Raw genomic sequence first — 144,179 nt, forward strand, 5'->3', positions numbered from 1 at the left:
AAGTAGGTCCTCCTATTGGGTAGACCGTTCGCCGGGTAGAGAAAGGAGTAGAAGACGAGCTTCAAAAATTTTGTGAATAAGTCAAGGAATAACTGAGAGTCGAACAGAGTGCTAAATTTCAGGAAATGGACAAAAGAATTGCGGATATTGATTCGAAACAAAACGAGCTTAAGGTAGTATTTATTAAGGAAAAGTGAGGGATTTTAGAGCACTGAAGAAAAGTATGTGAGAGGTAATAGCTGAAGTAAATATCAATGTTGACGAAGACGGCACGAACTGCTTGGAAGGAGTAATTGCTCAGAGTACTGCTATTAAGGAAATGTAGGAGAAGGTAGAACTGTTAACATTGACCACACAAGAGCATCTGAATTTGCGATTTCGGAGACAATCAAAACCCTAGAACAACGCGAGGGGAGTAATGACAAAACCTTGCCTGCTACAATAGGAGAGACGGAAGAGGTCAAGGAGTTACAGAATTTTAAGGTAGGACAGTTGAAGTCAATAAGCAGCCCCAAGACTAGGCGCATGAGTTAGATAATCGACTGTGGCGCGTCGAACAGGCATTCAGTAATAGGCCAGGCGATGGTTGGAATGAATGCCGAACCGCGAAAAGGGGCGCATGTGCGAAGAAAGGGAAAACACGAGTGATTCCGATAGGGGCGCGGAAGATTGTAAGCGTCGCCCGTGTAGAAATAGAGTTGAACAAAACCACGAACGAAGGGCACAGAAAGAAATGCGGGGTTTCGATTACAATCATTTCTTGTCTGTGCGGAAATTTGAGGTATTCAAAATGCATCCAACGAGACACATCCACAGGTCGTGGGCCGAACAATTCTGTTATGCGTTTCCTTCCACTTGGTCGGATGGCTACAAAACTGAATTCATGTGTGGATACTTATAGGGAGAACCTGCTCTAAGAATGCGCGCCGTTGCGGGGGAATGCGCAACGTGTCGCGAGTTCTGGCAACAATTTCTGTCAACATATTGGTCGGAGGCAGCCCAGGATAGGGTTAAGCATTCGATAATCATGATGCCAAATTATACACAGTCCAACTTGTGGACCTTACTTTTAAGTGAGTACTAATTCAGTGCAGGGCACTGACCTGCAAAACTACACAGCCATGTGGATGGCTTAAGTAGGAAAGTCAGAATATGTTTCGCAATCGGCAGGGAAGAGGAATATTAAATGCACATGAGGCTAACATGCAGTGACAGTCCTGGAAAAAAGATCCTAAATTCGGGGTGCTTGATGGAATACTATAAAAGAGCACATATCGTTATACCTGAAGTCTATGGGGGAAAATGTTAAAAGAGTGTCATGATAGTCCATTGGCAGGACACAGTGGCAAAAGAGGAACTAAACTCTGAATGGTACAAATCTATTGGTGGCCAAACTGGAAAGCTGAAGCTTATGGTTACATTTCATATTGTGATGCATGCAGTAAGCAGAATGATGTGATCAAAACCAAAGCATTTCTGCAAAAACTCCGAGAAACAAGCACAAGAAGGTAGTATTTATTAAGGAAAAGTGAGGGATTTTAGAGCACCGAAGAAAAGTATGCGAGAGGTAATAGCTGAGGTAAATATCAATGTTGACGAAGACGGCACGAACTGCTTGGAAGGAGTAATTGCTCAGAGTACTGCTATTAAGGAAATGTAGGAGAAGGTAGAACTGTTAACATTGACCACACAAGATCATTTGAATTTGCGATTTCGGACACAATCACTACCCTAGAACAACGCGAGGGGAGTAATGACAAAACCTTGCCTGCTACAAAAGGAGAGATATTGTAGGTCCACTGCCAAAAACAAAAGATGGAAATCATTATATCTTGAACATTCTGGATCATTTCTCAAGAAACATAATAATGATACTAATCCTAGAGTGTTGAGATTATGGTGAAAGTGTTACTTAATGAGTGTATTTTGAAATATGGCCCTCCTACTTCTATAATTAGTGACCAAGGTTCCAATTTTACTTCTAACTAACTACAGAAAATGTGCAGGTTATTGAATGCTGACGAGTTAAGGACTATGCCAGCTCATCCAGAGTGGAATGGCCAGGTGGAAAGAGTTCATCAAACGCTCATCAGAATGATAAATCACTATTTCGACAGTAAGCACGATTCGTTGGACACCCACAAACCATACATACTCAGAGCTTACAACATGAAGGCCCATACCAGCGGGGAACTCAGAGCATAGAGAATTGTCTATGGTAGGCGAATGACCTCACTGCTTTCCTTCAGAACATTAGCAAGAGACAGTAGCATGAACATATCTTCTGCTGGTCACTAAACTTCCCTGACATGAACATTACTGAGCATATCTGGGACGCCTTGCAATGTGCTGTTCAGAAGAGATCTCCACTCCCTCTTACTCTTACGGATTTGTGGACAGCCCTGCAGGATTCATGGTATCAGTTCCATCCAGCACTAGATGAGACACTAGTCGAGTCCATACCACATCATGTTGCGGCACTTCTGCGTGCTTACGGTGGCCCTACACGATATTAGGCAGGTGTACCAGTTTCTTTGGCTCTTCAGTGTACATTGAAATCCTCACAAACAATAATTTGCTTCCCTCTGTCTGACAGATAGCACAACAAAGAATCCAGTTTTTAAAAAATAGCTGAATATTACCCATTGGGGACCTACAGCTACAATTATAAATCCACTGTTATTAAGTTTAAGCTCACACACACATGCTTCTATATGTTGCTCTACACATCTTTCTTTTTAGCTTCAAAACTTTTCACACTATGATAAATTTTAAAAAAGTATGACAACTCCTCCTCTCTCCATTGTGTCTCTACTGACATATGCTGCAATCTTACATCTACCTACATATGTCTTTTCTATATCTATGGCAATATGTTAGTCAGACGACATAGTACATCTATTCCACCCCAGTTTTTAATTCTTCTAAACAGACAAGAAGATCATCTACTTTGGTTTTTAATCCTCTGACATTCTGATGCACTGTACTCCGATGAGTTTCAGTGCCCCCACCTTAAAATTTTTGCAGTCCACCAGCCAATTACCCTTCCTTTCCTAATGAGATGCAGGGAATTCCACGTGACGTCCCACATACCAGTAGTATCAGCACGAACCTGACAAAGTAACTCCCCGAAGCAGCTGATCAAACTCTATATTGACCCTCTTGATGGAGCTGTTCACTTGGGTCGTTGCAGATGCTATTTTTACCAGGTCACACTCAATATTGTAGCCCTGATCCATATCAATAATGTTTTCTTCTCCATGCACAATCACAATGCGATCCTGCTTTGTAAAACTCTTGCACAATGATCCTATGTCCTCTATCCCTAGGTTAACATATGCACTGAGCTTGAAAAACTTGTGACCTAGTACCTGTCACCTAATTTTTCCTGCAAGATCTGTACCACACCTCTTCCATGGCTACTCCCTAATAATAGAACTTTCCTCCTACTGCCTACTTTTTTGAAACAGCTGGTTTCCTGGTGAAACTCTGTTGAGTGTTAACTACACTTACATCTACCTGAGCCTCTTGCTTAGTTAACTGAGGTATCAAGGCAAATCTATCGTTTGTGCCAATTATAAAACTGTCAGATACTGTTCTCTTTCTGTGGCCCCTGTACCTTGCTGCCACTTTCCACTTGTCTTCACCCTTCTCCACCCTTAACCTCATCCGTTCCTCCCTAGCACTATCGAGTTCAGCCTTAAGGATTCTCATCTGCCCTTCCTGTTCTGCTATTTTTCTACCCCTTGAACACACTCTGCAGTACCATGGAAGAGACTCATTTGCTTCCCCAATTCCCATGCCCCTACATTCCCCCCAGTGTAACCATCTGTCACAACAGCTGCATAGAACCCCAGAACTAACTTTCCTACTGCAGCTCAAATATTTGTTGCTCATGGTTATTTACAATATTTTTGAAAAGATATCTAGAAAATAACAAATATATTCTATTAACTACAAATCACAAGAGTCACTAAAGTTGTGTTGAACTCTAATATAAGTACATACTATTAATACAGTAACGCAATGCACTTAAAATAACGTTAAAATTCGAACTTGTATACCTGAAAAATTAAGCCCTCACTTCAAATTAAGTTTCAAGGTAAATTTTCAAAAAAAAAGAGAAAGCCTTTTATAAAATTAGGAGAATAAGTATTCATCATTTAAAGTATCAGAATTTCATTTTTATTTGATTAACATAAGGTAAAAATTTGATTAACATGAGGTTCACTCTAGGTTAGCAGCGGAAAACTTTTCTTATATTGTAGTAATATGAGCCCTAATGCTGGTGTCATGAGGTGTAGCAGCCTTGTTCCTAGTAGGACTGATTACTTTTGTTTCAGGTCAAGCTGTCTTTAATAATAAGTTAGAATTGAACACTAGAATTTATCCTAATATCCAGATGAACAGTGCTGGAATGTACAGTAGTATTTCAGCATTTGTCTGGTGTGGAATGTTATGAAAACAATTTTTTATTGCATTCACTAGAACAACTGTTAATGACTCGTCAAACTTGTTTAAATAAACAAAGATAAGCCATGCAACTTAATTACTGAAGGAATATAATACAGTACATGTATGTATAATTAAAATACTTTACCTTAGTATTACTTGTGGATATGTTTTTCAGCAGGTTATGAAATTTAAAGTATAAACTCTTGTTATAATGAAGATGTGGATCTAACCAAATATAATTGAACAGTATGACACCAGCTGCCTTTGTCACAGCTCTTCATTGACCTTCCTAGGAACCTAAGTGATATGGAGATGAACTACTTGTCATGTTCCCAGTTATTGTATATAGGTTTAACCTCTTGTGTCTCTAATTCATGAAGTTTTCCTTTTGCACTATTATAGGTGCCCGCATTCATGAATACTGTATTCGCACATTCCCTTTGCTGTTGTTAGCAGCAAAATGTAAGCCACTATATTTTACACAAACGTCACTTGTGTAGGCTTCTCGGTTGATACTTTGAATTTTTTCAATGAATCAGTTAATGAAAAGTGCAGCTCTTAGAACTTTAGTCGTGTCTGGTGATCAGATTCTAAATACTCGGAATTATTATGTACCGTAAATACTACATAATTATATTTGCTATCCTTGAGTGACCTCTTTTCATTCGATGGCTCACTGAGCTGATCTTGCTGCTGTCGTTTAAAATTGTGCTCATAATCGAAAGTGTTGTGACCAGTTTCTTATCTACCTGCAAAAATCTCTTGTGGCTTTTCACACAACACAGTATCTCTGTTTCTGTGGATGAACATCTGAAACATGCTTCAACAAATTTTTTATTTATTTGTACCCATTCCCGCATTGTCAGCATTCAAACTGAAAAGACGTATTCATGTTGATAACATAACGGAACGCAACGAGGAAATGCAACTGGCACAGTTTTCTCTATTTGCTACAAGCATGGGCAATTGTAAATGCATCAAGGCTAAAACTTTGAACCACTGCAATATCTTATCCGTAGAGCGTATAGCGATAGCCATAGCAGGCACGTTTGCCGTCGTTTCGTCCACTGTAGCAGTGTGGTTCTCACCGCTAGCGCTCAGCATGGAGCTGCAGAGCGTCGCCTGTCGCTAGCGTCAAGAAACTTGTCAAGGACATCCGTTATGTACCAATTTTCCTGTGCCTATTAATAAAGTTTATCATTGTTGGTTCTTCAATCCTGTTATTGTATTTAGACTTTTTGCATTAGGGATGGTATCTGATAATTTCACTTTCTTTTCACTTTCTTTTTCTGGTCCTTTTAACGTGCAAGAATTCTAAAGAAATCTGGGACAAATTACGCGCCCGATTTGAACGTAGCAGTACTCAGCGCTTGAATATGTTGATTGAAACATTTTTCCTTGTTAAACGTGATGAAACGGAAGATATTAGTGCACATGTGGTCAAACTGCAAAAGTTATTTGTGGACCTGAACGATGAATTAGCGAAACATGAAGAAAATACGGTATCTGAAAGAATCTTAAATGGTCGAATGTTGTCTACACTGGGAAAAGACTACGACAATTTTAAGGATCTCTGGGATACGATACCGACAGAAAAGCAAAGCTTGAATTTATTGATTGAAAAACTCTGTACTATTGAACTGCGTGAACAAGACATTAATGGAAGTGCAGCTTTTGTCGTTTCTAAAACAAGAAAATGGCAAACAAGTAATCAGCAAGTAAAGATGACGAAGTCACAATTAAAACAGAAGTTTCCGTGTAATAGATGCAAACAATTAGGTCACTGGGCAGCAGAGTGTCCACAGAACATTCGTGACAGCATGAAAAGAAAAGAGAAGAAGCGAGAAAGTGAACACGCTGCATTTACTTCATATGCTATGGGTGTGTGTACCAGTAATCACATGACCCAAATAAATGGTATTGCGACAGTGGCGCTACAAATCATATCACTCCCAACAAACAGTATTTTGTTTCGTATAGTGAATTTGATGATCCTCAAGTAATTTCATTGGGAAAACAAGATGTCAAAATGTGTGCGTACGGTCGAGGAACAGTTTACATCCAAATTCGACGAAACAATAAATGGTACAGTGCTAGAATGGACAATGTTTTGTACATCCCTGATGCAAGTGCTAATCCGTTCTCTGTGAGAGCCATTGCCTGCAGAGGCTACAGTACTAATTTTAGTTATAATAATGTCTGTGTTCGAAAACAAGTCAGTGGCAATATTGTTGTAACAGGTTATGTGAAAAATGGACTTTATGTGTTGAACATGCGTGTTGTTAGAAATGCAAAAATGTATCATATGAGCTTGATGACTTCATCCGAAACATTGCAAGTGTACCATGAAAGGTTTGGTCATCAAAATAAACAACATGTGAAGAATATTTTAAAAGGAATGAACATTAATGTGGAAGATGCCAAGAGTGAATTTTGTGACAGCTGTGCGGTTGGAAAGATGCATAGGCTGCCATTCAAAACACGAACAATACGCGCTACCAGTACTAGTTAATTAATCCATGCGGATGTCAATGGACCAATGAGCACGAAATCTTTTGGAGGCAATCATTATTATGTATGTTTCAAAGACGATTTTAGTAAATTTCGTCGAATTTTCTTTTTAAGACACAAAAGTGAAGTGTGTACTGTGCTTAAGCAGTTTTTGAATGAAGCACGAACTAATGGACATGTTGCCAAACAATTTAGATGTGATGGTGGCAAAGAATTTAACAATAAGAATGTCAGTGAACTGCTTGCAGACAGGGGAATAGAGCTACCGTGAAGCAATTGGTTGTCTCATGTACCTTTCAACAGTAACTCGTCCAGACATCACTTTTGCAGTCAATAAAGCTGCTCGAGCTATGGAGAATCCAACCACTGAAGACTGGAATAGAGTAAAGCGCATTTTGCCGTATTTGAAAGGGACCTTAAATTTTGGAGTTGTATATAATAAAAAAGAAGAGTTAAAGATTTACGCTGATGCAGATTTCGCAGGTGATAACCGCAGAAGGCGCTCAACAACTGGAATTCTTGCGAAATACTCAGGTGGTGCAGTGTCATGGACAAGTCAGCTGCAGAAAGTAGTGGCCACATCCACAACCGAGGCGGAAATAATTGCAGCTAGTGAAGGAGCGAAAGAATTAGTTAGGTTACGTCGTCCGCTATCAGAATTAGTGGAAATGTCGGGGCAGCCTCCAGTTCGTTACACTGACAATGCTAGTTCATTGAAGTTAGCAAAAAATCCAGAATATCATCGACGTTCTAAACATATAGAGGTCCGACATTTCTATGTTCGTGAAAGATATCTGAACGGTGAGATTTTCTTGGAACACATTGATGGACACAACCAGTTGGCAGATATTTTGACGAAAACCCTTGAACGAGTTCTATTTAATTTTCTATGTTCAGAAATTGGCATGCAGGAGACAGAGCAATACTTCCATGATTTTTTTCTTTTGGAGGAAGTGTTAAAGGAAAAGAAAAAATTCCTTGACGTCTATATTTACGTGCTGCTCCATGACTCTGCTGTCAATATCTTTATTCTTGGCTTGTGTCTAACTTCTGTGTTTTTTTTCTTTCAGTAAATGTTTTTTTTTCGTATCCAGGGTGTAATTACAAAGCTATAAAAATGTTTTCTTGCCTTTAAATAATATTTTTCATCAGGAGCATCAAATTCACTATACGAAACAAAATACTGTTTGTTGGGAGTGATATGATTTGTAGCGCCACTGTCGCAATACCATTTATTTGGGTCACTGTGATTACTGGTACACACACTCATAGCGTATGAAGTAAATGCAGCGTGTTCACTTTCTCGCTTCTTCTCTTTTCTTTTATTGCTGTCACGAGTGTTCTGTGGACACTCTGCTGCCAGTGACCTAATTGTTTGCATCTATTACACGGAAACTTCTGTTTTAATTGTGACTTCGTCATCTTTACTTGCTGATTACTTGTTTGCCGTTTTCTTGTTTTAGAAACGACAAAAGCTGCACTTCCATTAATGTCTTGTTCACGCAGTTCAGTAGTACAGAGTTTTTCAATCAATAAATTCAAGCTTTGCTTTTCTGTCGGTATTGTATCCCAGAGATCCTTAAAATTGTCGTAGTCTTTTCCCAGTGTAGACAAAATTCGACCATTTAAGATTCTTTTAGATAGCGTATTTTCTTCATGTTTCGCTAATTCATCGTTCAGGTCCACAAATAACTCTTGCAGTTTGACCACATGTGCACTAATATCTTCCATTTCATGACGTTTAACAAGGAAAAATGTTTCAATCAACATATTCAAGTGCTGAGTACTGCTACGTTCAAATCGGGCGCGTAATTTGTCCCAGATTTCTTTAGCATTCTTGCACGTTAAGACGAGTTCTGCAACAGGTTTACTTAGTGCACTTGCTATAAGACTAGCTGCCTTTGCGTCGTCCTTGTGCCATTCCACATACGCTTCTTTTTGTGCACTAGTCGGCAACTCTACACGTTCACGTGTACCGTTAATAATATCTTCTAGTCCATATGAACGCAGCACCATGGAAATATGCCATTTCCGTTTGGCCCCGGTCGTCAGGTCCTTCAAGCTTATCAATGCTGACCTTATAATCACCGCTAGCAGTCATGTTTCTTTACAGACATAGGCTCATTTCAAATATTGTTTTAATTAAACTATGTTGTTTGCCTTTACACGTGTACTGGGCCCATAACCTGATGAAAAATATTATTTTAATGGCAAGAAAACATTTTATTAGTTTTGTAATTACACCCTGGATACAAAAAAAAAAAAACACATTTACTGAAAGAAAAACACAGAAGTTACATAAAAGCCAAGAATAAAGGTATTGACAGCAGAGTCATGGAGCATCACATAAATATAGACGTCAAGGATTTTTTTCTTTTCTTTTAACAAAGGACATCCGTTATGTACCGATTTTCCTGTGCCTATTAATAAAGTTTATCATTGTTGTTTCTTCAATTCTGATATTGTATTTAGACTTTTTGCATTAGGGATGTTATCTGATAATTTCACTTTCTTTTTTTGGTCCTGAGCTATGAAATATGGTATTGTATGGGTTCTGTCTAGTATGTACATACCACCATTCAAAGGTTACAACGCCTTCCATTCCGGTCCGTTCCGTTGACGTCCAGTGTGAATCGACCTTTATTGGTTCCAGTCTCGATAGGTTACAGAATGGTGTGTAAAATATATGTCAGTAAAGAAAGACTTTGACTTTGAGTTGCATGTTGATGGGGGGAGTTTTTGTTTGAATTGCGAATTTTGAAATTCGGCATGACATCTGGAAGGGAAATATTGACAATACAGTTAGGTCATTATGCGAACTTTGTGGGTAGTCATTGGTGGAATATACAGGTACTTTCTATCAAATGAAAGAAAGAGCAATGTTTTATAAACTGGGATGCTGATCATAGGTGATCAATATTTGTTTTGGAAGACATTATAATCTGAGTGCAGTACGCCATCAGTCGAGACCGTCGGGATATGTAGTTAGCATACAATACTTGGGTTATGACATGCGTTTCTTCGTAATTTCAAAAACTCTTAAATAATAAAAGATATTGCAACAGAACATATTAAAATTATTATGTCCTGGTCCCAACGAATGTCATGAAAATTCCAACCATATGACCATAAGCGTTGATATCTTCAAAAGTAAAACGGGAAGTTGTGGTTTTACTAAACGACTGATGCACACATAGATTGTTGTTGTTGTTGTTGTTGTTGTTGTTGTTGTTGTTGTTGTCGTCTTCAGTCCAGAGACTGGTTTGATGCAGCTCTCCATGCTACAACTATGCTGTGCAACCTGCTTCATCTCCCAGTACCTACTGCAACCTACAAACTTCTGAATCCGTTTAGTGTATTCATCTCTTGGTCTCCCTCTACGATTTTTACCCTCCATACTGCCCTCCAAACTTATTTCTATGCCCATAAGGCAGACTGAATTATTCACTTTTCCTCCACTCGTTTAGGAGGAGTTAGCCCTATTACTTTTCCTCACCCACTCCAATTATAAATGTTCCCTGCATACCCCATGGATTTTGATGTTATTGTCTATGTATGGTAGCACTAGCTCTTTAGAGAAATTTCTAACGGTAGGTTGCAAATAAGGAGAGAGTCATGTTAATATGGATAAGTTGATAGCCAAGTGCTTAACTCAGGTGCACTTACTGCCACATTATTGCTGTTGCTTCAGAGTTAGCATAGTTGGGAACAACTATCTTATTCGCACATTTATGTGAAAGATTTTTAAAGAAATGGGCGTTAATGGAACCACTTATATTTCAGTAAGACGAAGATGGTGTTTCAATATTTCTCGCTACATATTTTAAATATCTGCCCCAGTTTATTTTTTCATAATGCCTGAGCTGCAAAACATTGTTTCATTGAGAACACAGCCTACAATTACTGTCTTTTGTTAGATTAATTTACAGAGAAAGTGATATAGGCTTAAGATGTCAAAAATATAGGCCTAGTCATGGTGGAACACAATGACTAAAAGTATCCTATTGTGTTCTGTGACTCCCAAACCCCCCAGTTATGTGGATTACCAAATTCTCTTTCTGAAATTAAGATGTAATGACATCCCACAGAAATTTACTGACATAAAAGTTTAAATTGACATACAGCACTACAGGAAAATAACTTAAACTTATGAAATCTCACTAGGTGTTGTTCTGAGCCATTCCTCTGTAAAAATCACACAGCCAAGCTTCCGATTATTTAAAAAGATTCTTCACAAATAATGTTTTCAAATGTCATAAATATATTTACCAAGGAACCAAATACAGCCATGTACCAAAACACAATCAGACGACATTCACATTCACTTAGACCTGCTTTATTGTAAACAGTTCACAAAAAATATATATCTGTGCAATTTAAAATTAGAAAAAGTAGCCTGTCGAACAACGGAAAGTCCAGGATGGAGTGATAAGTGAGTTGGGGTAGCAGTCATTAAAACAAAATTGCCATCACCAACTTTCTCCTCTGAAGGTAAAAATATTGTACTGTCACCAGTCTACAAAGGGAGAAATGATGTAACGAAATAAGAGTAGCAGTATCTTGTACAGAAAAATTTAAGTGTTAATTTCTCCCATGCGGTCTTAGATAGTGGAATGGTAGAGAAACAGTCTGAAAGTAGTTAGAAGACCACTCTGCTGGGCACTTAATTGTGAATTGCAGAGTAGATGTAGAAACTGTGAAAAATTCCTTTGTGGTTCAGCTGGATACCAAGCAAAGCTTGTGTCAATACATATAAAATAGCCAAAAAGCTTAGTTTTATGTGTTTTGCACTAAAAAGTGTTGAATTTAAGATGTGGGTTCTAGTTTATTCATATAATTTCTCTCCCAGTTGTTTTACGCTAGTATTGTCTGAGGCAATAGAGCTAAATTAAATGAAGTTTTTAACCAGCAAAAACAAGCAATAAGACTATTCTGTAAAGCTGGTAACCACCAGTAACAACACTATTCTGTAAAGTTGGTAACCACAAATATTGCAGGGGCCATTTGAAATATGTTGGAATTCTTACACTCACTTCTCATTCCTATATTACTTTATGGTATTCTTGGTCATAATAAAAATACATTTTTGATTTATCCATTGGTTACACGACTGGTGAAAATAATTATTGCATAGATTATGCTGCTTTGTTGTAGGCTGCTGATTCTGGTGCAAAATATGTCAAGAAGTTCCCATAAAACATAAATTTTTTTAAAAAATTGGGAATCCCCACAAATTAAATAAAATTTTAATATTTTGTCTAATAAGCACCCTTACAAATTATTTAGATTCAAGCACTGCAGATCCTTGGTAGTTGCTTGACAAGCAGCTATGTTTGCTGTAATCAAGCCTTAATTATGACTGTTGTTCCATGATAAATATACTAGTTCTATAGATATTGAGATTGCACTATATTCCAAGGAAAATTACTTCATGATTGACATTTCAGCGAGTCGAGCAGTACCTGCCAGCTGGCATCCAATCGTAGTACTTTCTTGAGTGACACATGTTCACTGTGTAGGTATGTGCAGAACCTTTTGAAGCATGGTTGGGGTCGACAGAAGCGTCCGATCCCATGCGTCAGCTTTGACCTGTGATGTAAGGGTGTTGTCGTGTGTGACGTCATGGCGGCGCGGAGTTTGGTTTGTAAGTGTGGCGTGTGTGTAGATGTCATCATGTTGTGGTTTGTAGTGCTCTCTGGTGGTATGTTCAGGGTTTTCGTTTGTGTGGTGTAATGGGCTCAGTTTGCTTTTGCTCATTATCAAGAATTGTTAGTGTGTCGGCTGTGTTTGTAGTGGAATTCGTTTCAGTGAGTTAACGATTTTGTGTGAATGTTAATTTAGTGTTGTTCGCTGTACGTTGTGTGGTAATTTTAGTAAAATTAATCGGTTGTTGTTTCGTTCAGGAATGGATATGATGGATAAAATTAACACTGCGCAGGTCAAAGGAAATGTTCGATCCCAGTGTGTGGCTGTGTATGTTGGTATTGGTATCGGGAGATGTTTTTGAGCTATATAGGCCAAGGGAAGTGTTTGATCCTAATTTATGGGATCGGAAGCTGCTGTTGAGCTATATAGGTCAAGGGAAGTGTCCGATTCCAGATGATATTGTGTTTAGTGGTATTTGTGGAGTTTTGTGATGTCGGTTTTTTTCGTCGTTTTGTATGGGGGTGGGTGTCTAAATTTGTTTATATTTAGTTTGCCCCCACCCAAAAACACCCCATTTCCCGCGCTTGTCCCGTTAGTGTCATTAGGCTTTTTTGGAAAGTGTGTGTGTGTGTGTTTTTCGATGTATTTTCGTCCTCATAATGTGTACGTAACGACTTTATATGTGCCATATTGGAATCGTGGTTTATAGTCGTTTCCGCCATATTTGTGACGTCATGGGTCAAAGCAGACGGGCGGGATCGTACGCTTCCGTATTTCCCATGGTTGGCTACACCCTTTAAACATTTCCCTCCCACCCCTTCAACCTGCCAGTCATAAAGTATAAAAAATGGAGCACGGTGAAACTGATGAAACAGTTGCAGTTTTTCAAAGTAGCAGCTTTCTTTCTAATTTTGCTGTCTTAAACGTGACCTGAGTAAGCACTTGCAGCAGATCAGAATAGTAAATTTTAATTTATCTGGCAAGCTGTCATTGTTTGATAGCTAGTGAGAATTATGTATCAGAGTGTTTTCTGTGGAATGGAGAATATGCTGTCAGGGTTCCCTCAAGATTTAATCATTGGCCAGTTATTCTATCACTGTATATCTGTTTCACATTTGTAACCACCACTTGTATGTTGATGATATTTGGTTGTTTCTAAGTGCCAGCTCTAAGAATATTGTTACCTTTTACAGTAGCAAGATTAACCCAAAACTTTGGCCTCAAACTGGGCCATAAGAAGTCACATGTGTATGTATGTACATATATATGTATTTTTTTTGCTGTCCTCAGGATGAACATCTAAATTAGGTTGCAAACTGCTGATTGCAACACCATGGATGAAATATCTGTCTTTCCTGTAATGTGAGTTCCATACTTAGAAAAATATTTATATCTGAAATAAAAGATAAAAACTAGTCCAGAATCGCCACCATTTTGATGAAGTACAATGCAGCACAAATAGGGAAAATTTCAGGTGACTCGAGCTAGCTTTGAATGTGTGTGTACAATATGTTTGCCTTCTTATGCTCAGTTACAACTGGGTAAGCAACACAGTTCTCATAAATTCTGCGTTGAGAGTTTCACTGGACTCCCTAGCACTTTCCATTCCATAACTGCAGCACAAGATCTGTTTTGTCTATTGTCTTATAACTACCAATGCATAACTCTAAATCCTTCTCTTAGTTGCACATATACAGAGCTAATTGGTACCGAGCGAGGTGGCGCAGTGGTTAGCACACTGGACTCGCATTCGGGAGGACGACGGTTCAATCCCGCGTCCGGCCATCCTGATTTAGGTTTTCCGTGATTTCCCTAAATCGCTCCAGGCAAATGCCGGTATGGTCCCTTTGAAAGGGCACGGCCGACTTCCTTCCCCGTCCTTCCTTAATCCGATGAGACCGATGACCTCGCTGTCTGGTCTCCTTCCCTAAACAAGCCAAGCCAAGCCAAGCTAATTGGTGGATGCAAATTAAAGCCACCTGACAGTTGAGCTCGTGGTGCATCAAACAACAGGCAGAATATTTAACTTTTAACTTTATAAACAGTTTGTTGTCGTTCACATTTCTCTTGTTGTTTTGTTGAAAGATTTCTTTTAAACCAATTAACTAATTAAGTTCCTTATAATGTCTTATACACAATAACATCCCTCATCTTGAAATTTTCAAGACCAGCCAAACTTGCATTTATACGCATCATATTACCTACAGTTATCCATCCATTACCATGGCCAACAGCACCTGTGTGAGCAATACTAAAAGAAAGCTTCCACCGTACAAAAACGTAAGGACCAGAAAGGAAAATGGTTTGGATAGTGCCTTTAACAGCTTTACTATTGATCCTCTTTGAGCCTGATGTCGAATCGATGCTATTGATAAGCTTGTATACAGTAGCCCAATGACTTGCACATCGATGTCGCCTGTAACACGACGTGACTAAGTAGCTCAGTTCAATGCAGTTGCCTGTGCAGCAGCCTTGAGTATGCGAAATCACTGCCCATCATTTGACACATTCCGCATCCTTGTGGCTAACTCATTGCCTGAATCTACAGAATGCAAGATAAATAAATAAATCAGCGGTATTTGGTGTCTCGTACCATAAGTAGTGCAAGAAACAAGGTAATGCTAAAGTGCTGGCACACTTGGATTTGTTTCCTTTATTTTGGAAGTGTTTTCCATGAACCAAAGTAATATTTTGTAGACACTGCAAACAGAATAAAATGGTGTGCCAAACAAAAGTTCAAACTGTTGCTGTTGGCGTACTGTGCTATACATCCAGTCTGTCCTATCACATGTTACAGATTGAGAGAAAGCTTCAGTCTGCAAGTGCTCTCACTTTTCCAAGTCCCAAAAAAGGCTTTCATATTTCATTTGAGAAAATATTTGGAAGAGAACAGCTTTCTGATGGACTAAAGGAACTTTCAATTTGATTCGAAACGTGATCTGTAGCAAGTTTCATTTTGTCCAACACTACTACTACTACTACTACTACTACTACTACTACTACTACTACGTGATCAGGCCCAGTGGACTGCATGCATCTACAAGTTTCCTCCTCCACTGTATTCTGTCCATTGCTGCTATCCACCATCCGTTCACATCTATTGACACTTGGTTTAAATCTTCATGGAGTCCATCCTTCCAATGCTTCTTTGGTCTCCCTGGCGGTCTCTTTCCTGAAGGTGTGAAATCCAGGAGCTTCCTAGGCCATCTGTGATCCTCCATCCGGGCCACATGGCCAGCACACTGCTTTTTTTTGGCTTTGACAGTTCCTGCTGTGTTGGGCTGCTGGTATAGTTCCTCAAGCTCTTGGTTGTATCTGATCGTCCATTCCCCTATATCTGCATCCAGAACCGGACCGAAGATCTTCTGAAGCACTTTTCTCTCAAAAACAAGGAGCTTATGGAAGTCCTGTTTCCGGATACTACATGTCTCACAGCCATATAGAACAACAGGCTGGATCAGGGTTTTGTACAGTCAAATCTTGAACTGTCTGGAGAGAGATCTGGACCGAAGCAGTTGTGCTAGGCTGTGGTAAGATCGGTTTCCTGCTTGTATTCTGGCATTGATCTCTGCTTCACATGACGAGTTCTCAGTGAAAAGTGCCCCTAGGTATTTGAATTCATGCACTCTCTTGTAAGACTGGTCGCCAACCTGCAAAAGGATATACTATATTGATTTTTTTAGATTCATGGAAATGGCAGCAATCACATAACAACCAGTGCAGTTCCTCACCTAATTTTCTTTCATTATTTATATTTTAATACAAGTTTTCTGCTCTTTTGTGGCCTAATATTTTTACATCACTGTGATGTCCTCTGACATTTCTTTTATCATTATCATATGTATTTATATTGATTTTAACATGAATTATTTATAACAAGGCATTTCTTTACAAATTTAGCCTCTAATTTTTTAAAGGAAACTGTAAGTGATTTTCTGGAGTGCAGTCATGTTGTTTTCTATTACAGGAAATGGGTTTTGACTACACTGGTGCATCAGTATCAGACATAAACCATGATGTCCTTTATAGAGAAGGTAAAACAGACAAGGTAAAAATATAGTTATTGCTATATTATAATTGGTGCAAAATTAGAAATATTAGTTTAAAAAACATTTCTATGAATGCTGAAGCTATATATCTCTTTGGATTAATCCACTTTTATAATTGAAATCAAACAAATTTAGGAATTTTGTCCTAAATTTTTTTCTGGTCATACATAGACAGTATCCTTTTCTTTCTTTTGTAATCTTTTCATTATGCTTATATGACTGGCACTGCAGAAGCTTCCCGTAATAAAAAGTAGGGTACAATAGCGCATTATTTCAGAAAGTCATGAGAGATTTGTGAGGGTAAAGAAACAATGTTCCTGTTAGTTGGACTTATTGTCATAGAGTGATGATAAGGAAATGAAGAGAGGCTTGGACAAAATTTCTACTTGGTTAATGACTGGCAGCTCTCTGTAACAAAAGAAAGAACTGAATAATATTTGATTACAAGATTACTGATGAACATTTCACATCACTTACATACTTAAGGGTAATGCTAAGGAGTGATGTGAAGTGGAATGATGAAGCAAAATCAATACTACAGATGGAGAGTGGAAGACTTACATTTGTTGGAAGGATCCAAGAAAAGTGAAGTGCACCTGTAAAGGAAATCACATACAAGACAGTAGCATGACCAATTCCAGATAATTTTTTTGCACCATTTGGAGTCCTTATCAAGTAGGCATGACAGTAGACATTGAACAAAATCAGATATGTTCTGCTAATACCGTAAAAGATCAGTACAGCCCATATGAAAATGTAAAAGAAATGCTAGGAGAATTTAAATGCAAATCCTTGGAAGAAAGACAACATAATTCTTGCGAAACCTGGTTGAGTAAATTTAGAGACCTTGTATCTCCAAAAAGGCTGTGCTATCGTCATGCTGTTACCATTGTGTTATCTGTAGTAGGGATAGTGAGAGTAAGAGAAGAGGGCATGTACGGAGTCATATAAACAGATGTTTGTCTCTCACTCAGTATGTGACTGGAATAAGACAGAAAATGACTGACTTTTGTATGAAATACCCTATGTCAGGCGCCATACAGTTGCTTTTGGAGTATATATGTAGATGAAGATCAAGCGCACTTGTTGTAATCCTCACATTAGGGCCAAGAAATGTGTATTGAACACAAAATTAGCATCTATAACATTCACCCATTAGCTCACAAAACCAAACAATAATTGTTCCTGGAATTCTAAACACTACTTTGCTGTGCATGGATATTGCAATTATAATGTGAAGCACAGATTCAAATAAGTCTAAGAGTGGTGGAAATCACACCCTCATCAAATAGAAGCACATCACGAAAATGTTATATCAGCTCACGGAGTGCAGATAGCAGACCTGTCATTATAGTCACACAGTAAGTTGGAACACAGCTATCAGTATCCAAACACAAGTCCAATCCAGTCTAGTTACACAACAGCGGCAGTTGAAGTTCACTTCATAGAGGCAGATTTGGATGATAGCAGCTACTGATGGAAGAACTGAGAGTGAACCAGCCACTGGGCGGCACTTTATTGGCTCACTATGGAATGCCGTCCCTGCATTATCATAGGCTTTGCCACTATAGATACCTAATAAGGATCCTATATTGATGAGCAGTACTCAAGAATTGGTTGAACAAGTGCCTCATAAGCCACTTCCTTCATGGATGAGTTACATTTCCTTAAGATTCTTTGTATGAATCTCAATTTGGTATCTGCTTTTCCTACTGTTTGTGTCATGTGTACATTCCACTTAAGGTCATTTTGGATAGTTACTTCTAGATATTTTATGATAAACACTGTTTGTAGCAGTTTCTCATCAGTAGTGTAGTTGTACAGCAATTGCTTTCTTTTCCTATGTATGCACAATATGTTTAATTTGTTTATGTTGAGGGTCAACTGCCAGAGCCTGCACCATTCATCAGTCCTCTGTAGGTCATTCTGCAAATTGTTTCTGTATTCTGGCATTTTATGTTGTTGTGGACAAACACATCATCTGTGAATGGTCTTAAAGAGCATCCAGTTGCTTCCTACTATATGCCTGTTTACTGGTTAGTGCTTCTTGTGTTTGCTGAAGTGCAGTCTGTAGTCATACCACTGTTCACCTTTCCTCAAGCTTTCTCACCTCAAATTAAAATGTTTATGCATTGTAATTAAGTTTACCATCTTGTATTCTCAACAATAAAAAAATCAAGAGTTTTCTGTTGTGATGTTACTATGAAATTTTAACAGTTTATGCAACATTGTCTGATAATTATATCTTGCGAAACATTGCTATTGCTTTCGTATTTTCAAAATTTTGTTCTTAATATCTGGGAAAAATAGTTAATCTTCTAGATTCATGTTAAAGTAATTTTTAATTGTACATTTGCAGGAAGTAGAACAAACAGAGATGACAATTTTCCAAATATTAATAGAAAATAAATGTACTTTTGTAATTTAAAAACAAAGGATTTTAATATAAATGTTCAAAATTACTATTTTTAGTTTTACTATTCTTAGCTAATATATGAAGCTACATGCTTGTAAAAGGTCTTATGAACAACCTTTGTTTTGTTTGTTTAAGGGGTATGTGACATTTACACCAAGGCTCCTGTTAGTTGACTTGAAAGGCAGCCTACGCCATCTTCCTGAGCAGGGAGATTTATATGAAGAGGTTCCTGACTCCAGTAATGTAAATGTATTATGGCCTAAAGAGAAAGTCGATGTTATACAAGCTCCAAAGCCAGAAAAAAATGAATTTTTAGAAGATTTGTCTAAAGAGCAAATGGAACCAGAAGAAATTCGTAAGTGTATACTGATTTAACAGTACTTACATAAAAATGGCAGAAGAGGCATGTCCTCATTGAAGAAACACTCCCACATAACTGACTTTGCCAATTTTTCTGATTTTGATCTGTTGGCGTTACTTGGTTTTGCACATCTACTGTTACTCCGGGAGTGATGAATTTTCAGTTCTTTACAATGAAAATTTAGCTGAAATATGACTGCATAAGTCAGTAAAAAAGTTGTATATTTTACAGAACTGTGAGAGAAGGAAATACAAGGTGTACCTAAAGTTTGGGAAAACTTTCAATTATTTATTGCACAAGAACCAAACATTGTACAGATATCATACATATGTCATTTTGAAGAGAAAACCTGAATGTTTTTTCCATGTATACCGCCACAGCGTAGTTTGGCAATTTGCCGCTAGTCAGCACTAGTCGCAAACATGGCGAGTTCAGGTGCAGAGTTAGCTTCCTATGTGTTGGAGTTCAAAATGACGTTCCCGATCACCAGATTTCATTCCGTGTGACTTTTTTCTGTGGGGACATATTAAAGATGTACCGCCTCTACCATGTGATGTAGCAGAGCTCCGGTAGAGAATACGGGAAGCGACTGCCACAGTTGACGATGCCATGCTGGGATGGGTATACAAGAATTTGATTACCGTATTGACGTCTGCAGGTTCACTCATGGTTTGCATATCGAATGTCTGTAAAAAAACGTTCAGAGTTTCTCTTCAAAATGCAATATGTATGACGTCTGTACAATGTTTAGTTTTTGTGCAATAAATAATTGAAAGTGTTCCCAGACTTTATGTACACCCTGTATTGCATAAGTTGAATGTTGCAGGCTGTTTACAGACGGTGTTGTAGTCTGTTGAGTGCTTAAAATGCCAGGACACTGTAATGAAATGTAGGAAGACATATAGTGGAATGACAGGTGCTGCAATGGCTGGCAACTGTCAGCCACTCTTAAAAACACAAATCTCCACTCCTGTATGCTGCTTAGAAGTGAACATTGATTTCTTTCTTGGTAAGAAGATTGTCTTTTGAAATGCTGTCCATTTCCATCAACTGAAGCCTTGACTATATAATTGCTTTTCAGCATGGAGAGATACATAATGAGTAACAACAATGTGCTGTTGCTAGTTTGGTACTATGTATTCAATTATGATATGTTTATGAAGGAATTTTTGGAAATTTGTGGTAAGGTCTTATGGGACCAAGCTGCTGAGGTCATCGGTCCCTAAGCTTACTCACTACTTAATCTAACTTAAACTAACTTATGCTAAGAACAACACACACACACGTGCGCGCGCCCAAGGGAGGACTTGAACCTCTGGTGGGGGGAGCCACGCGGACCGTGGCAAGGTGCCTTGGACCGTGCAGCTACTCCGTGTGACGATGAAGGAATAACTTCCGTTTCCAAAGATGAATGTGTTAGTATCAGTAACAACATACAGTGATTTTATTTTTGTAGTATGAATAATTATTTCAGTTGAGTTCTTTTAATGTGTCGTGGTTAGAGAAGTGATTGCTACACTGGAAAATATAGATATGGTTCACAGTTTGCTAAGTGTTTTTAATCTACTGCAAAATATTTCACCCTTGACAATACTAAAGCACCCTATTGGCAGCTGCTGCATTATGCACCATTTTCCTCTTCTGGATTTGCATGGTAACTCATTAGATGTGCATGGCTCTACTTATTATCTTTGCTATCTTGAAAGTAGCGTTTGTAGGTATAGTTATTTCATATATGTTTTTTATAAAAGTTTGTGATTGCTATCAAGAGTAACTAGTAGCTCTTACAATTAGTCATTTGTGCATTACTATTTTTCCAGTGTCTGTGGTGAAGAAAGATGGCATCCAAATGTAACATGTACAATATAATTAATTTTTTGATGTGTGCTAGAAGCTGTACACTACCTGATCAATAGTATCTAGACTCAGCTATATCATATGGGATTGACCACTAGATGTGATGAGATGCAGAGAATGGATCGAACAGGAGAGCTCACTGACTTTGAATGTGGCCTAGTCATTGGATGTCATCTGAGTAACCTATCTAAAGAAACCCCAGTTGACTGATGGTGATGTGATTGTGAAGTGGAAACACAAAGGAACGACTAGCACAATGACTGTATGTAGGCAGTTAAAAAGAAAAAGAGTACAGTGGTTGAGCAGCTACTCATAAGCCATACATTTCTGTACTCAGTGCTAAGTGATGCTTGAGGCAGTGTAAAGAGTGACACCATTTTGTAGTGAATGGCTTGAAAATGATTCACTCTGTACCCTGTGGCAATCCAAAGGAAGGATCATGTTTGATGAATGCCTGGAGAATGTTACTTGCCATCATGTGTAGTGTCAACAGTGAAATTCCGAGGTGGTGGTGTTATTTATGGGAATGTTTCTTATAGTTAGGGGATGGTTCCCATATTGCACTTAAGAAAATGCTAAATGCAAAAGGAAATAAATACGTTTTACAGCATTGTGTACTGTGTGGGGTAGTGGAACAGTTCAGAGATGATGATCGATTATATAAGGATGACACTGCAGACTGTCATAAAGCAGTATCTGCAAAGTAATCATTTGTGGGCAATAACATTCCTAGAATGGACTGGCCTGTCCAGAGTTCTGTCCTGAACCCACTGGAACACCTTTAGGATGAATTAGAGCATTGACTTCGCTCCAGACTTTAGTGCCCAACATCACTACCTTCTCTGGTTTCAGCTCTTGAGGGAGAACAGACTTCTAAGGTCTTTCCCTCTCCTTCCCTCTTTCCTGATGAGGCAACAGTTTGTTGCGAAAGCTTGAATTTCATGTGTATGTTTGTGTTTGTTTGTGTGTCTATCGACCTGCCAGCACTTTCGTTCGGTAAGTCACATCATCTGTGTTTTTAGATATATTTTTCCCATGTGGAATGTTTCCTTCTATTATATTCATATCATTAATTTGAACCCAACAATTACGTTTGTTATTGTCACTGTTTCATTTCGTAATCTTTCCTGTCATCTTATTTTCTCTTTCTGTTTTTGCAAGTAGTTTCACTTTTTATTCACCTTCTCCTCTTCACCGAATCTACCATACAATTTTATCCCGCCTATATATACTCAATAATACGTAACCCACTTCCAAACCATAACCAAAAAAAAATTTTTTTCTTCCGCTTTCAACAATACTGCTGCTACAAAATCCACTGTTTCCAGTTCACAAACAGTTCCTTTCAGCTATTAAACAGCCATTTCGGCTAGTTCCAATAACTTTCGCTTTTTTTCCATTTCTGTTTTTCCCACATCACTGATCTTTTTTAGCCGCTTCCCACAGGTTTTAACGTCATTATTTCTTCGTCAGACAATTGTTAGCCTCATTTTCACCATCTGCCACCACAAAACCACTCCTTTTAATACATTTACACACAGGTTTTTCGAAATTTTCCCGAATTGCTCCACCCTTTGGCGGCAACACAACCACATAACCTTTGTGCACATCGTTGTCTACCAACCCAAGTTCACCACAGGATCAACATAGCCCTGCTATAACCAACACCTTTTCGCCTCTTTTCACACCAGATCTCCAGTTGCTTTCTAGTTCACCTTATCTCTCGCCATATATTTTTATTTTCATTTTCATTTCAGCCTCATGTTACACTTTCCACCTTCTAATACCATGTCACCCTCACAAATTCCCACAACGACCCCATTAAGTTTTATTTACATTCCCTCCGCAAACATGCCTTCGCCATAGCCAGATTACACTCCCATATTTTATTTTCTCAGGCTTGTCTGACATTTGGCATTACCCCCAAAGGCCTCACACTTAAAGTTCCCATCTCTGGCTGTAATCCTTCTTTCCATCAGTCCCTATACCAGTTCCAAACTAAACAATCCATTGCCCTCACCCACCTAATCCTTCACCTACACATCAACTCAGCCAATGAACACACCCGTCAACTCCTATCCTTATCAAAAGTCCTCAATCTTTCCTCTCCCACATCCACGCCGGCTGTTCAGAGCATCCTCCTACAGGCCAATCGCAAATTAGAACAGCATGCCACCCTCCACCTCAAAAAACTATCCAATCTCCTGGTTTCCCACCTCCGGAAAGGCAACTCACTCACCCTTCACAACCTTTCCAGCAAACCTCAACCTCCTCTCATTGCACACAGACCCAGTCTCTCCCATCTACTCAATCTCCCACTTCCAGCTCCACTCCCCCCAAAACCTCAAAATTCCAATCAACACAGTCTGGAACCACAACACCCTAATTCAGTAGTTAACCTTTCCTCCAAACCTCTCTCCCAATCCGAAGCCTCTGTCCTATCCAAAGGCCTCACCTTCAGCCCCACTCCCAGATTCAACCAAACAGCCCTTGTCAAAGATTTACTGTCCTACACCCGTACTCTCTGCTGGAAATATTACTTTGCCACGAAGAAAAATGATCCTAATCCTACTCCTAATGGTCCTACTCCCCAAGACACTATCCAAATTGAACCCTGTCTGGAACAGTTCCGTCCTCCGTCACAGCGGGACCCACCTCCTCTTCCTCAAAATCACCCTCTCCAAACTTTCCAGGAATTTCTGACTTCCAGCCTTGCCTCTCAATCCTTCTTAAAAAACCTTAATCCTACTCCCAACATCACCACTGCTGAAGCCCAGGCTATCCGTGATCTGAAGGCTGACCGGTCCATCGTCTTCTTCCGGCGGACAAGGGTTCCACGACCGTGGTACTTTATCGTCGGGAGTATGTGGCTGAGGGACTGCGTCAGCTTTCAGACAACACCACACACAAAGTTTGCCAAGGTAATCCCATTCCTGATGTCCAGGCGGAGCTTCAAGGAATCCTCAGAACCTTAGGCCCCCTACAAAACCTTTCACCTGACTCCATCAACCTCCTGACCCCACCGACACCCCGCACCCCTACCTTCTTCCTAAAATTCACAAACCCAATCATCCCGGCCGCCCCATTGTAGCTGGTTACCAAGCCCCCAAAGAACGTATCTCTGCCTACGTAGATCAACACCTTCAACCCATTACATGCAGTCTCCCATCCTTCATCAAAGACACCAACCACTTTCTCGAACGCCTGGAATCCTTACCCAATCCGTTACCCCCAGAAACCATCCTTGTAACCATTGGTGCCACTTCCTTATACACAAATATTCTGCACGTCCAGGGCCTCGCTGCGATGGAGCACTTCCTTTCACGCCGATCACCTGCCACCCTACCAAAAACCTCTTTCCTCATTACCTTAGCCAGCTTCATCCTGACCCACAACTTCTTCACTTTCGAAGGCCAGACATACCAACAATTAAAGGGAACAGCCATGGGCACCAGGATGGCCCCCTCGTACACCAGCCTATTCATGGGTCGTTTAGAGGAAGCCTTCTTGGTTACCCAGGCCTGCCAACCCAAAGTTTGGTACAGATTTATTGATGACATCTTCATGATCTGGACTCACAGTGAAGAAGAACTCCAGAATTTCCTCTCCAACCTCAACTCCTTTGGTTCAATCAGATTCACCTGGTCCTACTCCAAATCCCATGCCACTTTCCTTGACGTTGACCTCTACCTGTCCAATGGCCAGCTTCACACGTCCGTCCACATCAAACCCACCAACAAGCAACAGTACCTCCATTATGACAGCTGCCACCCATTCCACATCAAACGGTCCCTTCCCTACAGCCTAGGTCTTCGTGGCAAACGAATCTGCTCCAGTCCGGAATCCCTGAAGCATTACACCAACAACCTGAAAACAGCTTTCGCATCCCGCGACTACCCTCCCGACCTGGTACAGAAGCAAATAACCAGAGCCACTTCCTCATCTCCTCAAACCCAGAACCTCCTACAGAAGAACCCCAAAAGTGCCCCACTTGTGACAGGATACTTTCCGGGACTGGATCAGACTCTGAATGTGGCTCTCCAGCAGGGATACGACTTCCTCAAATCCTGCCCTGAAATGAGATCCATCCTTCATGAAATCCTCCCCACTCCACCAAGAGTGTCTTTCCGCCGTCCACCTAACCTTCGTAACCTCTTAGTTCATCCCTATGAAATCCCCAAACCACCTTCCCTACCCTCTGGCTCCTACCCTTGTAACCACCCCCGGTGTAAAACCTGTCCCATGCACCCTCCCACCACCACCTACTCCAGTCCTGTAACCCGGAAGGTGTACACGATCAAAGGCAGAGCCACGTGTGAAAGCACCCACATGATTTACCAACTGACCTGCCTACACTGTGAAGCTTTCTATGTGGGAATGACCAGCAACAAACTGTCCATTCGCATGAATGGACACAGGCAGACAGTGTTTGTTGGTAATGTGGATCACCCTGTGGCTAAACATGCCTTGGTGCACGGCCAGCACCTCTTGGCACAGTGTTACACCATCCGGGTTATCTGGATACTTCCCACTAACACCAACCTGTCAGAACTCCACAGATGGGAACTTGCCCTTCAATATATCCTCTCTTCTCGTTACCCGCCAGGCATCAATCTCCGCTAATTTTAATTTGCCGCCGCTCATACCTCACCTGTCTTTCAACAACATCTTTGCCTCTGTACTTCCGCCTCGACTGACATCTCTGCCCAAACTCTTTGCCCTTAAACATGTCTGCTGGTGTCTGTGTATGTGCGGATGGATATGTGTGTGTGTGCGAGTGTATACCCCTTTTTCCCCCCTAAGGTAAGTCTTTCCGCTCCCGGGATTGGAATGACTCCTTACCCTCTCCCTTAAAACCCACATCCTTTCGTCTTTCCCTCTCCTTCCCTCTTTCCTGAGGAGGCAACAGTTTGTTGCGAAAGCATGAATTTCATGTGTATGTTTGTGTTTGTTTGTGTGTCTATCGACCTGCCAGCACTTTCGTTCGGTAAGTTACATCATCTGTGTTTTTAGATATAATTATAACTTCTGATTTACAGAACTTTTAGGCAACTTCATCAGATAGGAAACACAGAAAATTGAAATGTAAATGGATATCTATATACAAATAGAAGGAATAGCTACTTGGAACAATGGCTCAAAAGTGAAACAAGGTTTGGCAAGAAAAGAGGCAAAATTGACTATTTGATGTTTCAATGTAGATTCACATTCTGGAACATTACTAATGAGCTATAGTTAACCGATGATTATTAATAAAAGCTAAAAGTTGAAGAATCGTAGGGTGCAGCACTGAATAAAATCTAGTTCACAGAACATAGCCTCACCACCCAAGTAATGACAAAAAGCAGAATATCAGAAAGAAGTTCATGGTATAAAATCATTGTTAAAGGGTTAGTTGAGCAATGGGAGAATTTAAATGATCAAGCATTGACTGATAAATAATGGTTTGAGCTATCAGTTGAAGAATGCAACCAAAGGGAGTGCTTACCAGCAGTATGTGTGACAAATATTAATGGAGATGAATGTGGCATCAACAGTGTGAAGAACGGCATTTGGTGGAAGACACTACAAGCAAAGTAATTTGTGTGTTGTGGAGAGCCTTGCTCCCAGAATTCTGAGACCCCAAATTCCAGTATGAGCTGGGAAAGATTTCTTCTTTCAATGTTCATCTTATATAATAACCATGAAGGTAAAAGGACAAAAAATTCAGCCTTACACAAAGTGGTGTTGACAGTACTTCTTTGCATGTTCCACTCTATAATATAATAGGAATGGGTTGCAGCAAGTTGGAAGGGAGGGAGCATGATAGTGAGGCTGACGATGATTCTGGGCTATATTCCCTCCACCATACATCGGTGGCATGTCAGGAATAGCCATAGACCTAGATTTGGGAAAGGTGAAGGGAATTTATTTCTTCCCAATACTTTCTCTGTGAATATTTCACTTTATGAGGAAGTCGTGTAAAAGTTTGAAAGCAAGTGATTCAGGATATTTTTTCCTGCTTTGTATGTCTGTTTGGCTGTGTTTCCATTTCCGTTATTGGCATATATACTGTTCTAACTAAGAACATAAGGAAACACGTGGCCATTAAAGAGATACAATTTGCTGGTTCACAGAGTAACATCAACCAGAATAAAATGAAAGTAGTTTGCACATCTCGGAACACATTTAACACTTAATTTCCCAGAGGTCTGTGCATGCCCTTATGAAGGTGCTATCCATGTCAGGTGTCACTAGTGTAGCGCTGCGTATGTGCGGCATACATGATGACTGCAGTTCATGACCAGGTTGCCTCTGGTGGCTGCCTTGGTTAGTTGCGAGCATGCTATTTGACTTCGCAGAGCTGGGGGCAGCAGTCAAAGGTGGAAGGATTTCCCAATCCACCTGGACTGGTGTGTGCAGATGAAAATGATTGGGACAAGGGCCACCCACAGATTCCAGGATGAACTGTAGACATGACTGGCGATGAGGATGGGACCCATCTGGATGTTAGAGTCTATGAGATGGCACGCTGGTATGAGTAACGATGATAGCAGACTGAAATGAGAGGCTCTGTCTATAGACATCTGGCTTCCATCGCCTCTGATGGCAGTGCCTGCTCAGTGCAGTGGCAGGTGCCAGCACAGGCTGCAGGAGGAAGCAGACCTGCCGTCAGTGCTTACAATTTCCCCACTGCTATGGTAAGCAGGCACTACGAGGCCTGCTCAACTCCCAGAGCAGCCAAGGCCAATGATGAAATGAGATGTCAGGTCCACAGCCTGAGGAGGGGCCCTGCGCTCATCCTGTGATGCAATTTGTTCTGGTGGCATGCCATGAGGTGATATGCGGTGTAAACCATAAAGACGCAGCAACTGCACCAGTTATGGATGATGGGCAGAATCCAGTGAGGCTGCCATAGAAATGCCCTATCCCAGACTGGTGCGCCTGTTACAAATGTTGATGCGACTGGTGCCACTGGGGGACACCTGGCCAACAACAAAAGGCTGAGTAGTATCCGTGGCATGCAGGAGCTCGGAGGGCAGATTGAAGGGAGGTGCTGTGACGTGACAAATGCTATTGTGCATACAGAAGTCCTTGAAAGATCGAGCCGCAAACTGAGTAGAATTTTCTAAAAGCAGGATGCAAGGCAAGTCTACTATGGAGTGTATCTTCAACACTTCAGCAGGGGCTGCTCGTGCTGTATGAAACGAGGGGCATGAAAGAAGGGGTGTTCACTGTTCCTGCTACCAATGACAAGTTTGTCTGTGTTGGCCTGGTTGGCTTGTTTGTACTGCAACTACTTCCTCTTCCCCCAGCACACTATGCTCCATGCGGCAGGGCTGCATGCCGGCAACAACAGTGACATCACTCCAAGCCTCTAATTGGTGGCCTGCGACGCGGGAGACCTTCAATGACTGTGCAGTGTTAAAAACCTCTTCTGACATAGGGTCCCCAAACTGAAGGGCATATTGATGCATCTTCTTATCTGGGGTGAAATGAATGATTGCATCTCTGACTGTGATGTTAGCATAAGACTCTTGATACTTAGCCTTGATGAACTGACACTTAGGATTGAGGCTGAGAAGCTCAGCCTCCCCAGCTCAGTACACTTGCTGTGGCTGTTTGCAACATTGGCAGAATTCAACATGCACAGCAACCATAAATGTTTGCTTGTGTTGATACAGGAGGACAGAAAATTACATGTAACCAAGAGAGAGCAAGCCTTATTCTTGCAGAGCAGCTAACTGGCACAGTAAGTGATACATACAAGGGGATATCCATCATAAGAAAAAAGCCTTACAGACCTCGTTGTTGACCACCTAGAACACCAAGAAATGTTGGTGAAGCCACTTCTTGTAAGCTTCCCAGTCTTTCATGGGCTCGTTATTGGGGGGGGGGGGGGGACATTGGTGAGTGAAGAACTGATGTCTGAGCCTGTGTCAACGTAGCCAACAACCACCATTTATGCCTGTTGCTGTTGCAGAAGTGACTGGAGTAAGAGCTAGATGGCAGGAAACTACAGAATCCAAAACACACAAAAATCCTGCCCTCAATGTCGCTGCTTGTGTTCTAACTAGAAACACAAGGAAACACATGGCCATAAAATAGATACAATTTATTGGGTAATGGAGTGATATCAACCAAATGCAGTGAAAGCATTTTACAAATTTGAACACATTTCCCTGGAGGCCTATACATGCCCTGCTAAAGATGCATTCCATGTCAGGTGTTCCTAGTGTAATGTTGTACACGCACATTGGAGCTGGTGACAATTCTCAGTGACTGGCCGGCTCCTGGTAGCCACCTCAGGTAGTTATGGCCATGCCATTTGAACGTCAACATGCATGATGCTTGCTATAGATCCCTGACACACATCCCCTGTTGGCAGTAGGTGTAGTAACTGGTGATTTACTACATATATCATCTCCTTCAGTGTCATATAATGTTCATACTTATCCTTTAGTTTCATATTTTTTATTTCTTAAGTGTAAGAGACTTCAGACTTCAATTTTTCATAGTCTCTCCCAGTTTTGCAACTGTAGTGAAAATGTTAACCATACAGAGAAAGAGGGGCAATCTGCTGGAAAAGAAAGAACATCCAACCACCATCTTCTTCCTTATCCTTTTGGCAAATCACATTTTAACTCATAATTATGTCTCATTCGAATACCAAACTTATAGATTCATGGAACTGCAATGGACACTCATATGGAAATTTATTTGTTACTTCCAGGAAGTCTTTGCATTCCCTCAGTGCACTAAGCTACCTTTGTCTAGTTCAGACTCATTGATGATATCTTCCTAATCTGGATGTGTGCCAAGGACAGCTATTGCTTTTTCCTCCAACTACTCCCAAATCCACTTCTCTTGGTCCATGTCAACTCAGTGGATGTTCCTGGATGTTGATCTCCTCTGAGATGGCTCACTTCTGTCCATATCAAATACACAGGTCACTAGTGACGCTTCCATTTTGAAGACTGTTACCCATTCTATGGCCAAAGTCTCTCCAGCATAACCTTGTTACTTATGGCTGTCAGATCTGGAGTGGTAAGTAGGAGGTATCCAAATATGCCATTAATTGTGCTGAAGCATCTACAGATGGTCAGTATCCTGGGCAATGAGCCTAGAAACAGGATTCCCATGCCATTTCTTTGTATGGCAACATGAACCTATTGTCATTGTGAACCAGCCACTGACTAATACTCTCCTTACCACCCAGTACATCCTAGGCCTTGAAAACCTGAATCACATCCTTCACCAGAGCTTTGACTACCTATTGTTGTGTCGTGATCCATGGGATAATCAACCAAAAATAATGTTCTATTGCCCAGACAACTTATGCAACATTCTATTTGATCCCTGAGCCACCCTTGCTTCTAATCCTGCACCTATAGAGTATTCCTTCATAGATGACCCATTTGTAAGACCTTTCCCACGAACTCCCCCCACCCCTCCCCCCAATTGCAATCCAGTCACTAGTATTTCCTTTCCTATCACATTGGAGCCATGTGTGAAAGAAGCCATAACATAGACTGGCAGTGCAACATTATATGTAGGTTGGTGAAGTAACCATCTTCCAAACTATGTCTAAAAACAAACCCCAGACCATGCAGTTACTGAACATGCAACACGCCTCAGTACCAATAACTACAACAGCTGCTGAGTGTCTGCAACATTTAGACCCACTATCTCTCCTGCCCCCATTCCCTTACCCACACTTTTTTACTCAGTTTGGTTGCCACCCTTCATCTTTGAATCTGGGCAACACACACACACACACACACACACAGAGAAAGAGAGAGAGTGTGTGTGTGTGTGTGTGTGTGTGCGGGTGTGTGTGCGCGCGTGCGTGCATGCGTGCGTGTGCGCGTGCGTGTGTCCCCGTCCAACCAACCGTACACAACACATCTGTCAGCTACAGGTGTTGTTGTTTGCCATCATTCTTGTTACAGATAATTTGCAGCGGCACTGCCTACTGATAATGACAACAGAATTGATTGCCAAAATATTGTGATTGGTACATTCTAACACCTGGGTGTACAGTTGTGAATTATTTTATTATAAAATATGCTAGGGGAAGCTGAAGAACTACATCGTTTTTGTTTATTGTTGTAGCCTGGTCTTTAGAGGTTTCATCATTGTCTAATCCAACTGACCTTTCTATGTTAGTTTGGTTGCAGCAGGACCTCTGAGTTATGAATCAAATGTGATTTTTTAATTCGAAATCTGGTGCATTCAAACCATGATAACAGTCATCACCTCAAGTGATATTTCAAAGTAGAATGATTGTATGTCATCATTCACAGTAATGTGCTGCAACAAAATAAAGATGTAGAACAATGTGTGCACTTCTAGTTTCAGCCTGTCTGCGGATACACCCATATTTTAGAGGCAGTTGCAGAAGAAGATTTTTAAAAGAAAATGATTATCCAGAATCACACTGCACAGCCCAGCACAGATGAAAATTGACAAGAAATCACCAATAGATAAAATATGAAAACTAAGGAATTTAAAAGTGGCAGCAAGTTAGAGGTCATGGAAGAAAGGCTGAAAAAAGTGATGTAGATATGACAGAGAGACATACATCAGGCACAAAATAAAAGAACAGTATAATATAAAATGGAAGATTAGAAACCCAAGTATCAACACATACTCCAAACCAAAACAAGAAGATACAGGAAGCATGGAAGATGGGAAAGAAGGTAACACACAAAGTAAAAATTGATTTCTAACTGAATGAAGCCAGGTTAACAAAACAGATATTAAGACTCACAGGAAAACGAATTCATGACAACGTGTATTAGAGAAATAAAGAAGACCATTCATTATAGAAACAGCATGTGAAAGTTTCAAAAAAAAAAAAAAAAAAAAAAAAGAAACACTACAGAAAAATTTTTACTTAGATTAATTCCTAAGCAGAGAATCCATAAAGCAGTCATAGTATTGACCAAAGACAGAAAGTGACAACATTTAGTGATGACAAAAGCGTATTAAGAAAGAGAAAACATCAATGGAAGAGAAAGATGTAATCCTTGTTTAATATCAAAGTAATAAAAATGCAGATGGGACCTCAGTGACAGAATATTTATTTTATTTTATTTTATTTATTTGTCGAATCATCCATAGACAATACATATTATACAGATGTCGTCCAAATGTACATGTAAATTTTATGTGAATTCATTACAAGGAGGCTGCTTGTGTTTGTGTATGTGCGGATGGATATGTGTGTATGTGCGAGTGTATACCTGTCCTTTTTTCCCCCTAAGGTAAGTCTTTCCGCTCCCGGGATTGGAATGACTCCTTACCCTCTCCCTTAAAACCCACATCCTTTCGTCTTTCCCTCTCCTTCCCTCTTTCCTGATGAAGCAACCGTTGGTTGCAAAAGCTTGAATTTTGTGTGTTTGTTTGTGTGTCTATCAACCTGCCAGTGCTTTCGTTTGGTAAGTCACATCACCTTTGTTTTTAGACATAAACATATAAATATATACATAAAGGTGACACAGTTAAAAGACACTTACACATAAGCTTTTGGCCTCAGCCTTCATCAGATAAAGAAACACCTACCTTTCATTCACACAAGCAAGCATATCTCACACACACGACCGCCAACTCTGACAGCTCGGACCAGACTGCAGCTATCACATAGAATGTAAGCAGTCATCTGGCAGGAGAAGGGATAGCAGTGTACAGGTGGGGGAGAGAGAAGCAGTGTCTGGTGGAGTGTGCAGGGACTAGAATGTCAACAGCCAGGATGTTGGGGGGCAGGGAGGTGGGGAAAATGGAGTGAAAAAGGAGAGGAGCAGGGAAAGATGGGTGAGTGCGTTCACAGAGGGCAGCGAACAATGAGGGTGGGAGATGAGGATGGGAAGGAAATGATAGGAAAGAGAAGATGGAAACTGTTGGGTAGAGGGTGTGGGGACAGAATGTTACTGTAGTTTGAGCCCAAGATAATTATGGAAGCAGAGAATTTTTTGTAAGGATAACTTCCATCTGCACAGTTCAGGAAAGCTGGTGGTGGAGGGAATGATCCAAATGGCTCAGGTGGTGAAGCAGCCATTGCAATCAAGCATGTTATTGTCCAGATGCATGTTGTGCCACAAGGTGGTCTAGTTTGCACTTGGCCACAATTTGACGGTGGGCATTCATCCTGATGGACAATGTAAAAAGCTGTGCAGTGATTTCAACAGAGCTGGTAAATGACATGGCTGCTTTCACAGGTGGCCTGGTCCCTGATTGGGCAGGATAAACCTCTGACAGGAGTGGAGTAGGAAGTGCTGTGTAGGCGGATTAGTCAGTTCTGGCACCTGGGTCTTCCACAGGGATATTATTGTTGTGACAATGGGTTGGGATTTGGACTGGCATAGGATGGACTAGGGTGCTGCAGAGGGTGGGTGGGCAACAGAAGACCACTGTCGGAGGGGTGTGGAGGATTTGAGGTAGGACGCCCCTCATTTTAGGGCATCATGATATGTAATCAAAGCCCTGGCGAAGGATGTGGTTCAGTTTTAACCAGTCTGAGGTGGTACTGGGTGACAAAGTGGGCATCCTTTTATGGCTGGTTCTTTAGGTTGGTGGGAGAATTGGGAGTGTGAATGGAAACAGCACAGGAAATCTGTTTGGGGCTAGGTTTGGGGGCAGTGCCTGTATATGAAAGCCATGGAGAGACACTGTGCATACTGGGTAAGGGAGTTCTTCTCACTGCAGATATGCTGTATGGGAGGGATTTTTTGCTGAGAAGGGGATGACAGCTGTCAAAATGCAGATACTGTTGGTGGTTGGTGGGTTTAATGTGAACAGAGGTGCTGTATTCCAACCTGGAGTTTCCATTGTTCAATATAAGCATAAAATATACAAAGCCATACAATCCTAACTGAATCAGTTTGTACATTCAGGCCAGAGGAGGTGCAATGTCATGCTGATAAGTGGGCTCAGACTGTCAAGTTCAAAGTTCATTATAAATTTGCATAGATTTTGTAATCACTGAAATAAAATCACATATCCTCTCAACAAAATTTATGTGTATACAGGTAGACACCATTATATGCTTGTTCGTTATCCATGGTTTTGCTTATACATTATTTTAGTTTTAAGTCTAGAGCTGGCAGTTGTTTACAATATGTGGAAGCACTAATGCATCTTCTGTCATGTTTGTCAAGACATGAATCATCAGTTCAGATCAGTAGAGGTGTGAAGTTGCGCTTGACAGGATCTGAACAAAAATGTTGGATATAAGGAAAGAAAGTGTGCCTTTGGAGGGAAAGAAGCATGTACAAATATCACATTCATTAGAAATAAAGTTAGAAGTTTCGGATCTCTAAGAGAAAAGTGAGAATATTGTTGACATTCAGTGTGCTTTGGGACTTAATGAAACCACTGTGGGGATTATTCATGACAATATTGAATCAGTTCAAAAAACTGTTTGATCTTCAACTAAATTAAGTATGCCTAGAGTACTCTAATCTCACTCATAGGTGATGGAAATAGTGGAAAAAACGCTGGGTTATTGGACTGAGCACCACAACCAGCAGCATATGCCTCTCTCTGGAGCTTCTATTCAGGCTAAAGCCAAGAGCTTGTATGCAGATTTAACAAGAGGAGAGGAACATCCAACACATTTCTCAGCAGATCACAACATTAAAAAGACAAGAAAGGCAGCTGCAGCTGATGAAGTTGGAGCTGAGGATTTTAAAAAGTGCTTTAAAGAAATTATGACAGAAAAAGGCTGTACTATGAAGCGGGCTTATTTGGAAATGAATGCTTAGCCACACACATTCATTCGTTTAAAGAAGAAACAGCACCTGGATATAACGCTTCCAAAGACAAATGCACTGTCCTTTTAGGAGGAAATGGTGCAAGGGATTGCAGATTAAAACCCCGTATAATCTACCACTCTCAAAGTCCTAGGGTGCTGAAGGGTTGTGAAATGGAGTAAAAGAGTTTGGATGACTTCTGCTATTTTCAGTGACTATTTTGTTAATGAACTGAACAGAGAACTAAAGACCCACTGTGAGAAAGAAAAAATCCCTTTCAAAATTCTTCTCCTCTTTGACAATGTTCCCAGCCACCCATTTCCCATTACTGAGTCAGATCAAGACACCGAAGTCCTGTTTCTACCACTCAATACTGCATCTACCCTGCAACCCATGGATCAAGTAGTTATTTCTACATTTAAGGCATACTGCCTGCATAAAACTTTCTCAAGTCTCATATAAGGATGTCATTCAGATGATAGACTTACCTTCACGATTTTCTGGTGACAGTTTAATATTAAGGACAATTGACTTTATTAGAGATTCATGGGTGACATCACTCCAGATTGTGTAGTTGGTGTGTGGAGGAAACTGCAGTTCAGTGCTGCGTCAGTGCTAGAAGATGAAGAGTTGTTGTTGTTGTGGTCTTCAGTCCTGAGACTGGTTTGATGCAGCTCTCCATGCTACTCTATCCTGTGCAAGCTTCTTCATCTCCCAGTACCTACTGCAACCTACATCCTTCTGAATCTGCTTAGTGTATTCATCTCTTGTTCTCCCCCTACGAATTTTACCCTCCACGATGCCCTCCAATACTAAATTGGTGATCCCTTGATGCCTCAGAACATGTCCTACCAACCGATCCGATGAAGTGATCTGTGATATAAGTGTTGCTGTGAGAAAAATTTCAAACATGGCATGGCAAATTGGATTTCACAGCTGTCAATATAGAGAATGTCTGTGACCTCGTAAACTCTCATTGTGTGTATCTGAGCGATGAAGATTTGTATGTAAGAAAATCCATTACGGAAACTGACTATAGCACCATCAAATTCTTCCAGTGTAGTTGATCCAGAGGCTATTTAGGTTGTAGATGGACTTTATGAAAACAGTTTTAATGTATTAATGTGTGTTTGAGTATTGTATGTTTGAATGCATTAATTTGGCACTAAAATGACTTTTGTATAAATGATAATGGTTATTTTTAGTAGAGCTACTAAGAAACTCTTCTTTTTTAAACTTAGTGTGTGAATAAATGAGAATCTAATCCCCTCATTTTAAATATAAAATGACTCTTGATTCACATGAATTTGGTATGTGCTGCAATTCAGCAGAATATAACTGTCACATATAATGAGATTTAGCTGTTTTTATAAAGTCATAGTCAGTTTTTCATAGGCTTTTACTTTTGTCTTCCCCAATCAGCGAATCCTTTTACACACAGCAGTGAGTCAATAAAGGCTTTACATCAGGCAACAGCTGTCCTCCGTAGATATGTAACTATAATGAAAAATTTAAGTTTTGCCTTAATACAAACATTAACAGAAAAAATGTTATTGGCCAAATAGCCACTTACTGAGTAAAACAATTGTTTGAGTAGAAATATTTTAAATTCTACTTTAAATTTATTTATGTCTTCTAACTTCCAGCCTGTCTGCTGGTGTCAAGTTTAATACCAATATGGCTCACATGCCTTTGTGTTTTTATTCTTTTTATTCACTGAATATTGAGTGCTGTGCTATTTCAGGTATTTAACTATGAAAGTCAACATATCTGAAAATATGTAGGGTGAGCTCTGATATATAAAACACACATATATACGCACTGCCTGACAAAGAAAGTAAAGCACCCAGAAGGGAAAGAGTAAGCAAAATAAAACTTCATGGATTTAGAAGGTATGTGATGTTATTTCACTGATTACAAAATATATACATATACACATTTACAATGAACTTGGCAGTACAAGCCCACTTATTGGTATGCCATTGCACCCCCCCCCCTCCCCCCTCCAGTGATCTAGATGCATGCACTGATCTGGTTGGGAAGGGTGTCATAAAGCCATTTTATTCTCTTCTGAGTCAAGCAAGCCTGTAACTGTTGTAATTTGCCCTTGATATCCTGGATACTGGCAGTGGGTCGAAGTTAAAATCTGAGCCAATCTCATACATGTTCATCATCAGGGACAGATGTGTGGATCTTTTCGGGCACGGGAGTACCTCAATATCACTCAGACAATTCGTAGAGATATGTGCCTAGTGTGGCCGAGCACTGTCCTGTTGAAAAAGGCTACCACGACACTTGTCACATAAGAGGTAACATGTGAGGATGCAGGATGTCTGTGACATATTGTTGTGCTGCCGGAGTTCCCTCAATCACAGACCTAAAAAGACATACACAATGATTCCCCACACCATGGCACCTGGGGTAATGCAACTGTGCTCTCCAAAACATTGAGAGGATGGGACCTCTCCCCAGGTCACTGCATACTTGCCGACTGTGGTCGTCATAGCCAGTGTAGAACCACAATTCATTGCTGAACACAATGTGATGACAACACTAAACATTTACACGCTCACTGATGGTGTGTACATGTATGAAGCTGCATTTGTGTCTGACCATGTCTTCTGGGTGTTTTGCTTTTTTCCTCAGGCATTCTGTATAGTGAAGGTACACTGATGAGCCAAAACATTATGACTACCTGCCTAATGGCTTATTTGTCTGTCTCCAGAATGAAATATATCACTTATTCTGTGTATCAGGGATCCAACAGTTTATTGGTAGGTTTTTGGATGTATGTGGGATTAGATGTCTATGCACAGCTCATGTAATTCGTGTAAATAATGGGCTGCTGATTTGCATATATGGTAATGACATCTGATAATGACCTAGATGTGTTCTATATGAATTACATCAAGAGAATTTGGTCACTCAGGCATCAATGTGAGTTCACTATAATGCTCCTCAGACCACCATAGCACGGTTCTGATTTTGAGACATGGTTGGTTGGTTGGTTTTGGGGAAGGAGACCAGACAGCGTGGTCATCGGTCTCATCGGATTAGGGAAGGATGGGGAAGGAAGTCGGCCGTGCCCTTTCAGAGGAACCATCCCGGCATTTGCCTGGAGTGATTTAGGGAAATCACGGAAAATCTAAATCAGGATGGCCGGATGTGGGATTGAACCGTCGTCCTCCCGAATGCGAGTCCAGTGTCTAACCACTTCGCCGCCTCGCTCGGTTTTGAGACATGGACAGTTATACTGCTGAAAGATGATGTCACTGTTGGGGAAGAGTTCAACCATTAAGGGACGATGGGGACTGCAGCTATCAGTGTGTCTTTGATTGCTACCACAGTTCCCATGCAATTGCAGGAGAATGTCTCCCATGGCATAATACTGTTCCCACCAGCCTGTGGCCATGGCATGCAGCATGTTTCGAGCTACTGTTCACTTGGATGACGGCATTTGTGGAGACAACTGTCAACTTAGTGTAGCAGAAATGTTATTCACATGAAGAGCCAACACATTTCCATTGATCGACGATTGAATCCTGATTATCCCTTGCCCACTGCAGTCATAATTGACAATGTCTTTGGGTCCATATATGAACATGTATGGGTGGTCTGCTGCGGAGCTCCATGTTCGACAACGTATGATGATCATTGTGCTCTGGAACAATTGTGCATTCTTTGAAGAGTTGTGAACATCCAACCATTTAGCACCTATTGGTAGTTTCACTGCCCTCCTACCTCTTTCTGTAGATGCTCACAACAGTAACACGTGAACATTCTACAAGTTTTGCCGTTTTCGAGATACTCCTTTGCCCTTTGTCAATATCACTTATCTCTACGGATTTCCCCATTTGCAGCCCGTGTCTTTCTAGGGTGAACTTCCATCCTTGTCTGCTCTGCTTAAATACTATTGTTAGTGCATCACGTGCTTGCAATGCCACCAGGCGACATCCAATTTCATGGTGGGCAGTGGCCAAAATGTTTTGGCTAATCAGTATACTATTAGTGTTTTGAGCTTTCTGAATATGGTTTGCAGTGTGTCAGAATGACTATTCACATAGCCCTCTCCTGCAGTGAAAAGTTTGTTTTAGGTGCAAGTGGTGAAACCCCAAAATATTATTCCATGTGTTGCAAGTGCAGGGGTTGTTAAGTTTCTCTCGTGGTGGTAAGTGGGTAGCCCAAGTCACGGACAGCTAGAAGGCACTTGAATCCTTTATAAATTTCCAATAGTTTACTGCAGAAAAATGTCTCATGTAAGGTGGGCAATGTGTGGTGGGCATCAAACCTACAATCAATGGTGCATGGCATGTAGATGCCCAGCTTGGATTGATGCAGGGTGACCTTATGAGGCTTGTGTTCCTGGACAGCCCCACTGTGTTGGAAACAATGCATATAAAGGATACAGGTTTCCTTAAAACACATAATAAATGAATCCTTTGCATCAGGGAAATTTCCAAAGTTTTTAAAACAGGAAAGAGTTGCATCTCTGCTAAAGAAGGTAATGCAGACAACTTGGAAAATTGCCAGCCCATTTCCCTGCTGTCACTATTCACAAAAATAGTAGACTTAATTATGACAGATTAATGAATTACTTGAATAAATACAACATTTTAAGTGAATCACAGTTTGGTGTCCAAAATTAGTGAAGTACAGGAATCAGCCGTAGTAGAATTCATAAAAGCGATACCTTTGATGGTCTTGGCATCACAGGCATATTTTTAGATCTTTCTAAGGCCTTTGATACAGCTGACTGTAGGATACTACTACATAAATAAGCTAGAAGCATTAGAAATAAGAGGAGTAGCTAATGACTGTTTCTGATCATAGCTAACAGACATGGTACAAAGTCAAGCAATGGAAACTCCAGGTTGAAATATCATCATATTAAGAAAAGGATAGATTGCTACTCACCATAAAGCAGAGTAGCTATGGTGAGTAGCAATCTATCCTTCCCTAATATTTTCAATAGGGGTACAAAGAGTAGTGATAACACATACCTCAAATAAATCTAAATTTTTAGTAAAACATTTATCAGAACCAAAACACATTAATATAGGAGTTCCTCAGCATAGCATATTAGGACCAATACTGTTCCTAATATACACTGATCAGCCAGAACATTGTGACCTACTATGGATATAAACCCATCCAGGCAATAGCAGTTTCACCTGGTGAGGAATGACTGCTAGTCAGACACACGCACGGTGGATGTAGTATCAGTGAGCGTGCTGTCCATGTAAAGAATGGGGAAGGCATGTGATCTATCTGAGCTTGACTGAGGGCAGATTGTGATGGCCCAGAGGCTTGGCATGAACATTTCAGAAACTGCGTGACTTGTCCGGTGTTCAAGGAGTGCTGTGGTTGGTGTCTTCAATACATGGTGAAACCAAGGTGAGACTGTGTTCAGATGTGGGGTTTGGCAGTCAGCCATCATTACAGATGTTGTACACCATAGGCTGGGCAGACTGGTAAAACAGGATGGGTGGCAAACTGTGGCGGAACTAATATCAGACTTTAATACTGGGCAGAGTGGGCAATAGACTGAAAGATACTGTAATGTACTGTAAGTTCGAGGATCTCTTGTCGACCCCTATTCAATAGTCTGGGAATTCTGACATTGCCCTCACAGTATATATTTTCTTTAATGTCGTTGAACAAGTAGTGCACTGAACTTTCCTAACAATGGGCCTCCGCAGCCAATGACCCATGCATGTGCCAATGTTAACACCACAACATTGGCAACTACGATTGAAATTGACATGTGACCATCAGCACTGAACATTTGTGCAGTGGCAGAGTGTTGTATGGACTGATGAATCCCAATACCTTCTTCATAATGCTGATGGAAGGCATGAATCTGTCATCTTCCAGGGGAACAGTCCCTTGACACTTGTACTGCAGGATAGAGACAGGCTGGCAGCAGCTCCATTATGCTCTGGGCAATAATTCACATGTGCACCAGTGGGTCCAGTGTAGCTCGTGCAGGGCACCATGAGAGCCAAGGAGTATGGTACATTGATTGCAGACCACATACACCCCTTCATGACAATCAGGTTTCCTGCCGGCAGTGGCATTTTTCATCAAGATAATGTGCCATTTCACAAGGCCAGGAGTGTGATGGAATGGTTCGAGGAACATAGTGGTGAGTTCTAGTTGATGTGCTAGTCCCCCCCCCCCCCCCCCCCCCTAGCTCACCAAATGTGAATCTGATCGAGCACATCTCAAATGTGATTGAACATGGTGTCAGAGCTCTTCGTCCCCATACTCAGAATTTATGGGAATTAGGTGGTATGTGTGCCAATGGCCTTGCCACAGTGGTAACACTGGTTCCCATAAGATCACCGAAGTTAAGCGCTATTGGACTGGGCTAGCACTTGGCAAGCAGGGTGCAAACAGCCCTTGTGAGGGAAACCGAGGAGCTACTTGATTGAGAAGTAGCAGGTCTGGTCTCGTGAACTGACATATGGCCGGGAGACTGGTGTGTTGACCACAAACCCCACCATATTCACATCCAGTGACGCCTGTGGGCTGAGAATGACACGGCAGCCAGTCAGTACCGTTGGGCTTTCATGGCCTGTGTGGTGGAGGTTAGGTTTTAGGTGACTTGTGTGTGTCAGTGTGGTGCCAACTTCCTCCAGCAACCTACCAAGGCCTCATTGCTTCCATGTGATGATGCATCACCATTTTTATCCATGCCGAAGGTGGACATACCAGCTATTAGTCTTATATTTACCAAGAGAGAATAAACTTGAAACTCAAAACAACATTTTCTACAAGAAATAAAACTGCAATAAATTGCCAGAGGAGATTAAAGAAATTGCTAAAACAAATAATGGTCTGGCTGATCAGAGTACAGGGTGTTTGTAAATGAATATCAGGATTTTAATGCTTTATAGTATTTATTATATTAAACTTACAATTATAAATGATATGTTGAATGAAAGAGCAACTCAAACAGTTTTATCAAGAACCTTATAAATGTTCAATGTGAGCACCATTTGTCACACAGCACACATCGAGTCTATAGCCAAGTTCTTCCCAAACGTTGATAAGTGTGTCTTCAGTGATTGTAGCAACAGCTGCCTCAATCCGGTTTCTTAATTCAGGGAGGTCTGCTGGTAGCGTAGCGGAGGCTCGTACACGTGATCTTTGATGAAGCCGCAAAGGAAAAAATCGGCATGGCGTTAGGTCGGGTGAACATGGAAGCCATGCAAAGCAAGCCCTGTCATTGTCATTTGGGAAGAACTCAGCTATAGACTTGATGTGTGCTGTGTGACAAATGGTGCTCACATTGAATATTTATAAGGTTCTTGGTAAAACTGTTTTAGTTGCTCTTTCATTTGATATATCATTTATAACTGCAAATTTAATGTAATAAATATTATAAAGCGTTAAAACCCCGATATTCATTTATAAACACCCCATACATCAGTGACTTTCCAAGTAGCATTAGTCATGGAGAAAAAATTCTCTTTGCTGATGACAGCAATATTGTAGGCACTGAGAAAACAAGTGTAACAACTAAAACGACTTCTGATACCAAATGTAACAGTTGTGATACTAAATGTGACACTTCTGTCACTAAATGTAACTGGGTTTTCTCTTTTGATGCTGTCAATTGTCAGGATGAGCATTCTAAAGCATTCTGTCAGGGTGAAACTATTAAATAAATTAACTTTTCTCTCTTAACAACATGTGGGCAGGGTGGGTTCTTCCTTGGCTCGGGTATGAGGTCGAATGAAACATCATTTTTACATAAGATAACTTTTATTGAAGATTTGTACAACTGTATCTTACGGGATATTCTGATTCGGAGAGCGGCAGCTGTGTCGTTTGTGAAGTCTTCTGCTGCGGCAGCGGCGGCGGCGGCGTCTGATTACGCGTAGCGGTGTGTATCTCGTGTCGCTGTCTCGCCCAGCTGACGGGAGACGCGCAGCGCGAGGTGGCCGGTTTAATTATTGCGAGCGAAGTCGTGCGTCGGATGATACCTTGGGAGTGGCGTCCCAGTGTTTCTCTTCTCTATGCGGCCGCGTGTGTTGTGCGTCGACCAGCGGAGCGGCGCGGCGGGGGAAGGCCAGTGTCCCGGACTCGAACCACGGACTCCCGCTTGCCAGTCTTCGGCTGTCAGGTCTTCATCCCAGCTCACAGGTGACTACTGATGTGAGGCCGTCTCCTTCCCGTCCTCACGAGTCACCCGGGTATGTAAAAACCAGACTTCAAATACCTTTTAACTTCTGTCTTCTGGCGCTACGGCGGCTGCTTGCTATTCCATTACAGCGGTGGACTTGGTTCGTCTGTGCATGATGCAGACTCTTCTTGCATGACGGTCTTCAGCACCGAAACTGACTGAAAACTACTGCTACTCTTCTTTTCTTCCTTCGTCTCTCGTCTTCGTCTTCGTCTCCGCCCCCGTCTCCGTCTTCGTCTGTCTCCGTCTTCGACTCCGTCTCCGGCTTCATCTGTCTGGCCCACTGCGTCTTGCGTATTTATTCGCTTCAGTTTACTGGAGGTGAACGACTTCACGGTCATTGCCTCGTCTGTCACGTTGAAAAGCTTCTCGAAGAATCTTCTTAACGTCGGTCATTGGCTCTTGGAATGTAGGCGAGGGCCTTTGATCACACGTGACGGCTGAGAAACACGTGAGCCGGTCATTGCCTCTTCTGTCACGTTGAAAAGCTTCTCGAAGAATCTTCTTAACGTCGGTCATTGGCTCTTGGGATGTAGGCGAGGGCCTTTGCTCACATACGACAACTGAGAAACACGTGAGCCGGTCGGGTGATGCCCTGACGGCTGAATCGACAGCGCCCGCTTATGTGGAAGTTGCTGACTTCATGGTCATTGTTTCTTCTGTTCTGCTGTTCGGCCCGCTGTTTGCGAGTATGTAACTCTCTAAACTAAACCAAGTTTTTCATTTATATTCTAATTTCTAGTTCACTTTGATTTCACTAATTTATTTACTTAAGTACCACTCAACATTCCTCCACCCTTCAGAGAAATTCGCCCTCGAATTTACCACTCAACATTCCTCCACTCTTCACACGGCAAGAGCACAAGCATTGAAAACTCTCGACTTAGAAAATTACACACGCTTCACATTAAGTATGTTGAAAATACTTTAGCACTTTACTAAAGCACTGTACGGTCATGAATCACATAGTTCTTATATAAATGGTTGTAATAAGTGTAACAAACCTTGATGACAATGAATAAACAAAAATAGATTATTCACTTAGAAAGTTACACAGCAACACCTGTTTAATCAACCCTATATGAATGCAAGAATATTTATTCTACAGTATTGTTTACTTTAACATAAGACTGTTTAGTAAAGAGTGAAGTACAATAAACAAAATTAATACACTAATGCTCAAAAGTAACTACTGAAGTAAGAGTGTGGTATCCAGTTAACAGGGATTTGATGAAGTGGTATATTATTATTTGGCTTATTTTTTCGTCTTAAATAAAAGAAAACTGTACAAAGCAGAAACACCAACACAAAGGTTCCAGATATACCCATTCCTAGCATTATAATTTTAGTTTTGTGTTCACCTTTTAATTTTAAGACATGTTGCATCATAACATTGGCATCAATTTTGCCTTGCTGTGAGTTTATGAACATATCTAATGACTTCAGAAGGGAACTGTCAAGGGAGTCATTGAGGTAGGATAGGTTTTGTGTAGGAAATGCTTTGCATGGCATTTTCTGAAAAAAGGCAAACAACATGTTTATGAACCTACCAATCTCGTAAAAACAAAAACAAAGAAAAGAAGGAATACATTGTTAACTACAAGATCTACATGTTTCTACGTTCAAATTTTCTTTTCTTTTTCTTTTTTTTTTAAACCATTATCATGTATTAATTATTTACATTTGTATATTATCCACAGTCTACTGAGATTCCACTAGGACATTCGCACTCTTGGTCGAAGATTGTATGGTGCCATGTCTGTATGCTGTGCTGGCATGGCCACTCTTTTTCCTTTTCGGGTACTTCCTCCACCCTTCGGAAAAGCAGACACTATTGTTGAAGGAATTACATCTGGAGCGCCCTTAAAAGGTTTTAAACGACTTGCATGCACAATGGTAGTTCGGGTGGGCAGTTGCAATTTAACGTTGACTGGTGACGTGATCTCAATAATTTGATAAGGACCTCTGTAGTTTGTTACAAATTTCTTCGTTTTTCCTTTCGCTATGTAAGGAGTTGAAACCATAACCCACTGACCTATTTTGTAATTTGGATATTTAGCTTGGGTATTACCTAATCTTTCCTGTCGTTCCAAAGCCTTTGTATTAGATTTTTGAACCTTTTTCCATACATCCTTCATCATTCGACTGAAATCTCTTACTGTTTCTCCGACTTTTCCGTTTTTCTGCCTGATTACATCAAAAGGGGACGGCATTTTTCTGCCATAGACCACTTCATAAGGTGACATGCCAGTTGCTTCATGCGTTTTGGCGTTGTATACCGACACGACTATTGGTAAATACGTATCCCAATTAGAATGTTGTTCGTTAATATAATAACTAAGCATCTTGCCGATTGTCCGATGAACTCTTTCTGTGCGCCCGTTGCACTGAGGGTGTAACGGAGTTGTGCGTAATTTGCGTATTTTTAGTAAGTGGCAAAGCTGTTTCATTAGTTCAGACATAAAATTAGATCCCTGATCTGTGATAATAGCTTCAGGTACGCCAAATTTAAGTATCCAGTTGTTAACTAAAGCTTGGGCAACTGTATTTGCTTGCTGATCTGGGAGACTCACCATAGCTAGGTAGCGTGAAAAGTGATCTATAATTGTAAGGACATACTTATTACCAGCAGGTGTTTTATGAAATGGCCCGTAGAGATCGATTCCGCAGATTTGAAATGGACATGAAGCTTCGGGGAGCCTCTGTAAGGGTATTTTTGAACGAGAAAGTTCTGCTCGTTGTGCGCACGCAATGCAATTACGAATGTACTGCGCAACATCCTGCTTTCTGGTTTGCCACCAAAATCGCTCTGCTACACGTCTTTCGGTTGTCCGCTGTCCACCGTGTCCTGCAAGGATATGATCGTGGGCCTCTGCCATTATTTCTTGTCTAAGGTGTTGGGGAACAACAATTCACGGTCCAAGTTTTGTTTTACGGCATAATACACCATCTTCAAAGCAAAATTGTTTTTGAGTTGCGTATTTTTTGCATTCTGTATCCTCATCTTGTGCCTTTCTCCAGTCCTCAGTATCTCGGCCTGTTGCTTCCAAAAGTGCTATTTTCCGACTTAGGCAATCTGCATTCGTGTGTTTTTTGCCTGGTTTATGGATAACTTCGAAATCCATTTCGGAAAGACATAGGGCCCAACGCGTGAGACGACTAGATGGATCCTTTAACCCAAGCAACCATTTTAAAGCTGCGTGGTCTGTAATGACCTTGAATTTCCTACCATACAAGTAGCATTTAAAGTATTTGATGCCATAAATAACACTTAACAATTCTTTCTCCGTTGTGGAATAATTTCTTTCTGCCCTTGTTAGTTGTCTCGAAGCGTAGGCTATGGGGTGTTCCGCGCCATTAATATTCTGACTCAAAACAACTCCTACTGAATGACCACTTGCGTCACAAGATAAAATAAATTATTTATTATAATCTGGGTAGGCTAATACTGGACTGTGTGTTAACTTATCTTTAAGGGTTTGAAATGCTAATTCACAATCTTCAGACCAATGAAATTTTGCACCCTTTTTCAATAATTGGGTTAAGGGTCTGGCAATTTCAGCGAAATTTTGAACATATTTTCGGTAATACGATGCGAGACCAATAAAACTTTGTACTTCCTTAACGCGTTGTGGTGTTGGGAAGTCCTTAACTGCCGAAATTAATCGAGGATCTGTTTTAATTCCTTTTTCACTAATGACATGCCCTAGGTATGTAACCTCTGTCAATGCAAAAGTACATTTTTCCATATTTAATGTTAATTTAGCTTTTCTAAGTCTCAGAAAAACATTACGCAGACGCACAGCATGTTCATTAATGTCTCTGGAGAATACAATAATATCGTCTAGATATACACAACATTGCTGAGTTTTGAGTCCTCGCAATACTCCATCGAGTAGTCTTTGAAAAGTTGCTGGTGCATTTTTCAAACCGAAAGGCATTCTTTTAAATTGCCAATGGCCTCCAGGGGTAGAAAATGCTGTTTTATGCCTATCTTCAGGAGCAACTTCCAATTGATGATATCCGCTACGTAAATCGATTGTTGAAAAGTATTTACTGTTACCCAAACTGTCAATGATATCTGTAATGTTTGGAAGAGGATAAACATCCGAGATAGTTTGTTTGTTAAGGTGTCTGTAGTCACAACAGAATCTATATCGTTTCGTACCGTCGGGAGACTTCTTTGGAATAATTGCGATATTTGAATTATAAGGCGAATCAGAATATTCTATAATTCCATCTTTTAGATGCTGTTCTATAAATTCATCCAGTACTGGCTGTAAGTGATGCGCAACTCTATAAGGCTTCCTATAAACTGGGGGGCTATTTCCTGTTGGGATCCTATGCTGTGTGATATCTGTTGCTGGCAGTGGACCTTCTGCATTAAATAAATTTTGAAACTCAACTAAAACTGCTTCTATCGTGTCTCTATCATTTCCTTTCAATTGCTCAATCTTCTGGCGTAATGCGGTTTTATAGGCGTCTGGCTTCTGACCATCGTTAATATCTGACCAAATGAAATCTTCTTCTTCAAAAGTACTGACGGTAGCTACTAATATTCCCTTATGCAAGTCTTTGTCCTCCACTCCGAAATTGTCAATATGTACCGGTACTTTTCTTTCTCCCTCAACGTCTTGAACCCGTACAACACTTCTACGTACAAAACAATGTGATACATCTAATTCCTCATTTTCCTCTAAAGGCTCTATTAGACACACTGTATCTGTAGGTACTTCGGAGTCAACGGTCATCCAGAAAAGTTTTCCTGAGCCAGACGGTATCTGATCCCGCGAATCAACCTTCAAGGACGTTGCACGCAGTATAGTTGATTTCGCCTTCCGGTTGGGGAAATCTTGCGGCAGCGGGCCCTTTGCAGCGGTGTCACCTAGCTGAAACACTATTCCGCTAAGTTCTACAGTTTGCTGTCTGAGGTCAATTTTAGCGTGATGTTTATTCAGGAAATCCAGTCCTAGGATCGCGTCGTACCCGTCAGTTACCTTTGTTACCACTTCTACATCTTCTTGAAATTGTACACCCTGAATAGAGAAAATCAGTGATGTACATCCTAATGACTTCACTGTACCTCCTCCTACTCCACTCAATCTATACCTTGGAGGGTCATATTTCTTTTCTCCAATACATTCATTACTTACTATTGATACGTTTGCGCCTGTATCCACTAGTATCCTTGCCTCTTTATCCTGTATGGTAGCAGATAACCAGCATTCCGCCTTCACATTCGCCTTAATGGCATGAAATATTATTGGGAACGCCTGGCGGCAGCTCCGACATTCCCGTTTGAGTTTAACTGATTTCTATTTCCAAAAACTTTCTTAGACCTGCATTCCTTGAATGTGTGACCTATTCTTTGACAATTAGTACATTGAGGTTGTCTGCAGTTTTTTGCTATATGGCCCTGTCGATCGCACCTAAAACATCGTACTCCTGCTGAAAATACATTTCGCTTCTCCTTGTATCTGGTGGCAATGTCTATTTCTTCGAAAGCTGTCGCCACAGATACAGCTTCCGCTAAATTTTTAGGAAACTCTGCCCTGACACGACGGGATGTTTCAGGAGGCAACCCACGTAAAAATGTATCCAGAGCTCTATTTTCTGCCTCTTGTAAAATAACTTTATTTGCTTCATCACTAGTTGTCAACTGATAGGTGTTAATATTAACTTTTCTAATCCTATCTACAAAACTTTCTAACGACTCGTTTTGCCTCTGAGTGATAGTGTTTAACTGTTCCCTATAAAATCTACAGCTGTTCTGTTTTTGAAAACGTTTAAGCAATCCTTTCTTCAATTCCTCAAATGTTGGAGCATTCTGTAATTCTTCATGGTATAAGATGTGTGCTTTAGCCTCTCCTAGCAATCTTAACTTTGTCATTTGTAAGAGCTGTTCATCTGACCATGATCCTAACTTTGCAGCTGCTACTAAATCATCAAAAAAGGCTGTTATGTCTTCGCCAGGTTTACCTGAAAAAGGAGTTACTAAGGCTGCTGCTGAGGAATCTAGGGTGGGAGGGATTGAACTGGCTTGCCTAACCTCACTCAACTGTTTAAATAATGCATTATTATCACTTTTAAGCTGTGCTATCTGATTAACTAAGCTGTGAATAGCTTCCTCAGTAGAAACCGCTTGTGGTGCTGACTCTGACTTTGTACGATTTCGTGTCATCATTTTACAAACTAGTAGTTACACAATATTACCACACTGAATTCAAAAGATGTTTAAATATTTTCGACAAAACTCTTAAAATTATGAGAGAGAATACACTTTTAAATAAAGAAAATATTACGACTGCTGTGCAAACCTCTATCCTTTCTCACATTAAACGATACTAACTGTGGACCTTTAGTGACTGTCATTCACACCTCATATTGAGCCAAGGGTTTTTTCTCTGACACCAAATGTAACAACTAAAACGACTTCTGATACCAAATGTAACAGTTGTGATACTAAATGTGACACTTCTGTCACTAAATGTAACTGGGTTTTCTCTTTTGATGCTGTCAATTGTCAGGATGAGCATTCTAAAGCATTCTGTCAGGGTGAAACTATTAAATAAATTAACTTTTCTCTCTTAACAACATGTGGGCAGGGTGGGTTCTTCCTTGGCTCGGGGGATGTAGGCGAGGGCCTTTGCTCACATACGACAACTGAGAAACACGTGAGCCGGTCGGGCGATGCCCTGACGGCTGACGACAGCGCCCGCTTATGTGGAAGTTGCTGACTTCATGGTCATTGTTTCTTCTGTTCTGCTGTTCGGCCTGCTGTTTGCGAGTATGTAACTCTCTAAACTAAACCAAGTTTTTCATTTATATTCTAATTTCTAGTTCACTTTGATTTCACTAATTTATTTACTTAAGTACCACTCAACACAAGAGAAGTCCTTGTGAAGCAGTCTGAGAAGTTTACACTTGATCCATAAACAATAAAATGACTGAACATAAAGAAACTAAAGCCATAAATTTCGTTTTGAAGAGGAAAAATGACACTGTTGAATGTAGATGGCACCTCTATAGACTGTGTAACAAATGCAGGATTTTAGAGTCTTATCATTAGTGTATGACAGCCACTGTCTTTTAGTTACAGACTATTCATATATACACCCATTTCCTAGCTATGGCATTCTTTTGTGGGAAACAATTACACAAAATATGAACACAATTTTCAGATTGCAGAAAAGGGTCATAAGAATAATAACCAAAAATAGTAGTCAACCTCACTGTCAAGATCTGTTTGAAATACTGGGGATTTTAACTGCACCATGTGAGTGTATTTACCAATCAGTTGTACATCAAAAATAACATTGATAGTTAATGCACAAACAGCTCTGTCCATGACCATTGAACAAGATCTAGACTGAATGTTATAACCTTTAATCACCAAAAATTGCGTGGATATTCAAACACACTCACTTAGAAACAATAGCCAGTTACATGATAACAACTCAGTATCTCTTATTCGACTGCTACCGAGCGGGGTGGCGCAGTGGTTAGACACTGGACTCGCATTCGGGAGGACGACGGTTCAATCCCGCGTCCGGCCATCCTGATTTAGGTTTTCCGTGGTTTCCCTAAATCACTCCAGGCAAATGCCGGGATGGTTCCTCTGAAAGGGCACGGCCGACTTCCTTCCCCATCCTTCCCTAATCCGATGAGACCGATGACCACACTGTCTGGTCTCCTTCCCCAAACCAACCAACAACCAACTATTCGACTGCTGTGCTGTGACGTGCGGCCGGCGCCGTTCGTAGCTAGGTGGCGCTCCCGCGCTTAGCCGAGTTGCGGAGCGCCTCTATCGCCGTTTGCGCGTACTGTCATGGCAGCACTGTAAATGTCGTAGCTCTGTCACAACACTTTTCCCCCCTTGAAAAAAAAACACTCACTTCCTTGGAGACATGGACAATGCGGAGACATCCATGGCCTCTTGTGAGGCCCCGAGAAGATCCCGCGGAGAGAGACGAGAGTATGGTCAAAAATGTCCAGGACGAATGCTCGTGCGTGGAACATGCCTCCTGGACGAGATGATGGGTGAAAACTCCGGAGCAGCATCCATAGGTGTCGTGGACCTGGGGGTGTGCTCCAGCGAGATGGGTCCCAAAGAAGGCGGCTTCGCGACTAGGGCCGGTTCCGGCTTACCCGGAAGCGGGAGCGACGGCGGCTGCAGCAACATGTACGGTAGATTGGCAGCAGCAACAGGACTAGCGTCTCGGCCTGGTGGAGGCGAAGGAAGGGGCGGTGGCACCGGCGTGGCCACCACTCGTGGGCGCATCTGGTCGTAATGGCGAACAATCATGCCGTCGTCCGTACATATTTCACTAAGCCGGCAGCCGCAAGGAGCCTTGACCACCCCTGGAATCCATTTAGGGTGAGATCCATACCCTCGTGCCCACACGTCGGCACCCACCGAGTATTTTCCCGCACTAGGGGACACAGCACAAGGCCTGACAGGGTGAAGCAGGTGCAGTAGAGTGCGCGGTTGGCGGCCATGCAAGAGTTCAGCAGGACTGCGATCACCCAGAGGTGTGAAGCGATAAGAACTCAGAAATTGCAGCTTGTCCAGTACAAAAATCACGGAAGGTCTGCGAAGAGAACTGAGGGCCATTGTCCGTGACGATCGTGGATGGAAGACCTTCTAGCGCAAAGATTTTGGACAAAGCCAGCGTCGTTGCCGCAGTGGTGGGCGACGGACATTGAACAACAAACGGAAACTTCGAGAAGGAGTCAATCAACAGTAGCCAATAAGTACCAAGGAAGGGGCCGGCAAAGTCAGCGTGCACCCATTCCCATGGCTGCGCCGGATGAGGCCACGGAGAGGGCATTGTACAAGGTGCAGCCAGTTGTGAAGCACACTGACCACATGCAGCAACCATGTGGGCAATGTCCGAATCAATACCGGACCAATAAACGTGCCTGCGGGCCAGGGACTTAGTCAGAGAGACCAGCGGCTTGTGGTCGGTGATGAGGTGAAACTTAGAACCATACAAAAAAACGCTGAACTTTTTTAGAGCATAAATGACAGCGAGCGCCTCCTTTTCAATTTGAGAGTAACGCTGTTGCACATCGTTGAGGGTCTTGGAGGCATAGGCGATGGGTCGTTCCGACCCATCCGCATACCTATGGGCGAGAACAGCCCCTAGGACATACGTGTCAGTCGCCAGAACCAAGTGCTGACCCGGACGGAATGTGGCAAGACAAGGCGCCGACTGCAAATGAGCCTTCAGGAGGACAAAAACCTGCTCACACTTGTCGGACCAACAGAAAGGGACGTTTTTGCGTAACAGCTGATGCAGAGGATGAGCTACCGCCGCCGCGGATGGAATGAATTTGTGATAATAAGCAATCTTGCCTAGAAACGCCTGAAGTTCTTTGACCGTAGACGGCCGGGGTAGAGCGTTAATGGCCGCAACGTGCTGACATAAAGGACGTATACCTTCACGGGACAAGTGGAAACCAAGATACATAATGGAGGGTTGGAAGGACTGTGACTTGTCCAGATTGTACCTCAACCCAGCCGAATGCAAAACCCGAAACAGGGAACGCAAATTGCGAAGGTGCTCCTCAGTGGAGGCCCCCGTGACAACAATGTCATCCAGATAGTTTATGCAGCCGGGAACGGAAGCTGTAAGCTGTTCCAAAAACCGCTGAAAAATGGCCGGCACGCTAGCGATGCCAAATGGTAACCGCTGATACTGATACAACCCACAAGGAGTGTTGATGACGAGAAATTCCTTGGAAGAAGCATCCAACAGCAACTGATGGTATGCCTCCGATAAGTCAAGTTTGGAAAAGAACTGGCCCCCAGCGAGCTTGGTAAATAACTCCTCAGGACGGGGAAGAGGATAAGTGTCAATGAGGCTCTGAGCGTTGACAGTGGCTTTAAAATCACCACACAATCGCAGACTCCCGTTTGGTTTAGAAACCACCACGATGGGCGATGCCCATTCGCTGGAGGTAACAGGAAGGAGAATCCCTGAAGCTGTTAACCTGTCTATCTCAGCCTTGACAGGTGCACGCAACGCCACTGGAATAGGGCGTGCCCGGAAAAACTTAGGGTGAGCTGTAGGTTTAAGAGTAATGTGGGCTTCAAAATCCTTGGCACGACCCAGACCAGCAGAGAACATGGACGAAAATTCAGAACACAATCCATCCAGCTGTTGATACGGAATATCCTCAGATTATGAGGTGCACATCATCATCAATGGAGAACCTGAACAACTGGAAAGCATCATAACCGAACAGGTTTTCAGTGCCCGCATGATCCACCACATAAAACGTGAGGGGCCTAACAGCAGACTTGTAGGCAGGGGAAGCATCAAACTGGCCAATGATAGGAATTTTCTGTTTATTATAAGTTCTCAGATTTCGCGTAACTGGAAACAAGGGAGGGGAGCCCAACTCCAAGTACGTGCGAGAATTAATGAGAGTTACTGCAGAGCCAGTGTCCACTTGCATGCGAATGTCTTTATCCAGAATTTGTTTGAGAAAGCACACAGTTAACATCCATGTCCGATGCCTCGTCCTCGTCGACAGGAACTTTAGGGGACTGGCACACAGAAGCAATGTGGCCTTTTTTCCTACAGGAATTACACGTGGCCCAACGTTTTGGACACGCAGCCCTGTCATGCTGTACGAAACAACGTGGACAAGAAGGAAGTGCGGAACGAACCTGCTTCTATGGTTGCTGTTTTCGCTGCGGGCGTTGCGGCCCAACGCGACGTTGTTTACGCGAGTGAACCGCTGCCACATCTTCATTCTCCTGTGAAACAGGCAAATTGTCCGTGTCGAAAGTTGACTGTACAGCGCCTACATCACACCACGCGTCTATTTGCGCGCCAGCAGCGTGAGACACTTCAAAGGATTGAGCGATGCTTAGAACTTCCGACAACGACGGGTTTGGCAGTTGTAGGGCACGTTGCCGAACTTCTTTATCAGGAGCAAGCCGTAGAATAGCATCCCTAACCATTGAATCAGCATAAGACTCATGATGAGTGTCCGTGGCAAACTGACATTTCCTACTCAGAGCGTGTAGTTCCGCCGCCCAAGCCCAGTAAGATTGATGGGGCTGTTTACGACACCGGTAGAACGCCACGCGGGCAGCAATGATGTGGGTGTTTTTTCAGTAATAGTTAGACAATAAGTCACACATTTCTTGGAAGGACAGAGAGGCAGGTTCCCGCAGAGGGGCTAACTGAGATAGCAGCTGATAGATCCGTGGGGAAATCCAAGATAGAAATAACGACTTACACATAGGAGCGTCGACAACGCCGAAAGCCAAGAAGTGTTGCCGCAAACGCTTCTCATAATCCTCCCAGTCTTCAGCGGCCTCGTTGTAAGGAGGGAATGGAGGCGGAGAAGAGGAAGACAGACGATGAGTAAGCGACGTTGACAACGCCTGAATAGCAGCCGTCAGCTGTGTTTGTTGTGCCTGAATAGCAGCCGTCAGCTGTGTTTGTTGTTCAATGAGTGCTTGCATAAGCTGTTCCATGTCTGCCCCGTCACGAACACACAAATCCACAACGCAGTGAAAATATCCCATCCTCATCGCCAAAAAGTGTTATAACCTTTAATCACCAATAATTGCGTGGATATTCAAACACACTCACTTAGAAACAATAGCCGGTTACATGATAACAACTCAGTATCTCTTATTCGACTGCCATGCCGTGACGTGCGGCCGGCGCCAGAGGAGATTAAAGAAATTGCTAAAACATACTTATTTAAAAAATCAGTTAAAAAGTACCTGTTAAGCAATATATCCTGCACATTTAATGATTACCAAGATAACACAGAGTAGCACTTTGGTAAGAAATGCAACACAAATAAATAATAATGATAATAAAACATCTACTATTCCATGTAACACTTCCACATTATATATTTTTCTGTCTTTCTTTCTTTTCTGGAAAAACATACTGTGCAATGTATAATACTAACACCTTATCTCTTTTATAAGCTCAGCATCTCACTTGTTATAGAGGGATGCTGACTCAGTTTTTCAGGCTGGCAAATGGTAAGTTGTGGTGCACAAAAGGGTTCTGACATAAGCTAGTAGTGCATGTAATGTTATGAAACAATGTGTGTAGAGTGTGTGTAGTGTATGCAATGACTGGGAGTAAGAAATGAATGAACAGTTTAGCATTAGCCTTTTACATGGTTAAATAACTTATTTGTAAAACAGTATTGTACACTAGGGATAAACCGAATTAGGTAGCACTGTTTTAAACAGAATGTCCTTGTTTTCAGGAGGATAGACGCTCCAACCTTTATCCAGCCATCATGATTTGGGTTTTCTGTGGTTTCCCCAGACTATTTCAGGCAAATGGCAGGATGGTCATGACCAACTACCTGTCCAATTCTTGTCATAATAGACCTATAAGTAAATGTCTGTATATGTGAATCACTTTATTTCTGTTATTCTTAAATTATAATACCAAGACATGTTCAATATACTTGTAAAAGAGACCTACTGATCAGTAAAACTATTAATACTACTACTACTACTACTACAGCTGCTGCTACTGGTAGTGGTTTGAAATGAAGGAAGATCAATCATGGAATCTGGTGCCAACACATACCCTACTTCTTCTGAATAATTCCTAGCTGACAACCTATTTTATGTTCTTATACAAGAAATCTACCACAATAAAGAATGTAAAATGCCAACATTGCACGAGACAAAGTAAAGAGATTTTGGCTCAATACAGAACATCACCATAAAAAGTGACAATTAGAAATAGTACATCACTGCCTCTTCTGTACTTCCTGACCACATTCAAGTTATGAAAATTTCTTCTAACTCCAGAGTTCAGATTGACAAACTCCAGGTTCAGTGTTACAATGATAGTAGGATTCATCAATCATACAGGCAAAGTTTCAATATCACCTAATGTACCATAAATAATAATAAATCATTTCACCTTATGAAAGTCACTTGATAAATTTTTATTTTCCATTGGTTAAAATACTTAAAGTAACTTATATATTTAATTTATTTTTACTGTTGTTTTATTCAGACATTTCTTTCTTCCTATGAATTCAGTAAAAAATGTGAAGAATGCTACACTAGTTACTTTTTTTCCCATTACAGCTTTGAAGATTTATGATCTTGATAATGAAGTCAATGTATGGTCAGACTTCTTGCGAACTCGTTATCATCCAAGGACAACAACAGTTATAAATAAATATCAGCATGGAAATTCTGCTCAGACCTTTGATGTATATAATTATGGACTAAGTTTATGGAAGACACATGATTTTGAAGAAGAATTTACAGACAAGATCCGTCAGTTTGTTGAAGAATGTGATAGTATGCAGGTTTGGAAAATTAAGCCCAGTTATTAGTTGTATAAATAATATAAGTTTGGTGCTTTTTACATGGGACCATGATGGTTTAAAAATTTACCTCCCGTTATTTTGTCATATTTATTTTACAGAAAAATAGGATAAATATTTCCACAAAGGACAGAGTAAAATTCAAAGTAATGGCTAATAAAATATTTGCATGAAGGGATGCAGTAAAATTCAAAGTAATGGCTAACATTCTATTCTATTTTTGTTCACTGTTGAAGTATGTTATAGATACACCCACAATGTAAAATATTCTGGCTAGTTCCCTCAACTACTGATGTATTTATTTATTTTATTTATTTATTGTTCTGTGGGACCAAATTAAGGAGAAGTCTCCATGGTCATGGAACGAATCAATACATGAAATTATAACACGATAGTAGAAACAGATAAAATGAAATATAAGAAACATATTCAGGCGACAAGTCATAAGTTTAAATAAAGAAAATCAACAATGTAACACTGGAATTTGCTTAATTTTTTAGCTCTTCCAGGAGCTTCTTGACAGAATAGAAGGCGTGAGCCATGAGGAAACTCTTCAGTTTAGACTTAAAAGAGTTTGGGCTACTGCTAAGATATTTGAGTTCTTGTGGTAGCTTATTGAAAATGGATGCAGCAGAATACTGCACTCCTTTCTGCACAAGAGTCAAGGAAGTGCATTCCACATGCAGATTTGATTTCTGCCTAGTATTAACTGAGTGAAAGCTGCTAACTCTTGGGAATAAGCTAATATTGCTAACAACAAACGACATTAAAGAAAATATATACTGTGAGGGCAATGTCAGAATTCCCAGACTATTGAATAGGGGTCGACAAGAGATCCTCGAACTTACAGTACATTACAGTATCTTTCAGTCTATTGTCCACTCTAAGAAAGATGTCCCCAAAGATTTGCCTTTAGCTTTCGGAAGAGGTGAAAATTTTTTGGTTGTGCGTGACTGAGTAATGTGTCAAAACTTAGCAATGAAACATTATAATAAACTCCAGGGCGTTCTAGGAAATATGCAGTCTTGGTCTTGCAGTTTCGTCCAAAGCATGATTTTTTTGTGTTACAGTTCATTTTTACCGCACCAACAAGCACAAGACACTGATTTACAAGGGGTCTCCCTCCCTCCCACTGCTAGAAATAACTGCACCGTGCATGTGTCCAGATTGTTACTTACCACCCTGGCTGGGCATACCGTTACCTTCTCTCTATGGCAGCTTCATAATTCCTCCCTTGCCATCTCGGTGTACTGGTTTCTCGTTGCTGAGATCAGCAATACCTCTTTAGTTTTCACTTCCACAAACTTGCTCAACACTCCCCACTCCACTGGATGTGGGAGGACTGTGTAACACTTGAAACCTCGCGTTCTTCCCCATAACTGGGAATTGGCCCAAAATATACACTCGTGCGCGGTCAGTTGTTTCCCTTACTGTTGCGACATTGTAGAAAAACGGCAAATTTTGCTCACTGGGCTCCATTATTAAATATAACCCTGAAGGTAGTTCTTTCTGTGCCTTGCGCAACCTGCTTAAATATTGGTCCGGCGGTAACAAATCGGGACATATCTGACCTTGCAGTGCGTGATGCGGCGCTTCTTGCAGATTCGTTATTACTCCCTGCACATCTCACACAATGTCAGCTACTCTTTGCAAAAGTCTGGCTAATACCACCCTGCTATTTAGTAATTCTAGATGCCCCTGTAGGGTTCCCAGGTTACGAAGTATTACATCTTCAGATGCCTTAGCGTATACCGCTACCTGCCCTGCTAATGCGCGGAGCAACCATGTGTAATTAAGGATTTCCCCTTCCAATGTCCCAATCTGTGTTGCATGCCAAGCTTCGTTGAGCGTACTCTCCTCTGTGAGTTGCCTCACTGCTTCCACCTTGTTGTTCAGTTCTTTTATATCCAAAAACTGTCTTTAAAATTTTTCCCTCTACATTCAGCCATCCTCGTTTCCATCTTACCTGTGGCACTGCTTCCTCCATCCATCCTCCCTGCTTCCGTAGCATCTTATAAGCCACATGCAATTTCTTATACTCCCCTGCAGCTTCCTTCAGCATTCCCTTGCCCTCTGCACATTGCCTAAGCTCTTCGAACACTTCCTCAAGCCTCCTTACTTTATTCTGCTTTTCCCATATGTTCCATACCAACCTTAATGCCCACTGGTGACTCGACACCACCACATCTTCCTGCCTTAAGTACAGTGCACCCCAATCCAGGTGCTGCACTTGTAAGGCATCCACCATGATGATTAAGAGATGAATCACTTCCAATGCTTCCCCTTTCGGTGACCTGAGGACAGGGATCACCATCACCCTTCCTCCCTCTTCAAAATGACTGTTGTCCACAGCAGGCTATATTCGAAAATACATACAACATATGAAACTACAATGCCTAATTACTCTACGCAAACCCAATGATACGTGACATGAAAAGAAAAAAAACTACAAAACTCTACTACTTTCTGAATCGAAAAGCATACGGTACTTCATGCTGTACTGTATCTTCCTGGTTTTCTCTGTGCTTAGCACCTCTCTGTACACTCTCGTTCTTCCTCTTTCCTTCCTGTGCCACACCTGGAATCACATCCAGGCAACCCTTAAATGGCTGTAACCGCCCACTGTGTACTATTGTTGTTCTAGTTGGCAGCTGAAGCTTAACATTAATGGGGGATGTGGTTTCAACAACTTGGTACGGCCCTTGGTACCTCATGAGGAACTTCTTTGTTTTCCCTTTTTGCGTATAGGGGCTGGACAGCATTACCCATTGCCCCACTCTATACTACAGTAAACTTCCTTTCTGCTTTACTGCATCTTCCTGCCTTTCCCAAGCCTGCATATTCACCTTTTGTACCCGTTTCCAGGCATCCCGAATTGTCCTTGCGAATTGACGTACAGATTCACCAGTCCTTCCTTTCTGTAGCTTCACTAAATCAAATGGTGACAGCATTTTAAACCCATACACTACCTCATATGGAGACAAACCGGTATTTGTATGGACTTTCGCATTGTATGCGCACTCAGTATGCTTCAAATACTCGTCCCACTGATGGTGATGAGAGTCCACATAAAAACTCAGCATCTTCCCAATTGTTCTGTGTACCCGTTCTGTCCTTCCATTGGCCTGTGGATGCAATGTGCTCAGCTTCTATGCGTTCAATAATTTACACAGTTCCTTCTTTAAGTCCAACATGAAGTTGGTCCCTTGGTCAGTAATTATAGTCTCTGGTACACCAAACTTCAAAATCAAGTTGTTTATTAATGCTTGTGCGACCATTGCTGCCTGTTGATTTGGCATAGCCACCATCTCCACATACCTCGAAAAATGGTCTATTATTGTCAGAATGAACCTGTTTCCCAATTGTGTTTGCCTGAAAGGTCCTTATTCATCGATCCCCAGCATAGAGAATGAACCAGTCACTTCTGGCAATTGTTGTAGCTGTATCTGTTTCCAGCTCAAATCTGCTCTCTGCACACATGGTATACAATTCTTGACATACTGATCCACATGTACTTTCCTACCTCTCCACCAATACCTCTCCACCACTATCCTATTCGTCATGCTACACCCTCCATGACCAGATAACACGTGATCATGTGCTTCCTTTAAAACCTCATCCCTCAACTTCGCTGGCACTACTACCCTTGGCCCTAATTTCGTTTCCCTGTACAGAAAACCATCGTACATATTAAATTGTGGCTATGTCCAATACAATTTACAATCGTTGTCCGTGTCGTGTAATTCTTGCTGTACTGCTAGGTCATAACCTATGACTTCTACTTTTGCCGCCTTCCTACTTAGTGCATCCGCATTACCGTGCTTCTTCCCGGGCTTGTGCACCACCTCATAGTCAAATTCGCTAAGCCTCACAGCCCATCTAGCGAGTCTAGTGGATGAGTCCTTCAACCCCAACAACCACTTCAATGCAGCATGATCTGTCACAACCCGAAATCTTCTCCCATATAAATAACATTTACAATATGTGATTCCATAGATTACTCAGTTGTTGAGTAACTCCTCTCAGCTGCATTCAACTGCCTAGACGCATAGGCTACAGGATGTTCTTTCCCATCAATTTCCTGACTAAGAACACACCCTAATGCTTGATTCAATGCATCGCATGCTAGTATAAACTCCTTTTCAAAATCTGGAAACACAAGAACCGGACTTGTTGTTAACACTTCTTTCAGTTTGTCAAACGCTTTCTGACACTCTTCTGTCCACTCAAATTTCACACCCTTCTGTAACAATCGTGTCAACGACTGTGCTAAATCTGCAGAACCCTTCACGAACTTTTGATAGAAATTGCAAATTCCGATGAATGACTGCCCTTCCTTAACTGTTTTTGCTTCCCAAAAATCCATTACAGCTTGTACCAACCTCGGATCTGTTCGCACTCCGTCCTTACTGATATTGTGACCCAAATATTTTACTTCTTCTAATGCAAAATGACACTGCTCCAGGCTCAACGTCAAATGAGCTGCTCTTAACCTCATAAAGACTTCCCTTAACTGCTGTCTGTGTTGCTCCATACTACTGGAAAACACTATAATGTCATCCAAATAGATAAATGTATAATCGGCTTTATAATCATCTTATTTCAAATAACATACTGTCAAAGTCGCAGTTCAGATTTCAAAAGGGTTCTGATATTGAGAAGGCTATCTACACTTACAGTGAAAATGTGCTTAAGGGTATACGGAATGCCCTATGCTTACAATGTTAAATTGAGCTAAAAGTTAGGAACATTTTCTCATATATTATTTGGATGATACTCTTGATTTCTTCACAGAACGCAGAGATATGTTCTGCTTTTATGCTGAATTATTAATTTTGAAAAAATAATGTATAGTTTTTCAGATATTTTATTTTTTGTAAATGTTAAAAAAGTTATACATTTTAACAAGTATTTTAAAATTTACATCCATTAATACAAAATAATTCCACATATCTTTTAATTCAGATATATTAGAAGGTCTTAAGGAACAACTACAGAAAATTTTATCTTTCTACTATAAATAGGCCCTGAGAAAATGTACCTTATACACAAAAAAACTAAAGTTACGGGAAATTAGCTTCAAAGTTTTTACTTCAGTACAAGCCTGCTCCATAGCTTGTATCATCAGAATCGTCCAACAGCTTTCTCTTGATAGCTCTGCTATGCTGTCTAGCCATCTTTGAATATACTTTTATGGCATTAACTGAAGACCTGAGCCGTTCCTTGTCCAAACAAAGCATAGCTGCGGCAGTTCGTAGTCCTACACAGAGCCCCAACTTCTGCAGAACTTTGCACTTTGTTATATTGCCCTGATTGAATGATGAAACAGCATCATAAACACCAAAGTGAAGTGTGTTTATACCCACAAACACAGTTTTAGGCAGTCTATTCCATATCACTTGGTTCACACACTCATTTGGATTTTGAGTCCGGCCATGAAGACATTTCTTTAGTAGACTAATATCTGCGAGGCCTCGGAATATTGGTTTTATTTCATCCATTATGGCAGGTGGCAGGTGATGAGGGTGATTGTATTGTTTCTTAGTTACCTTGCCTCTGTTGTACTTGCACCAACTATCGTCTCCTTTTGGACATAGCCCATGTTGGGGATTCTCATTGTTTGAAGCTGTATGAAAAAACAGAGCCCAGACTGCTCTTCTCATTAATTCTGCATCTGCTGTATTCTGTCTTATTGCTAGACCATAGCACTTCTGAATAAGATCTATTATAGCATCTGTCAGTCTATTTTTCCCATCTAAATTTTTTCCATCGCTCAATTTCTTGCCTTTCATGCTAGCCTTGATCTGTCGAAGTCTTGATCCCATCCTTTTCTGAACATGGCCACCACACTCCAGTTTGGAAATTTTCACATCGTTACCATAGGGTCTCAGTTCCTCAATTTCTTTGAAAGCCTTTGAGTCACCATCTCCAAGATAATTTATGTATCTAACGTTGTACCATTTTACTGAGCATTGATAAATACTTCTTACACCAGCAACTTCCATACCACCACTTGACCCATAGTAATTTGCCATGCACTCCTCTTCATGTTTAGTTTTCATTTTCTCCTTGCATCTGCAGTGCTTGGAAAGTATTGCCACATCAACTACCTTACCAGTGTCCACACTTGTAGCTGTTACTACACCATTCAGAGATGTGTGGCCCCTCTTCTGCCAGCTTCCATCAAAAGCTATGGACAAGTCTCTGCTATTATTATTTTCAACAACTGCTTCCTCAACAGCATCTTTCATGTTTTCCTGTGCCACATCTTCTACAGCAGAGCTATTGCAATTATGTGTTTGTTAAATTTTGAAGGTGGAGGAGGGAGGCTCATCACACCACACAACATGGCACCTGCAGCCCTGCCCTTTCCTATACACCGTAATCCATAAACCAGTCTAATGTTTATATCGTATAGTTTACCTGTATCTGCAGTAACATGTGAGGAATTGAAGAAAGTAACACTGTGTTTGCAATAACTGCACATCAACTCTAATTCACAAGCAAGTCCTACATGTAAGTTTGTTTTCAATGAAACACCACATTTTCCACATTGTTTGCAGTACACATTGTTCTCCAAAACGTCTGATAATAAAGAGACGTTAATTACCTCATATTTTGTAGTCCCAGCATTTAGTTTCTTGTATTCTTCTTCAATTCCAGCTAGTTTTCTTCTTGAAGCACTTTCCGGTATAGTGGCAGCAGCATCACTCAATGTATCACTGCCCGTGTTGAGGTTAGTCGCTACTGGGACATCAGATACTGATGAAGACGAATCAGACGAATTTTTAATGCACTTTACTTTCTTGCGCCAATGTACACGCTTTCTAAATACCTTCGGACTAGGTCTTGGCATGTTGAAGGAAAGAAAACTCAATGACTTCTCCACATATGACTTTCACAACAATGACATGGATGTACTCACAAAGGAAACAATACAAATGGTGCAGAATCTATTGTCAACTGTCTAGCAGTGTAGCCAACAGAAAAGCTAACCCTCTTGTGCTCAATTATATCTCTGGCAAGGCTGTCTATATCAGGTATATTTCGCGTCCCATATATAAGGTGCGGAACATCGTGTGTCGAAATTATTTTAAAAAATTATTTAAAATAGTTCTATTCACGTCATCCAAATATTTTATACATGGTATTAAACAGGAGAGTCTAAATTTTTCGAAAATGCATTTACCCAAAAATCAATTTTTTCATCGAAAAACTCATTCCGTATACCCTTAAAAATAAATCAGTCAGTTGACACCAACCAAAACCCTGGAAACAAATTGTGCACAACTTTTTTCACACATGTTTAATATCAGAAACAGTGCAATGCACATCTGTTTTGGGAAGTGCAATTATTATGTTACTGAGATCCAGTTGTTTCCTATGTCTGAAACAATGTTTATTCATTCAGACTGTGAACCTCATGGCTCTCCACTTATAATCTCTTGCTTCTTGAATACTATTCAGACAAATAATGTTGTTATTCTCAATATGGATCCTTCATCACTACTCCTGTTCTTGTTCTGGAATCTGGAAGATTTAATCAATTCTCATTATCTACTATATAATAGAAAAAAAGAAAGACAACAGACACTCAGTACGAATACTCACCCTATTCCCCAGCCCAAGGATCCCTGCCTGATAGGTACTTCACTTATGGGATGGAGGAAAAAGATGTTTGCCAATCCTACAGAACAGACACCACTGGCTTCACGTCCACAGGCCCCGAAAATTTGTACTTGTGGGTAACGCACAAATAAACTGTGTTGTGTTCGCAAAACAACAGTGGTGAAAACTAGTTGCAAAGCACAGAAGTAAACCCGCACTTGTAACATACCAATTGGTATGTTCTGTTTTGCTTCAGTTGTGGCATTATCATTGAACTAGATGCAAATGAATTTAAAGCTTCTTTAAAATGCAATAAATTACTTGAGTTTATTTACTGTACATTGCTCCCAGATTCCTACAAGATCTTGACGCACTAAAGGATAGCAGACACAACCTCTCTCACTCGTAGCACATAACTTTATAACTCACTTATTACTTCATAGCTGTTCCACCATAGTGTGTTGAGAAATTCCTGACAAATTGTGACTTGTGATTAATTTGTCTTGTAACATACATTTCTAAATTATTCGATTCAAGTATGAGAGAGACACCAAAGCTTATGATAAAACTTGACCACAATAAAAAGTACAACAAATTCTAACAACATAACTTAATACTAAACACAGTTCTGTTATGGAAAATAGTTAATCAGTAAATCTAATGCTAGGTTACAACTTGCTGAAATTATCAATTCATCCTTCATGAATTATTCTACTCAGTATTCAGATTTTGCCACAAAATACTGTAGCTTATTTTTAGAGGATCTATATATTGAGCCTTTTTTTGCTTGTTAATGTGTTATGTACTTTAATCCTCAGAAACTGTCAAGTCCGAACATATAATTTCAATTGATGCACAGGAAACAATGATTATGTTTGGTTCTTGGCTGTGAGTCTGATCAAAATAATTTAAGTCTGTTGAGCAAAAGATTAGAATTAAGTAAATATATGTGGGAAGCAGGCGAAAGTTAGGATTTGTACTTTTCAAAGTAATGCATGACAGGATTTATTTAGCTGTGCAGCAAACCTATATCCAAAAATGTTTGTCAATTACATTAGCATCCCCGGAAAACTATGCATATCTTGTGACAAGATTAAAAATAACTGTGCTATTATTTGTGTATTGATGTGAGTAGCATTTGCTAGTATTTGTATTTTGAATGCAAAACTGCTTAATTTATTTGATGAGAGCTCAACATTTCTATTGCAGCTAGAAATGTGTATCTAAATTTAATCCAAGAAGTTTGACACAATCAGCATGTCATAAATTGCTCGTTACAATTTATTTTAATCTCTTGGCACTCTGAATGTTTGGTTTTGAACTGTACCATATGGGTTTGTGCTATGTTCAGTTTCATCCCATTTAGTTGAAACCAGTTAACAGTAGAGCCAAGAATTTCTTGTGCATCATCATCTTCAATTGAAACAGAAGTCTTACATGCAACAGAACTGGTGGAGAATTTGTATTCAGTGGTAAGTCGTTTACAACGAATAGAAAGAGAATTGTCCATAAAGTGTAGCCTTTTACACATTCTTCACCAAGTTTCATTCTCCTTCATTCTCATTTTTTTAAATCCAAGATTCTCTTTTCATTATCATGGGAAATCAAACTTTTGTACTCTCTGGGTCAACTAGATCTGGTAGAAAACTTAAAGGTTTTAATACAACAAATTAACAAGAAAAGACCAACACACAAAAATAATGCTAACTTTTTATTGATCTATTTTGTAAACAGATGCCTAATTTTATGCAGTCAGAATAGAAGTAAGAAGCTTGTCTTAAATTTTTTGTTTCATGTGAATTTATTATCTCCAAACTGGGATGGCAGTGCCAGTAACAACTCAGTTAAGCAAGCTACTCAGTATCATGCAGGAAAAGCAGCTTGGCAAAAATATGTAGTATGTTAATAATGTGACACTAGGATAGCACTACATCGAAACTGAAGGTAGCTAGACACTGCATCCTGAGACACAGAATGAGGGGTTGTACACCATTTAAGAATAATAATTCATTGCATTTGAAATTACAATTACCTGCTCTCTCCTGTTTTGCAGTTATGATATAAGCTGTTGCAGAGCACTGCTTTTGATCTTATATTTGTCTAGTTTGTAGTTAGCAAGGCATGATTTACCAAGTTGATCACCCACGTAAACTCACAAAAGATTCCAGCAACTCCTCTGATTTAATGCTTTCCTTATCTTTTTGAGATAGTGTTTTATTGCATCCAAAATGCTTTTCCCTGTGTTAGTTATTTGGAATCGTATTTTCAAATAACATTTTGAGTATATACTGCAGCTACTATTTTCAACACTATCTACAATATTGGAAGAATAGAAATATGTTGATAGTTTTCAGTATCATACCTCGATCCTTTCTTGACCAGGTGTTTAACTTCAGCACATGTCAACATGTCAGAAAGCATCCCGTCCAGAAAATTCATTTATTATTTGATGTAGCTTAAATGATTTGATTACTGTGATGTGTATCCTGTCCCACCCAGCAGAATTTTTTTATTTTTTTCATCATAATAAACATTGTACACATCCTGTATGAAAAATTATTTTTAATTCTTCTTGATCAAGTCCAAAGGGATTTACTTCATTGTCATACCACCATCTCCTTCACTACATCCGTGAAGACTTCATTTAAGAAACCCTGTATTTGAGCTGGATTTACAATAATGCCATTGCCTAGTTTAGTCATAGATATTTCACTACAATAAAATTTTTTGTTCATTTCAAGTCACATTTTTCTTGCTTGAGCAACGATAATTCTACCTTAAGAGTGGCAATGTCACTATATAGCATTTTAATCATTTCTTCTTGTGAAATCACTGTGGATGTTAGTTTCATGTTTTTATCATGCAAAAAATCTAGAAATGACCACTGAATATCGTCACTAATAAAGTTTAGGCATACTTTAGCACACTTTTCATGCAACAATAATGTGCGTTTCACATACGTAATTCCTTTTATATTTCTTTTCTGGTACTTTTTGCATGGTACCCTATTACACTTCAGCTTTTTTGTGAGTGTTGTGGCATAGCTCTTGTATACAGGTGCCATTTTTCCAGAATTGGTGGTTTATTCATACCTGCAGATCTGAGCATGCTGCTAATGTAACCAGTAAGTGCAGAGTGTCTTTTCTTCCATAGCTTTATACATAGATGTAAGGGGATCCAGAAACGGAACATTGCTGAATATGTTTCATTTACAAATAATCCTCCAACATCCACTCTACCATTTATGCTGTTATTGAATACATCTGTTCAAAACATGAATAAAGTCCACACAAATGTATGGAGGTCCTTACAGTGAATACTATAAAGAGTATGTAAAAAAATATGTTGCATGTGCTATTTTTAACACGTGGAGATCAGAACAAGATAAGTTGTATTACAAGAACTATTTGGTCTCTCTCTCTCTCTCTCTCTCTCTCTCTCTCTCTCTCTGTGCGTGTGTGTGTGTGTGTGTGTGTGTGTGTGTGTGTGTGTGTGTGAGAGAGAGACAGAGAGAGAGAGAGAGAGAGGGAGGTATAAATGTGATTGGCATTATATAATTGATGTTTGCTTTTCTGCAAGTAACTGGGCCAAATTTTGGTCTCAGTTATTGACTGCTTTCTTTCTTTCATGTTACAATTTTAATTTTTGTAGAAGTGCAGTAGCATTTAATTGTTTTGTACTGAGTTTATATGTGAACTCAATGAACTGACAAATTCTTTCTCTACAGGGCTTTCAAATAATCGCAGATAGCACAGATGGATTTTCTGGCTTATGTAGTGGGTTACTGGAACACCTGGCAGATGAGTATCGAGGAAAGAGTTCTCTTACATTTCCTACTATTCGTTCCACATACCCAGGCAGCACGCCTCTTCAAGACAGCATTCACACAGTGAACATATTGTTAGGATTTACAAGTTGGGCAGAGCACAGTTCACTGTTGGTTCCTCTGAGTACAGCCTCTTCCGGATGGCGGACAGTTGGCCCACCACGTCACTTTCCATTGCTACAGTATAATGTATGTTGAGAAACCATTGCAGTTTGTTTAATTTTTGATGCACTCTTTAGTTTTAAGGCACCATTATAAGATTAATGAAATGTGTATATACACGAGAAGATGTTCACCAAGTGCAAAATATGTTTTTACATTGCAAGACAGGTTAACATGGAACAAAGCCTCCAAAATATATTTGAAATGTTTAGTAAATGACCTATTGTCAGATCATTTGCAGCAAGAAAACAGTATCATTCAAATTAATATTTCAGGTGTGACAGTCCACACTGTTGAAAAGATTCAGCATGTGTAGTGCTCCACATTTGTAGATGTTTTCTCTGCTCTTCTTCCAATCTTGCAGTATTGCCTGCAAGCTGTAACAGTTAGTTTAGGGGCTGGAGGAGTGATAGGACTGATAATGTGACCAGCTTTATGATGTCAACTAACAAATCCTTGAGTGTATCATTATTTTAACTATCAACCTTTTCTGGTATGTATTATTCCCTAGTTTGTAAAGAATCAGTGAGTTTTGTGGATTTCATATGTTATTGTAGGCCGACCTGTTTAATACAAAGGTTTCAAAGACAAGAATCTACACTGTGTCTAATATATTAAAATACTTAAGGTCCAGGGCACTTTTACGACATGGTTGGGAATCATCTTGCGTTTGGTGACACATGTTTTCGTAACTGAAAACAAGGGTCACATTAACTGACTGCACCACAGGAATAAAATTAAATTCAAAATATGATAATGTGTGGTAGCATACAGTATACTGAGAGGTTTCATGATGCAGGTGTGGACCTGCATAAATGATCTGCAAAGGTCATTAAAAGATGGTTAAAAAATTGCCGTATTTACTTATGACATAAGCATATTCATCCAAGACCGAAATTTGGCAACAGAAAGAACTGTTAGAATGGTAGCCAAACCAGCCTATAACTGTTTTACCGCAAATTGTTTTAAGACCTAATTTTACAGAAAAAATTATACAATTTCAAATTGATGAAAATGTACATTACTGCTTGTTCATGTAATTAAGTGCTATGTGTATTTATAGATTTGGAAATTTAATTTTTTCCAGCACCTTAAAAATATTCAAATTTTATATTATGTCTTATATGGTCCTCATCAAGCCAATAATCAAACTGTCCAAATCTTACAGTCTATATATGTTTTGTATTTGCATATGTCGACTGATCTGACAGTTTCATTAATTTTTGACAGATGGCAGCAGCTTAGGGACAACCACCTCACCCTGCACTAAGCTATGTCAACTTGTTTTTGGTGTTTTCCATGAGTATGCAGTATCTGATCAAAAAGTATCCTGGCACTCATGTGTAATATGGAATTTACCACTAGATGTCATGAAGGCAGACCTGCCGCTATAAAAGGAGGCTGAGAGTATTGTGTTGTAGGTAGAGAAGTGGCAACAGCAGAATGGGCCAGTCAGGTGAGCTCAGTGACTTCAAGCATTGGATATCACTTGAATGACAAGTCCATCAGGAAGATTTTAACTCTTCTTAAGCTGCCCAAGTCAACTGTTGGTGAAATGATTGTGAAGTGAAAAAAGTAAATTCAAATGGCTTGACTGGCTGGGTATCACTTGAGAGGAATTTCCAGCCATCTGCTGGCAATTCTTTCAATTGGACACCACTTCGGCGACTTGTGCATGCTTAACATACCCCAGCAACCCTAATGGGGAAAATTGACCTACAGTGTGACATTAAATTCGAAACATGTGTTATTCCTGGCATTTCTTTACGTCACTGAGAAGTGGAGGCTAACATAAAGGCAGACTGAAAAATCTTAGTGTACGACCAGGATTCAGTCCCAACACCTTATGAGTTCCATGCTCACACTTTACTACTAGACCACCAACGCCTACTTGTAAAGTGGAATAATCACAGATAAACCAAGACTAGGCAAACCTTATGTTCTGACAGACAAGGACCCGTTGAGCATTGTGGAGGGCGGTTTAAAAAAAAAATGCATGAAATCAACAGAAGGCTTCATTTGTGAGTTCTCAAGTGCTACCAGCAGTCCAGCTAGCACAATGACTGAATGTAGCAAGTTGAAAAGAATGGGTTACAATGGTTGAGCAGCTTCTCGTAAGCCATACATTTGTGTAGTCAGTGCTAAGCCTTGCTTGAGGTGGTGTAAAGAGCAATGCCACTGGGCAGTGGATGACTGGAAATGAATGATTTGGAATGATGTATCATGCTATACTGTGCAGCAATCCATTGGAAGGGTTTGGGTTTGGCAGATGCCTGGACCTCATTAAGTGCTGTTGTGTGTAGTGCCAACAGTGAAGGACAGAGGAGGTGGTGTTAGATGCAAGGATATTTTTCATGCTTAGGGTGCAGTCTGTTTATTGTGACTAAGAAAAGACATGAACACATTTTACAGCATTGCATATTGCATACATAGAGGAATAGTACAGAGTTGATGATTGTTTCAATCAGCAGGACAATGGACCTTGTTATAAAGCAGCATCTGTGTGGCAGTGGTTTATGGATGGTAACATTCCTGAAATGGAATGGGCATCCCAGAGTCTCGACTTGAAAGTCAATGTAACACCTTTGAGATTAGTTACAGCATCAACTTTGCTTCCGACACTAATGTTAAGCATCACTACCTTCTCTGCTTTTGGCTCCTGAGGAAGAATGGGTTTCCTTTCCTCCACAGACATACAGACACCTCATTGATAGTGTCCCCAGCACATTTCAAACCATCGTAAAGACAAAGGATGGACACATCCCATATTAATGTCCACTGATAGGTATCCAGATACTTTTGATCAGATAGTATATGAGAGGCAGTCAAACAAAAATAAGACACTAGGAAAAAGAGTGAGTAAAATACTCATTATTTCAAAAGAAATCACGGTAACCTTTAAGGCTTCCCAGCGAATCTTCTGCAATGTAGTCCAGACAGCCTTGGCAACATGTGGGCCCAACACTTTGCCAAGGTTGTTTCGAGTCTGCTGCAGAGCTGTTGCTGGGAATCATCCATACCGTTCTGATCTCTCCTCATATGATTTCCATATTTTAGGAGCCTTGAAGAAAGACATTAAAGGCTGTCGATTTGCTTTGGATGAAGAGGTGCATGCCTGATTACAGTCATGGTTTGATAGACAACTTCAAACATTTTCCCATGAAAGCATTGACCATCTTGTCTCAAATGTGTTAAAAGTTATGGTAATTACTTTTGGAAAGATAAACAGTTTACTTATGTTTTCCCATGTGTCCCATTTTCATCTGACTGCTCCTTATATATGTTCCTCAACTCCAACAGATGGATTATGAACTAATATCTGGCATTCAGACATTACATGTTGTGTTACTGTGTTGACTTGTGTACCTGTAATAAAATGCAGTTATACCATGGATCTAAAATTGACGATGAACTTAAATGAATCTGAATGTCTGCAGAATTAGTTTCAAAATGGAAGCAGCTCTTTTGCAGTTAATGGAAAGATGAGAGCTGTGTCAGCAGCAACTGGAGCTATTACAGCAGCTACAGCTCAAAGGCTGTTGAAGTAAACACAATAATGGTGGCCCTGCATTGAAACTAGACAATGAATATGGAGAAATACACTTCCAGTTACTCCAGCATTACTTCAGTGCTTTCCACGTGGCAGGTTCAGAGCTGCAGTGCTCTTTCTCTTTCTGGGTTATTATGCTATGGTCAAATGAACTTCTTGGAGAAATTAAACATTTGAGCCTCATGTGTGGATATCTTCAACAGGATTTGTAGCGTCTACAACTGTCTGATTGACACCCTGGCTCACTAGAGACAGCAGTGATCCAGGTTGTGAATCAGGTATTCGTAAAAACTACAACCATGCTTGAAGATGTTCTTCACAGATGGGGATGAAACGTTGGGGGCTTCTCCAAGAAATTCGTTCAACCATGGTGCAGTAGCCCAGAATTTTTTATTAAGTGTGATATTTACGGCTGTGAAAGTTTATATTTTACACTGCTCTTCTTTTTATTGTGGTGTAAATGGGATATTTTTTGCATTCCTAAAAAAGTAAATTTGTTGTCTGATCTGAACACATTGTCATTTTTTAATGTTTGTTGTTTGCTGTACCCTCATTTTGGGGAACCAACAAAATCCATCGTCAAGGCACTAAGCTTGAATTCCAACAATGTTATAAGCTACTAGAGCAGCGTTCAGTTGTTTGAGACTTTCTGTATGTGTATGTCTGTTATTAGACTATGGACCGTCTTGTGACTAATAAATGATTGCATTTCTGCATAGCTATGATTGGGACACTTTCTTGTCTTTCTGACAGCTTTTGACAACTAGTAGAAGAACCTGTATCTGGCTCTTAGCCATTACATACAAGGTGTACAACTTTGCTTCCGCCGTTTGCCAACAGGTGGCGACAACGGTAAGTATCGGTCGAAAGAAACATATCGCATATGTCAGGCAGTTAGCTTGGACCTTGGTCAACATAACCTCATTCAAACTTAGTCAATTTGTGACTGCATCATGAAGTTGTTCTTGATTGGAAATGTCAGTTTATGAGCCTAATTCTCGTCATTTGCGGCAGGTGTTACTGTTTTGTTTCAGTATGAAGAAAACAGCGGCTGAGTCTCATTGAATGCTAAGTACATGTGGTAAGGATGCTATTAGTGAAAGAACGTGTTGTGAGTGGTTTCAACACTTCAAGAATGGTGATTTTAACATTGTAGACTGACATAGTGGTGGAAGAGAGAATGTTTCTGAAGATGCAGAATTGGAGACATTGCTGAGTGAAGACTCATGTCAAACTCAAGAAGAATTGGCACAATTAGTGGGAGTGACACAGCAAGCCATTTCAAAATGTCTCAAGGCTATGGACATGATCAAAAAGAAGGAACTTGGGTCCCATGTGAGCTAAAACCAAGAGACATTGAACGGCATTTGTGTGTTGGTGAACAGTTGCTTCAGAGGCAAAAACGGAAGGGATTTCTGGATCACATTGTGACCAGGGACGAAAACTCCAAACACAAAAAATCACGGGGATATCCCAGCCATACTTCCTTGTCAACAGCCAAACCGAATATTCACAGCTGCAAAATCATGCTCTGCATTTACTATAAGGCATTAAAACAAAGTGAAACAATCACAGGTGCTCGTTATCGAATGCAATTAATGTGTTTGAGCAGAGCATTAAAAGACAAATGGCTGCAATACAGCAAGAGGCACAATAAAGTGATTTTGCAGCATGACAACATTCAACCCACGTTGCAAAAGAGGTCAAAACGTACTAGGAAATGTTAAAATTGGAAGTGCTACCCCACCTGACGTATTCTCCAGACATTGCTCCCTCTGACTAACACCTGTTTAGATCAATGGAGCATGGCCTAGCTGACCAACATTTCCGATCTCATGAAGAAGTCACAAATAGTATCGATTCGTGGATCACTTTGAAAGATGAAAAATTTTTTCAACGTGGGGTTCGTACACTGCCTGAAAGATGGGAGAAAGTAGTGGTCAGCGATGGAAAATACGTTGAATGATACATGTGTAACCAATTTGTTTCATTGAAGCCTCAAATGTTGGGGAAAAACTGCAGAAGCAAAGTTGTACACCTTGTATATAATGTCAGTTTTGATTCTGTATCCATAGTGAAGCACACTTTTATTGGGGATTTTGGAGAATGCAGCCCCACAAATTTTTTAAAGAGCACTCATAAACTCATGTGCTTAACTAGCCCAGAAGTTGCGTACACTACAGGGACCAGCGGGGCAGGTGTTAATGTAAGTCTGTTTAAAAAGTCCTGTTGTCTTCAATTGATACAGCCTGTGAAAAACACTAATGAAGGACTGCAGCAGTTTTTCTGTATGAAAATGTTTAGGTTAAAGGCTGGAGATAGTTTCGGTGAAAAATTAGTGTTGAAGAAGCAGCTTTTTAGGAAAGGTAAATGCTCTTCATATATAACTTCGGAGTTAAGAAAATTACTCCTGTATGGAATTCACCAAACCAGTTGTGTGACACATGGTATGCAAATTAAACATGTATAGTATGCTGGGAAAGATTTTTGACTTTTCATCTTTCATTGTACTGTGTTACTTAGTACTCTTTGAAATTTAACATATTATTTTGACTTTGCTGTAGAATTACAGCATACAGGTAGTGGAATACCATGACATTGATAGATGTTCACACATGAATACTAAGCATATGGAAGTACAGTGACAGCTAATTGAATTAAAAGTACAGAAGTAGCTAAGGGTATCTCTTGAACTATCCTCATCTGCCTTTATGTTAAGATGATAAGTTCACTTTTAATAAGAGATAACGACTCATGATATGAAAAGTATACCAAATTTTGTTTGTGTCTCACACATCTGCTCCCGTACCAGTATGTGCCCATATTTGGATTGGGCTTCTACTTATTATTTGTAACCAGTGCGTCCCTTTGTAATTCCTATATCCTTGCAGATCTAGATTTAGCATGAATGAATGTTCCTAGATGAGATTAAAGAAAATGTCCATGGCAGACCAAGTTTTCAAGTCATGACTACTGTACTAAAATACATAAACCTTTATGAAAAATTGCAACATAATGAAAGAAGCATCAAAATGATAAATTCATAAGGTATGACATATACTTGATTGGAATAACAAAGCCACTTAACTTTAGAAAACTGAAGATTCATGTCACCTATGTGTATAATGCATTATACAGGAGCACAGACCTTTGTGTAGTGTCGAACGTTCATGATAACAAAGATATCTGCACATTATTTCTCTACTACCTCATTTATGCCATATTTGAGGAATTTGAGCCAGATAAAATGATCAGTCTTTTTATCTTATTTATTTATTTGTGAATGTGATTTGCTGGCTTATGAATTGCAGCCCCTGTAGGCTGTGATCATACTACAGTCATTTGTGTATGTGGAATAGTGAGCTAGAGAGGACTAGGTGCATTGAAAACACCTGAATAAATTAGTAAATACAAAGAGTGATAGATGTGTTTTGTTAAATACAAAGAGTGATATATTTTGTTAATGATAGTGATAGAACTTCATCTTGAATGGTGGCACAGCATGGACGACTGCTTCAAATGTTGTTTGGTGTGAGGTTCCTGTTCATTCGCATCTCCTCATGAATATACTCTTTTGCTCTGGATACTTGTGATGCCTAAACAAAAGACAAATTCAACAGTAATGAGCTTGTCAGTATAGACAGTGGTGTGCTGATTGGCAACAGACCTTCATTTTCAGCTTGCCTTACTTTGGTTTTGGCTGTTGTAATGCAAAAGCAGACAAAATACTGTAGTGGTGAAATCACCTCCCGTAGTTCATCTACCAGCATCACATGGGATTGATGTCTCATGTGGTGGGCTGTAGTGGTGATCTTGACTGCTCTGAATTAGAGACTAAGCAAGATGGCACAGTAGTTGTGTGACAGGATTTATATTTGATAGGATCAGGTTTCAGATCTTGATCTGGCCATTGTAGTTGCCTGTGGCTTCCTTAAATCACTTGAAATATAATGGTTTCTTACAAAAGGGTGAAAAGGGGGCGGGGGATGTTTCCTTCTCCTGTCCTCGAGCCCCCAGGGGCTCAGCATTCATTTGCTGAGTACGGGCTTGGCGACCCTGGGGTCCTGAGCTGGGGACTGGTCAGCGCCGCCAGTCTCGTGTCACCGTAACCCCCGGACATGCTTCAGCGACCACCTTATGGTGCGGCGGTGGAATGTTGTTTGCTGTGGGGAATGGTAATCTTGGCTTGACCGCCTGGATTGCGAGGAAGGCCAACCTCTATAAAAACCCCTCAATCTTACAGTGTGCTCTGCGCCTATGAGAGGCATGGCTGTTGGGGTGGAACAGTCGCAAGCGGGCAACCTCTGGGGCACCTGCCGCACCCCAGTTGTAAACGGCTTACTCAGGCACGCGGGGCTCTGTCTGAGCGGACCTTTAGTTCCCTAGCTGCTCGTGGGACCGCAATGGACCCTTCGACCTCTACATTTCCCCCTACCAGTGGATTGGGTGGGCCACTGGTAGGAAAACACACCCCATTGAAAAAGCGACTTCGTGCTGCGAGTCCTCCAGCTCCTGGTGTTGCTAGAGATTTATCAGACTGTCATAACAGAGCACATGCTGATAACCAGAATGTGTTTTTGATTGTCAAATGGAAGGAGGGTAGCTTTGAGAGGTTTTCTCCCTTTTACATCCACAAGGGTCTTGAGGGAATTGCAGGAACACTGAAATCTGTGAAGCGACTGTGCAATGGGACTCTGTTAGTAGAGACATCTAGTTCCCGTCAAGTCGCTTCTCTTCGGAAAGCAACCTGTCTCGGAGAGTACGCTATCGAGACCGAGCTCCACTCCACTCTGAACTATAGTAAGGGTGTTGTGACATGTAGGGACTTGGTGGATATCCCCACAGACGAGTTAAAATCTGAGTGGGCTGACGAAGGTATTGTTGACGTGCAGCATATTATGAAACGAGTTGATGGGGACCTAGTCAAATCCGACTCGTTTGTTCTCACGTTCAGTTGCCCGAGACTCCCAGAGCATGTTAAAGCGGGGTTCTTACGTTTGCCAGTACAGCCATATTTCCCCAACCCAATGCGCTGTTTTAAATGTCAGCGCTTTGGGCATACTACGTTGGGGTGCAATGGGATAACCACTTGTGGTAAATGTGGTCAGCCTGCCCATGAAGGAGCCGATTGTTCATCGCCTGTGAAGTGCGTGAATTGCTCTGGGAGTCACCCTGTCTGGAGCCGGGTCTGCCCCATCTATCTCGAAGAACGGAAGATACAGGAGATTAAAAGATCTAAGCGCATCCCCTATGGTGAGGCCAAGAAGCTTTTTAAGGCCATGCAACCTCCTGTGTTTACAACATCTTTCGCTTCCGCTCTGAGAAAACCGATACAAATGGCCACTGTTGCTACGCAAACGGAGGTTGCTAGTGTTAGCACTGATACCTGCGTTTGCCAGTGCACTTGTGCTGCTGCGGTTGTTTTGAAACCTGCGGCTCTCCCCGCTACGTCGGACAAGGCCGTGGTTGCTGGCATTGGGGTACTTCCTGCCTCTCCCCATATGGCGCCTTCTGCCCAGACGAGTAAAGCTCCAACTGTTGACAAGGCTCTGCATTCTAAGCCCCCCAAGACAAAGATGCCGAAGGTGAAGGTTTTGCCACCTGAGGAGATAAGTCAGGGTCGGTCTGATGATGAGGCCATCGTACTGTCTGACATCTCCCGTGGGTCGTCGTCGGAGCTGATGGACATTGATGTCGACCGGGGGCGATCTTCTCACCCCAGGAATAAATCTCCGGCCAGTACGGGCTCTCCTCCAAAGCACAGAGGCAGGGTGAAAGTTCAGCCACCCTGATCACTGGCTCCCATATTACGGTGGAACCTGAATGGGTTCAGGACGCATGTGGCCGAATTACAACTCCTTGTACGAGAGTGCCCTTTGTGCTTATGTCTCCAAGAGACACATTTTCGGGCCACTGATGCTCCTTCTTTACGGGGCTATACCGTTTATCGAAAAGATGATCTGACGGGGGAAAGGGCAAAGGGTGGTGTTGCGGTTTTTGTCCGTGACATGCACCCCTCATCTGAGCTCCCTCTCGTTACAGACTTGCAAGCAGTTGCAGTTGACCTTCTTGTGGGTCGGAGGCTCACAGTCTGTTCAGTTTGCTTACCACCTCAGGATGCGATAGACTCTGCGGCTCTCACAGACCTTATTAGCCAACTCCCCCGCCCATTTCTTCTTCTGGGGGACTTCAATGCTCATAATGTCTTATGGGGTTCTCCGACTACTTGCCCCAGGGGTCGCATTCTGGAAAGCCTCATGATGTCTGAAGAACTGTGCATCCTCAACTATGGTGCTTCCACTCATTTCTGTACTGCTTCTGGGTTGTCATCGGCTATTGACCTTTCCTTTTGCTCTCCAGCACTTTCGGATTCTGCTCTGTGGGAGGTTGCTGCTGACCTCCATTCTAGTGACCACTTCCCCCTTTGGATTCGCCTCCTGGATGAGGCTGTGGCATTACCAGTGCCACCCCGGTGGCACCTCTGCAGCGCTGACTGGACACTTTTCAGCCAACTGGCTGTTTTGGAACACCGTGCCAGCATCCACGAATGGGTAGACCATGTTACAGCCGTGATCTCCCATGCTGCTGAATTGTCAATCCCACGGTCATCCGGTCATCCGGTCATCCCAAGAGGTGTCCTGTCCCTTGGTGGACTACTGAGTGCCGCTCAGCGATCCGAGCCCACCGTGCAGCTCTGCGCCGCTTCAAGTGCCGTCCCTCAGCTGGCAATCTTGTGGCCATTCGGGTGGCAAGGGCCAAAGCGCGGCGAGTGATTAAAGAGAGCAAACGATGGTCATGGCAATCGTTCTTGAACTCCATATCCCGCTCCACTAGTTCTACGAAAGTATGGGAAGCCATCAGGAGGATTTCTGGGAAACTCAGCCAACTACCTGTCACGGCATTGCTGCATCAAGGATGTCTCCTCACGGTGCCGAGAGACATTGCCCAGGCACTGGCCATGCATTTTGCGCAATCTATCGCCACTATTAACTGTGATCCAGATTTCTGCTGCTACCGCACTGCCATCGTGAGGGGTCATTTGGACTTCCGGTCTCCAAACTCTGAACCCTACAACTGCCCATTCACAATGTGGGAACTGGATTCGGCGCTGTCTGTGGCTCATGATACTGTGCCTGGTCATGATCAAATCCGGTACAGCATGCTGCAGCACTTGTTGCTGCCATCCAAGGAAGTTCTCCTGAATTGTTTTAATATGGTATGGTTATCCGGCACGTACCCTGACTCGTGGAGGGAGGCGATTTTGATTCCCCTCCTCAAACCGGGGAAGGACCGAACGCATCCCAGTAGTTATCGAAGTATTGCTCTGACGAGCTGTGTCGGGAAGACATTGGAACGCATGGTCAACCGTCGCCTGGTTTGGCTGCTCGAGACCAGGCAGCTCCTTAGCCCCTCTCAGTGTGGCTTTCGGAGATGTCGTTCCACTATAGACAACTTGACCCTGCTTGAGGCGACCATCCAGCAGGCCTTCCTACGTAACCAGCATTGTCTAGGTGTATTCTTTGACATTAATAAGGCGTATGACACTACTTGGCGCCGCCTTATCCTCAATCAACTCCATGAGTGGGGCTTTCGTGGCTGTCTCCCCATCTTCATTCGGTCCTTTCTTTCCCACCGCCTCTTTTGATATCGGGTTGGTAGTGTGCTATCTGAATTGTACGTGCAGGAGAATGGTGTTCCTCAGGGAAGCGTTTTAAGTGTCACCCTCTTTGCCGTCGCCATTAACAGTATCACGTCCACTATCCAGAGTCCTGCCCAGTGCTCCTTGTTTGTGGACGATTTTGCTGTTTTCTGTTCTTCCTCCAGTCTTCTCACTGCTAGTCGGCAGTTGCAGCTTACGATAAAGCGCTTAGAGGCATGGACTGCTAAGACGGGTTTTACCTTTTCTGCAGACAAATGTGTGTGTGTTCATTTTAATCGTTCTCGACGTCTTTTTACCTCCCCTGAATTGCGTCTGAGGGACACCGTTCTTCCTTTTAGAGACACTGTGAGGTTCCTGGGCCTCACTTTTGATTCCAAGTTGTGGTTGCCTCACCTTAAAGACCTCAAGGTGCGGGCCCTGAAGGCACTGAATATTTTGAAGTGTCTGAGCCATCGGTCCTGGGGAGCAGATCGGGCGCGTCTGCTGCAGTTTTATAGGGCTTTCGTCCGATCGCGTCTTGACTATGGTTGCACCGTGTATGGGTCAGCAAGGCCTTCGTATCTGAAGATTCTTGACACAGTACACCATGAGGGTATCAGGCTGGCCACTGGTGCCTTCTGTACCAGTCCCATCCCCAGCCTGTGTGCTGAGGCAGGAGAACCGCCGCTCGCCATCCGGCGGAAACTCCTCATGGTGCGACAGGTGTGTCAATTCCTTGCCTGTCCTACCTCCCCTGCGTACCCTACCATTGCCCGACCGCCTATGGAACGTATCTTTTCCAGTCGTCCCAGGGCAACGAGACCATTTGGGATTCGTGCCAAGCATTTGCTTGAGTCCCTTGGTGTGGAGCGTGTGGCCCCCCAACGACAAGGTTTTACCCGCCTGCCTCTCTGGTTGCTCCAGAGGCCCAGCGTCCTTTTAGACTTGTCAGAGTACGGAGGAGCTGCACTCCTGCGTTTGTTTTTACCTCCTTATTTTCCGATATTTTACACCAGCATCCCGACCATGTACCAGTATTTACGGATGGCTCTAAACAGGGGGACTCTGTTGGTTGTGCTGTTGTTTTCCCTGATCGAGTCGTCAAGTTAAGACTTCCTGCGGCGTTTACCATCTTTGATGCCGAATTGTTTGCGATCTTGCGGGCATTGGAGCAGATGAGATGTGTTCCCCGTCTTAAGTTCCTCATCTGTTCTGACTCCCTGAGTGCCCTTCAGACCATGCAACACTTGTACCCAGCGGATACGGTCGTCCAGAACATCCATGATGCCCTACTCCACCTGCAACGGCAGGGGAAGGAGGTTTCTTTCTGCTGGGTGCCGGGGCACGTGGGTATTCGGGGAAACGAACTGGCGGATGTGGCTGCCAAAGATGCATGTTCCCTCCCTCACGTTGTTGAATGTGCCGTCCCCCTCCATGATGTTACCTCCCTCCTGCGATTTCGTGTTATGCGTCAATGGGAAGAGGAGTGGCTGGCAGTCGGTGACAATAAGCTGCGTCTGGTCAAGGCCACCACGCGGCCATGGCGTACGTCCTACCAGTCATGCAGGTGGGATGAGGTTCTCACTCGCCTCCGCATCGGGCACAGTCCCTTAACACATGGTTTTTTATTCCGGCGGGAGGACCCCCCAATCTGCAGTGCTTGTGGCGTCCAGATTACTGTCCGCCACATTTTACTTGACTGTCTTTTATTCTCTGACCAGAAGGCGGTGGTTTCTTTGCCACCGGATTTGCCCTCTATTTTGCATGATGACGCAACGACTGTGGTTAAGGTCTTACGGTTTTGTGTCCTGTCCAATTTGTTGCCTCGGATTTTAGGGAGAGGGTTTTAATGTGCTGCTGGGTGACTGGCTCACCCAGGTTTTAGGGAAGAGGTCCGCCAGTCACGAATACCTCCTAGTTTCCCTTCGGTTTCTGTCCTCCTTTCCTTGTGTTTCCTTTCCTTTTTTAGTGTGTTTCTTCTCCTCTTGTTTTGCCTCTGTCTGTGAGGATTTGGAACTGCGTCAGGTCTGTGTCTTTTCGCCGTTCTCCTTGTTCGCTGTCCATCTTAGTCCCTTCACTGCATGTGTTCCTGTTTTTATGCGTTTGGGCGCTGATGACCACGCTGTTTAGCGCCCGTAAACCTCAAACACACACACTCCTGTCCTCGAGCAGAGCTGATGTTCCATTTCTAATAACTAATAACTTCGTTGTTTATAATATATTAAACTGTAACTACCTGTTTTATTTTCTAGTCTTTAGGGGGGTACAGTAATTTACATAAGAGAAACTGCAGCAAACTTCCTTCGATACATTCCTGGACCTACAATCTTAAAGTACAGTGTTTGTACAAATATTGCTAGGAGCACTCATTTTCTTTCCTACATGACAGTTATCTTTTCTTACCTGTAGAGGTCATTAGCTGGCTTATAGTCATTTGTACATGTTGGGAGTTTGTCACCGGTGACTCACTTGTAATGCTCATGTGACAGCTAATAAAACTAAATATAGACGTCAGAATGCTATTCGTGAAGGGGACACATTCATTTCTGATAATTCCTTTACGGTGCTATGATTTTCACAGATGGCAGTATATGCTACATTTATCCCAAACTACAGGGTGTTCACATTAAAACCGAGCGAGGTGGCGCAGTGGTTAGCACACTGGACTCGCATTCGGGAGGACGACGGTTCAATCCCGCGTCCGGCCATCCTGATTTAGGTTTTCCGTGATTTCCCTAGATCACTTCAGGCAAATGCCGGGATGGTTCCTTCGAAAGGGCACGGCCGATTTCCTTCCCCATCCTTCCCTAATCCGAGCTTGCGCTCCGTCTCTGATGACCTCGTTGTCGACGGGACGTTAAACGCTAATCTCCTCTTCCTTCACATTAAACATATGCTATTATAAAATTTAATTGAGATATTTATTGACAGTTTGATTGTACAAGTATATTCACTCAAAATGTTTTCTGTGTTTGCTTGCAGCAGTTGGTATGGCATCTGCATGCATATATCTGCTTTGTTCACACAAACATGTGTCAGTAGCCATGTAGACTCCACAGCAGAGGGTGTCCTGTGTCCTTTCTCTCCCAGAGCAAAGTCCGTTAACCAAGTGACGATGTTCCCACGTATGTAACAATCAAGAAATAGAACAAGTGGCTTCGGGGAATTGGGAGTTTTCTTTCAGTGTTGGGCCACCACACCAAGTGTGCAGTTCCAAGGGCATCTGTTGAATTAATCTATACGTCCTCCCAGTGGAGCCATTGTAAGTCATTGTGATAAGCAAGTAGGCAGTTGCAGTTATCTCGTTCGAGGAGGTTATCATGTGTTGGCAGAACGTTTGTTGCAGGTAGTCTCTCTCTGCCCTTCAGTTTGAAAGGCTTTCCTTCTAGACACATTGAAAAATTGGGATGGTCCCCTCTGTGCTTTACAGAATATGACAATAATATCAGAAAGGAAACACTTTTCTGTTGTCCTGTAAAAATGATTTATCTTAATGGATTTAAGCATAATTTAAGCTTTTTCTCATTGTCACATATTATTTTAAATATACATACAGTATTGGGAGTTCTGGCAGAACATAAATAATTTAGGAGTGAAGCTTACAGTTTATGAGATAAATAATTTAGGAGTAAAGGCATTAACTCATCAGAAAAATAATTTATGAATTGGTTCCTGTGCTGTCAATGAAAGAATTTCCACTTTCGTCAACTATCACCCTCAACCAATTGCCCATATTCTTGCCTTTCATATCAAAGATATAAACCACCTCCTTCACCAACTCTCAACTGTTCTGATCCCATTACCAACCGAGTCCTTACTGGTCATTGTTAATGCTATCTCCCTGTGCACGCCCTTTCCCCCCCAAGCATATGGTCTTGCTGCTCTTGAACTCTGTCTCTTCCAATGTTTCTGACTCCAGCCCTGCTATCACATTCCTTACACACTTTACCAATCATACCCTGACACACAACTACTTTTCCTTTGACAGGAAGATATACAGACAAATCTGTGGCACAGTCATGGGCACCCACATGACATCATCCAATGCGAACCTGTTTATGGGCTGTCTAGAGGAAACCTTCATAGCCTCCCGAAATGCCAAACCTCTTGTCTGGTTCAGGTTCAATGATTATGTCTACATGATCTGGAACCAGGGCCAAGACACCCTATGATTGTTCCTCTACAACCTCAACACCTACTCCCCAATCCCTTTAAACTGGTCCTCCTCAGCCCAACATGCCACCTTTTTGGACATTGACTCCACCTCTGATAGTTTTATCCATACTTCTGCCCATATTAAGCTCGCTAATGAGTAACAGTACCTGCGTTTTGACAGGTTTCACACCTTCGACTCCAAAAAGGCACTCTCATGTAGGACAGCCACATGTCGGTAGCGAACCTGCAGTGATGAGAGTTCGCTTTCCCAACATGCTGAAGATCTTACTAAGACTTTCACAGACTGGCAGAAACCCCAAAGTAAGTCCACAAATAGATTTGCCACACCCAATCCTCTCCCCCACCTACCTGATGATCATACAAACCCCAAGAACCAGTTGAAAGGAGCATCCCCATCATCACCCAGTACCATCCTGAACTGGAGCAACTGAACTGGGTCATTTGCTATGGCTTCAACTACCAATTACCATGCCCAAAAACAAGGAACATCCTCCCCGCAGTCCTTCCCACTGCTCTTAAAGTGTATTCTGCTACTCACCCACCTTACATAATACCCCAGTCAGTTCCTATGCCTCACATACTTCCATCCCCTTACCATATGAGTCGTATCTCTGTCGAAGTGCAATACCTGTCCAATTCACCCATCGAGCACATCCATCTCCAGTCCCATAGTAGGCTTATACTAGTCCATCAGAGGCAGGGCAACATGTGAAAACAGTCATGTCATATGCGAGCTCTGCTGCAGTTTCTACACAGCATTTTATGTCTGTGATCAAGGTGAACATGTAATAACCATTTACAGATGGGCAGTGGAAACACTAGCAGGGGAAGGTATATAAAGTACATCGAGGATGGTAGGGGGGGGGGGGGGGGGGTGTAAAACATGGAATGACTACTGTGACCACTGACCAACTTGTACCCCCAACTGAATAGCCACCAACGTCAAACGGTGACCAAGAGCTGACTTGATCATTCAGAGGCTGCAGAGCACAACATGCTCGATTTCAATGACTGCTTCACAACCCATGGCATCTGACTTGTTTGCCACAGGTATCAACCTTTCTCGACTACCGAGCAACACATCTTTTGTTCCTGTAATCCTCCTGGCCTCAATATCTGCTAACCCATTGCACCCAGACCTGCCTCTCTGCAGTCTCTTGTTCCTCTGTTCTGGCACTTCCTCCCAGTCTAGTTCCCCCAGTCATCACCGTTGTTCACAGCACGAACACATGGATTCCATTGCCTGTGTGTCAAATTCTTGCCCTGTGCACCTGCTGACTTTCCCTCCCATATTCCTATCTTGAACACCTGCTTCCTCTCTCTGAGCTGTCCCTCCCACTCCTCACCTCTTTTTCCCCTAACCCTTTCTACCTGACACAGCCCATCACGCCAGTCTACCTGCTGAATTGTAGTTGAAGTATTGTGTATTCAGCCAGCACAATGTAGCTGTACAGGTTCTACATGTGTATGTATGTGTATGTACATATACCTTATCCAAGAAAATGATTCGTCTCTAAAGCTAGTGAAATTTTCAGTCTTGCTTGTGTGCCTATCAATGACTCAACACCTCTACTATCCAAGGAGTTGTTACCTTTACTCCTAACCCTTCTTTCCATCAAGATGTGCCTTAAATTTCTTTTTTCCCCAATTAGATACAGTGCCTTCTCATTAGGTACTTGATGTACCCGTCTAATCTTCAGCATTCTTTCACAACACATCTCAAAATCTTCTGTTCTCTTCTTCTCTGAAGTGATTTTGTCCACTTTTCACTTCCATACGTGGCTGCATTCGAGATAAATGCATTTAGAAAACACTTCATAATGCTTATATATATTTTTTAGATTCTCTCTTCCTCTTTTATCAGTTATTTTGGTGCCCAAATAAGAAAACTCATCTGCTACATTTGGTGTCTCATTTCCTAATCTGATTGCCTCAGCTTTGCCCGATTTAATTTGACTACATTCCATTACCCCAGTTTTATTTTTATTGATGTTCATCTTATAACTTCTGTTCAAGACACTATTGATTCTGTTCAACTGCTCTTCCAAGTCCATTGCCTTCTCTGACAGAATTACATTGTCATCAGCATACCGTAGAGTGCTGATTTCTTGTCCATGAACTTCAGTTCTCTTTCCAGATTTCTCCATTTCCTTTACTGTTTGATCATATACAGAGTGAATAATGTTGGAGATAGACTACAACCCTGCCTCACTCCCTTCTCGACCATTGCCTCCCTTTCATGTTCTTTACCCCTTTCAACTGCAGTATTGTATCTGAACTTGTACTTTATTCTTGCTACCTTCAGAGTTTCACAGAGAGTATTTCAGCCCACACTGTCAAAATATTTCTTTAAATCCACAAATGCTATAAACATAGCTTTGTCTTTCTTTAACCTATCTTCTAAAATAATTCATAGGGCCAGTATTAGCTTGCTTGTTCGTACATTCCTCTGGGAATCATATGAATCTGCCCTGCCGAGGTCGGCATCTACAACTTTTTTTGTTTCGTTTGTAAATAACTCATGTAATTATTTTGCAACCATGACATGAAATTAATCATTCTATAGTATTTGCTTCTGTCAGCACTTGCCTTCATGAAATTGATCGCTCTGTAGTATTCACAACTGTCAGCACATGCCTTCTTTGGAATTGGAAATATTATGTTCTTCTTGATGTTTGAGGGTATTTTACCTGCCTCATATATCTTTCACACCAGATGGAATAATTTTGTCATGGCTGGCTCCCTCAAGGATCTCAGTAATTGTGAGGGTATGTCACCTACTCCATTCACTTCCTCATCCCTTTCTACAATACTGCCCTCAAGTTCATTTCCCTTTAAAAAATGGTTCAAATGGCTCTGAGCACTATGGGACTTAACATCTATGGTCATCAGTCCCCTAAAACTTAGAACTACTTAAACCTAACTAACCTAAGGACATCACACAACACCCAGTCATCACGAGGCAGAGAAAATCCCTGACCCCGCCGGGAATCGAACCCGGGCGTGGGAAGCAGGAACGCTACCGCACGACCACGAGCTGCGGACTCATTTCCCTTATGTAGACCTTTTACGTAGCTTTGGAGCTTTCCCTTCTTTGTTTAGTACTGGCTTGCTATCTGAACTTTTCTCATTCATATAACTGCTGCTCTTTTCTCCAAAGGGCTCTTTAATTTTTCTGTTGGTGGCATCTGTCATTCCCCTAGTCATGTGTACTTCTGCAGCTTCCTGCCATGCCTGTCCACCTCATTTTTTTTAGGTTCCTGTGTTACCTTTTGCCATTGCTGTGTTTTTAAATGTTCTCCTTTCATCAGTTAAATTCAGTATCTCCTATGTTAGCCAGGGGTTTCTACCAGGTCAAGTCTTGTTGCCTGTTTGATCTTCTGCTGCCTTAATTACCTCATCTCTCAAAGCTACCCATTGACCTACTAATACTCACTCTGAGACTTTCAGCAACCTCTGGTTCTTTCATTTTATCTGTGACCTTTATCACATTTCTTCAGTTTCAATCTGCAGTTAATAACCAACAAATTATCACCAGAGTCTACATCTGTCCATGGAAATGACTTACAGTTCAAAATTTTGTTTCAAAATCTCTGTCTATATTAGGGCTACTAATTTGCTCTTCTCCAGATGTATAACGAAAATGTTCCAATTTTATGGAAATTCAGACAGCAGCCTATTCCAATTTCTGGCTAAGAATTTATACATGGTCCAGTCACATTAAAGTGACCACGGTCTGTGTTCAATGTGAACATGCATTAATCACTTACAGATGGCCAGTGGAAACACCAGCAGGGGCAGGTATACAAAGTATGTCGGGGATAAGGGGGGGGGGGGGCGCATAAAATAGTGCAATCATTGTCACAATGCAGATACAGAGTGATGTATCTGACGTCCAAAAGGGCATGATTATTGGCTTTCAGGCCAAGGATACAAGCATTTCTAAAACTTATAAGTTTCTAAACTGCTCACTTACTGCTGCGGTTAAAGTATACCATGTATGGAAAAATGGCATTATCCAAAACTAGCACTGAGGCAACTGTGGTGCGTCACGCGCCATAGACAATGAGTGAAGAGCGACTGCAGAGATGTGTGCAGGTGAATAGATGTGCAACAGTTGAGCAACTGACCATCCTCGATGACTGTTAAGCGAACATTGTTGTGTATGGGCCTCTGCAGCAGGCACCTGGTTCATGCACCCTTGCTGACTGCTGTTCATCAGTGACAATGGCTGGAATTTGCATGCCAGTACTGCAACTGGATGTCCACTGAGTAGCACAGGTGGCCTTTTCAGATGAATCTTTATGCTCCATCGGATATGTGACCATTAGTGTGTCAGTGTGAAACACCCTGCAGCAATCAAAGAAAGAGTTCAGGTCAGAGAAAGGAGCCTTATAGTCTGGGGAATGTTTTCATTGCATTCCCTTGATGATATCTTTATTCTGGAAGGCACAGTGGATCAACAAAAGTATGCATTGATCCTTGGGGATGATGTCCACCACTGTGTGCAGTTTGTTTTTCCTCGGCACAATGACATCCTCCAATAAAACAGTGCAATGTGGCACACTGCACACGATGTACATCCATGGTTCAGAGAGTTTCAGGATGAGTTTACCATACTCCACTGACCAACAAACTTCCTGGATTTAAACCCATTCAAGAATCTGTAGGACCATCAAGTGCTTGGTTCCACATCCCTTTCAGTACCTTCCAGAACATCATTGACTCTCTTTCTGCATGTCTTGCAGTGATCTGCACTGCAGCATTTGGTTATTCGGGCTTTTGACAAGTGGACACATTTATGTGATTGGACAGTGTAATATTGGCATCCTGTACACTAATGGTACTGATAGCTATTTATTCAATAGGCAGCTATTGTAATTGTTGAATGTATAATGGTTAAATTTGATTGGTTTGCCTTATATTTACAGTAATGAAAATGTGCCAGAGTTGCTTAGTCTTTTTAGTTGTGTCTTCCATACAGTATTGGAAAAATACTTTAATGTTCCATAAGTAGTTTGCTACTTCATTTCTTTCCTCTCCAGTTATTAGTTTTTATTTCACCCAATTGTCAGGTGACAATACAATGTCAGCATTTTGCATGTTAGTAAGTTATACTGTTTTTTTCTTTTTTCTTTAAGGCAGATCTGTTATACCACAGCAGTTCATTGATAGCAGCTGCACTGGAAACTTTGACGTTACCGTGGCGACTGCGAACACCACCATCTTCGCTTGGTGACATGTGCAGTGGGTTATCATGCGTTGGCAGAACGTTTGCTGCAGTCAGTCTCTCTCTGCCCTTCAGTTTAAAAGAAGATGCTTTCCTACTAGACACATTGGAAAATTGGGATGGTCCCCTCTGGGAAAGCCTGACACCTAGTTGTCCACTACAAGAGGACCGTATATGGATACAGTCTCTAACTCTACGAGGCGTTCCTGCCACTAAACTTAAAAGGTCAGTGTTATTGAGTGGAACAGCCTGAAAACAAGAAACAACTGTTGATACCACTGTAGAAGCAATATCAGCATGAAGACATTGTCATATGTTTTGAGTATTCACAGCCTTGTAGCCTAAGATGGAAAAGTAGAAAGGAAAATGTATTCAACATGATAATACTGTTATCTTCAATATTAACTGCAACATGACTGTGTGACATTAACCATTAGTTTGTGGTTAAGTCATTCGTTCCACCTCATCTTCTCCAGCAATTCTGGATCTACTGTGTTATCTCAAGAGTTCCTGTCGAATTTTGAAACAAAAAGGAGGATTATCATATGACTTATTGTGAAATGCCATTGATATATGAGAACTGCACACAGTTTTAACCAGGCAACAGCATTCAAGCTATGGAATATCCTATTGGGGATGACAGAATTAATTCTGATTTTATTTCTGTTGCAGATTCACTCCTGAGTGGTTGTTTATTATGGTGTACTGTTCAGTGTTGAGCATGCATTTTATGAACAAATAAAACCATTGTTAATGATTACAAAGTTAGACAGGTCTGCCAGATGTGTTTCAGCTTTTATGTTGGACAGTATTGTTTGCAGGAGATTGGGTGCATTACGTTTACACACCAGACCAGCAAGGAGGTGTCCTTGAACATCAAGTAGAAATACCCCTCCCCCCTTTCCATCAATGAGGTAAAGACAAAGCAAAAGGTGACAGAGATGCTTAAGACTTAAGTGGAAGGTGTACTTATGACCAATATTAAACTGAAATAGAGCAGAGAAATACAAATCTCAAAAAGTGTGACTGACTTGAAAATGTGACCATGTAGTGTCATAAGAGCTTTTGCAAGAAATATCTAGTGTATCACAAATACTATGGTACTGTTGGTAAAGTTTATTAATGGTGGGAAATTTGATAAATGGGCAGCTTGCCTCAGATTACTGCTGTCTTGACCAAAAGCAATGCTGGATAGTTGAAATCAAAAAATGGGCTCCAAAAAAGGAAGTACTGAGAGAGCATTGAGGTATCATCTTTATTACTCATTGAAAGAGATGGCTGTTTTTCCAGCAGGGAGAGAAAGGGGGGGGGGGGGGGGGGACTTCCTCATTGATATTAGCACCTTAGGCATCGTTGCACGGGATTATAAGTAGATATTGCATCCTGTTGTTAAACTAGAGGTAACACTGCTTTTGCAGGATACCAAAATGCCACTGCCAGTTTGGATATAAACAACAAATAATGAGATTTATGTATTTTGATAGGTGTACTGCTTACCTCTGGGAAGAGCAACACCCTGTATGGTCAGTAAACATACACAAGAAATAAATAAATGACATCACCCCCTGGCCTTTGTAACCACAGATTCCTTTTTTCTTTTTCTTTGGGGGAGGGGGGGGGGAGAGGAAATAGTAAAATAGTATATATTTGAGAGGGGGGCATATCACTAAGAAACCATATTAGACTGCAGTTGATCAGGGCATAATTTTCTACAGTAACTTATTTGTTAGACTAAAAGCCTGTATTGCATGAAAAGCTTCTAATAAGAATATTGTAAGTGTTTGTTCATGCTCATCAAATATCTACTCTGTGGTAAGTGTCAAATCATGTCAACACCATCCTTAACATATGTTTATTGGTAATGTGGGAACATAGTCTTTTATGGTGTCATTCAGAGTAAATGTATCTCAGTTTACTTGCTGCAACAGATTTGTTTGTATACTCAACTTTTCAACATCTTCCTTTGTTGTCATGGTCAGTTGTTACTACTCATGCTAGTAGGTTTGTTGTGCCAGGTGAGCGGGATAAAACTGGCCCAGAAAATATTTAAAGACTGAAGTGAAATTGGCCCTTATTAATGAACAAAAGAATTGCCCATTGCAGAAAATGCTGGAAACCATGATTTCAATGCAGCAGTTGGGTGTGGGTGTGTATCTCCCACATACTCTGTCCCAAGTACCTTGCTGTAACATTACATTTGAGTAAGTGAAAGGAGCAGACATGTTTAGTGATCTGTTGAATACAACACAAAAGACACTCAAGATAAAACAGCGACTGTTCAGTTTCAAGAGTTATCCAAATCACAGTTTGTGGAAAATGTGTGCAGAACTATTTGTGCAAGAGTTTAAGATGGGAAGAGTTTTGGCAAAACATCCAACGAAGTCTGAAATGAAAAACTTAGTGGAAAATAGGCATGAAACAGGCTCTGTAGTTAATAAAAATTGTAACCAACTGGAAAGAGTTCAAGCAACAGAAACCATTGCTTGAGTGAAGGAAAGCATGGAACAAAGTCTGACAAAATCTCAGTGCCATTTTATTTGTAGAAGTTAAGAGAGTGTTGTGTCTAAACATTATCAAAAATGATCTGCATCTGTATCATTACAAATTTATTGCTGTGGATGAGTTAAAGCGTTAGGCAAACTTTTGCGTGTTGAGTTCCACCAGTGCTTGCTGAATAATGAAATTGAATCAAAATTTTGGATCCTATATTTTTCATTTCTTCAGATAAGACGTGGTTCAGTTTGTCAAGATACTGAACTCATAGAAGATGTACCAGTATGCATCATAAAATTCCTATCTGTAGTTTGAAGAGCCATTGCATGATCTCAAGAATTATGTTTTATGTTGTGTCCACATCATAACTCGATACTTTATAATCCATGTATGGATGAACTCATAGAAGATAAACAACTCTGTAGACAGATATTTTCAGCAAGATGGAGCAACAGCACACACTGTCTCGACAATATTGTCGCGAGTGGATGAGGAGCTCGGTGTGAAAAGGACAATGAGCCAAGACAACACTATCTCCTGGCCACCTCGATCACCTGATATCTTCCCTGTGATTTTTACCTGTGGGGAAAATTGAAGAGTCAAGCATATTCAATCGTCACACATTATAAGAGCTAAGCAGAACATTGATGACACTATTGCTGCTCTCATTCTGGCAGAGCTGCTACACATCTCTAAGTTTGGTAAATTGACCACACTACTGCTTCAGTGTCAATGGGACCATTTCCAGCATCATTTACGAGGGCGGATCAAATATATATGGGATTTTATTTTTTATTTACATTCATTTATTGAAAAACTCAAGGTAATTGTAATTTATTTTTCCACATAGTCTCCTGCTTTGGAAATTCATTTATTCCAGCGTATGTCATTATAAAAAGAACAGGGTTGTGTCACCAGCCAGTTGCGCACGAAGTCTTCCACACTCTCGTCATCTTCAAATCGTCGCCCTCCTAGAGCTTCTTTAAGCAGTCCGAATAAATGGAAATCACAGGGTGATAAGTCCGCGCTGTAAGGAGGTTGATCAAGTGTAGTCCAGTGCATTTCCTGTAGCTTGGAGACAGTTCGAGCTGCAGTATGGGGTTGCGCATTGTCATGGAAGAGGATGAGCTGTCAAATCGATTGGTCTCATCTTTTGTGGCGATATGCAGCTCTCGCCTTGTTCAACAGTTTGCAGTAGTAAGCAGCATTGATTGTGTGTTGCTCATGCAAGAAATCAATCTGCAAAATGCCTCGTTGACTAAAAAAAAAAGGTTGAAAGAACCTTGCCAGCTGACAGTCGAGTCTTGACTTTCCCTGGTGCTGCCTCCCCTTTCCTCCGCCACTCCTTACAGGCTTGTTTGGATTCAGGAGTGTAGTAGTGAAATAGTTTTGTCGCAGGTGACGATCCGACTCAAAAATGCATCGCCTTCTTCCGCAAACCTTGCTGTAAGCCTCTGACAGACCTCCGAACATCTCAACTTCAGATTTTCGGTCGAAAGTTTAGGGACCCATCTGGAACACACTTTACGGAACTGTAGGTCATTTGTGATGATTGCTTGACAGCTCCCATAACTGATTCTGACTTCTTGTGCAATTTCTGATACTCTCACCCATCAATCGTCGTCAGTAATGTTTTTAACAACGAGAATGTTTTTGTCTGTAATGCTGGTCCAAGGACAGTGATCGTGTTGCTGATTTTCTGCACATTCTTGTCCTTCCTTAAACTTTTTATGCCAGGCAAATACACGTATCCTTGATAATGTTTTATCACCAAACTGTGCAGTCAATCTTTGGCAAATTTCCGCCACTGTAACTCCTTCAAGAGCAAGAAATTTGATACTTATGCATTGCACAATGGAGGGGTGCACCTGTTGGTCAAACACTGTGAGCATTAGTGATGAAACGGTGGGAAATACCTAACAGCATGCTCTCCTCACTTGTAACGTCCTGCCTAAGTGTAGCAGAAGCACAGGGCCAGTCCTACCAACTGTTGATGTTCAGGAATAAAAATCCCATTTATATTTGATCCCCCCTCGTATAATGTTCATCAACTGGGGTGAGTTCAATGTCAGCCATTCTATAAATATTTTCTAGGCCAGTTTTATGTTTTCACAACCTTGTACTTTCATATATAGTTGACTGAATTATGTTATGAACATGCAAACACATGGAACTTAATATACTACCAGAGATTGTATCAGTGTCCGTGATGGAGGGACATGAGTAATGAAGCTGATCCCATTAGGTCATAGATAGCTCAGCTTAATTTTTCTGTAGCCTTTCCACTTGAGTATCCAAAGTAATCTAACATGGCATGAAAGCCAAGACATGTTTATTCTTGTTTATTGATGTTTGAATTTTGGTGTAAGTAAGTCAGGTCAGGCTGAAAGGAGGAGTTGTGCACTAAATTACAACACTAGTTGAAGTTCACTACAATATATGGAACATAAATGGATTAGGGACGCCACTAAAAATAGCTGTTAATTGCCTGATATAATGTGTGTTAAAGGTACTAAAGCCACTTTTAGTAGTGAATGAAAATAATTTGATTTTGCTATGTACTCACATCCCACAATGCTTGAATGGTAACCTAGAACATACTATTGCTGTACCAGATTTTCAATGTTAGCTACTTGAATAATCAAAAATACATGTATACAGCATTTATCTCTTGTAAGTGGTCACCTGTAAATGGCTGGATATAGGGGGTGTAACAAAAAGGTGTGGGCAGACTTTCAGGAAACATTCCTCACATGTAGAGGAAGAAAATATGTTAAATGGACATGAGTCCAGAAATGCTTTAGTTCATGTTAGAGATCATTTTTTACTTCTCTTCATAATCAGTTTAATTGTGAAAAACACACAGAAACTAGAGTGTACCAGCAGTACCTGAAGTGTTTTCTTGCACTAAATGTTCAAAATACGCTCTTGGTTACAGTATGAAACACTCCCCTAAGTAGGTGAAAGATAGAGATTTGCATTCTGGTCCTAGATGTGAAAATTAGGCCCAACTGACCACCATGTCATCCTCTGCTGTGGAAGGGCTTGTGGTCAGCTCACTGCTTTCCCAGACATTGTTGGGTTGCCTGACCTTGGAATCACTACTAATTGGTTGAGTAGCTCCTCAGTTGGCCTCATAAGGCTGAGTGCACCCCCATATCATACCAGGAATCACACCCAGGTCTTCCGCATGGCAGTCAGCTGTGCTGACCACTCAGCTGCAGAGGCAGACTACTTTCTTAAATGAAATGTTCAAAATGCTCTCCTTTAGCAAAGACATATGTATCAATTCAATGTCACACTGAATCCCCGATGTACTGATGTATATCTGAAGATTTGCTTTATCAACAAAGATTTGGCCTCCATGATCTCTGGACCTAAAGCAAATGGCTTTTTATTTGTGAGGACATTTGAAAGCTCTTGAGCAGCAAACCCCAGTACAAGGTATACAGAGTTTTCATGCTCATAATATTGAAGTCTGTGAAATAATATGCATTTCTCCAGGGATACATCAGTGCATCAGACATTCAGTGCAACGGTGGGTTGATGCAAGTATCCTTGTTAACAAAGGGCATTTTGAACACGTCATCTCGAAAAGTGTTTTATACTGTAACCAAGAGGGTACACTAAATGGAGATAAGTTGTTTCCATACCCATGTTCATATAACGTGTTTTCTTTCTATTAAGTGTGAGAAATGTTTCCTGAAAGTTTGGTCATATCTTTTTGATACAGTCTGTACGTAGTGCATAATTGCTTCTGGACTCTGACATGTTCTGCATCATTTCAGCATATACTGCCTACATGTTCTTTGTAATTTGATATTAAGTAACTGATTATGTAGTTGATGTGTCATTTTGGTTGTTTAATTTTTGTTGGAGTTTTGTACTCAACTGAATGCTCATCAATACACAGTGGAACACATTCGTTTGCTATTTTTTATAGGTCAAATGGGGATCCAAGGAGCCCAGCATACTCGTGTTCTTCTGTACAGGAGATGCTGTCTCTTTTCTTATCCTGTTGTTCATATGCTACTGCCTCACAAGTGACAACAAGTGAAAAGCCTCTTGCTGTAACTTCACCATTTCCTCAGTTTTTCTCAAAAATGGTTACACCTGATGGTTCATTAAGTACCAAGGAAAGACCACCAGAAACTTGTAAGTTCAGTAAAACATTATTTCACACTGACAGTTCTGAAAATGTAACTTACATCTAATTTTCACTGAAGGTTTTATTGTTCCAGTAACTTACATAGTTTTTGCTATCAGACTGCCTCAGATTTGACAGTGATGGTAAGGGGAAAATTTGCTTTCTCTACATTATTATTATTTCTTTACTTTCTCAGACGTTAAGTCTGGTTAAGAATGGAAAGTGACGCGGACCTTGATCAAGCGTCACTTCCTATTAACTGTACGGTATGTGTTATATTGCATTTAGGAACTTTCGGGTAATTGAACATGTATCAATAATTACGGATTTCTGTAGTTGTATATATATGTTTGGATGTAGCTGTATTGCATTGATGTACTGGTGGATATTGTGTGGTATGACTCCTGTAGTTGATAGTATAATTGGTATGATGTCAACTTTATCCTGATGCCACATGTCTTTGACTTCCTCAGCCAGTTGGATGTATTTTTCAATTTTTTCTCCTGTTTTCTTTTGTATATTTGTTGTATTGGGTATGGATATTTCGATTAGTTGTGTTAATTTCTTCTTTTTATTGGTGAGTATGATGTCAGGTTTGTTATGTGGCGTTGTTTTATCTGTTATAATGGTTCTGTTCCAGTATAATTTGTATTCATCATTCTCCAGTACATTTTGTGGTGCATACTTATATGTAGGAACTTGTTGTTTTAAAAGTTTATGTTGTAAGGCAAGCTGTTGATGTATTATTTTTGCGACATTGTCATGTCTTCTGGGGTATTCTGTATTTGCTAGTATTGTACATCTGCTTGTGATGTGATCTACTGTTTCTATTTGTTGTTTACAAAGTCTGCATTTATCTGTTGTGGTATTGGGATCTTTAATAATATGCTTGCTGTAATACCTGGTGTTTATTGTTTGATCCTGTATTGCAATCATGAATCCTTCTGTCTCACTGTATATATTGCCTTTTCTTAGCCATGTGTTGGATGCGTCTTGATCGATGTGTGACTGTGTTAGATGATACGGGTGCTTGCCATGAAGTGTTTTCTTTTTCCAATTTACTTTCTTCGTATCTGTTGATGTTATGTGATCTAAAGGGTTGTAGAAGTGGTTATGAAATTGCAGTGGTGTAGCCGATGTATTTATATGAGTGATTGCCTTGTGTATTTTGCTAGTTTCTGCTCGTTCTAGAAAGAATTTTCTTAAATTGTCTACCTGTCCATAATGTAGGTTTTTTATGTCGATAAATCCCCTTCCTCCTTCCTTTCTGCTTAATGTGAATCTTTCTGTTGCTGAATGTATGTGATGTATTCTATATTTGTGGCATTGTGATCGTGTAAGTGTATTGAGTGCTTCTAGGTCTGTGTTACTCCATTTCACTACTCCAAATGAGTAGGTCAATATTGGTATGGCATAAGTATTTATAGCTTTTGTCTTGTTTCTTGCTGTCAATTCTGTTTTCAGTATTTTTGTTAGTCTTTGTCTATATTTTTCTTTTAGTTCTTCTTTAATATTTGTATTATCTATTCCTATTTTTTGTCTGTATCCTAGATATTTATAGGCATCCGTTTTTTCCATCGCTTCTATGCAGTCGCTGTGGTTATCCAATATGTAATCTTCTTGTTTAGTGTGTTTTTCCTTGACTATGCTATTTTTCTTACATTTGTCTGTTCCAAAAGCCATACTTATATCATTGCTGAATACTTCTGTTATCTTTAGTAATTGGTTGAGTTGTTGATTTGTTGCTGCCAGTAGTTTTAGATCATCCATGTATAGCAAATGTGTGATTTTGTGTGGGTATGTTCCAGTAATATTGTATCCATAATTTGTATTATTTAGCATGTTGGATAGTGGGTTCAGAGCAAGGCAGAACCAGAAAGGACTTAATGAGTCTCCTTGGTATATTCCACGCTTAATCTGTATTGGCTGTGATGTGATATTATTTGAATTTGTTTGGATATTAAGTGTGGTTTTCCAATTTTTCATTACTATGTTTAGGAACTGTATCAATTTAGGATCTACTTTGTATATTTCCAATATTTGTAGTAACCATGAGTGGGGTACACTATCAAAAGCTTTTTGGTAATCAATGTATGCGTAGTGTAGCGACCTTTGTTTAGTTTTAGCTTGATATGTCACCTCTGCATCTATTATCAGTTGCTCTTTACATCCTCGTGCTCCTTTGCAACAGCCTTTTTGTTCTTCATTTATAATTTTGTTATGTGTTGTATGTGTCATTAATTTCTGTTTAATGACTGAAGTTAATATTTTGTATATTGTTGGTAGGCATGTTATGGGGCGATATTTAGCTGGGTTTGCTGTGTCTGCTTGATGTTTAGGTTTCAGATAAGTTATTCCATGTGTAAGTGTATCAGGGTATGTGTATGGGCCTGCAAAGTAACTGTTAAATAATTTATATCCATCCCACGTGGAATGTTTCCCTCTATTATATTGTTAAATAATTTAGTTAGATGTGAATGTGTTGAGGTGAACTTCTTTAACCAGAAATTTGCTATTTTATCATTTCCAGGGGCTTTCCAATTGTGAGTAGAATTAATTGCTTGGGTGACTTCATGTTGCAAAATTATCACTTCAGGCATTTGTGGTATCATCTTGTATGTGTCTGTTTCTGCTTGTATCCACCGTGCATGCCTGTTATGTTGTACCGGGTTTGACCATATGTTGCTCCAGAAGTGTTCCATGTCTGTTATGTTTGATGGATTGTTTATTTTAATGTGTGTGTTATCTATTGTCTGGTAAAATTTCTTTTGGTTTGTGTTGAATGTTTGGTTTTGTTTCCTTCTATTTTCACTTTTTTTGTATCTTTGGAGTCGTTTGGCTAATGCTTGTAATTTCTGCTTCTTTTCGTCTAATTGCTCTGTCGCTTCTTGTTGTGAGATTTTACCTAACCTTTTTCGTTTTTTTTCCCGAGATTTCATTTCTTATAAATTGTGTTAGCTGTCCGATGTCTTTTCTCAGTTCACTATGCTAGATTTTGTGTTTTATCACTAGTCAGACACTTCCTAAGTTTCTAGGACTGCCTTGATGTATCGGCGGATAATTCATGCAGGTAACAGTAAAGTGGCTTTTTGTAAGTGTAAGATGGGTATTTAGTCAATGCCATCAGTTTTCAACTGCCCACTAAGATGAAAGGCACTGCTTCCAACATACCTAGAACCTCTGGGACCACTTTCACGGGTTTATGCCCGAGTCACTGTTGTTCAGTTTTCTGTCCTTGTATCCGGCAAGTTTTTTGATTTGTTTTTCATTAATTCTGCTATTACCTGGGATGACAACATCAATTATCCTCTATTATTATTATTATCACCATAGTGAAATTGCTTTTGTTATTTTTCAGCTATATGTGTCATTCTGGGCAGGTTAATGAAACACTTTTTCTATACCTGTACGAAATCACTGTATTGTTTTAATCTGGGAACAGATGTGGACATTGACTAAGGTTAAAATGGTTTTTTATCACATTGTCCATGGGCCTGGATAGTTCAGCTGGTAGAGCATCTGCCTGCAAAAGTCAGAAGTTCCAGGTTTGTGTCCCAGTTTGGCATACAATTTTAATCTGTCAGGAAGATTCAATCAGCAAACACTCTGCTGCAGTGTGAAAATTCAGTTTAGAAATAAGAGACACAATTAACATTACTGGTGTTTGTTAAAAGTAGCTATGAAGGAATTACCCCCAAAAGTGCTGTATTTCTGTTACTTATTTAGTTGAGGCTCCTGAGATACAAGCAGTCATAAAGAAAGAGGAAGAGAAAATGGCTGAAAGGCCAAAGGTGCTCCTCTCAGACAGTTCTGTCTGATGTTGGAAAAAAAAAATCTGAATCTGGACACTGTTTTTCTCCTTCAGTGTTATTAATCTGTAGCTGCAGTTTATTCACTGTGAACATAAAGTATGTTAAACATTTGTCTCAAATGGAAAATCACAAATTGTTGAGATCAGTTTTGTTACACACTGGATGCATATTTTGCACATTTGCATATCCGGCATTAAACAGAGGAGGGGCAGCGAAATATTGACAGATACTGAAGCATAATAGGTCAGACTGATAATCATATTTTGCTGGTAACAGATTTATGACTAGGCTTAAAAAAATTGACACAAACCCTAGCTTTTGGAACTAGACATTGTTTCAACCTTTGAAAATAGGAATTGTATGGGGAAGACACTTGTGTCTCTAGGTGAGGGAATAGGCAGCAGGAAAGGGTAAAGGGAAATTATCAGTGTTAAATGTGGCCCACCAAATTGTGGGGATCAATACTGGATGCAAGGCTGAAACTGGATCTGCGCTGATACTGTGCACATTCTCAATATCAGAAATGATGCTAGAGTTTGTTCAGAGCAGTACCTTAAAATTTTTGTGCAAATCAGTTTCTACATTTTCATAAAAATTGTTTGCCATATATCAACCAAAATATTTCTAAGCTTGAACAGTTTAAAAATGATAACACCATTCAGTTTCTTCACCCATCACCCTTAAGTTTGATCAAATTAGAATTACATGTATAAATTAGTGGGAGAGAAAGCACGTGCTGAATCAAGTGTAGTACTCTGGTGAGCTGTGACCACAGTGGAGGGATGGAAGAGCCATTCTTAGGCTATTACCACACTGTACACATCTCAATTGGCACCTAGGTACTTCATGACTCACCTCACTAAACCAACACGTGTGACCTTATGAGACCAGCTGTATTGAGCTCTAGGTATTAAGCTAGTCACTTGGCGTGTTGCTAGACAAACAGTCACGTTGGTTCTACCTGGCATGTCACCAATTCAAAGATTGTGCTCTTGTTTATGTAATATTGTTTGCTTCTTCTCTGCCATGGATGATGAAGTGCTTCTTCTCTGCCATGGATGATGAAGCATTAATATTGTCAGTTTTCAAAGGGGAATTTTTGTGGATTCCAGCACATGATGCTCACAAAAAGATGATGAGGGAAGATGTTGCAATGGGAACAGACAGCTCCAATAAGTTTCAGTTTTATTTTTATTCATAAAAGAAAATTTAGATTAATTAACAGTTGTAATTAATAACAATAATCATAGTGCTTTCTGATATTTTTAACCTGGTAACAAATTCAAAGCTGAATGAATCCCATGCTAACCATTGCCACGTTCAGTAATATTTTTGAGACAGAAAGCTCATTTGCCAGGACAGCGAACCAGTCCCACCAAGATATGCCTCGTATTTTCTGCTAGTCTCAAATCTCTATGCTAAGGTCCTCGTAAACTGAATCTTGGTGGAAAATTGGCATTGTTCTTTTCCTGAGTAGTGGAAGGTTGTTCATGCTCCATCGCAAAGTTATGGAGAATACGTTCAGAATTACTACAGCATTACGTAAATCACTTTCAATAGCTTTTGCAGTACTTTTCACTTTGATGCCATTATGCTGAATGCACATTCAATGCTTTGGTGAGATCTTGAAAGATGGAAGTTGTATAATCTTTTTCTGTCATAATTTGTCTCAGGAAAGGGTTTCATCAGTTAGTCCAATAGAGGATAACCACCATCCACAGTTAAAATAAATGCAGTTGTGATATTAATCCCAGAATCAGTCTTTCCACGGGAATGCTGTGGTGACCTGAGTCTTGGATTTGAAGCAGTGTTTTACTACAGAAGTCGCTCAAGTCACATTCCCGCCCTTGCATGCCAGTGTCAGTATTTTAGAAAGAACATAAAAACAAGAGAGAGTACTACGTTATTTCAAGACGTATTCTGCAGACAGTTAACACACATGAACCTCAGAGGAAAAACTGTGTTCCATTGTGTCTCCAAGCAAAGGAAACTTGTTCTTAGACCTTGAGTGAAAAAAAAAAATTAAATACCAGAGCAAGACATCTTTTGGAATTTGTTATTATATATGACTGAAATTCCACCTTTGAAAAAACTTATACTGTGGAGAAAAATTCAAAATTTCATTGTTCCAGAAATGTAATGGGTTCAAAATGGCATTTACCAGCCACCTTTGGACACTCGTGTAACAAACAACAATACACAGGAAGAAGAACGATTACTTAATTTAACTGCTTCTGACAACATTACTTCAAATGGCATTGTGTTGTGCAGTCTTTCATACCATTCCACAGAAAAGTGCACCATTGTGTCAGTTTTCATTATGCTCTCTTCTGTTCCTTGGAAATGTAAATTAAGTTTTCAATAGTTTCTTCTTACTAAGTAATTGTGGAATATGCATTCATTCAGTACAATTTCTTTTAAAAAAATAAAACGAAAGTATTGGATTTATAGTTACTCACTTTAAAGTTACAACTAGACACTGCTAAGGAGATACACTAACTCTGTAATTAATATATACTGAATGATTTTTACAGTCATTCATAAGTGACTAAAATATTTGTCGTGAAACTCCCAACGTTGCTTGTACAAGACATTCACTTCTCTCGCAATTAGTGCTATGTACCTAACACAATAGCAGTTTCCTCAACAATTTATATTTCAAAGAAATAATTTCTGCCAGAAGCGTTTTCTGACTCAAAGTTGGATATTATGGCAGTGTGATTGAGCAAAACACTTATGGCAACTGACATTGATACCTGGTGTGGCCACCAAGCATCCAAATGCTTGGCGCCAGGGGAGACGCAAAGTATGTAGGTGCCAAGTTAGGGACGTCTGATGTGGCCATAGTCTGGTCAGGATGGCTTTCAGTTCTCCCACATGAGCATTGGGGGTTTGAAGGAAGGAAGAAGGGAGGTGGGGAGTGGAATGGAGGTTTAGGTGTGTGTGGCTGATAACTATGATTGCTGGGAGGGAGGCAGCAGATGCACATGATATGAATGTGTTAATAAGTTACTGCTGAATAGAAGAGACTTTGAAGTCAGAGAACGTGGTTGCCAGGAAAATGTAGGCTCAATAATGGAAAAGTTAGTTGACAGGATTGTACAAAAATAATTAACAATATAGATATTGAAAAAGGAAAGAAGAAATGGGTAAAATGAAAGAAATGGAGTGTAATTTTCTAATTATGTTCTCGTTTCCAGTTTATAATGTTTGTTTACAGCTTCAGTCAGTTTAAATATTGTATATGAAAATGAAAAAAATCTTTAATATAGTAATGTATGATGTATTCCACAATAAATATTTCTGCTTCAGGTGTACATTCTGTTCCTGCACTGGCTGGCCTTCACAGCACCAAAGGAGTTGGCACAATGCTGGAGTCCTTGCACACTGAAGCATCTCGACTTCACATGACACGGATGCATCAGTTTCGTAGCTCAGGCCTCGAAGATGATGAATATAATGAGTGCCTTTCAGCTCTGTTGGAGTTACGTGATTGTTACCGTGAGGAGTTTGATGTCTGAAACATCATAATAATTTTCGCCATTTAGGTTGTGACAATAAAATGTTCCAAGATTATACTATCTTGGTTTCTGCACAAGATATGAAAAATCTATAGGCACTGGCCATGGAACAAACATTAAAGCAGATATTCTTACAGAGAGAAATAATATTTCAGAAATCAAAAGCCAAAGTGATTTTACCAGTTTAAATACATATTTTAATTCTGTTAAAAGATGGCCTCAGAACATTGGTAATTTTTTTTCTTTATGGAGAGTTAACTTTTCGATATTTTTGTCTCCTGCAGTGGTAAATCTTGCCTTTCTGATGTCGGTAATTCCATGGCAGTTTCTTTAAAGTCTAATACACTTACAAACATCATAGGCATTAGTATGTTAGTATTCTGTGACATACTTTATGGCCACCATTCAGAATGGTCGGCACTATCAAATTATCAGTGGCTGACACAGAAAAAAGTATCAGCTTCAGATGATGACTGGCTTTTTCAGTTAGGCAACATGATATGCAGAAATTTGTGTGAAGCAAACTAATTAAAAGATAGAGCAGTTAAATGCATAAATGGTGCTGAGCATTTCAATTAGAATGTCATCTAGGAATGATAGCAACTAACAATGTGTAGGAAAAATTGTATTAATTTGAACCATATCCATTTGAAAGCATTTCTTGCATGCTCAAAATCGGTCAGTCCTTCTTCTTGTTGTGCTTTTGGCCCATGTCGATGCAATTTTATTAATGGTTTTGGCATGGTTAATTTAAGAAGTCGCTGGATGCCCTTCCTGTCACCACACCATTACCACTCCACCCTCTCCCTGAATGTAGAATACAAATACCACAAATGTCTGCGTGTAGTGTTATCCATGGGAAAGTGAATGAAAGTTTTTTAAATGTTACGAATCATTTAACTGAGATGTGACTTAAGACCATCCTGGTATTCACCTAGTGGGTTGTGGGAAACTACCTAAGAACCTCATCTATGCAAGCCAGCACACTGACCCTCATCATTAAACTGTCGGGTGGATTCGATCCATGGTGGATGCATGTTCCCATTCTGGAAGCAGTGACTCAACACACACACACACACACACACACACACACACACACACACACACACACACACACACACCTGTCCGGGTGGTTTAAAATTGGTCAACCCTTAACCCTTTAACTGCTCTGAACGTGTTAACGCCCGTGCATAGACACGTTCAGAGTACCAGGTAGAAGGACTGGTGGCACGCATAAACAGGTTCAGAGCACACAGGGACAGGCACAAACGCGCTTGTGTTAACACGTCCAGAGCAGTTAAAGGGTTAAAGAAGTGAAATTATTTCAAGACATATAGCTGGTTGCTGTCATTCTAACACTGGCTGTCTTTCTGGTCAGTCACAGAATTTCTTTGTCCAATGTCGGCGAAATATTGTCTACAATTAAGTCATACAACTTGATTCTAAGATGTTGATAGCTCAAGTTCATAAATGTGACTGTACAGTGCAAAATAATGAGAACAGTGTTAACAATCAAATGCCTTGTTATTAATCCTGTCTTTCCTGTGAATTGGCCTATTTGACATAGCCCCTGAAAGTAAAGGTTTAAAGAAATACTCATGTAACTGAAACCATTCATAACAGTAAGAAACAATAAAAAATCCCGGTTGCACAAGACTGCAGTCGTGTGTGTGTGTCAGTGTTTCTCGTCTAATTTTGACGAAGGCCTTACTGGTCAAAAGCTATATTTGTGACAGTCTTTTTATTGTGCCTATCTGTCACTCAGCGTCTCCACTGTATGGTGAGTAGCAACTTTACTTTCTATAATATTGTTAGTAAGAAACGTGTGTTATACTTTTAGAATATAAATTAAGATGTAATTAAATCTGAAAGAAATAGCCTATCACCTATTCTAATAATTTTTAAGGTTCCCAGTTTCATTTTAAAGAGTCAATATGTTATATTTGATGCATGTATTTTGTCATGACCACCACAGCAAGAGAATGGTGATTTTAAAATCAGTTTTTAGTTCTAATTTTTAGTCACATTACATATGAAAGTTCGTAAATTCATTGTGATTTTCCCCGCTACATTCATGAGCGTTGGAATGTTGATTCTCATCAATTTTCAAACATTTCAGTGATCATCTCTACACATTTTTCTCTCTCCCCCCCACCGCGCTTCTGTACCTATTTTAAAATTTTTACTTTTTATATCTTAAAAAGAAGTCACTTCAAAACATCAAATCATTTCAGTTATTGTGTACCTTCTGTTACCATCTTCTGCTTTCAACACATGTAATTCACCAACTACTTAAAACTCCCTGGGAGTGGCCAGCAGGTTTTCATCTACACTGATGCATACTGAATCTCATCAGAATTGACCAGACCAGATGTGGAGCACTGCTGCATCAGTGGGTATGAAAGTCCTTCCCTGAGTGTGACTGCACTGGATTTCAAACTTAGAGCCATGAATCCCTTGCAACCTTGAGATATATAATATGTTGGAAATAGCTGTCTAGTATTTCAACTTGTCATCATATGGTAAATAAATAAATAAATGATACGACGTAATGCCTGACCCTGCAAACCACTAATTTTGGTGAATGGACGGAAGAGAGTGCCCGCTTGCAGGCACACACACACACACACACACACACACACACACACACACACACACACACAGAGAGAGAGAGAGAGAGAGAGAGAGAGAGAGAGAGAGAGAGAGTGAGTGAGAGAGTATTTTTGAAAAAATGAAGTGAGAGGTTGTAATGCACAATCCATTCTGGATCAGGTGTAATCATTAGAACACTTGAAAATAAGGAAATTTTGTTTACACATATCATAATTTTTTATTGTTTGACAAGAGAATGGTAGCTACTGTGTAAGTTACGCACAACTGATTCTTGGTGTGAGCCAACTGACATAGCTATTAAGAGTCCTATATGACCATGTGAGCGAGTTCAAAATGTGAGATGGGGTGAGTAAAGCTTAAGTAGATAGTCTACCCACACCAACTATTGAGGCATATAAGCCATGACTGAATCCCAGATAGTGTTCGATTTCAAAGACATTATACATGTCTTTATCTGTACCTGACTACAGCCAACATGAAGAATCGAGTGCAGTAAGAAGTAATCAAACAATGGAAAATCCAGGATGGAATGTAACAATATTATGAAAACAAAAGTTGCTACTCACCATAATAGACAGTTTTTTTGTTGTGCATGTTTGCGACTCAGCATCTCTGCTTTGCAGTAAGAAGTAAGATTGAAACCAATTGTATACATTGAAGATCAGAATCTCTAAAAAGCAGTTTTCGAAATAAATATCTGTTGGTTGTAGATAAAAAACAATTTCTACTGGTAAACTTTGTGCAAAAACTGTTCAGCCTTATTGTGTTTTTAGATGGGAACAGTTCATTTACAGAAACAGATTTGTTAGAAGTCTCACACAGACACAGTTCCTTCTGGGGTACTGACAGTAATGAAAAGTAATATTACAGCAAAGTAGGATAAAATATAGATGTTTTTAAAGTTGTTTGTTGTGAAGGTTTCAAAGAATTAGGCCATTAATTAATAGGTGTAGGTGCAGATTGTGGAAAAGTCATCATTGCAGATGTAATGCCACATCCCTCTACTACAAGTAAACTTGTCAAGAAACAGGCTGATGCAGTCAAAACACCGTAATGCCTTAAATTATTATGAAAGTTATTAATACGGCATGTGCTGCAATAGTTGATAAGTGAACTAATCGGTGCAGTCAATGCATATTACATAAACACAGGTTGGTGTCTTAACAATGTTTTATTTACAACTAAATTCCCTCAATATACAAAGGCAGGAATGAATATTATTAAATAAATTGAAGAGGTTGTACTTGAGTTAAACTTTTCACTTGCTATGTTGCATATTTTTGTTTTTGTCATTGACCAGGATGCAAGAATAGTAGCTTGAGAAAATCTTGAATGGCTTCCTTTTCCTGCACTTGGTCACATTTTCAATGAAATTAGCTTTTTGTTAAATAATGTCTAACATGACAGTGACAATAAATACTGCAAAATACATTGTACAATACATGAAGAAAAGTAGGCTCTGCTCATCTTTGAATTCTAAATGGTCTCCTTTGCTGCTTAGCTGTTTACGTCCTTCCAGAACTTTTTTTACTATGTCTTTTAAAAAAAGAGGTCAGCGCATGATGGAATAGCTCCACTTCCAGGTTGCAGGGATATGTTAATAAGCTTGCAGGAAAATTTTTTTGATTTCCCGCAATCATTTAAAGAGGCCACAGGTGAATAGGAAGGGAAAAGAACACAGAATTCCGTTAGTTCCTTAGTTACTCGAGTTTCAAAAAGTATGCAGTCTCAATTACAATATCCATGCGTGAGTTTAATGACTGCAGATATGAGTATGTTTCCATAATGATATGACAAAGATAGCCATGTAACTAACTGGTGTAATTAATGTGTAGTAACAGATACCTGGTGTGTGGGTGTTTTTTTTAATTAAAGAAATAGACTATACATCAAGCCCTGACTTTTCTATGTAAATATGTAATTACTTCAAAGCATAAAATTGCTACATTCTTGTGGCTCTTTCTCAGTGAACTCAATATGCTTGACATAAGTGAAAAGCAGGAGATTCATAGCTGTGTTAACAAATGTGTTCAGGCTATGCGGGTACAATTGTTGAGTGGTACTTAAGTAAATAAATTAGTGAAATCAAAGTGAACTAGAAATTAGAATATAAATGAAAAACTTGGTTTAGTTTAGAGAGTTACATACTCGCAAACAGCGGGCAGAACAGAAGAAACAATGACCGTGAAGTCAGCAAGTTCCACATAAGCGGGCGCTGTCGATTCAGCCGTCAGGGCATCGCCCGACCGGCTCACGTGTTTCTCAGTTGTCGTATGTGAGCAAAGGCCCTCGCCTACATCCCAAGAGCCAATGACCGACGTTAAGAAGATTCTTCGAGAAGCTTTTCAACGTGACAGAAGAGGCAATGACCGGCTCACGTGTTTCTCAGTCGTCACATGGGATCAAAGGCCCTCGCCTACATTCCAAGAGCCAATGACTGACGTTAAGAAGATTCTTCGAGGAGCTTCTCAATGTGACAGAAGAGGCAATGACCGTAAAGTCATTCACCTCCAGTAAATTGAAGTGAATAAATACACGAGACGCAGTGGGCCAGACAGATGAAGACGGAGACGGAGACGAAAAAGACGAAGAAGTAGCAGTAGTTTTCAGTCAGTTTCGGTGCTGAAGACCGTCATGCAAGAAGAGTCTACATCATGCACAGACGCACCAAGTCCGCCGCTGTAATGGAATAGCAAGCAGCAGCCGCGGCGCCAGAAGACAGAAGTTAAAAGGTATTTGAAGTCTTGAGTTTTACGTACCCGGGTGACTCGTGAGGACGGGAAGGAGACGGCCTCACCTCAGCAGTCACCTGTGAGCTGGGATGAAGACCTGACAGCTGAAGACTGGCAAGCGGGAGTCCGTGGTTCGAGTCCGGGACACTGGCCTTGCCCCGCCGCGCCGCTCCGCTGGCCGACGCACAACACACGCGGCCGCTTAGAGAAGAGAAACACTGGGACGCCACACCCAAGGTATCATCCGATGCACGACTTCGCTTGCAATAATTAAACCGGCCACCTCACGCTGCGCGTCTCCAGTCAGCTGGGCGAGATGGCGACACGAGATACACACTGCTACACGTAATCAGACGCCGCCGCCGCTGCCACAGCAGAAGACTTCACAAACGACACAGCTGCCGCTCTCTGAACCAGAACATTCAGTAAGATACAGTTGTACAAATCTTCAATAAAAGTTATCTTATGTAAAATGATGTTTCATTCGACCTCATACCCGAGCCAAGGAAGAACCCACCCTGCCCACATGTTGTTAAGAGAGAAAAGTTAATTTATTTAATATTTTCACCCTGACAGAATGCTTTAGAATGCTCATCCTGACAATTGACTAGCATCAGAAGAGAAAACTCAGTTACATTTAGTAGCAGAAGTGTTACATTTAGTATCACAATTGTTACATTTGGTGTCAGAGAAAAAACCCTTGGCTCAATATGAGGTGTGAATGACAGTCACTAAAGGTCCACAGTTAGTATTGTTTAATGTGTGAAAGGATAGAGGTTTGCATAGCAGTCGTAATATTTTCTTTATTTAGAAGTGTATTCTCTCTCATAATTTTAAGAGTTTGTCGAAAATATTTAAACATCTTTTGAATTCAGTGTGGTAATATTGTGTCACTAATAGTTTGTAAAATGATGACACGAAATCGTACAAAGTCAGAGTCAGCACCACAAGCGGTTTCTACTGATCAAGCTATTCAGAGCTTAGTTAATCAAATAGCACAGCTTAAAAGTGATAATAATGCATTATTTAAACAGTTGAGTGAGGTTAGGCAAACCAGTTCAATCCCTCCCAGCCTAGATTCATCAGCAGCAGCCTTAGTAACTCCTTTTTCAGGTAAACCTGGCGAGGACATAACAGCCTTTTTTGATGATTTAGTAGCAGCTGCAAAGTTAGTATCATGGTCAGATGAACAGCTCTTACAGATGACAAAGTTAAGATTGCTAGGAGAGGCTAAAGCACACGTATTATACCATGAAGAATTACGGAATGCTCCAACATTTGAGGAATTGAAGAAAGGATTGCTTAAACGTTTTCAAAAACAGAACAGCTGTAGATTTTATAGGGAAAAATCAAATACTATCACTCAGAGGCAAAACGAGTCGTTAGAAAGTTTTGTAGATAGGATTAGAAAAGTTAATATTAACACCTATCAGTTGACAACTAGTGATGAAGCAAATAAAGTTATTTTACAAGAGGCAGAAAATAGAGCTCTGGATACATTTTTACGTGGGTTACCTCCTGAAACGTCCCGTCGTGTCAGGGCAGAGTTTCCAAAAAATTTAGCGGAAGCTGTATCTGTGGCGACGGCTTTCGAAGAAATAGACATTGCCACCAGATACAAGGAGAAGCGAAATGTATTTTCAGCAGGAGTACGATGTTTTAGGTGCGATCGACAGGGCCATATAGCAAAAAACTGCAGACAACCTCAATGCACTAATTGTCAAAGAATAGGTCACACATTCAAGGAATACAGGTCTAAGAAAGTTTTTGGAAATAGAAATCAGTTAAACTCAAACGGGAATGTCGGAGCTGCCGCCAGGCGTTCCCAATAATATTTCATGCCATTAAGGCGAATGTGAAGGCGGAATGCTGGTTATCTGCTACCATACAGGATAAAGAGGCAAGGATACTAGTGGATACAGGCGCAAACGTATCAATAGTAAGTAATGAATGTATTGGAGAAAAGAAATATGACCCTCCAAGGTATAGATTGAGTGGAGTAGGAGGAGGTACAGTGAAGTCATTAGGATGTACATCATTGATTTTCTATATTCACGGTGTACAATTTCAGGAAGATGTAGAAGTGGTAACAAAAGTAACTGACGGGTACGACGCGATCCTAGGACTGGATTTCCTGAATAAACATCATGCTAAAATCGACCTCAGACAGCAAACTGTAGAACTTAGTGGAATAGTGTTTCAGCCAGGTGACACCGCTGCAAAGGGCCCGCTGCCGCAAGATTCCCCCAACCGGAAGGCGAAATCAACTACACTGCGTGCAACGTCCTTGAAGGTTGATTCGCGGGATCAGATACCATCTGGCTCAGGAAAACTTTTCTGGATGACCGTTGACCCCGAAGTACCTACAGATACAGTGTGTCTAATAGAGCCTTTAGAGGAAAATGAGGAATTAGATGTATCACATTGTTTTGTATGTAGGAGTGTTGTACGGGTTCAAGCCGTTGAGGGAGAAAGAAAAGTACCGGTACATATTGACAATTTCGGAGTGGAGGACAAAGAGTTGCATAAGGGAATATTAGTAGCTACAGTCAGTACTTTTGAAGAAGAAGATTTCATTTGGTCAGATATTACTGATGGTCACAAACCAGACGCCTATAAAACCGCATTACGCCAGAAGATTGAGCATTTGAAAGGAAATGATAGAGACACGATAGAAGCAGTTTTAGTTGAGTTTCAAGATTTATTTAATGCAGAAGGTCCACTGCCAGCAACAGATATCACACAGCATAGGATCCCAACAGGAAATAGCCCCCCAGTTTATAGGAAGCCTTATAGAGTTGCGCATCACTTACAGCCAGTACTGGATGAATTTATAGAACAGCATCTAAAAGATGGAATTATAGAATATTCTGATTCGCCTTATAATTCAAATATCGTAATTATTCCAAAGAAGTCTCCCGACGGTACGAAACGATATAGATTTTGTTGTGACTACAGACACCTTAACAAACAAACTATCTCAGATGTTTATCCTCTTCCAAACATTACAGATATCATTGACAGTTTGGGTAACAGTAAATACTTTTCAACAATCGATCTACATAGCGGATATCATCAATTGGAAGTTGCACCTGAAGATAGGCATAAAACAGCATTTTCTACCCCTGGAGGCCATTGGCAATTTAAAAGAATGCCTTTCGGTTTGAAAAATGCACCAACAACTTTTCAAAGACTACTCGATGGAGTATTGCGAGGACTCAAAACTCAGCAATGTTGTGTATACCTAGACGATATTATTGTATTCTCCAAAGACATTAATGAACACGCTGTGCGCCTGCATAATGTTTTTCAGAGACTTAGAAAAGCTAAATTAACATTAAATATGGAAAAATGTACTTTTGCATTGACAGAGGTTACATACCTAGGGCATGTCATTAGTGAAAAAGGAATTAAAACAGATCCTCGATTAATTTCGGCAGTTAAGGACTTCCCAACACCACAACGCGTTGAAATATGTTCAAAATTTTGCTGAAATTGCCCGACCCTTAACCCAATTATTGAAAAAGGGTGCAAAATTTCATTGGTCTGAAGATTGTGAATCAGCATTTCAAACCCTTAAAGATAAGTTAACACACAGTCCAGTATTAGCCTACCCAGATTATAATAAAGAATTTATTTTATCCTGTGACGCAAGTGGTCATTCAGTAGGAGTTGTTTTGAGTCAGAATATTAATGGCGCGGAACACCCCATAGCTTACGCTTCGAGACAACTAACAACGGCAGAAAGAAATTAATCCACAACGGAGAAAGAATTGTTAAGTGTTATTTATGGCGTCAAATACTTTAAATGCTACTTGTATGGTAGGAAATTCAAGGTTATTACACACCACGCAGCTTTAAAATGGTTGCTTGGATTAAAGGATCCATCTAGTCGTCTCACGCGTTGGGCCCTATGTCTTTCCGAAATGGATTTCGAAGTTATCCATAAACCAGGCAAAAAACACACAAATGCAGATTGCCTAAGTCAGAAAATAGCACTTTTGGAAGCAACAGGCCGAGATACTGAGGACTGGAGAAAGGCACAAGATGAGGATACAGAATGCAAAAAATACGCAACTCAAAAACAATTTTGCTTTGAAGATGGTGTATTATGCCGTAAAACAAAACTTGGACTGCGAATTGTTGTTCCCCAACACCTTAGACAAGAAATAATGGCAGAGGCCCATGATCATATCCTTGCAGGACACGCTGGACAGCGGACAACCGAAAGACGTGTAGCAGAGCTATTTTGGTGGCAAACCAGAAAGCAGGATGTTGCGCAGTACGTTCGTAATTGCATTGCGTGCGCACAACGAGCTGAACTTTCTCGTTCAAAAATACCCTTACAAAGGATCCCCGAGGCTTCATGTCCATTTCAAATCTGCGGAGTGGATCTCTACGGGCCATTTTATAAAACACCGGCTGGTAATAAGTATGTCCTTACAATTATAGATCACTTTTCACGCTATCTAGCTATGGTGAGTCTCCCAGATCAGCAAGCAAATACAGTTGCCCAAGCTTTAGTTAACAACTGGATACTTAAATTTGGCGTACCTGAAGCTATTATCACAGATCAGGGATCTAATTTTATGTCTGAATTAATGAACAGCTATGCCACTTACTAAAAATACGTAAATTACGCACAACTCCGTTACACCCTCAATGCAACGGGCGCACAGAAAGAGTTCATCGGACAATTGGTAAGATGCTTAGTTATTATATTAACGAACAACATTCTAATTGGGATACGTATTAACCAATAATCGTGTCGGTATACAACGCCAAAACACATGAAGCAACTGGCATGTCACCTTATGAAGCGGTCTATGGGAGAAAAATGCCGTCCCCTTTTGATGTAATCAGGCAGAAAAACGGAAAAGTCGGAGAAACAGTAAGAGATTTCAGTCAAATGATGAAGGATGTATGGAAAAAGGTTCAAAAATCTAATACAAAGGCTTTGGAACGACAGGAAAGATTAGGTAATGCCCAAGGTAAATATCCAAATTACAAAATCGGTCAGTGGGTGATGCTTTCAACTCCATACATTGCGAAAGGAAAAACGAAGAAATTTGTAACAAACTACAGAGGTCCTTATCAAATTATTGAGATCACGTCACCAGTCAACGTTAAATTGCAACTGCCCACCCGAACTACCATTGTGCATGCAAGTCGTTTAAAACCTTTTAAGGGCGCTCCAGATGTAATTCCTTCAACAATAGTGTCTGCTTTTCCGAAGGGTGGAGGAAGTTCCTGAAAAGGAGAAAGAGTGGCCACGCCAGCACAACATACAGACATGGCACCATACAATCTTCGACCAAGAGTGTGAATGTCGTAGTGGAATCATAGTAGACTGTAGTATACATATGTAAATAATTAATAAATGATAATGGTTTATTTTTTAAGAAAAAAAAGTTGAACGTAGAAACAGGTAGATCTTGTAGTTAACAATGTATTCCTTCTTTTCTTTGTTTTTGTTTTTACTAGGTTGGTTGGTTCATAACCATGTTGTTTGCTCTCTTCAGAAAACACCATGCAAAGCATTTCCTACACAAAACCTATCCTACCTCAATGACTCCCTTGACAGTTCCCTCCTGAAGTCATTTGATATGTTCATAAACTCACAGCAAGGCAAAATTGATGCCAATGTTATGATGCAACATGTCTTAAAATTAAAAGGTGAACGCAAAACTAAAATTATAATGCTAGGAACGGGTATATCTGGAACCTTTGTGTTGGTGTTTCTGCCTTGTACAGTTTTCTTTTATTTAAGATGAAAAAATAAGCCAAATAATAATATACCACTTCATCAAATCCCTGTTAACTGGATACCACACTCTTAACTGGTGTACTTCAGTAGTTACTTTTGAGCATTAGTGTATTAATTTTGTTTATTGTACTTCATTCTTTATTAAACAGACTCATGTTAAAATAAACAATACTGTAGAATAGATATTCTTGCATTAGTATAGGGTACATTAAACAGGTGTTGCTATGTAATTTTCTAAGTGAAAAATTTTTTTTCTGTTTATTCATTGTCACCAAGATTTGTTACACTTATTACAATGATTTATGTGTGGACTATGTGATTTATGAGCGTACAGTGCTTTAGTAAAGTGATAAAGTATTTTCAACATACTTAATGTGAAGCGTGTGCAATATTCTAAGTCGAGAGTTTTCGTTGCTTATGTTAGTGCTTTTGCCGTGTGAAGAGTGGAGGAATGTTGAGTGGTAAATTCGAGGGCGAATTTCTCCGAAGGGTGGAGGAATGTTGAGTGGTAAATTCGAGGGCGAGTTTCTCCGAAGGGTGGAGGAATGTTGAGTGGTACTTAAGTAAATAAATTAGTGAAATCAAAGTGAACTAGAAATTAGAATATTAATATAATTGTTTTTGTACAGGTAGTACATTGTGTCCTATTGCTGCATGCAAGTACTATAATTCACATATTATTTTGTCACTGTAAAACATTTTTTCCAAGTAAGCAGACAGCAGATAAAATAGCTAGTATGTATTTTAATGCATCTGGAGATGGTGACATCTCGGAGCAGACATGAAAAGTATCTACCAGGGCAGCTGTAGTTGCAAGATGTATCTTATGTATCCCAACAACAAGCGCCTTCATATGTTTTCTTTGTCAATGCAGCCATCTCCTAGAATTTTGATATAGTGTTTATTTAAAGTGTTCGTAATTTATGATCACTGACAAACTGAATCAATCTTCTGTTTGGAAATTATTATTTCTTTCCAATAATTGTAAGGAAACATCAAAGTGTTTTTCATGTGCTATAGGTGGTTAATTGTGTCATGTTCTTTAGAATGTTACATTTGCATAAAAAATGAGAGTGATAAAGAGAGAGAAGGGCTGAGGGGAGGATTGGGGGGGGGGGGGGGATAGAAGTTTTTGAAATTCGGTGCTACAGAACTTTGATGAATATTAGAGGGGTAAATTGAATAACTGTTGAAGAACCACTAAATCAAATCGGAGACAAAAGAAATTTGTAGCAGAAGTTGACTAAAAGAAGAAATTAGTGGATAGGACACATCCCGAAGTGAGATTAAAAAGTTTAGTTTGGTAATGGAAGAGAGTGCCGGGGATAAAAATTGTAGAGGTAGACAAACACGTGACTCTCATAAGCTAGTCCAAGTGGTTTCAATTCTTATGAAGAGGCTTTGAAGGGGTTAAGCTAGCATGTAGAGCACCATCAAATAAGTATGTGGACTGAAGATGATAGCAGCAGCAGCCCCAGCACTTGTTCAAAGTGATGATCCTCAACAATAATAAATTTATTGATCATTCTTGTGAAGGATTTCTGACAGAGAAGTATTATTTCATTGGTAATGACTCTGCAACAACTTGCAAGAATTACTTATATTAATAAAAAGGAAAGTAAACCAGCTTGAACAGTTAAAACTAGATAATAACTATTTTCAAATATGGAGATGTGTCTATTCTACCACCTATCAAGATCGTTTACCTGTAAATCTTGGCATCTATGTACGATCAACATCTAAAAGTTAATGTATATAAAGACTACAAAAGGAAAAGTTGCTGATGAAAAATTTCTATGTGACAGACAGGTATTACCAACAGAAGTACAAGTTATAAATTAGGTATTACTTGGCAAAAACTTAAACATTTACTTACAGTGATGATTCAAAATGTTGCGACTGGCCACTGTGAGACAGAATGCGACCTGGTAGCATTGTGGGCACATGATGTGGTGAGAAAAGTCAACACTAACGTGGAACCGTTCTAGCTATGACATGGGCTGCAAATAGGGAAATACATTAACATAAGTGATTTTGACAAAGGGGAACAAGCATTTCGAAAACAGTGAAGCTGTTTGCGTACAACTGTCATGAGCATCTGAGGAATGTGGTTGAAGGTCGGTGAAACCAACGGACAGGTGACAAAGCATTAAATGTCCACACCTCATCACAGAATGTGAAGGCAGAGATTTTCCTGCTTTGTATAGCAAGATACGAGGCAGTCTGATAACATTACAGTGCTGGTGCAGGCACACTACTTCACGGTTGATGTCTTCCCTAAGAGCAATTGCATCTTCCAGGGGGATAACTGCCTGTGTCCTAGAGCACAATCATGCAACAGCAGTTTCAGAAACATGACAGTGAACTCATGTTGGTGTCTTGGCCACCTAATGCACCTGATATGACCCAATGGGAGACATGTGATGCTACCAACTCCTAGCTTTGTGCCTAAAAACCATTGGCCTGTAATTTACAGGAATTGCCTGGTCTGTGCATAGCGATACAATGCCACATACTTCCAGAAATTTACCAAGGACTTGTTGAAACAATGCCACACATTATGACTGCTGTATTGGTTTATAAATATGGACCACCATGTTATTAAGCATATTGGCTCATCAGTGTATGTTAGCTAAAGCAGTACTTATGGTGTCATATTCCCCAACCAGTTGCTCTGTTGTGGTACAATCCACCTATATCTTTCATTGAAGTGCAACAGGGGGGTTCCAGTGAAGTTATTAAAACAAAGTGGAATGGAACATTATAGACACTTGACCATGGCACTATATGGTTATGCGAAATCATTTTCAGTGTATCTGCAGTGCAGTAGCCGAGTATCAAAAGCCACAGTCAGATTATCCAGATTTTTGGCATGAGCTGTTCCATTCTGCTGTGTTCTAATAATTTCATTGAGAAATCTGCATTTGCATTTCAAAGACAAGTAAGAAAAGAACATATCACAACACAACTACTTCTGTTTTGAGGAATATACTCTGAAGGAAAACAAATCACAACACCAAGGAGGTGTGTGACATAAATGAAAAGTTGTAGTTGTGTTTCTACAGCTGAAACATGATGCCTATTCAAATTTTGTCTCAGTCGCATAAGAGTGATGTTAGTAGTCCCACTTTGAGTATGAAAATCAGGTTTGCTTTAAATACAAGCTGTAACTGTCATGTGTGTTGCCTTTGAGATTGGATGTGTTGAGTTGATGTTACTCAATAATGCCTTTAAGGTGACAAAGACACTTATCACCTCAACTGAGTTTGACCGAGGTCATGTAATAGGGTAATGAGAAGCTGGATGGTCCTTCTACCATATTGCAGTAAGATTTGACGGGAATGTAGCCACTGTCCATGATTGGTGGCTGCGATGGTCACAAGAATGTATGGTTGCAAGAAAAACAGGCTGCAGATGGGTTCGTGGTATTACTGAGAGGGAACACTATCATCTGGATGTGTGGCATCACACTGCATCTGCAGCAGCAATTCGAGCAGTGGCTGGCACCACAGTGACATGACAAACTGTTACAAATCAGTTACTTCAGGTACAGCTCCAAGTCACATGCCATGTAGCGTGCACTCCTCTGACCCCAAACCACCACCATTTGCAACTTCAGCAGTGTCAAGCGAGAACCCATTGGAGGGCAGGGTGGAGGTCTGTTGTGTTTTCTGATTAAAGCTGGTTCTGCCTCAGTGCCAGTGATGGCCATGTGGTGGTTTGGGAGGAGGCCAATTGAGGACCTTCATCCAACCTGTCTGCATGCTAGGCACACTGGACCTACAGCTGGACTTATAGTCTGGGGTGCGATTTCATAAGACCCCACAAACACTGACTCCTAAATTGTGCATCTTATGGTTGTCCCATGCACCGTGACTGCAAAATTTATGTTAATCTGGTGATTCGACCTGTTGTGGTGTCATACATGAACAGCATTCCAGGGTGTGTTTTCCAACTGGATAATGCTTGCCCACACACCGCCATTGTAACCCGACATGCTCTACAGAGTGACGACATGTTGCCTTGGCCTGCTCAGTCACCGGATTCGTCTCCAATCGAGCACATAGTAGGGGCATAATCGGACGACAACTTTCAACATCATCCACAAGCAGCATTAACTTTTATTGACTGACCAAGTTCGACAGGCGTGGAACTCCATCCCACAAACTGACGTCTGGCACCTGTACAACACAATGCGTGCACATTTACATGCTTGCATTCAACATTTCCAATGGCTTTTCTTGTGCTTACATTACCCTGTGATCTTACAATGTTAATCACTTAAAAATATTACTCAGAAAAATTTATTCCCAAAATTTTATTATGCTACATTATTATTATTTTTTGTTATGGTTTTAGGGTGCAAAACTGCTAAGGTCATTAGCGCCTGGTCTGTGGCTTAGGGAAAGGTAAAAAAAAAGGGGGGGGGGGGGGAAATCAGCAGCAAAAACTCAAAAAGTGGAGAAACTAAAAAACAGAGGGAAATCTTAGAAAACCACTACAGAAGGGGGGGGGAGGTTGTTTTCCCCAAAAAGAGCTTCAAATGACCCACGTCATATCACTGACACTGATAAAGTCAAGGACACAATCGGCTGAGGGCGTGTCATCTACTAAAATGGAAGATATATCAGGCGACAGCTGTAGACGGGTGTGTAGCAGTGTAAAATAGGGGCACTGAAGTAATAGGTGTGTCACTGTCCACAGTTGAGAGCACGGGGGACAGAGAGGGGAGGATCGCCACTTAAAAGATGTCAATGCCTAAAAAGACAGTGCCCTATCCGGAGTCTAGTTAAAATTACCTCCTCCCGACGACAAGTTCTGGAGGAAGAGGTCCAAGCACAAGGAAGAGCTTTCACGTCCTGCAATTTATTATTGGGAAGTGTAGACCAATGTGCGTGCCATAAAAGAGCAACACGATGACATAAAATACTCTGTAGATTGGTGAAGGGAACCATGCGATTAGCACGCTCAAGAAGGGAGACTGCAGCCTTGGCCGCTATATGGGCCACCTCGTTTCCACGGATGCCAATGTCCTGGGATCCAGAGGAGTGCCACAGAGGCCCCCCAAGTGGAGCAAGTGGAGGCAGTACTGAATCCGGTGGACCAGAGGGTGGACAGGGTAAAGAGTTTGGAGACTGAGGAGAGAGCTGAGCGAATCTGAGCATATAGTATACTGTATGTGCTGATGGCAACGGATGTATTGAACAGCATGGAGAACAGTGTAAAGCTCCGCAGTAAAAACCGAACATTGGTCGAGAAGCCGAAATCTATTTGGGGTGTCGCTAACAATGTAGGCACTCCCAACACCTAATGATGTTTTTGACCTGTCAGTGTAAGTAAATGTGGCATCCTTCATTTGTGCGCATAGAGCAGCAGATGCCCAATGATAAACGAGAGAAGGGGTGCCATCCTTGGGAAGCTGATAAAGGTCACGGTGCAGGCAGGTGCGGAGGCGGATCCAAGGTGGTGGTGTACCTCCAGTTGCCAAGAAAGTTTTAGGAAAGTGGAAGGAAAGAGAACGTAGCAGTTGATGGAAGCGGACTCCTGGTGGTAGTACAGAGGAAGGGCAGCCTGCATACCCTAAATCTAAGGTGGTGTCGAGAAAAAGGTCATGGGCTGGATTAGCAGGCATGGAAGACAGATGGCTAGCATAATGACTCAGAATGAAAGCTTGCCGATTGGACAGCAGAGGTTCAGCAGTCTCAGCATAAAAGCTTTCCACAGGGCTGGTGTAAAAAGCTTCAGACACTAAACACAATCCACGGTGGTGAACAGAGTCAAGACGCCAAAGAATAGACGGCCGAGCAGAGGTGTAAACTATGCTTCCATAGTCGAATTTTGAGCGCACTAAGACGCAATAGAGGTGGAGAAGGACCACTCACTCCGCTCCCCAGGAGGTACCATTCAGAACACGGAGGGTGTTGAGGGATCGCAGACAGCGAGCTGAACGATAGGAAACGTGGGAGGTCCAGCACAGTTATGTCAAACATAAGACCCAAGAATTTAGTGATGTCCACGAACGGGTTGACAGGGCCTAGATGTAGGGAAGGCGGAAGAAACTCCATATGACGCCAAAAATTGACACAAACAGTCTTACTAGGAGAAAAGCGGAAGCCGGTTTCGATGGAGGCAATCGAGACATCCTTGAAGACGTCGTTCAAAAAGGCTGGTCCGTTGAGAGCTGTAGAAGATCACAAGATCGTCCACAAAGAGGGAGCCCAAGACATTGGGAAGGAGACAATCCATAATTGGATTTATGGTGGTGGCAAACAGTACAACACTTAGCACGGAGCCCAGGGGTACACCATTTTCTTGGGAGAAAGTACGGGAGGGAGTAATGTTCACCCACACTTTAAATGTGCGCTCTGCCATAAATTCACAAACAAAAAGGGGCAGACGACCTTGAAATCCCCAAGAGAACAGTGTGCAGAGGATGCATTTCCTCCAACAGGTATTGTATGCTCTCTCCAGATCAAAAAATATTGCTACCATTTGGCGTTTCCTGATAAAATTGTTCATGATATAGGTGGAAAAAGCAATAAGATGGTCAAATGCAGATTGATGCTTTCAGAAACCACATCGGGCAGGTGTTAAAAGGCTTTGGGACTCCAGCCACCAAGCTAAACGGCAATTCACCATACGCTCCAAAACCTTACATACACTACTCGTGAGAGAAATGGTGCGATAGCTAGAGGGGAGATGTTTGTCCTTTCCAGGTTTCGGAACAGGAACAATGATAGCTTCCCGCCATCTGGGAAAAGTACCGTCGGTCCAAATTTGATTATAAAGGCGAAGGAGGTAAGCAGACTATGGTCTGATAAATGCAGCAACATTTGGATATGGATACCATCCAGTCTTGGGGCGGAAGAGCGAGAAGAAGAGAGTGCGTGTTGGAGTTCCCGCATGGAGAAAACAGTATTATAGCTTTCGCTATTTTGAGAGGAGAAAGCAAGAGGTCACACTTCCGCTGCATGTTTCTTTGGGAGAAAGGCTGGGGGGTAGTTTGAAGAGCTCGAAATCTTAGCAGAGTGTTGACCCAATGAGTTAGAAATTGCGACGGGGTCCACTAAGGTATCATGTGCGACAGTGAGCCCAGAGATCGGGGAGAAACCAGGCATGCCAGATAACTGTCAAATTCGACGCCATACTACTGAGGAGGGAGTGAAGGTGTTAAAAAGAGCTAGTAAAGAAGTCCCAGCTTGCCTTCTTGCTATCGCAGATGATGCGACAGCATTGTGCATGTAACTGCTTATAGCGGATACCGTTGGCCAAAGAAGGATGGTGGCGGAAAACGTGAAGAGCATGTCGCCGCTCACATACTGTGTAACGACACGCCTCGTTCCACCAAGGAACTGAGATGCAAGGTATTGAACATTCTGCAACTGTAAGAAAAACTTCTGTAACATGAGTGACTCATCATCGACGCTAGCAAAGTGTGACGGTCATTGAAGGTCGCTAGAGACAAAAAAAAAGTGTCCAGTCGGTTTGGGCACATAGATGGCAGTTCTGGCTGCTGTCGAAGGACACATGGAAAATGGTCACTCAAGTGTGTATCAGCAAGAGCGAACCATTCAAAGCACCGAGCTAGCTGAACAGTATCGACCAAAAGGTCCAAATGAGAGAAATTCGTTGTGGAGGCAGACAAAAATGTAGGTTCCCCAGTGTCGAGGCAAACAAGATCCACTTGGTGGAAGACGTCAATCAATAGGGAGCTTCGCGGACAAGGACATGGAGATCCCCAAAGCGGGTGGCGGGCATTGAAGTCCCCAACCAGGAAATAGGGAGGCGGGAGCTGACCAAGGAGATGAAGGAGATCAGTTCTTGCCATCGGTGTGGACGATGGAATGTATACGGTACAAAGAGAGAAGGTGTATCCAGAAAGGGAAAGACGGACAGCAACAGCTTGGTAGGAACTGTTTAAGGGGATTGGGTGATAATGGACAGTATCATGGTGAAAAATCATAAGTCCCCCATGTGCCGAAGTGCCATCAACAGAGGGGAGATCAAACTGGACTGGCTGAAAATGAGGGCAAACAAAGTGATCGTGGGGACGCGGCTTTGTTTCCTGAAGACAGAAGATGAACGGCGATTAGGTTCATAAGAGGATCAATGATCCATTCCAATTGGCTCTAATGTTGCGGATGTTCCAATGGATAATTGACCAGGGTGGACAGAGATGGGAAGAATCTTACCATGGTTGCTCTCAACTCAACGACTGCTGAGAGCCGGTGGCCGACAGCATGGAATGGCATTCAGCCAAAGGGAGAAGATTCTGATCCATAGGTTGTTCGAGGACAGCTCCTGCCACCAGTGATCGGCTGGTTGATCGGCTGCGAGCAGTGCGCCTTGGCGACACAGAAGATGGCCGAGGGCAGTTACCGCCAGGTGGCGCTGTAGATGAGACACGTTGTGGCGAGAAGGAGAGGAATTTGGTTTCTTATGAGCCTTCTTGGAAACAGGACGTTAGATGAGGGAGGAATCGATGGTTGTGAAGTCAGGGTACGTAAAAAATCTTTGCGAATAGGCTCTTTTTTGGAAGCCGGGTGTCTGATTTTGGGACTCGTGATTTAGCAGAAGCCGATGAAGGGTGAGCCACAGAGTGAGCAGGTGAGAGTGGGGAGGATGAACGGGCGATCTGACGACCGTGGCACTAAAGGTGACATCACAAGTCTGCGTGGCGTCTCCTTAGTAGGCTGAGGAGATGCAAGGACAGTGCTATATTTACCTACTGGACGCACAGTGGGCTTTCAACTGATGAATGACTTATGAGCAGCAAATGTAGACACCTTTTCCTTCACTCTGATTTCCTGAATAAGCCATTCATCTTTGAAAATGGGGCAATCTCTAGAGGAAGCAGCGTGGTCACCCATACAGTTGATGCAACGAGGGGATGGAGGTGGACAAGCACCTTCATGGGCATCCTTGCCACACGTAATCCCCATTTGGCCAGATTGGAACATGACTGGCTGGTATGAATAAACTGCTGGCACTGATAGCAACGCGTAGGGTTGTGGATGTAAGGGCAAACTGAAATTATCTCATAGCTCGCTTTAATGTTCGATGGAAGTTGAACTCTGTCAAATGTCAAGAAGATAGTACAGGTTGGTACCAAGTCCTTGTTAACTCTTTTCATGACTTGATGTACAGCCATTACGCCCTGGTCAGAGAGGTAGTTTTGAATTTCCTCGTTCGACAATCCGTTGAGTGAGTGTGTATAAACCACCCCGCATTATGAATTTAAAGTGCGGTGCGCTTCCACCTGGACAGGGAAGGTGAGCAGCAGTGAAGTTCGCAGCAATTTTTGTGCCTGGAGGGCACTGATTGTTTCTAACAACAAGGTGCCATTTCATAATCTGGAACAAGACTTTACAGGACCTGCAATTGCTTCAACAACTTTCTAAATAATGAAAGGGTTGACTGTGGAGAAGTCTTGACCTTCGTCTGACCGAGAAACAATAAGGAACTGTGGCACTGATGGAAGAATTGTCCATGGCTGAGACTCATTTAACTTTCGCTTGTGAGCAGAAATTGTAGATGTAGAGGAAACCATTGCAGAAGTATCCCCCATGATTACCGGCATCTCCGATGGTGCGCTCCTTCCTTGTGGGGGCCCTCTCTGAGGGCACTCCTGCCTTAGGTGATTGTTCACACCTCCTGAGAAACAGATGGAGGGACCAACCGGGACGTTCGGAAGGTACCAGCTCGGGTAATCACCCCTGGGCCTGGCCATTACCAGGGGGTACGTACGTGTCCTACATGTCTACCCGGGGCAGGGAATTATGTGTTACCCCGTCACAGGCTACGCATGGGAACACGTGGGCCGGCCTTCAACATGCACAGGGAGGAAAGAAAGAGAAAGGGAGGAACAAAGAAAAGGAAACAAGAGAGGTCTCAAACGCCGCAGCGGAGAAGAGGGCAAAGAGAAGAGGCAAGGAAAAGAGAAGGACAAAGGGAGGACAGACTTTCCAGCATAGAAAGCAAAGAAGAGAGACTGTCTTAGGCCATGTCCTATGTGAGTAACAGAAGTGAGTGACTTCTGGGTACGCGACACTCCAGCGACAAGCAGCAACATCGGGCAACAACCTTGGGTGTCCTGCATACGAGCGACCATGTCGCGCTACAAGGTGGCTGCTTAGAGTCAACCAGCTGTTTCTACAAAACGGCGTTCTTAACCTGTAGAATACTGTAGCTGGAGAGTAAGGCTACGGAATTAGGTTTACTTAAGAAAACAAAGCAAAAAGGAATTCTGTTTATGAAATTTACAAATGGAGGAACCTCTATGGAGAATTTCATGAGTATCGTCAATTAAGAAGATCACCAGACGAGTTCTTCGAATACACGTGAGTGAGCAGAGGAGCATTCGACTATCTCATCAATAAATTAAATGTGATTTTACCTCTGCAAATTCTTAAAAATTTCTTGCAGCCATGTACTCAGTTTCGTGCAGCACAGTGACTATGACAAATAACGAAAATAAATTCCAACCTTTGTCATTTAATGATATCAAGCTATAGGTTGCAGAAGAACCAATTTTTTTCACTGAATAGTTTTCTTAAAATCGGATGTTAAGTAATTCACAGCTGCCGTCATGTCCGCTCCACCGCTTTGCCAAGAAAACACGTGGCTGTTGCTCTGTGGCACGCGTGCTGCAGCGACAAGATTGAAACATGTTTGAATTCAAACGTCGCCAGTTGCAGCGGGAGACAGGCAGCGACACAGATGTCACTCACTTACGACACTTCCATAACTACACCTGCGGTTGTGTTTTTTTGTCACCTGAAGCTGTCGCACGCTTCTGTCCCTCACGGAGGACACGGCCTAAGTTACAAGCATCTGTCTCCGGACTTAGGCACGAAACGTACTCCCACAGGGGGAGAAGGGGAACGGAAGAGGCGATAGAGTGTGTGTGTGTGGGGAGGGGGGGGGGGGGGGAAGGATGTGGAAAAGGAAGGTATGCAGCCTGGAAAGGAAAGAGAGCCGCACTAGCTCATGGTCCCGTGCTCGCCACGTACGTATCCACAAAAGAATTGTGGACCCCCTCGGGGGACATAAATTATTTTTTTGTGTTGCAATATTTTCCATCAGGGTAACTTTGTAACTACTGCATGTATAATGTTTCAATTTAACATTCAGCATCTTGCCGAATAATACCTCCTCTGTGAATCAGCTACTCATAACTCTCTGTCACACAGTATACTGGGTTATTACAAATGATTGAAGCGATTTCACAGCTCTACAATAACTTTATTATTTGAGATATTTTCACAATGCTTTGCACACAAATACAAAAACTCAAAAAGTTTTTTTAGGCATTCACAAATGTTCGATATGTGCCCCTTTAGTGATTCGGCAGACATCAAGCCGATAATCAAGTTCCTCCCACACTCGGCGCAGCATGTCCCCATCAATGAGTTCGAAAGCATCGTTGATGCGAGCTCGCAGTTCTGGCACGTTTCTTGTTAGAGGAGGTTTAAACACTGAATCTTTCACATAACTCCACAGAAAGAAATCGCATGGGGTTAAGTCGGGAGAGCGTGGAGGCCATGACATGAATTGATGATCATGATCTCCACCACGACCGATCCATTGGTTTTCCAATCTCCTGTTTAAGAAATGCCGAACATCATGATGGAAGTGCGGTGGAGCACCATCCTGTTGAAAGATGAAGTCGGCGCTGTCGATCTCCAGTTGTGGCATGAGCCAATTTTCCAGCATGTCCAGATACACGTGTCCTGTAATGTTTTTTTCGCAGAAGAAAAAGGGGCCGTAAACTTTAAACCGTGAGATTGCACAAAACACGTTAACTTTTGGTGAATTGCGAATTTGTTGCACGAATGCGTGAGGATTCGCTACCGCCCAGATTCGCACATTGTATCTGTTCACTTCACCGTTAAGAAAAAATGTTGCTTCATCACTGAAAACAAGTTTCACACTGAATGCATCCTCTTCCATGAGCTGTTGCAACCGCGCCGAAAATTCAAAACGTTTGACTTTGTCATCGGGTGTCAGGGCTTGTAGCAATTGTAAATGGTAAGCCTTCTGCTTTAGCCTTTTCCATAAGATTTTCCAAACCGTCGGCTGTGGTACGTTTAGCTCCCTGCTTGCTTTATTCATCGACTTCCGCGGGCTACGCGTGAAACTTGCCCACACGCGTTCAATCATTTCTTCGCTCACTGCAGGCCGACCCGTTGATTTCCCCTTACAGAGGCATCCAGAAGCTTTAACCTGCGCGTACCATCGCCGAATGGAGTTAGCAGTTGGTGGATCTTTGTTGAATTTCATCCTGAAGTGTCGTTGCATTGTTATGACTGACTTATGTGAGTGCATTTCAAGCACGACATACGCTTTCTCGGCTCCTGTCGCCATTTTGTCTCACTGCTCTCTTGAGCGCTCTGGCGGCAGAAACCTGAAGTGCGGCTTCAGCCGAACAAAACTTTGAGTTTTTCTACGTATCTGTAGTGTATCGTGACCATATGTTAATGAATGGAGCTACAGTGAATTTATGAAATCGCTTCAATCATTTGTAATAGCCCTGTATTTTGTTCTGTAGTCTCTAGATTCATTAATTTTTAGAGTTTGTCAAAATCTGATTATGTTCCATTTTATGTTTAGCCAGTGCTACTTGTGGTATACCAAAGTGTCTTCTGTCAGAAATGTGCTATTTTAAACCAGCAGATGTTATAATTACTTCTTCTGGTTGAAGATGGTTGGAACAACCAAAACTGGTCGAATAAATATAATTTATACAGCTGATTGGCAAATAAAGATGCTTTTCTAGACTGTAGCCAGTTACCTAAATAAATTCGTAAGAGCAGTTTATTTTTCTCACTCAATATACTGTTAAAATAGGGGTACCTGTGCAAAAACATCTTAGTCTCTGTTTCACTGACAATGGTGCAATCTAGTAAAAGTTTTATAGTGGCATCTTGGAGGCCCCTGTCATCCATATGAATTTTGCCTCTACTGTTTATTGTGAGACCTTAAATATCAATCTGGCAAATCATTTCAGTACAATGCACAAGAAAATTGACTGAAGTTTTCCAAACATCTGTAACACCCTAAAGCAAGATTAGTTTTTCAAGGTCTGTGTGGTAGAATGCTTGCCTGTACTGTTATTGCCCTGGGTTCAGTTCCTTGCCATGGTAATTTTTAAACAAATGTGTGTGTTTTACGAGCATTTCCATGAAAAGTAAATGTCATAAAGATGAAAAAAATGTAATTAGAAAAAAACTATTTTATAAAAGATTTGTGACTAAGAATTTATATTTGCACTGAAAACTGGATTTTTGTGTGTGATACACTGTTAGAAGTAAGAAAACAGTGTTACAGTTTTAAACATGGCTGCTTCTCATCAACCATATATAAACTGTAAGGATTTCTACTGGCCCAGGTACCTAAGGCTGTGTCAAAGTACAAAGACATCAGAAGAAAAATGTTAAAAACAGGGTTTCTCAAAATTTCATTCTGATGAAGACATCCTTAGAGGTGTTGAAACCTAGGTCAATGCATCAAACAGTTATTTGCAACCAGTTGGCTGTGTGATTTCTATTGTTTGAAAACATGTATTTTTCTTAAAAAGGATATATGTGTTAATTATGATGTACAGGATTTGATGAATTTTGTGTTTAACTGATTAGGTACTCAATCTCAGCAAAAAAATAATGATTGAAATGAGATGCGAACTAGTGATCGAGTCATTACCAGTATCAAGTGCAACCAATATTTTTTTTTTCATCCATATGTATTTTACACTTCACGGAAATGCTCGTGAAATAAGTGCCTTTGTTTACAAATTTGTGTCAGCCAGGAACCAAACATATACAACTGATACAGTAGGCGTGCACTCTACCCCAGAGCCACACTGTGTGCGCTAAAATGTACCTTACTTTAGGATATTAAAGGATCCCAGAAAACTTAATTAAAAGTGATTTTCTTGGAATTTTGAACAGTTTTGGGATGCTGATACTTCGATTTTGAACTTCACTGTCCACAAATATACAAAAAAATTACAAAAAATTTGCTTGCTGTGTGGGCTTGTGAGTTTAAGTAAATACTTTAGGAGTAAAGGACCATTCGCCAAATAGCGAAGCATTGATTGTTGATAGGCACATTAAAAAGAAGGAAAATTTGTTAGATTTTGGATGAATCCTTAACAATCTGGAGAAACACACACACACACACACACACACACACACACACACACACACACACACACACACTCCTTCCTCTCTCTCTCTCTTTTTCAGCTACATTATGCTGGCTGATGAACACACACTGCTGGGATTGCAGTTCAGCAGGTGTACTGGGGTGAGAGGTTGTGTTTGGGGGGGGGGGGGGGGGGGGGGGGAAGGGGATAGAGGGAGAAACGGGTGGAAGAATCGGGGAGGGGTAGCTGGTGGCTCAGAGTGAGACAGCAGGTGTGTGAGATAGGAATGCTGGAGGCAGAGGCGCAGGTGTATGGGAGATGAATGATGCACATGGACATCAGAGCTTATGATTTTGTGAAGCACACAGTGACGATGATAAAAAGGCATGGATTGGGAAGGGGTAGCAGGAGAGAAAAAGAAGAGACTGTTTGGATTGTGAGAGTGTATGGGTACAGTAGGTTAATGAATATTGAGGTCAGGAGGATTATGTTAAAAGTAAGTGTGGTAAGGATAACTCCCATCTGCGTAGTTATGAGAAGCGGGTGGTGGAAGAAAGGTTGCAGATGGCATGGACTGTGAAGCAGCCACTGAATTTGAGCATGTTGGTTGGTCAACTGTGGTCGGTCTCAGTCATAGTTTGACTGTGGCCATTCATTGTCGTGGTTAGCTGGTTGGTGGTCACGCCTACATAAAATACTGCACAGGAATTGCAGCAGAGTTGGTATGTGGCATGATGCTTTCACACATAGCCCTGCCTCTGATGGGATAGGATAAGGCTGTGGCAAAAAAAGATTAGTGTTTAACATCCTATGGAGATTGAGGTCATTAGGGAATGAGCACAAGTGTGGAATGTTTCAAGAACTGGAACCATCCCAGCATTTGCTTGGAGCAATTTAGGGAAATCACAGAAAACCTAAATCAGGATGGTCAGACAGGGATTTTAACCATCATCTCAAATGCGAGTCCAGTCTGCTAACCACTGTGCCACCTCACTCAGTAAAGCCTGTCACAGGACTACAATATGATATGCTGGATTGGTGAATCAAGCAGGGCTTGCTTCTGGGTTCCACAGGGATATGACTCCTGTGCCAATGGATTGGGAATGGGAATGGCATGGGGATGCACCAAGATGAAGATTAGGCTGGGTGAGCAGCATAATATACTTTAGGGGGGAGTGAGAAGGATCATGTGTAAGATGTCTATTTTAGAGTATGATGATAAATAGTCAAAGCTCTGATGAAGGACATCCACATCTAAATACATACTCCGCTAGCCACCTTATGGTGCATGGCCAAGGATACCTTGTACCACTATTAATCATTTCCTTTCCTGTTCCACTTGCAAACAGAGCAATGGAAAAACAATCTATGTTTCACCATACAAATTTAAATGTTTATTTTCTTAATCTTGTGGTCTGTATGGGAAGTGTGTGTCGGAGGCAGTAGAATCATTCTGTAGCCAGCTTCAAATGTCAGTTCTCTAAATTTACTCATTAGTGCTCTGTGAAAAGAATGTCTTCCCTCCAGGGATTCCCATTTGAGTTTATAAAGCATCTCCATAATACTCACATGTTATCAGACCTACTGATAAGCCTTTGAATTGCTTTGTTGCCTTCCTTTAATCCAACTTGATGGAGATCCCAAATACTCCAGCTGTACTCAACAATGAGTCGCACTAATGTTCTATATGCAGTCTCATTTACATGTGAACCAATTTTCCTAAAATTCTCACAGTTAATTGAAGTCAACTATCTGCCTTCTCCACGACCATCCTTATGTGCTTGTTGCATCTGATATCACTTTGCAACATTACAGGATTGTTTTTCCAACTCATCTGCCTTAACTTAAATTTTTCTGCCTATAGAGCAAGCTGCCATTCATCATGTCAACTACAAATTTTGTGTAAATTATGTTATATCCTCATACAGTCATGCAATGATGACATCATCTTGTACACCACAACAGCAGCAGCAGAGCAGCAGCAAACAGCCACAGATCACTGCTCACTCTGTCCATCAGATCATTTACACATTAAAAAAATAAAATAAAAGTAGTCCTATCATACTTTCCTGGGGCACACCTGATATTACCCCTGTCAGCAATGAACGCTCACAGTCAAGACAACATACTGGGTTCTAAAATGCACGACTGAAAGAGCAGACATGTTGATGATTCACAGCTGTACAAAGTACTTTGAAGGTTATTTGCTGATTGTGAATGCCTTGATGTTAACTGTGTTAGGTATACTTCTACTACCCAAGTGACATATGAAAATTTTTTCTGGACTGGAACTTGAGCCCAGCATATAAAGCCTAGCTGGACATACAACGATAACAACATTGATATCATTTCCTTGTCTCATTTTCCCTGTTGTGGGAATCCAACTTTTGTTACAAGTGTTAGGTGATAAATTTTGTGGACTGTCATCAGTAAACACTTCCGGGCTAAGTTGCCGTGGTCGATCTGTAGAACTTCTTCTCCCTGACGTTTCGTTCTCAACTACGGAGAACATCTTCCGAGGTGGGTCGACTACTGGCTGCTAGCAGCTGGGGCCGCCGCTTATATGGAGATCGTAGGGGGCGCCACCACACGTCACGTGGCGTCGATGTGCAGCTATCTCTGGCTATCGTCTGTTCTCTCGATTGCAGGCAATCGATTGTCACATGATTGATGCAACGTCGACCGCCATATCTTATCCAGTTTTAATCCTTCTTCTTTACGATTAAAATTGTATTGATGTTTGTGGATTTCAATTGCCTCTCTATACGTACGTGTATAATAGTGCGACGTCCTCGCTAGCATGCTTGTTTCACCAAATTTTAAGGATACAGATCCCTCTCACAAATGATGATGATGAAATGATGAGGACAACATGAACACCCAGTGCCCGGGCAGAGAAATTCCCCAATCCAGCTGGGAATCGTACCAGGGACCCTGTGATCCAGAGGCAGCAACGCTAGCCCCTACACCACGAGCTGCAGACAACCTCAACAGAGAAAGTATTTTTGTCGATTGCAGTGAACACTCCATTTCGTGTCGTGTATAATCTATCTTTTCCATATACATTCCATGCCTCACAAAAAGTTTCAGAGCTTTCTACTTCTGGCTTCAGCCAGCTCTTGATTCCAAGAATCTGAGGCAAAAACTTGCTTGGCACTTTGTGATGAATACTTCAACAATTTACTGTTAAAGTGTTGACACTGGCAAGTGTTCATCAGATGTCCTCAACACTACCACCTAGCCTTAAAAAACCGCCCAAGCACTCTTATCACCCAAGTAGATGGTCCCTTTGTGTAGTGTGCCCCTGACTTTATCAAGGAGAGTTCTACAATTCTCCATCCCATAATGCAGATTCCCAAGTCTGCAATCAAGACTGTCACAAAATCAACAGAGCCTTCAGTTGAGACCCTCAACTCGGCTCCAAACCAAAGGACCCTGGTCAATTCTGGAAAAAATGCAAATTGTAAGGCCTGCTTGTACACAGCACACTAAGCCACCCGTCTTCAGCACTTCTGATAGCTGCCATGTACACTAAGGATGGCTTCAGTACATTGGCAACAGACTTCAATGGTGTAAACGTGAGCTACAACTTGCAGATGACTGCACCCAGCACACATGATAGCCACAATGGATCTCTCTCCAACCCTGGACATTATTTCCCTAATACTGGAGCTCCAGATTACTGGCAAACCCCCCACCCGTGTGTCTGCTCGGACTCTACTAAAAGTGCAGCCGCCTGTCCATCCACAGGGTGAATGGGCAAAGCCAGATGGCCAGTCCCATGTGATGCGTCAGCTCCTTCATTACCACGACACCATGGAGCTGCAGCCTGGAGATGGCTGACCATGGCCAAAAAAAAGAGTCTTCAACTAATTTCGAACTGTAGCCAGCTGCTTCTGCTTCTGAACACAGCATGCATATCCTATCCATCCTAGTACTATCATCTTAAGAATTAACCATAAAAGCACACACAGAAAGCTAAAACTGTAACTTGCTATCTTCCTGCCATGCCATCAAAGGCTGATGTCTTGCTGGGCTGTGTAGCTGGTCATTCCAAAGAAGTGACATCTGTGGTAGAGACTGCACAAATCTACACTTTAAAGTCACAAAAACGTTAGACTATACCTCTTAAATATAAAAACAAGGACGCCAAAGGCCTTGCTGCATTAGTAACACTGGTTCCCGTCAGATCACCAAAGTTAAGCGCTGTTGGGCTGGGCTAGCACTTGGATGGATGACCATCCGGTCTGCCAAGAGCTGTTGGCAAGCAGGGTGCACTCAGCCCTTGTGAGGCAAACTGGAGAGCTATTTGATTGAGAAGTAGCAGCTCAGTCTTGGAAACTGACATACGGCCGGGAGAGCGGTGTGCTGACCACATGCCCCTCCATATTGGCATCCAGTGACGCCTATGAGCTGAGGATGACACGGCGGCCTGTCAGTATTGTTGGGCCTTCACGGCCTATTAGGGAGGAGTTAAATATAAAAACAAGGACAGAATTTAACAATTAAAGTAGGAAAAACACAGAAAAGCTAAATATGTAAAATGCTTTTCTGCTGGTGCGTCACAGGCAATAGCTGGAAAGAACTAAGACATATTCACTTGCTCCAGTCTGGGTGATGATTGGGAACTCCTTTGTAGCTGGTTCCTGGGGGTGGTGGGAGGATTAGGGGTGTGTGAGGATATGGCACAGCAAATCTGTTTGAGGACTAGGTTCACAGGATAATGGGTGACTGTGAAGGCCTTAGAGGCCTTCAGCAGACTGGGCAAGGGAATTCTAATCACTGCAGATATGTTGTCCATGGGTGGCAAGGCAAAATGGGAGCGATTTTTTGATGTGGAAAGGGTGACAGTTGTCAAAATGCAAGTACTGTTGGTGGTTGGTGGGCTTAATATTGCAAAGGTCTGGATGGAGCTATTAGATCCAGGAATGAACTGAGAAGGACCAGTTGAAGAGGACAAGGGAGAAGGTGCTGATGTTGTAGAAGAACATCGATAAGGTATCTTTTCCCTCTATCCAGATCACGAAAGTATCATCAATTAATGTGAACCAGGAAAGGCATTTTTGAGAGGGGGGGGGGGGGTGCACTAGGAATGTTTCTTCTACATGGCCTATAAGCAGTTTGGCATCAAAGGGTGCCATTTGGGTGCTGATGGCTGTGCTACAGATTGTATACCTTCCCCTCAAAGGAAAATAGTTGTGTGTCAGTGTATGATTAGTAAGGTATAAGGAATGAGTTAGTTGGAGTTGGAAGGACATTGGAAGAGGTATTGTTCAATAGCAGCAAGGCCATGGACATGAGGGATGTTGTATAGGCAGTTGGCATTAACTGTGATAAGTGGCAACCCAGGTGGTGATTTTGTGGGGATGATTGAGTCAGTGAAGGAAGTGGTTTGTATCTTTGATATGAGACACTTCGCTAAGGGCAATTGGTTGGAGGGGTTGGTTGATCAGTGGATATTCACTCAGTACGAGCTGAATAACTAGTTACAATGGGAGAAGCATGTAGAATGTGGATGTGCAGCAGGTCATTGGTGTGAAGAGAGAAATGGATTCAGGGGAGAGATTCTGGTATGGGCTTAGGGAATGGGGCTTATGTTGGGCTTCTGGGAGGGGTTCAGCATGGCAGAGCTAACAGGTTGAAGAGTCAGAACAGTTGGCAGAAGCCTTCTCTCAGGTAGTCACTGAGATCCATTTCGACAGTGGTGGAGTCTCTGTGTAAGCCTGTGTCTATTTTTTTCTCAGTCTGATGAGGGATTTTATCCAATAACTTAGTCTACTTTTGAATCTGCTTGTCTGCCATTCAATGCCTCCCTATGTGAGTAGCAATCTATGCTAATTCACATTTTAAGGATAGAAATACTGACACTGGAGATTAGCTTAGTTCTTGCTGCCTTTGTTCTTTTATGATAGATCATAAAACAGAAAAGCTGATTGTACCACTTAGGACCAATAGCCATATTTATGAAAGAAGGTCTGACCTGCAATAAATGGTAAACATTAAAAAATAATAATTTTGCTATCTGATTTTGTTACTTATCACATGGGAAAACTTGCACCTATATTGCTCATGTTTGGCTCTATCAACTTGTTATTGGTTGAATGGATTGGAGAAGGGGCCAAACTACGCAGTCATCAGTCCCTACGACCTTGGAACAACTAAAACCGATAAAACCTCACACTATAAGAGGGAACTACAATGGCCATAAAATTACAAACTATTGACAGAGAAGGAAGGAAGAAGGCGGAAGAAGAGAGAGGAAGGAAAAAAAGTGACTAATGACAGGGGCATGAAGGAAGAAGCACAGGTATACAAGATAGACACTCAAGATAAAACAGACCCCATAAGGAAAGGAGTGGGAAGGCAGAGGGTGGGGGTGAACCACAAAGCCCAGTTGAAGCCAGTCCAATCAGGGCGAAGGGGGGAGCAAGACGGCCTGCCATCCCCTCCACCCACCGATATGGTTGAAGGTCCCACCCTTAAATAAAGCAATAAAAACCTCATCAGAAAGAAATCGTGAAAGTAGATCAGCTGCTGAGGCATTGTCAGCTAACGCCAGTGGTAGTGAGCCAGGAAAGCTAAAATTCCATCGCATGGCAGCTAAGTTGGGACAGTCCAGTAAGAGGTGAACCACAGTTAACATTTATCCATAACGACAGAGAGGGGGTCCTCACAACGGAAGTGATAACCGTGAGTCAGCCAAGTATGGCCAATGCGGAACCGGCAAAGGAAAACAGAGGGCTTACGAAAGGTCTGTAAGGAGGACCGCCACATAGTTTTAGAATCCTTTATCACCATGAGCTTGTTCAGCGAAAAAAAAGTGTGCCATTCTGCATTCGAAAGTCCCAAAACCTGACGATGTAATGCTGAGCAAAGGTCTATTTCTGGAATGCCAGTAGCAAGAGATGGACTGTTAGTAGTCAGTTTAGCCAGCCGATCATTGCCAGGGATCCCAACATGGGCTGGGATCCAAATGAAAACCACTGAGCATCCACGCTGATTGAGGACAGAATGGGAGTCCTGGATAGCTATGACCAATGGGTGGCAAGGGAAGCACTGGCTGATAGCTTGCAAATTGCTCAAGGAGTCACTACAGATAGTGAAGGACAGTCCTGAGCAGAAGTGGACATGGTCCAGTGCACGCAAGAAGGCTACCAATTCTGCAGTAAAAACATTACAGCCATCTGGCAAGGAACAAAGTTCCATGCTTCTCACAAAGGTGTAAGTATAACCAGTGTGACCAGCAACCATGGAGCCATCACTATAAATCACTTATGAACCCTGGAATGAACTGAAGAGACAGGAGAATTAGTGGTGAAAGGCCTCCAGAGTGACAGAATCCTTTGAATTGATGGAGAGATCAAGACAGAGCTGTGGCCGAGAGACGCACCATGGAGGGGTATGTGCATGACTGGAGAGAAGAGGTGGTAAAGGGAAGTGCTGAAGCTCAGAAAAGAGCGACTGCATGTGGGCAGCCATGGTAAGCCCACATCATGGCCGCCACCGTGGGAGGTTGATCTTCGTGTCAGGATAAAGGAGACCATAATTAGGATGTTTTGCAGTGCACTGAATGCGAAGCGCGTAAGGTATCAGCTGTTGTTGGCGCAAAACTCGCAGCGGTGGAATACTTGCCTCTGCGACAAGGCTAATCACGGGGCTAGTTCGGAAGACACCAGACGCAAGTCATACCCCACAATGGTGGATGGGGTCTAGTATCTGCAATGTTGGAGATGACACAGAACCATAGACAGGACTCCTGTAGTCTTAATGAGTCTGGACCAGCGCTTTGTACAATCACAGTAGAATAGAGCAGTCTGCACCCCAGCTGGTATTGCACAGACATCTAAGAACATTGAGATGTAACCAGCACATCCTCTTCTGCTGGCAAAGATGAAAGAGCCATATCAACTGGGCATCGAAGACCAGACCCAAGAATAAATGGGTGTCCACCACCTCGAGGGATTGGCCATCGAGGAATGGGGCCAGATGGGGATGGACTGTATGGCGACTGGAGAAATGCATGACACACGACTTGGCCACTGAAAACTGAAAGCTATGGGAGAAAGCCCAAGATCGCAATCGTCAGCGTACAAACAGGGGGACACTGTTAGCCCAGCAGCCGCCACCAGTCCATTAATGGCTACGAGAAAGAGAAAGATGCTCAGCACGGAACCTAGTGGAACCCCATTTTATTTCCAGTGGGAAGTGCTGTAGGAGGAACCAACTTGGACCCGGAAAGAGCAACAAGAAAGGAAGTTACAGATAAAAACAGGCAGAGCACCACAAAGGCCCCATTCATGAAGGGTCGTGAGGATGTGGTGGCGCCAGGTGGTGTCGTACGCTTTACGCAGGTCAGAGAAGACTGCAACGAGGTGTTGCCGACGGGCAAAAGACGACTGGACAGCAGACTCCAGGTGGACTAAGTTATCCACCGTAGAGTGGCCACAGTGAAAACCACTTTGAGTCGATGACGAAAGGTCGTGGGATTCAAGGAGCCAAAACAGCCGCCAACTCACCAGGCATTCAAGGAGTTTGCAGAGGATGTTGGTAAGGCTAATTGGATGGTAGCTACCCATCCAAAGAGGTGGCTTCCCAGGCTTCAACACCGTAATAATAATGACTTCCTGCCACTGGGTAGGAAATACCCCCTCACTGCACAGACGGTTGAAAAGGGTCAGTATACGACGGTGGTCAGCCACCGATAAGAGTTGGAGCACTTGGTTATGTATCCGATCTGGTCCAGGAGCCATGTCAGGACAAAGGGCGAGGGCGCTGGCGAATTACCACTCATCAAACGGCGCAATATAAGGCTCCAAGCAGCGAGAAACGAAAGACAAAGGCAGTCGTTCCGAGTGCTCTTGCAGGAGGAGGAACAAGGGCGGATACAGAGTCAATGCAGAGGCTTGGGCAAAGTGTTGAGCAAAATGCTCTGCGACAAAGTCCGGACGGGTAAGGACAACACCATGCACAGAAATTCCTATAATGCCGGCGGGAGGATGATGGCTAAAAATTCACCTGAGCTGTGCCCAGACTTGTGAAGAGGGGGTGTGTGGTCCTATGGCATCCACATATCATTCCCAGCAAATCCGTTTCTGAAATTTGATTAGATAATGGGCCTGGGTGCGGAATCGTTTAAAGACCAGAAGGAGAGCAGTAGAAGGGTGCCGCTGGAAGTGTTGAAGAGCACGGCGGTGGTATTTTATGGCCACAGCAATTTCCGGAATCCACCAAGGGACCATATTCCGATGGGGAGAACCCGAGGAAGAAGGGACGGCTGAAATAGCTGCAGAAAGACCGGCGGCAGTCAAAATCTGTGTAAACTCGCTGCAGTCTGCCCTTCCCTTCCTTCACAAGAGAAGAAGCAGAAACACAAGAATAAGGGCAAGGCCCCTCCGGAACACCCCTGAGGTGCCGGGGTCAAAGTTGGTTCCTCCTACAGCATTTCCCATCGGCAAGAAAATGAGGTTCCACAGGGTCCGTGCTGAGCATCCCTATCTTTCTCGTAGTCTTTAATGGACTGGTGGCAATCTTAGTGCCCACCGATCACGGATCTCGCGGCCGATGTGGAGCTGCAGATCGCCTTCTAGGGGGTGCCAGGAAGAGGAATCCTGGGAGGGAGCTCCAGTAGTGGCGGCTGCTGAATAAGGGGAGCGCTTCTCCAGCAGGGGAGGGGGAGCAGCTCCCGAAGGGGTGGGCATAGTTACTGACACGGAGGGGGAGCAGGAGTGGTAGAGTGAGGCGGAAGGTGTGGGGCGAATGTGGCGGGGCTGGGAAGAGGGGTGGGGGGGGGGGGGGAATGGACGCAAGTGAAGCAAAAGTAGAAGTTACAGGCATGGGATGGAATGGACGCAACTGAAGCAAAAGTAGAAGTTGCAGGCATGGGATGGAGCCGGTCATACTTTCGAAAAGCTTCAGTGTAGGTAAGTCAATGTAAGGTCTTGTACTCTTGAATCTGTCGTTCTTCCACATACACCGGGCATGCTGGCGAGTGTGGACGATGCTGCACATTACAAGTTACGCACACTGATGGGGGAGCACAGGCACTCCCTTCATGGAGGGGGGAGGGGGTGCCCACAGTCACCGCAGAGGGGATCATTGGTGCAGCAGGAAGACATGTGTCCAAACTGTAAGTATTTAAGCATGTCATCGGTGGTGGAATGTAAGGTTTTACACCACACTGATACACCATCACCTTGACCTGGGAGAGTATCCCCCTTGAAGGCCAGGATAAAGGCGCCTGTATCAGTGCGATTGTTTTTAGGGCCTCGCTGTACACAGCGGATAAATCGAACTCCTCCCTGCTCGATGTTTGCAAGGAGCTCCTCATCAGTTTGGAGAAGAAGATCCCGGTGGAAAATGATGCCCTGTACAGAGTTCAAAGATTGGTGCGGTGCAACAGAGACTGGGATGTCACCGAAATGGTCACATGCACGCAGGGCTTCAGATTGGGCAGCAGATGATGTCCTTATGAGCAAAGAACCGGGTCGCATTTTACTCATGGATTCCACTTCACCATACTTATCTTCAATCACCTCCATGAAAAACGAAGTCTTGGTCGTGGCAAAACTTGCACCATTGGTCCTGGTACAAACCAGGTACTGAGGGAAAGGTTTCAACCTCAAGCTGGCGAGCTTGACCCTCTTCCCAGGTGGTGGCCAGGGAGGGGAAGGCCGAAGGATCAGAAGGAGGAGTGTCATGTCTTCTATCACTCTTAGAGACAGCCACAGAATGGCCAGGATGTTGAAGCTTTTGTTTGCTTCATGTGCAACGTGTCCGCCCTAGTACCACCCACTCCAACCAGGGTCTCGCCCCGTGGGTGCCACTCAGCCACAGCAAGGGCCGTCTGGCACAGGAGGCTCAGCCAAGTGGGTACTTAACAGCCCCACCACACGGACTGGCTACCGTGCTGGTGACCTAGCAGGAAGGGGGTCAGGGTGCAAGGGGGGAGGAGCCTGCACCATGGAAACTAGGTTGGGAGTTCATCCCCAAATGGCTCACACTGAACGGAAAACATTGGAAATGGAGGTCAAACCCCAAGGGGACCAAAAATGCCGAAAAGGAGATGGAAACAGCAAACTAAACAATCACATATACCAAAACAAAGCCAGGAGGATAGACAGGTCGATATAAAGAAGTCCACCAAGAGGGAAAGGAGGGAGCACGGAGAGAGGAGCAAGGACAGGGAAGGAGAGGAACAGAGATGGGAATGCAGTCTGGAAAAAGGAAGGAGACTACAATAGCTCGGGGGCCTGTGTGTGCCACACACGTACCCACAAAACGGACTGTGGGCCCCCTGGAGGGATCAGCTTGTTATAAAGAAGGAACTGGAATAATAGGTAATGTGGTGTTACACAATATGTTTGAAACTGAGAGGAGAACTTGCAAAATAAGATGTTAGAAAATGTACATGTGGAATGTAGTCTGTAGAAAGATGTTGATAGGAACATTAAAGGATAGCATCAGTCCATTAATTAACAAGAATATTTCTGCTCATGACAGTTCCAATTTAGAACTGATAGTTTGTATTTTGCTTTTACTTACTGGATGAGAAGTGTCACATGAAAAATTTTTACGTTATCTAGGATTGTTACTAGAAATACTGATGATTTGTAATTTTCTTTTACTTACTGGATGAAAAGTGTCACATGAAACATTTTTACATTATCTAGGATTGTTACTAGAAATACGGTTTATGGAAGTAGTTACAGCATGTGATTTCAGTCTTGTGAATATGTCTCATTTCTGCAATTTTATTGTGCAGTGTTTTGCTTTCTGCAACAATTTTCAGTGTTGGAGGTGGTATTTGTGGTGTCACTGCCAGACACCACACTTGCTATGTGGTAGCCTTTAAATCGGCCGCAGTCCGTTAGTATATGTTGGACCCGCGCGTCGCCACTATCAGTGATTGCAGACCGAGTGCCGCCACATGGCAGGTCTAGTCTAGGGTGACTCCCTAGCACTTGCCCCTGTTGTACAGCCAACTTTGCTAGCAATGGTTCACTGACTACATATGCTCTCATTTGCAGAGACAACAGTTTAGCATTGCCTTCAGCTACGTCATTTGCTACGACCTAGCAAGGCGCCATATTCATCTTCAAGAATGTATTCTGAACAGATAATATTGTGAATCATGTACCGTCAAGAGCGATGTTCATCATTAATGGATTAAAGTTAAGTATCAAACTAATTACATCTGCTTTCTGAATTCTCATTCCTTGTCATGTTCCAGACCTCACGTCAGTATAGTTCTTCCCTCCTCACGCCAGCCTACATGAGCTAAAACGCGTGCATTTCGGCCTCCATTCGTAACACGGTGTTGGCTCTTCTGCTAACACAAAATTGGCGAAGAGGAGTAAAAACGGTGTTCTTAACTATACTCACATGTTGTTGAGACTGCCCTGATTTAATTGTGTAATGGCTTCGCCACAATCTCCAGATGTACTGTCCGACATTTATCGCTTACAGAATCAACAGACGCAGGCATTACTGGATGCCCTTGGACAGCTCGTCCAGGGTCAACGTGCAATGCAAAACGATGCGGCAGCTGCCGCTCCACCGCTAACGCAGCCACACCATGCAGTTGCACTGACCTTCAGACCTCTTGATGCTGCACTGGAAAGATGGACTGAGTGGTCACGCCAATTTGGATTCCATCTCGCCGCCTGCAGAATTCAAAGTAACGAGCGGCAGCCTTTTCTTTTGTCATCCGTTGGTGTGCAAACCTACCGTGTGATAGTCAAATTATTTCCCCGATGCGACGTAGCAGTTCTGTCCTACGAAGAAATTTTGTCTGCATTAAATGCATATTTCAAACAATCAGTCAATGTAGTTGCGAAACGGTATACCTTCTTTCATACAAAACGTTACGGCAGATCAGACTAATCGGGAGTGGGTTGCAACCTTGCAAGGCCTTATTAGGGATTGTGCTTTTGAGTGTCAATGTGGACTCCCATATTCAGATACTATGGTACGCAATTGCACAGAACGTTTCTGATGTTCGTATAAGGGAACAGATTTTGAAACTAGTCAATCCCTCCCTCCAACAAATGATGGACATATTGGATCAGCAGGACACACTTGACTTTGCTCAGGAATCATTTGAAACTTCGCCAGCCGTGTGTCAGGTTAACCGGTCCGCAGGGCGAGCTGCACGGAGCAGTAAACAGCCCTCGCGCCCGACCGTGTCGCTGCCACCAGGCTCGCAGCCACGTGTCCCGCGCCGGCAAGCAAATGCAGTGCTTAAATCATGCCCGCGGTGTGCTACTAAACATTCGTGTGAGAATTGCCCGTCACACCAAGCTATTTGCTTTTACTGTAATAAAAAAGGACTTATTCAGAGTGTTTGCCAGAAAAAGCTCAGATTGGAAACTCCAAACCATTCCAGGCCCTTTGCTTCGCACCGGAATCGGAATTGAACCAAGGATACTCAGGTTCTTGAAACTTCGCCCATAGAAATTCATGTCGTTCATTCCACTACACCCAGTGCCACTCTCTCTAACAGTGACTGTGTTCGTCCCACAAATAGCGTGCGCCGACATCGCCAGAACTCCCGTCAAGTCACAAGTGATTTTGTACCAGTGTCAGTTCACGTTGCACGCGACAGTCGCTCTTGTCGTCAGCAGGACAATAAACTTTTTGTAGGCTTGGACATTGACAGCAAAGTGATATTCCAGCTCGTTACCGGAGCTGAAGTTTCAGTGATCAATCAAGACACTTACAAACTGCTGGGCACACCTCCGTTGCATGCCGCAAATGTGGAGTTAACTAGCTATTCAGGTCAAGAGATCCCCGTGTTAGGACAGTGCAGCCTTCTTGAAACATACAAAGGACAAACAAAACTTGTGTCATTTTACGTCCTTCGTTGTTCTACTTCTGCAATTAACTTGTTTGGTTTCGATTCATTTCAGTTGTTTAACTTGTCTATAGTAAATCAGGTCCTATCAGTGAACCAGACTGTGCCTTCAGACAGTGTTTCTCGTGTATGTGAAGAATTTGCAGACATTTTTGCACCAGACCTCGGTTGCGCTAAGACCTATAAAGCACATTTGGAACTGAAAGTAAACGTGCAACCGAAATTTTTCAGAGTGCGCAATGTTCCCCACGCATTGCGTGATGAGGTTGCAAAAACATTACACGATTTGGAATCACAAGGTGTAATTGAACGTGTAAGGGCTTCTCTCTGGGCATCACCCTTAGTAATTTTGCCAAAACCTTTGGGAAAATTGAGACTTTGTGTGGACTTCAAGGCAACAGTGAATCCACAACTAGTGACTGCAACTTTTCCTTTACCCCCCCCCCCCCCCCCCCAGAAGATCTTTTTGACATACTGTGCCCGGGCAACTATTTTTCGAAGTTTGACCTAGCAGATGCGTACTTGCAAATACCGGTGGACGAAGAATCCCAGTGCGTTTTGGTGGTTAACACGCATCGTGGTTTGTATCAATTCAAACGACTGCCATTAGGGTGTGCATCCGCCCCTGCATTGTTTCAGCAATATCTGCAAACTGTATGTGCGTCGGTCCCTACTGCAGCAAACTATCTGGACGATATTGTGATCTCCGGAAAGACGGAAGAAGAACATTTAGCCAATCTCAGAACATTATTTCAGGTCTTGTGACAAAATGGTCTTCGCTTACGGAAGGACAAATGTGTGTCTTTTGCTAGCGACTTGCCATACCCGGGACATGTACTCAATGCCCAAGGCATACATCCCAGTCCCACGCGCCTCCGTGCCATACAAGACTTGCCTTCGCCGCCGAATTTGAAGCAGCTACAGTGTGTGTTGGGAAAAATCAACTATTATCACAGATATGTGCCGCATGCCTCTTCCACTTCAGCTCCGCTTCATCGCTTACGCCGTAAAGGTGTTCCGTTTGTCTGGACAACGGAATGCGAACGCGCCTTTCGCCAGTTGAAATCAGCGTTGCTTTCCAATACTTGCCTTACGCCACTCGATCCCCAGAAACCCCTTTTGTTGATAGTGGATGCATCGGATTTCAGGATCGGTGCTGTGCTTGCGTACAAAGATGGCTTGCATGATCGCCCTATTGCCAAATTGCTCTCATCTGCACAAAGAAATTATTCACAGATCGAGAAAGAAGCATTGGCTCTCATATTTGGTGTTACAAAGTTTCATGACTTCTTGTATGGTAGTCACTTTACCATAATCATAGACCACAAACCTCTGACATCGCTTTTTCATCCGAACAAGCCTGTACCTCCACGTACAGCGCAAAAATTCATTCGCTGGTCTATTTTCCTCTCGCAGTACCACTACGATATCATGTATCGATCCACTGCTAAGCACGGAAACGCCGATGTGTTGTCCCATTTGCCTGTTGCTGTGGATAGGGCATTCGATTCCTCTGAACTTGCGTGCATGTTCATTGATTCAGAAACCGATGACGTGGTTGATTCGTTTCCGATTGATTTTCATCATGTAGCTACAGCCACAACTGCCGACCCTGTCCTTGCTACCATTCTGCATTTTGTTGCTACGCAATGGCCCTTGTCAAAGTCACGGATCAGGGACCCGTTGGTTCGCCGATTTTTTGCTCACAAGGAGAGACTTTTTGTTCGACGTCGTGTGTTGCTGTTGCGTTCTGATAATGATCAGTCCAGGGTCATGGTCCCACGTTCGTTACAGTCCTCTGTCTTAAAGCTTCTCCACCAAGGACATTGGGGTATAGTGAGAACGAAACAACTTGCTCGTCAGCACTGTACTTTGTTCAGGATTGATGCCGCGATTACGAATATGTGCTCTTCTTGCATGCTGTGTGCCGAACAACAAGCAGCACCAACGCGGAAAATTCTTTGCATGGCCAAAAGCCACTTCCCCTTGGCAACGCTTACACATCGATTTTGCTGGTCCATTCTGGAATGCTCAGTGGTTGGTTGTGATAGATTCATTCAGTAATTTTCCTTTTGTTGTCCGGATGTCTTCCACGACGGTTCAATCCCGCGTCCGGCCATCCTGATTTAGGTCTTCCACGCCTTTTACAGACATCTTAACAATTTGATACCAGGAACTAAAGCTGACTTAAACATGTGAAGAGAAATGGTGTTGTACTTTTTCGCCACAGTATCATAGTTCAGATTCCGCTCGGTGGATTGTTGTTGTTTTCACTCAGGAGACCCTGAGCGATGACTACAAAACATCGTTTTTGGTCGAAATTCAACAATTTCGGAACAAAC

The 144,179-nt window shown here is 41.6% G+C and overlaps 1 protein-coding gene across 1 annotated transcript; it reads left to right on the top strand.

Annotated features, from left to right (window-relative positions):
* The first annotated feature begins 9,673 nt into the window (after positions 1-9,673).
* LOC126262731 (protein misato) lies at positions 9,674-104,352 on the top strand. The gene is made up of 8 exons (XM_049959534.1): positions 9,674-9,816; positions 16,580-16,660; positions 19,213-19,432; positions 56,319-56,545; positions 67,899-68,186; positions 88,666-88,979; positions 95,191-95,402; positions 102,519-104,352. The coding sequence occupies exons 1-8, from the start codon at positions 9,736-9,738 to the stop codon at positions 102,725-102,727; spliced, it is 1,632 nt and encodes a 543-aa protein (XP_049815491.1). The 5' UTR covers positions 9,674-9,735; the 3' UTR covers positions 102,728-104,352.
* The last annotated feature ends 39,827 nt before the right edge of the window (positions 104,353-144,179 follow it).

This window comes from Schistocerca nitens, chromosome 6, assembly GCF_023898315.1.
Source record: "Schistocerca nitens isolate TAMUIC-IGC-003100 chromosome 6, iqSchNite1.1, whole genome shotgun sequence".
NCBI lineage: Eukaryota > Metazoa > Arthropoda > Insecta > Orthoptera > Acrididae > Schistocerca > Schistocerca nitens.

Bases quoted from the DNA above. Each gene is read 5' to 3' on its own strand.
- LOC126262731 (XM_049959534.1), top strand. From the start codon at position 9,736: ATGACATCTGGAAGGGAAATATTGACAATACAGTTAGGTCATTATGCG. The intron at 16,661-19,212 runs GTAAAAATATAG...TGTTTGTTTAAG, and splicing joins GAGAAGGTAAAACAGACAAG to GGGTATGTGACATTTACACC. The intron at 95,403-102,518 runs GTAAGTTCAGTA...TTTCTGCTTCAG, and splicing joins GGAAAGACCACCAGAAACTT to GTGTACATTCTGTTCCTGCA.